Source organism: Rhizophagus irregularis, chromosome 20 (assembly GCF_026210795.1).
Source record: "Rhizophagus irregularis chromosome 20, complete sequence".
In the NCBI taxonomy this organism is placed as follows: Eukaryota; Fungi; Glomeromycota; class Glomeromycetes; order Glomerales; family Glomeraceae; genus Rhizophagus; species Rhizophagus irregularis.
In genome coordinates, this window is record NC_089448.1 from 1,591,926 (window position 1) to 1,697,141 (window position 105,216).

Consider the following 105,216-nt stretch of genomic DNA (forward strand, 5'->3'; position numbering starts at 1 on the left):
CTTAGTGTTTAAATAAATCCAAAAAGAAGAACAATTTCTGTTGAATGTATGATATCAAATATCACTTAAAAACTACAAATCCTTTTTTGAAACACAAACTATTAGCTAGTTAATTATCATCTGTTTTAATATATAAATAATTAAATAAATAAAGTTAATTAATTTGCAAGATTAATTTTTATATATCATAGCACATACCTAATAACCCCAATCTTCAATTATACAATCATTCAAATCTTCACTTTCACTTTCAAGAATTTCATTCAACATTTTACTAGTAAAATTATGTAAGCAACTTGTATAATATGCTTTAGGATGAGATTTAGCAGCAAGATTGTTATGCCCAACTGGTGCATTTATAAATTCCATAATATTGCTTTTTAATTCTTCACTGACTTTATAAGGATGGAAAATCCAATTTTCAATAATTTTTAGTGCTTCTTTAGAAGATGGTCTTTTTAATGGATCTTCATTCCAACATTTTTTCATTAAATCTACATAACAATGTGGAGTATTTTCAATAATTTCAGGACGTTCACCTTTACAAATACTTAAACTAAGTTGAATATCATGTGCTCTATTATTAAATGGTGGTACTCCAGATGTAAGTTCCCACATAATCATAGAAAAACTATATATATCACTAGCTGGAGTATAAGATTTTCCTCTTAAAACTTCAGGAGCCATAAATGGTATAACACCATAAATATCATTTTTCAAAAACGATTTTACAAGTTGACATGATCCTAAATCACTAACATAAATTTTGTCCTTATTCTTATTATTATGATTTAAAATATTGCCATCATGAAAATCACAATGAATAATATTATGTTCATGCATATCATTAAGTCCAGAAATAATTTCGTACAACATATATAATTTTTGGTTCCAATTATTTTCAACTATTCTTGGTAAATTTTCTCTTAAATTACCTTTATTTGCATAATCCATTACTACCATATATTTCAAAGTATTTGGATCCTCTGTAAATCCATAAAAATATATAATATCATTCGAATATAAAATACTTGTATGATATTTCCACTATAAAAAATAATAATAATTATTAATAGAAATAAATCTTAATTTTAAATTAAAAATAGAAAATAATATACTATCATACTTCTTTTAAAAATTCATTTAAATTTTCATTTAAATTCTTATGGCATTTAAGAATTACTTCTTTGTCTTTATTATTCTTTAACCAAGTAGCTTTATATATAGTACCAAATCCTCCTTCATTAAAATATTCAACAGTTTTAAATTTGTTATAAGGAATCCATTTTAATCTATTTTTAAGAATAAAATCATCCATAATTGCATTTCCACTTTTTCCAAATCTATAAATTTAAATAGTTAAAAATATATTATAACTTGTATTACAATTAACTAAAATAAATTACTTACTCTAAAATTTAAATCAGAATTCAATGTAATATAGATCTTAGTTTTTGGATAAATATATAATAACCTATAATTTACAACTTACCAACTAAAGTGATAGATATTTTTTTAAATGAAAAAATTTAGTTAACAAATAAATATTATACAAACTTTATAACAATAGAAATATAAATATCTTACAAGCTATATCATAAATAATTTTTTAAATAAAGAATTCAAGTTATATATAAATAAGTACTAATAATAGAATTAAATAAATAACTTGTAACTTACAATCTATTAAATAAAGAAATTAGTTAGTTAAATTATATGTAAATAAGTAATAATAGAATTACATAAATAACTTACTCCCTATATTATTTAATAATTTTTTAAATAAAGAAATTAGTTAGTTTAAATTATAATTATATAAATAAGATAAATAAGTAATAATAGAATTAAATAAATAACTTACTTCCTATATTATTTAATAATTTTTTAATAAAGAAATTAGTTAGTTTATAATAGAATTAAACAAATAACTTATAACTTACGATCTATTAAATAAAGAAATTAGTTAGTATAAATTATATGTAAATATTAATAAGCAATAATAGAATTAAATAAATAACTTATGGCTTACCAGCTAAATAAATTACAAAATAATTTTTAAGATAAAGAAATTAGTTAGTTTAATTATATGTAAATATTATATAAATAAATAATAATAGAATTAAATAAATTAATTTATGAATTACCAACTAAAATAAATTACAAAATAATTTACAAATAAAAAAATTAGTTAGTCTAAATTATATATAGTAATAATAGAATTAATAAATAACTTATGGCTTACAATCTATTTAAATAAAGAATTTAGTTAGTTTAAATTGTAATATTATAAATAAGTAATAATAGAATTAGATAAATAACATATTATCTAATAATTTTTTAAATAAAGAAATTAGTTATTAAACAAATAACTTATAACTTACAAACTATTAAATAAAGAAATTAGTTAGTTTAAATTTTATATGTAAATATTATATAAATAAGCAATAATAGAATTAAATAAATAACTTATTATGGCTTACCAGCTAAAACAAATTACAAAATAGTTTTTTAAATAAAGAAATTAATTAGTTTAATTATATGCAAATATTATATTAATAAGCAATAGTAATAGATAAATAACTTATGAATTACCAACTAAAACAAATTACAAAATAATTTTTAAATAAAGAAATTAGTTAGTTTAAACTATATATAATATTATATAAATAAGTAATAATAGAATAAATAAATAACTTACTCTCTATATTATTAAATAATTTTTTAAATAAAGAATTAGTTAGTTTAAATTGTAATATTATAAATAAGTAATTTTTTAAATAATATGTATAAAATAATATTATAAAAATAAGTAATAATAGGATTAAACAAATAACTTATAACTTACGATCTATTAAATAAAGAAATTAGTTAGTTTAAATTGCATGTAAATATTATAACAATAAGTAAATAATCGAATTAAATAAATAACTTACATTCTATTAGTTAATAATTATAAATAAGAAATTAGTTAGTTAGTTATACGTAAGTATTATATAAATAAATAATAACAATAAAATTACAAAATAATTTTTAAATAAAGAAATTAATTAGTTATATGTAAATTATAAATAAATAACAGTAGAATTAAATAAATAACTTATGACCTACCAACTAAAATAAATTATTTAATAATTTTTTAAATAAAGAAATTAGTTAGTTTAAATTATATGTAAATATTATAACAATAAGTAATAATAGAATTAAATAAATAACTTACGCCCTATATTATTTAATAATTTTTTAAATAAAGAAATTAGTTAGTTATATGTAAGTATTATATAAATAAATATATTAATATTAAATAAATAACTTATGACTTACCAACTGCAAAATAATTTTTTAAATAAAGAAATTAATTAGTTATATGTAAATTATAAATAAATAATAATAGAATATCTTACCTGCTATATTATTTAATAATTTTTAAATAAAGAAATTGGTTAGTTTAAATCATAAATAAATACTATTACATAAATATGTAATAATAGAATTAAATAAATAACTTACGCCCTATATTATTTAATAATTTTTAAATAAAGAAATTGGTTAGTTTAAATTATATGTAAATATTATATAAATAAGTAATAATAGAATTAAATGAATAACTTACATGCTATATTATTTAATAATTTTTTACATAAAGAAATAAGTTAGTTATATGTAAGTATTATATAAATAAATAATAATATTATTAAATAAATAACTTATGACTTACCAACTAAATAAATTACAAAATAATTTTTTAAATAAAGAATTGATTAGTTATATGTAAATTATAAATAAATAATAATAGAATTAAATAAATAACTTACACGCTATATTATTTAATAATTTTTTAAATAAAGAAATTAGTTCATTTAAATTATATGTGAATATTACATAAAATAAGTAATAAAAGATCAAATAAATGACTTACTCCCTATATTATTTAATAATTTTTTAAATAAAGAAATAAGTTAGTTATATGTAAGTATTATATAAATAAATAATAATAATATTAAATAAATAACTTATGACTTACCAACTAAATAGATTACAAAATAATTTTTTTAAATGAAGAAATTGATTAGTCATATGTAAATTATAAATAGATAATAATAGAATTAAATAAATATTTTATGGCTTACCAGCTAAAATAAATTACAAAATAGTTTTAAAATAAAGAAATTAGTTAGTTTAAATTATATATGCAAATATTATAACAATGAGTAATAATAGAATTAAGATAAATAACTTACTCCCTATATTATATAATAATATTTTAAATAAAGAAATTAGTTAGTTTAAACTATATGTAAATATTATAACAATAAGTAATAATAAAATTAGATAAACAACTTACTCCCTATATTATTTAATAATGTTTTAAATAAAGAAATTAGTTAGTTTAAATTATATGTAAATATTATAACAATAAGTAATAATAGAATTAAATAAATAACTTATAACTTACAATCTATTAAAATAAAGAATTTAATTTGTTTAAATTATATATAAATTATATAATAAATAACTTGTAACTTACAATCTAGTATTAAATAAAGAAATTAGTCAGTTTAAATTATATGTAAATAAGTAATAATAGAATTACATAAATAACTTACTCCCTATATTATTTAATAATTTTTTAAATAAAGAAATTAGTTAGTTTAAATTATATGTAAATATTATATAAATGTAATAATAGAATTACATAAATAACTTACTCCCTATATTATTTAGTAATTTTTTAAACAAAGAAATTAGTTAGTTTAAATTATATGTAAATATAATATAAACAAGCAATATTAGAATTAAATAAATAACTTACAAACTATTAAATAAAGAAATTAGTTAGTTTAAATTATATGTAAATATTTATAACAATAAGTAATAATAGAATTAAATAATAGCTTACAAACTATTAAATGTGAAAATTAGTTAGTTTAAATTATATGATAAATAGTAAGAATTAAATAAATAACTTACTCTCTATATTATTTAATAATTTTTTAAATAAAGAAATTAGTTAGTTTAAATTATAATTATATAAATAAGTAATAATAGAATTAAATAAATAACTTACTCCCTATATTATTAATAATTTTTTAAATAAAGAAATTAGTTAGTTTAAATTATATGTAAATATTATATAAATGTAATAATAGAATTAAATAAATAACTTACACCCTATATAATTAAATAATTTTTTAATTAAAGAAATTAGTTTAAAATATATAAATATTATATAAATAAGTAAATAAATAACTTAATAGCTTACGATCTATTAAATAAAGAAATTAGTTAGTTCAAATTATATATAAATATTATATAAATAAGTAATAATAGAATAAATAAATAACTTATAACTTACGATCTATTAAATAAAGTAATTAGTTAATTTAATTATAGGTAAATATTATATCAATAAGTAATAATAGAGCTAAATAAATAACTTATAACTTACGATCTATTAAATAAAGTAATTAGTTAATTTAAATTATATGCAAATATTATATAAATAAGCAATAATAGAATTAAATAAATAACTTATGGCTTACCAACTAAAATAAATTACAAAGTAGTTTTTTTAAATAAGAAAATTACTTTGTTTAAATTATATGCAAATATCATATAAATAAGTAATAATAGAATTAAATAAATAAATTATAAGCTATAACTTACGAGCTATTAAATAAAGAAATTAGTTAGTTTAAATTACTATATGTAAATATTATATAAATAAATAACTTACTCTCTATATTATTTAATAAAGAAATTAGTTAGTTTAAATTATTTATAAAAAATATAAATAAGTAATAATAGAATTAAATAAATAACTAATAACTTACGATCTATTAAATAAAGAAATTAGTTAGTTTAAATTATAAGTAAATATTATATAATAAGTAATAATAGAATTAAATAAATAACTATTAACTTACGACCTATAAAATAAAGATATTAGTTAATTTAAATTATATGCAAATAATATATAAATAAGTAATAATAGAACTAAATAAATAACTAATAACTTACGATCTATAAAATAAAGAAATTAGTTAGTTTAAATATATGTAAATATTATATAAATAAGTAATAATAGAATTAGATAAATAACTTACTATCTATATAATCAAATGATTTTTTAATTAAAGAAATTAGTTTAAATTATATGTAAATATAATATAATAAGTAATAATAGAATTAAATAATAACTTACAAACTATTAAATGTAGAAATTAGTTAGTTTAAATTATATGTAAATATTATATAAATATGTAATTATAGAATTAAATAAATAACTTACTCTCTATATTATTAATAATTTTTAAATAAAGAAATTAGTTAATTTAAATTATATTTAAGTAATAATAGAATTAAATAAATAACTTACTCCCTATTATTTATTAATTTTTTAAATAAAGAAATTAGTTAGTTTAAATTATATGTAAATTTTATATAAATGTATTAAATAAATAACTAATAACTTACGAACTGATAAATAAAAAATTAGTTAGTTTAAATATTATATAAATGAGTAATAATAGAATTAGATAAATAACTTAACTTAAATAAAAAAATTAGTTAAGTTATATGTAGATATTATACAAATAAGTAAGAATAGATTTAAATAAATAACTATGACCTACCAACTAAAATAAAATTTTTTAATAAAGAAATTAGTTAGTTTAAATTATATATAAATGATATATAAATATGTAATTATAGAATTGAATAAATAATCTACCCCCTATATTATTTAATAATTTTTTAAATAAAGAAATTAGTTCATTTAAAATATATAAATATCGTATAAATAACTTGACAGAAACTTCAAGATCGTAGCGATAGCTTAATGCACAGTAACTGCATTATAAATTCCAGTCTGGAATGTGTGGCAGATTATGCTGAATATATTAGCTTTAGAGTAAGGAGTGATGGTTAGTGGTTTAAGTGTCACATGATCATGTGCAAGCCTGAGGTTCAAAAACACTATTTATCTGAGAGACGTGTTTTTTTTAGTGGTCCAAAACTTATTTGTCACCTGTTATTTGTTACTGATTTTGGTGTAACCTGTCACACATTTTTGGATGTGCGTTATAAATACATAGTGACCACATTATGTAATCGTAAATAAATTATATATATGCAGTTAATGTGCATTAAGCCATCGCTATGATCTTAAAAAGAAGTAATAATAGAATTAAATAAACTACTTACTCCCTATATTATTTAATAATTTTTTAAATAAAGAATTCAAGTTATATATAAATAAGTAATAATAGAATTAAATAAATAACTTATAACTTACAATCTATTATATAAAGAAATTAGTTAAGTTATATGTAAATATTTTATAAATAAGTAATAATATAGTTAAATAAATAACTTACTCTCTATATTATTTAATAATTTTTAGATAAAGTAATTAGTTAGTTTAAATTATATAAAATATTGTATAAATAAGTAATAATAGAATTAAATAAATAACTAATAACTTACGATCTATTAAATAAAGTAATTAGTTAGTTTAAATATATGTAAATATTATATAAATAAGTAATAATAGAATTAGATAAATAACTTACTATCTATATTATTTAATAATTTTTTTAATAAAGAAATATATTAGTTTAAATTATATGAAATATTATATAATAAGTAATAATAGAATTAAATAATAACTTACAAACTATTAAATATAGAAATTAGTTAGTTTAAATTATATGTAAATATTAGATAATAAGTAATAATAGAATTAAATAATAACTTACAAACTATTAAATATAAAAATTAGTTAAGTTATATGTAAATATTATATAAATAAGTAATAATATAATTAAATAAATAGCTTACTCGCTATATTATTTAATAATTTTTTAAATAAAGTAATTAGTTAGTTTTAATTATATGTAAATATTGTATAAATAATAAGTAATAATAGAATTATATAAATAACTAATAACTTACAATCTATTAAATAAAGAAATTAGTTAGTTTAAATCATATGTAAATATTATATAAATAAGTAATAATAGAATTAGATAAATAACTTACTATCTATATTATTTAATTATTTTTTTAATAAAGAAATTAGTTAGTTTAAATTATATGTAAATATTATATAATAAGTAATAATAGAATTAAATAATAACTTACAAACTATTAAATAAAGAAATTAGTTAGTTTAAATTATATGCAAATATTATATAATAAGTAATAATAGAATTAAATAATAACTTACAAACTATTAAATATAGAAATTAGTTAGTTTAAATTATGTGTAAATATTATATAATAAGTAATAATCATCAAATAAATAACTTATGACCTACCAACTAAAATAAATTATAAAATAATTTTTTAAATAAAGAAATTAATTTAAATTATATGTAATTATTATATAAATATGTAACCATAGAATTGAATAAATAACTTACTTGCTACATTATTTAATAATTTTTTAAATTAAGAAATTATTTATTTCAAATTATATGTAAATATTACATAAATAAGTAATAATAGAACTAAATAAATAACTTACACCCTATATTATTTAATAATTTCAAATAAAGCAATTAGTTAGTTTAAATTATATATAAATATCATATAAATTAGTAATAATAGAATTAAATAAATAACTTATAACTTACGATCTATTAAATAAAGAAATTAGTTAGTTCAAATTATGTGTAAATATTATGTAATAAGTAATAATAAACTCAAATAAATAACTTATGACCTACCAACTAAATTAAATTACAAAATAATTTTTTAAATAAAGAAGTTAGTTAGTTTAAATTATATGTAAATATTATATAAATATGTAATTATAGAATTGAATAAATAACTTACTCCCTATATTATTAAATAAAGAAATTAGTTGGCTCAAATTATGTGTAAATATTACATAAATAAGTAATAATAGAATTAAATAAATAACTTACACCCTATATTATTTTATAATTTTTTAAAGAAAATAGTTAGTTTAAATTATATATAGACATTATGTAAATAAGTAATAATAGAATTAAATAAACTACTTACTACTCCCTATATTATTTAATAAAGAAATTAGTTAGTTTAAATTACATGTAAATATTACAATAATTAAGTAGTAATAGAATTAAATAAACTACGTACTCCCTATATTATTTAATAAAGAAATTAGTTACTAGTTTAAATTACATGTAAATATTACATAAATAAGTAATAATAGAATTAAATAAACTACTTACTCCCTATATTATTTAATAATTTTTTAAATAAAGAAATTAGTTAGTTCAGTTATACTGTATATAAATAAGTAATAATAGAATTAAATAAATAACTTACTTCCTATATTATTTAATAATTTTTTAAATGAAGAAATTGGTTAGTTTAAATAAGTAATAATAAAGTTAAATAAATAACTTATGACTTACCAACTAAAACAAATTACAAAATAATTTTTTAAATAAAGAAATTAATTAGTTTATAAATGTTATATAAATAAGTAATAATAATAGAATAAATAAATAACTTATGACTTACCAACTAAAACAAATTACAAAATAATTTTTTAAATAAAGAAATTAGTTAGTTTAAATTATATAAATAATAGAACTATGAATACCAATACCATATTATAACTTACACCCTATAGTATTATTAATTATTATTAATTAGTTAGGTATAAATATGATATAAATGTATTTACTGTAAGTTAACATATATTACTTACAATCTAGTTATTTAAATTAAGAATATAATTAGTTAAATTATATTAAAATATTAAACAAATAAATACAATATATATATTGTAACTTACCATCTGTAATATAATTAATTATTAAATAGTTATTTAAATAAAGAATTTAGTTATTTGAATGTTACGTAAAATAAATGAAGCAAATTATTAAAAATTTATATAACTGATAACTTACTAACTATAGTATTATTAATCATTAAATAAATTATTTAGTTATATGGAATACAATAAAAAATAATGAGTAATTGAGTAATTCATCATCATTCAATTATATAAACTTACGAGCTAAAAAAATATTTAATATAATTTTTATATAATATAGTTAGTCTAAATTATATTTGCATATTACATAAGGTATAATTATAGTTGGTATTTGAGTTGTTTATAAATAAAAATTTAATATTTTAGCTTGTTTGATATACCTTTAGATTCCTTGGTATTACTTCCTTCAAACTCCTCAATACTACTTCTTTCAAATTCTTCAGTGCCATTCCCCTCAAATTCTCTAGTGCCACTTTCTTCAAATCCTTCAATATTACTGGGAACTAGTTTTGTTATATTGCAAATTTGGTTTAATTATATTTGATTATTTACAATTAAATTTTTTTAATAAATAAAAATCTTTATATTTCATCTTTGTTTTGTATATTATATTTACCTTTAGGTTCCTTGATATTATACAAATCTAGTTTTATTATATTGCAAGTTTGTTTTAAAAATTTTGAATAATTTAATTTATATTATTATATATTTATGCTATATGCTTACCTTCACCAATACATTGACCCATTACTATATTATTAAAATTTTCTCTCTAATTGGAAAAGATTAAATATCTTTTTTATATTTATTAAACGTCTTTATTAGTATAAATAAGGTAATAATATTTATGCAAAATGTATTATATGCAAAATGTTGATCACAACCACCGCATATATATGACAAATCAAATTTATACATCCGGAATTTCGGAATGCAAATCTTATTGTTGCGTAAAATCGGATGAAAATTTCTAAATACATGATATATAGACTTAGTTACTTTACAATTTATTTAAAGTGCAAAGATAATTGTAAATATATCTGTATAATACATATAATACATTTTTTATTTTAAAATATATATAATTTAAAATCACGTGATCACATCCAATTTTTCGCATGGGACTATTATCTTGAGAAAAAAAGAAAAAATAAATATTTTTTTTTCTTAAAATACATAAAATATAATCATTTATTTCAAGTTAGCTTGATAAAATTAATACTTAAGTAATGTAATTTTACACTTGTTGAACACTTAATTTTTTTAAGCCTATTTTATTTAGCCAAAATACTCTATGAAATTGAAAATAAATATGGCACATAAGCAATATTAATACTTTTATTTCTCTTTGTTCCTGGTTGTTTTTTTTCATTTTTCTTTTATCATTTTTTATTTATTTGTTAAATTATTTTCTATCAACTTATTAGTACATTTTTCTTTATATTTTCATTGTCAGGTTTCTCTTTTGTATTGTTATTTTAGTTCATATTGAATAATAAAGTATAAATTTTATTCAATAATTTTTAAATAAATAATGCTTAAAATCATTATAGATGCATAACTTTACGGTTTAATATTATATTTATCAAATAAATTTTATAATTTAAATAAAATGGTTTTTGTAAAAAAAATGTGTTTAACGGAAATTTTAAAAAATGCGTAACAAAAAATTTAAGAAAAACATGTTGTTTTTAATTTTTGACGCATTACGTCATATAGAATAATTATCACATGAGGTATGGTGGTTAAAATATCATCCGCAGTTCGGTGATATTTCAACCCCCACCCAACAACTATTATTTAGTATTCACAGTGATAATTGTAAAATATAATTGTATCAAAGTTTATGGTCGCACAGAATAATCTAATTTTGGAAAATTTGCCGGAGCTGATTCCGGTATTTTATTATGAAAATCACTAATAGATCATCGGCTTTGATTTTGATGCTGTTTTATTTATATTTTTTTTCTCTATTTCGCAATTATTTTATTGATGATACTTTTGAAAATATTTCACTCATAAAGATTATTTAAGCCGCTTTTTTGTTATTTGAATAAAATGTCCAATCCCATTAAGGATACTATTTTCTTGATATTTGAAGAATTACAATTTAAAAGATGATCTTTTCATGTCTAATGGTTAATAGGTGTTGGTAAAAAATAGTGGTCCCAGTTTTATGGAGAAATCCTTGATCCTATAACGGTATTAATTATAGAAAAAAAAGCTATTTATTCTTCTTGCTACATAGCTATTTGTTTGACGATATTAATAAATTCATAACAGAGAAAGGAATCCATTCGAATTCAATTGTAGTTAAAACGCTCTTGTTTAATTATTTATCCTTCTGCAGAAGTGTCAATGTAAATACTATAAATAGTATAATTTCTATTGGATCATCTCTAACTTATAATCAATTTTACTCTCTCTTACTGAGAAAATGTTCGGAATTGAAGTATTTTGATATGAGGATCAATTAAACATCAAATATTTTATTTCCAGAAGCTAAGGTTCGCCTTGAATCACTTTGAGGTAACACGTCTATTGATTCTTCATGATATTTTTATGGATTACCACGTTTTTGTCAAAACTTGTCATTTTTAATAGACTCAAAACCTAATCATGGGATTGTTAAGTTAATTGAGGATCAGAAACATTTAAAGTATTTTGAATGGAGTAATTCTTTTGATGATTCTTTTAAGGATGATGATCCTTATGAACAAATTCTTCTTGCACTAGAAAAAAATGTAGAAAGCCTCAATTATTTAAATATTTTCTTCCAAGATGTAGAGGACTATAAACACACATTATTGCACGAGATACTGTACTTCCAAAATTTTATAAATTAAAAGTATTATTTGTTGGTGCTTCTTTTTGTTTTACTCTACAGCAATTAGAATAATTGAAAATAAGTTTATTATGAACTTGAATTCCTTTATATAGATGCAAAAAACTGAATTTTATTCTAATATAATTGAAAATAGTGGAGGACGTCTTAAAATAATTTTTATTCAAACCTTATGACATTATTTACTTTGGATTTAATGATGATGGCTTTAATAAGGATTTTCTCAATTTTATTCGTAAAGTTTATAAAAAGTATCCTTCAATTGAATATTTGTCAATTTTAATTTTACCAACAAAGGATAATTTCATTGAACTTAAAAATTTATTAAAAAGATGTTAGAATTTAAAGTCATTATTAATAGTTATATTAAATAGTAATTACAATGATACTTACGAAGACTATTTAGAATATGGGTATTAAAAATATTAATTAGATCGGCACCAACTAATTTTGATTTGGTAGTGAATTCAAATTTTCTTTAGATATATTGGAGGAAATCTCAGAAAATTGGAGAGGTAGACGTGCACTTTCCATATTTACTATTGATTCTATTTACATAGGAGAGGATTATACAAAAGTAATCAATGAATATAAAAGTAATAGGGTAATCAAAGATTTCGAATATTCGCGTTTTGATTATGGAATTAATTATTGCCATAGATGATCTGATTAGTAAATTATCTTAAACCTTTTTGGGCTTTTATATTTGCAAATACTGTATATTATCAAGAAATTTCTACTCTATGTACTTTTATATAAGTTTTACTGTATAAAAAATAGGAAAATTATTTTTGTATATAATTTTAGGTCAAACAATTTCATTGTCGTCATACTTTGAAAATGACAATTTTGGTATTATCACATGTATTAGTCAACACATAAATGGATAAATAAATTTAATCGAATGAATTTTCATTCATTCCATTAAATGAATGAAGTTTCTTTCTTTTTTTAAAGAGAAATAAAGTATGCTTACAATATGACAATTATTTTCCTTTTTTTTGGATTTGAATTTTTATTAATGCAGATTAGAAGCTAATAAATTCTGGAAAATTCAAATAACGAACGAAATTGCTAAGTTCATCCAACTTCGAGTATATTACGTCATCCCATATATGGCAAAAAATTGGAGATCATCTTTTTTTACTTTCGTTACAAGAAAAAATTTTTTAATGTTTTTCAAACTCCTGCTTAAAAATATCTGTTAGAGAGCCAAAGTTTCTGGTTTTTCAAATAAACTTTAAAAAAGTATAGTATAAATATAGTTTACAACGAAAAACTACCATATGAAGTTAACAGTAGTTGCGAATTCTCTAAGGTAAGTTGCGAATTCTCTAATTAGATTAACTTTAAATTAACTTAAAACTTGCGAAACTCTGAGACTTAATAATATAGTAATTAGTTAAATAATTTATATCAAAAAATTAGCAAGCATCATATTCAAATAAAAATTTTTACTAATACCATTTTATTTTTTTATTATCTTAAGCGTATATGTTCTTTTAAACTAAATACAAAATATTTCATGTGTTGTGAAGTAATAATTAGATTATTATAATTTTATAATGAAATGGAAAGGCAAATAAATTAATTTAATAACCTTGAATTATATATTTGGCGTGGTATTTTCATTAAGTTTTGTCCATAAAAATATATAGAAATATTAATAAATGGTTAAAATGTAGATAGGATGCATTATATTTATTATTTGAACGTATATTTAATAAAATTCATATGGTAGGTTGGGAAATATTTTATTTTTCCAAGAGTTTTCTCGTAAATTTCGTGGTCACGTGATCATATAAAATGATCGTCATATGGTCATATACAAATGATGACGTAATATACTGGACCCTTAAGTTCTTTTTATTTTTTTAAAAAATTTAAAAAAAAAGACATTTGACATTTTCTTTTTTTCTTTTTGTAGAATAACCGGCCAGGCTTCTGGGACGAGTTTCGTCGATAATCATAATTAAACTTTCGAAATTTCTTCCCTTATGTTATTTTTTTTTTGTAGTTTCTTTGGGAACAGCATTTTGAAGGACCTAAGTAAGTTTTTGAAAATGTCTCAATAACTTTCTTTAAAACGGTTTATTACATTTTTTTATAGAACTACCTTAAGGAATAGTACTATTATTGAGTACCATTGTAGACTATATAGCATCCCTTAAATACACATTTAGATTGAAGATAAGTATGTTTTATATGCATGGTTCAACTTTATTTCAGAACCCGTGAGTTTTCGAATTTAAAAAACAAGGAACATTTTTGCTAACGTCTATTTTATCTTGATAGTTATAATAACAAGAGTGTAAGTCCAAATGACTTTAAATATATTGTTTCTCCCATTGGAAAATTGATGATCATGATGTTAAAGCAATTGAATCAGGTCGACAAAATATTTGTTGAAATTTGTATAATTTTTTTTTAAGTTATCTAAAAAAGAAGTCTCAAAAATTCCCCTCCCTTTTATGTCATATGACTTCATATAAAATCATGGGATTCAATAATTGATGAACGCGTCTTGCACTCTTAAAATTAAAAATGAATATTTATTGTTATTATGTAAATTAAGTAGTTGAAAATTTTTACTTATTGTTTTATACATATATTAATTTAATAAATAATAATATTATTGTTACATAATTTTTTTAAATAATAATTTTTAATTATTCAAATCATATGACTTTTCGTAGAGGTAGATTATATTTTTAATTTAATTTCCAATAAAAAAAGAGATCTTAGATAAAATCATTCACACAATTTAATCTAAGAATTTTTTCTTTTTTTTTACGATCGTCTAACCTAATAAAAAAATTTTAATAAGTTATTTTATATGAACGATTATCAGAAAACTATCAATGTAAAAATTACTACATAATTTAAATATGGCAAGAAAATTTATAATCTTTTAAATAACATTCATATTTTTTTTTAAACAAAACAATTCTATAGGATACTTTCTAAACAAAATAAGAGAATTTAGTACTTTTTATCGATTTTTATGCATTTATTTATTTACTTATTTTTTTGGTCTAGTTATAAATCGGAATAATAAAATAATCTACTAATAAAAAAATTAATTTAGTTAGTGAAATCTATGCGAAGGTAAATAGAAAAATTCTTTGATCTGATAATTCAAATCTTAAACAATTTTTATTAACAAAAAAAAAAAATAAATAAAATACATGGAATAATAAAAAATTTTCAATTGTTTTTAATTTTTTTTTCAACTGCTAAAAGTAACCTCTTTTTTTGATCAACTTTTTAAAGTTAACTTGTAATTGCTATTTACTAACTTTTTTTAAAACTGGGAAAAACACTCTATCAGACAAATTTTGCAAATGAGAAAAAATTATATTTGAATGCCTCTTGTTCGGCAGTCGTTAGGCCAGGTATTGAGACGTACAGTGCTGAACAAAAAGTAACGATACGTATATATATGTATAAAATTTTGTTTTTGACAATTCTCTTTAGAATGCCGATCTTCCATCGATTTAGACTTCCCTTTTTAGTATTCATATTATTTATTTTCGTTGTTGTGAAACACTATTGTATCAAAGCTTACGGTCGCACAGAATAATCTAATTTGGAAAATTTTCCGGAGCTCGATTCCGGTATTTTATTACATAAATGAAATTCCCATTTTACTTATATCTCTACTTCGAAATTATTTTATTAATAATAGTCATAATATTTCTAAAAAATATTTCACTTTCAAAAGATTATTTTAAGCCTCTCTTTTGTTTTTTTTTAATAAAATGCCCAATCTCAATAAAGACATTCTTTTTTTGATATTTGAAGAATTACAAGATGATTCAAAATCCCTCTTTTCATGTCTAATGGTTAGTAGACTTTGGTGTGAAACAGCTGTTCCAGTTTTATGGAGGGACCCTTGGTCTTATAGTGGTATCATTTATGGAAATAAAAGCTACTATTTATTTATCATTATTACTAGCTATTTTTTTGATAATATTAAAAATTTCATAACAGAGGAAAGAATCCAATCTCCTTCAGTTATAGTTAAACCTATCCTGTTTGATTATTTATCCTTCTGCAGAAGTATTAACATAAGTATTATATATAATATAATTTCTATTGGATCATCCTTAGCTTATAATCAATTTATTATACAACAAGAATTTTATTATTTCTTTATGAACAAATGTCAAGAGTTGAAATATTTAGATATGACATCAATTGAACATCAAATATTTTACTTTCCAGAAGATAAGACTTGTCTTGAGTCAATTTGTGAATTAAAATGTGATACATCTATTGATTCTTCATACTTTTATGGATTATCCCAATTCTGTCAACGTATACAGAAACTCGTCATTATTAATATAGACTCAAACCCTAATCATGGGATTGTTAAATTAATTGAAGTCCAGAAGAACTTGAAGCATTTTGAATGGAAAGATGATTTTGACTATGATTTTCATACAGAATATCTTTATAAAGAAAGTTTCCTTGCTCTAGAAAAGAAAGCAGAAAGTCTCAATTATTTAAGGATATATTTCTATTATGTAGATGATCATGATTATACATTATTGTTAGAGATACTTCTAAAATTCTATAAACTAAAGGTATTAATAATTGGTGAACATCTTTTTCTTAATAAAGAACAATTAGAAAAATTGAAAAAGCAGGTTTATCCCGAACTTGAAATCCTTAATATAGAGTATAATAGATTAAATACAGTTTCTAGTATAATTGAAAATAGTGGAGGGCGTCTCAAAAAAATTTTGTTCAAACCTTATAACATTATCGACTTTGAATTTGGTGACGATAACTTTAATGAAAATTCTCTCAATTTTATTCGTAAAGTTTATGAAAATTGTCCTTCAATTGAATATTTGTCAATTTTAATTTCACCAACAAAGGAGATTTTCTCTGAATTTGAAAAATTATTAAAAAGATGTCAAAATTTAAAGTCATTATTAGTTATATTAGATAATTATGATGATAATTACGAAGACGATTTAAAAGATGGAGGAGAATTATTAAAAATATTAGTTAGATCGGCACCAACTAATTTTAAAGAAATTAGATTTGGTAATGAATTCAAATTTTCTTTAGAAATGTTGGAAGAATTCTTAGAAAATTGGAGAGGAAGAAGTGAACTTTCTTTATTTACTATTGATCCTATTTACATAAGCGGGGATTATACAAAACTGATTAATAAATATAAAATTGATAAAGTAATCAAAGATTTTAAATATTTGAGTAATGAATACTATAGATTTAATTATTGTATAGATGATCTTGATTAATTAATAAATTATTCTAAATATTTTTTTGGGCTTTTACATTTTTAGAATTAATTGTAAGCAAAGTAAGAAATTTCTACTCCATGTGTTTTTAATATACCATGTATGAGTTCTACTTTCGTTTTAACTAATTTTTTTGCATTAAAGTTTATTTGACCGCCTAATAAATATAAACTATACTCAATTTAGGCTTTTGATAAACTAACTTATCATTGTTCTAGACTATAATTTTCACTCCAACCAAATGGATGATACCCAAATATTTGATTTGAGTTTTTGATATTTATTATGAAACGTTTCAGCATTTGTCATGTAATGTCATGTTTTTAGATATCTTTGCGATGTTTTGTACTTAAATAATTCGCATGTGATTAACTATTTTTTCCATGTTGACTAGTTGTTTTTTTTTGAAGTATCTTAGAAAAAAAAGTTACACATCTAAAAGAGCTCGTCTTTGATTTACATTAGTGATACTAACGGCCTGAAATGAAACAATTATAGAGAATTTTCTCCAAAAAAGACATTTAATGAAAAACTTGGAGGAGAAAGGGTATTTTCTCAACACTTGTTATTTTTAGTAGAATTAATTTAAATTTAGCAGAAAACGTTTAATAATTTTTTAATCAATGCACGCGCTTCTATCTTCAGTTAACCTCATCTATTTCTCCATTATCAAGATAACTTTTGATGTATCAGATCGAATTGAACTTTTTTTCTTTTAGGATTAAACTGTTACTATTAATTAATAATATGTAACTTGTAAAAAAAACGTTAAATCTGTCTTGACAACTTGCAATAATCATTGAGTTTCTTATTTTTAAATTGATCAGAATATCATTGAATATCAGATGAAGTTGGTGCTAAAGTTATAAAAAATTTAATGATGTTTTATGTGCAAATAATGTTAAGTGAAAGAGGTTGACATAATTTACTTAATGATTGGTCTTTCACGTTTTAGTAGAACTTGCATTAAATCCTGTTTTCATAGCTTTGATAAATACAGTTGATTAATTTCTTGACAAAGAAAGGAAATGGGTAAAGAATAATGTATATGATAGGTATGAATACTTAATAATTATTATTAACAACATAAACTTTTTTTATGAAATAGCTAATAATTTTTATCCATATGAAAACTTTGATTTTACAAAAAATTCAATATAAATAATTTAATTATATGCTATATACTTATATTACACCAAAAATACTTATTTAATTTTACGTTATTAATCCAAACACTACTACTCTAACCATTCGATGAATGGCAATATTATTATGAAAAAGATATGAATAAATCAGCACTTTAAATTCATACTTATTTATTACTGTATTAGGTGATTGTATTAAAACTGAATTTAATTGTAGTATGTAAACTTTTAAATTTAAGTAAATGAATATTGTAAGTTATTCTTTAAATTTATAATTTCTCTTATATTTTAAGTATTATGAATAAATGAAAGGATTAGAATCCCATATAAATTTAATTCAAATAGCTTGATGAATAGTTTTAAAGCATGTAACTGAAATTTGGATTTTGGAAAAGAGGTCAAACGATCTGTACCTGTTTAATAAATTATGTAATGTTTATAATATATATACACATATGAACATGATTTTCAGTTGAAATATAACTTAGATTCGATAAGATAAAAAGATTTTAATCAGCAAGTGTTAATATTAACTTTGTTGATCAGTTACTAGAAGCTTCAATAATTGTACTCGTAATTAAGATTAAGGAAGATCAAAAAGTAAAGGTGTGTGATGCGAAAATAATATTATTGAGTTCTGATTTCAGACAATTGATATTATTACATCAAATTTGTAAAGAACTCTAGGTAGTGTGAAGATTTCTTTATTATCTACTAAAATAAAATATACAAATATGATCACCTTAATTGAGAATCAAATAATTTCTCATGTATAATTCCCTGTGTTTACTATTTGATTAAGTATATAAATATATAGAATATTAAATTTTAATAATAATATAAATTTATATTTTAAATCAATGTAAAAAAAATGTCTACATATATTTACTATATAATCAGTGTTAAACAAAGATTACATACCAAATACTATTATTAAAAAAAAAGGGATTTAGTTTTATTAATCACTTTCATTCTTGATTGATATACTACAAAAAAAACAAATTTTAATAAATTTATGACAGAAAAAAACAAAATTTAAATGAATATAATCATACCTTGTAAAGTCCAGTATAGAGCTCCGAATGGGTCAGGTCAGGTCAGGTTAATTGATAAACCTGACCTGAAATTTTTTTTCAGGTCAGGTCAGGTCAGGTTATATCAGGTTGTCTGTTTGACCTGACCTGACCTGAAACCTGAAAATTTCAGGACTATTTTTATTAAAGTATTGAAAAAAAACGGTACAAAACTTTTTTTTTTAATATAATATTATGAAAAAAAACGTTTTTGCAACGTTTTTTATTAAAATATTGAAAAAAAATATTGCAAAACGTTTTTTTTAATATAACATTATGAAAAAAATGTTTTCGCAATGTTATTATTGAAATATAAAAAAAAAAACGTTACGAAACATTTTTTTAATATAATATTATGAAAAAACGTTTTCGCAACGTTTTTCTCGAAATATCGCAACTCACTTTTATTATATAAAATCAATATAAAAAAGTGAATCGCAATACCGCAACTCACTTTTTTTATATAGAATCTATATAAAAAAGTGAATCGCAATACTGCAACTCACTTTTATTATATAAAATCAATATAAAAAAGTGAATCGCAATACTGCAACTCACTTTTATTATATAGTAGAATCAATAGTTTCAGGTCAACAGGTCAATCAGGTCAGGTCAATCTTCATACCTGACCTGAATTTCAGGTCAGGTCAGGTCAGGTTTCCTAAATTTGGCTGACCTGTTCGGAGCTCTAGTCCAGTAATCGAGATGTATAATAAGCATTAACTGGTTATTTCAGTAGATAAAAGATTCACTCTTACATATAATACTAGCCTTAACCAATAATAATGTTTAATTTTGTATTATGGTTATTTTTAAGTGAATCATAGTGTAGTCAATAAAGTTTGAATTTTAATGGCCTATTTTATAATACTGTTCAGAATTACGAAATTCATGGTGGCACAAAATAGTTGAAGTAACGTGAACTATGGTTTTAATCATCAGACTATTGATGGGAGAGAGAATTTCTACACAACCTCAAGAACACCACCAAAAAATTTTCAGTAGTAACGTGACTTTGTACACAGTGAAATTTGATAACCCAGATCTATCAGTTCCACTAAAAATATCCAGTTTATCTAGGGATGGGAATGGCTCGTTCAGTTCCATTTTAGTTTACCATCGGTTTCACGTCAGTTCGCATTAAGAAAAATATGAGCTACATGTGTCAAATTAAAGACACAAGTTGAACATATGTTGATTATGAATTAAAAAATTTTTGATTGGTTAACATTCAATAGTTGGTTCATGATCATCATAATTTTGATGTTGAACCAGTTTTTAGAACCAGTTCGGAACTGGTTCAGTTCAATTTTTAAAAGCTATTAAAAATTGTTTTTGACATAAAATTTTCTTTTTTTTTTATTTATTGTAAAAATATTAGTGTTTCTCTATTCCCAATAAGATTTTTGGCTCGTATAAGTTCAAAACCCACGAGATTTTGATCAGTTCCAAAAACCACAAAAACTGCTCAAAATTATGTAATTGAACTGACCCCATCCCTAGGTTTATCGGGATATCTGTTATAGCGAAAAAATTTTGATATATTGGAAATCTATTATACTGAATTTTTTTAAAGAATTCATGCTAATAAAATTAATATACACTATATTTTAATTTTTCATCTTAGTTTTAAGTTGAAAATGAATACAAAATATTTTTAATTGAATATATAAGTAATATATAACTTCGGCCGGAATTAAGATTTTTATAATTCTGGCCAAAATTAAGATTTACCGCATCACGTTACTTAAATTTTATTGGGTAATGATCACATGATCTGGTTTATCGAATTATTTTTACTATAGCTGGTTAGAAAATTGATCCGTTATATCAAATATCAAGCTTTTACTAGTAAACTTTGGTATATCGAAATTATTTTAATATACGTGATTTGGTTCCAGCAAAAAAGTCCAGTTTAGGGCCAAATTCGGTTTATCGAAGATCCAGTTAATCGAATTTCACTAATTCACTGTGTACTACTAATCTAAAAATAATAGAAGTAATATTTCTCATAGTTCTTACTTCTCAGTTCTCACCCCAACTATTTTGTATTTGCGTGTTTTTTCCAGTAATTCACCTTGAAATATATATTATTCTTTTTATTATAGTTTATTCTATTCTATTTTCTTAAACTTATTGTATTTTATTTTGTTGTGATTAAATACAAAATTTATAAAATTTATTTACAACCTTGGAGTATAAAGGTGAACTATTAAGTTTTGAATAAGAATAAGACTTTTAATACATTATAAAAATTATCTTTTTATTACTATTATTAAATTATATAAATAACACGAAGATTTATTGTTAAATTTCTAAAATAATAAATAATTTATTCACTTATCTTAAAAAAAAACCAACAATAAATTTTATAAAGTGAAAAGGACGATAACTGATAAGAAATAATTAAATTAAACGTTTCTACATTTCTTTACATTTTTTTTTTATAAAATCTGCAAGTATTTTTAAGATAAATGTTCACTCACTTTATTTTTTTTCTTGAAAAAAGTTGCGAAAATTTTTCTAAGATAATGTTGTACAAAATAAATCTGACCAATAAAACTCGTCAAGTCACGTTACCGAAATTTTTTGGTGGGTAGTTAAATTTCTACCATTGGCACGTGACTTGCAGGCGCAGTAAAAATTTCTGCGCATTAAATTATGCAGTTTTATATATTTTTTATGCATAACTTTGATACAGAATTTCGTATGAAAAAAAAACTGGATTAATTATAAATTCATTACAATAAAAGGTTTTATTCTATCGAAAATTTAATATAATGAACGAATCTAATGGAGGATATGGTATATCAAGTTCTGACGATATTTGTAAAGAGTGCTACGGAGATGAGTAGTGTAGATATGTAGTGTGGTCCCCTATGTGACAGTTTACACGGGTGATAAATAACACGACTGGCCAAACACGTGATTTGGAGTGGCCGAAATGCTATTCATCACTTGTGTATGGTTCACACCCTTATTTTACACACTGTTACACACTGCTAAATATCACCATACACTACACAGGTGGTCGACCCTACACCACTGGTATTCGTCTTACCTATTTGTAAATGGTCTCGGTCGTACTAGGTTCATTAAAAAGCCTTATGAAATTTTTGCTTTTATAAATGCCAATATAGTTTAAATTGGGTTCATTTATTTATCTATTTTCGCTGTTGTGAAACATTATTATTGTATCAAAGTTTATGGTCGCACAGAATAATCCAATTGGGAAATTTGCCGGAGTTGATTCCGATGTACATAAATAAATCACTTTTCGTTTTTTTTTTGTTTTCGGATAAAAAATGTTCAAACTCAGCAAAGACATTCTTTTCTTAATATTTGAAGAATTACAAGATGATTCAAAATCCCTTTTTTCATGTTTAATGGTTAATAGATTTTGGTGTGAAACAGCTGTCCAAGTTTTATGGAGGGACCCTTGGTCTTATAGTGGTATCAATTACAGAAATAAAAGCTATTTGTTTGTTATTATTACCAGCTATTTTTTTAATAATATTAAAAAATTTATAACAGAAGAAAGTATCCAATCGTCTACAGTTTTAGTTAAATTCACCCTGTTTGATTATTTATCCTTCTGCAGAAGTATCAGCGTAAATACTATAAATTGTATAATTTTTATTGGATCAACTTTAGCTTATAACCAATTTATTATACAACAAGAATTTTATTATTTCTTTATGAAAAAATGTCCAGAGTTGAAATATTTGAATATGAAATCAATTAAACATCAAATATTTTACTTTCCAGAAGCTAAGAATTGTCTTGAATCACTTTGTGAATTAGAATGTGATACATCTATTGATTCTACATACTTTTATGGATTATCACGTTTCTGTCAACGTATACAGAAACTCGTCATTATTAATATAAACACAAAACTTAATAATGGGATTGTTAAATTAATTGAAGTTCAGAAGAGTTTAAAGCGTTTTGGGTGGAGAGATGATTTTTATGATGAATTTTTTACAAATGATGATGATCCATACGAACAAATTCTTCTTGCTCTGGAAAAGAAAGCAGAAAGCCTCAATTATCTAAGATTATCGTTCCACTATGTGGAAAATTATGAACACACATTATTGTTAGAGATACTTCCAAAATTTTATAAACTAAAGATATTAATAATTGAGGACTATCTTCTTCTTAATGAAGAACAATTAGAGAAATTTAAAATGCAGGTTTATCCCGAACTTGAAATCCTTAGTATAGAATATAATAGATTAAATACAGTTACTAGTATAATTGAAAATAGTGGAGGGCGTCTCAAAAAAATTTTGTTCAAACCTTATAACATTACCGACTTTGAACTTGGTGACGATAACTTTAATGAAAATTATCTCAATTTTATTCGTAAAGTTAACGAAAATTGTCCTTTAATTGAATACTTGTCAATTTTAATTTCACCAACAAAGGAGATTTTCTCTGAATTTGAAAAATTATTAAAAAGATGTCAAAATTTAAAGTCATTATTAGTTATATTAGATAATTATGATGATAATTACGAAGACGATTTAAAAGATGGAGGAGAATTATTAAAAATATTAGTTAGATCGGCACCAACTAATTTTAAAGAAATTAGATTTGGTAGTGAATTCAAATTTTCTTTAGAAATGTTGGAAGAATTCTTAGAAAATTGGAGAGGAAGAAGTGAACTTTCTCTATTTACTATTGATCCTATTTACATAAGCGGGGATTATACAAAACTGATTAATAAATATAAAATTGATAAAGTAATCAAAGATTTTAAATATTTGAGTAATAAATACTATAGATTTGATTATTGTATAGATGATCTTGATTAATTAATAAATTTATTCTAAATATTTTTTTGGGCTTTTACATTTTTAGAATTAATCGAAGAAATTTCTACTCTATGTATTTTTAATATACCATGTATCAGTTCTACTTTCGTTTTAACTAATTTTTTGCATTAAAGTTTATTTTACCGCTTAATAATACTCAATTTAGGCTTAAATAATGATAGAATATTAGGTTTATTTTTCATGTATAATTCCTTGTGTTTACTATTTGATTAAGTATAGAAATATATAGAATATTAAATTTTAATAATATTTCCATATCAATGTAAAAAAAAATATCTACATATATTTACTATATAATCAGTGTTAAACAAAGATTACATACCAAATACTATTATTAAAAAAGGGATTTATTTTTATTAATCACTTTCATTCTTACAAAAAAAAAACAAATTTTAATAAATTTATGACAGAAAAAAAACGAAATTTAAATGAATATAATTATACCTTGTAAAGTCCAGTAATCGAGATGTATAATAAGCGTTAACTGGTTATTTCAGTAGATAAAAGATTTGCTCTTCTATACTCTTCTTATCCATAAAATTGCTTCATCTCCATCAAATAACAATATGAATAATTAAATACTAGTAAAATCAATTCTTCCACTTCAACAGCAGTTGGTCTTTTTTCTAGATTTAAATCTCAATACTTTTTCATTAAGTCCATTTACTTGCATGTTTGTTAATAATTAAATAATAATTTTTAACTTTATATAATAAATCAATTATCAACAGTTTTAAGATCTCACTAAAATATAATATGGGTTAAGAAATAATTTTTAATATGTTTCAAAAATTAAACTTCAACAAAATATAATATTATTCAATATGAGTTATCATATTGTATTATTGAAATAGCAACTGAAATTCTAAACGGTGAATAGAAGAATGTGCCCAGCATAGCGGACATCCCTATTTTATCACAATTTTGTTGATCATTTGTTGATCATTTGTGTGATCTTATCACATAATAAAAGTGCCGTCCGTTATTTATCAACAGATAACAGGGAAAAATTTTACTTAATACATGTCAAAATAAATAATTTACCCTTGTATTTTCAAGATCTAAACAAAAAGATTTTGTTCTTTTATTAAAAGTCCATTAATAACAAATAATTAGCTAAATTCTCTATAAGAAAAAAACCTGTATTATAGGCCAAAACCCTGTATTATTTTTTTTGTAAATTATATATGATAAAAGGAATGTTTATGCAAAGTTTTAAGTTTCGGCCTTGCATATTCAGCTCTGGCCATCAATTTTTGTCCGGTGATCAGCTGAAATTTCAAATTATCACATATTAATAATATAGTATGCAAAAATTAAAGAATTATATTAAAATTATGTAATTAAGTTATGTAACAATTAAGGTGCCACACTTTTGATTTATTTTGTTAGGAATTTACTTTGCTAGATACTTTTTTAAAATTTTTAATTGTTTTTAATAATAAGAAAAATGTGATCGGCAAATGATCGGCAAAGTGATATAAAGCATGTCCGCTATGCTAATGTGCCCTAAGAATATTATATTAGTTATTGTACTCAAATAATTTGTTTTTGGGCGTAATCTGAGAAAATGTCATATTTTATTATTTTCTTTATTCCCTTTATATCATTAGCCAGGGCAGTGACATATATTAGCTAATATTAGTTTCATAAGGGGCCTTACCCCACCCCAGGTAAGATCTTTTTTAGCCAATAATATTCAACTATACATACTATAAAACTAGTTTTAACCAATAAAAATGTTTAATTTTGTGATACGTAAGACTTTACTTAACCCCACGGTCCCCACCCCTAAAATATTGGCTAATATATGTCATTACCCTTATTAAAAGAATGGTTATTTTTAAATGAATCATAATGTAATCAATAAAAATTTGGATTTTAACGTTGTAACTCTGGCATAGTTTATAATTCTGGTCAGAATTATGAAATTCATGGTGGCACAAAATAGTTGAACAAACGTGAACTATGGTTTTAATCATCTGGACGATTTGGGTTAAGATACGGATCCGGAATAAAATATGGATAAATCTCAATAATCTCAGACTATTGATCATCAGGAAGGCGGGCCAAAATTAAAGGTATATTGGTTTATTGTGTGGTTTAATATAATATTAGCACGTGACTTGCAGGCGCAGTAAAAATTCTGTGCACATGCATAATTTTGATTTCACGTATACACTCATTTTATAATTTGGTATGAAAAGCTGGATTAATTATAAACTCATTACAAAAAAAAATTTTATTCTATCGAAAATTTAATATATGAACGAACCTAATGGAGGATTCGGTGTATCAAGTTCTGACTTTATTTGTAAATGGTCTCTGTCGTACTAGAAATTTTTGCCAATATAGTTTAAATTGGGCGTCATTTATCTATCTATTTTCGCTGTTGTGAAACATTATTATTGTATCAAAGTTTATGGTCGCACAGAATAATCCAATTGGGAAAATTTGCCGGAGTTGATTCCGATGTACATAAATAAATCACTTTTCTTTTTTTTTTGTTTTTTGGATAAAAAATGTTCAAACTCAGCAAAGACATTCTTTTCTTAATATTTGAAGAATTACAGGATGACTCAAAATCCCTTTTTTCGTGTTTAATGGTTAATAGATTTTGGTGTGAAACAGCTGTCCCAGTTTTATGGAGGGACCCTTGGTCTTATAGTGGTATCAATTACAGAAATAAAAGCTATTTGTTTATTATTATTACCAGCTATTTTTTTGATAATATTAAAAAATTTATAACAGAAGAAAGTATCCAATCGTCTTCAGTTTTAGTTAAATCCACTCTGTTTGATTATTTATCCTTCTGCAGAAGTATCAAAGTAAATACTATAAATAGTATAATTTTTATTGGATCAACTTTAGCTTATAACCAATTTATTATACAACAAGAATTTTATTATTTCTTTATGAAAAAATGTCCAGAGTTGAAATATTTGAATATGAAATCAATTAAACATCAAATATTTTACTTTCCAGAAGCTAAGAATTGTCTTGAATCACTTTGTAAATTAGAATGTGATTCATCTATAGATTCTGCATACTTTTATGGATTATCACATTTCTGTCAACGTATACAGAAACTCGTCATTATTAATATGGACACAAAACTTAATAATGGGATTGTTAAATTAATTGAAGTTCAGAAGAACTTAAAGCATTTTGAGTGGAGAGATGATTTTTATGATGAATTTTTTACAAATGATGATGATCCATACGAACAAATTCTTCTTGCTCTGGAAAAGAAAGCAGAAAGCCTCAATTATCTAAGATTATTGTTCCAATATGTGGAAAATTATGAACACATATTATTGTTAGAGATACTTCCAAAATTTTATAAACTAAAGATATTAATAATTGATGATTATCTTCTTCTTAATGAAGAACAATTAGAGAAATTTAAAATGCAGGTTTATCCCGAACTTGAAATCCTTAATATAGAATATAATAAGTTAAATACAGTTTCTAATATAATTGAAAATAGTGGAGGGCATCTTAAAAAAATTTTACTTAAACCTTATAACATTATCGATTTTGAACTTGATAATGAAAATTCTCTCAATTTTATTCGTAAAGTTTATGAAAATTGTCCTTCATTAGAATATTTGTCAATTTTAATTTCGTCTACAAAGGAGAATTTCACTGAACTCGAAACATTACTAAAAAGATGTAAAAATTTAAAGTCATTATTAATAGTTATATTCGATAATTATGAGGATACTTACGAAGACAGCTTAAAATACGGGAAAGAACTATTAAAAATATTAATTAGATCGGCACCAACTAATTTTAAAGAAATTAGATTTGGTAGTGAATTCAAATTTTCTTTGGAAATGTTGGAAGAATTCTTGGAAAATTGGAGAGGTAGACGTGCACTTTCTCTATTTACTATTGATCCTATTTACATGAGAGAGGATTATACGGAATTAATCAATAAATATAAAAGTAATGGGGTAGTCAAAGATTTTGAATATGGTTCAATTAATTATCGTATTTAATGAGTTGTAAGATAAAATGTGTAACAAGAATTCAAAATATTATTTGTAAAAATTTGCAGTAAATGTTTTTTCTAAGATTATAATACTAGTTATTCTATCAACGTTTCGTGGATATCAGATCTGATTAATAATAAATTATTTTCTAATATTTTGACTTTTACATTTGCTGACATTTGTGACATTTGATAATTTAAATACCGTATATAAAATCTGAATTAATTATAAATAACGGAAAATCTCTTTTTCATGTTATTCCAGTAGTCAAACATCATAGTTGTCATAATGCGAATGAGGGAGCATTATGGATATTTTTTTAAAAGAATGTTTTTAAAAAAAATAAAATACCAAAGTTGTACCGCAAGAATTTACGTAATATTAAAAGAATCCTTGTTTGCTTCTTTTTATGTCTTGCTTTATAAATAAAATAAATAAAAAATGAGTGTTCCGAAAGGATCGGGTCAAACCCGGGTTATTGACCCTTAGCCCGGCGACCCGATGCTTTTTATTATATTTTTAACTAAAAATTTAAATTTTTTTATATTACTGTAAATACAACTTGACGGGCCGAACCCGGGTTATCTGAGTCAGACTATAATTGGGTCAAGTCGAATCCGGGTCATTACTTTTACGCTCGGGTCGAGTTCGAATACACCTCAAAACCCGACCCGATTCGACCCCTTCGTAACAATAATATGATGTAATGGAAGATTAAATTCTGGGAGCTTAATTGATCCAAAAACTAGAAAAAAAAGGTTTAGAAAATTAAATATTAAGTTATCGGTCAAAACTGAACGTTGGTCTGATAGATTGTGAATTCAAATTTCATCTGATCTGACAGACCTATGCGCGATATCGCAAGTGCACAAAAACCAAAACATATATATCTGTGAATCAAAAGGTAAGAATAAACTGAAACCCTTGTTTTGTTTTATCTATAATATAAAATTTATACTATATGTTCAGGATTAGAAGAAATCTAATGTGGAACCAGCGTTTTACTAAATCTATGCGGGAATGAAAAAGGGTCTATGAATGGGACTTTGGAATATTATCAATATTATCATTACTGCAATTGAAATATAGTTCATCGATGACTTGATTATAAATAGTATTTGTTCAAAAATTTTATTTTTTTACGTGTGAAATTAAAGGAATAGCGCTTTTATCGTGATTCATCTTTTTTCTTGTATGTATTTTCAAATCAAGCTCAAGAGTCATTATTATCCACAACTGAAAAATGTCCAAAAGAATGGGAATTATTTATATTTAATTGTTTATTTATTCATTTATTTACGTTATTAGAATTCAATGGATATGTTATCGAAAATTTTCCACGACATGGATATTTGGTAGTGTTAAAATTTTTTAGTGATTTTAATGATTTTAAAGAGCGTCCATCGATCAAAGATTTTGTGCTTCGATAAACTTTTTGTCAATCTTCGTCGTTAAGTAGTATAAGAAGTACTATATTACCATTGCCATATATCATATCAACTTAATTTCGATAATTAGACTGCTACAAATTATAGAATAAGATTAGTGTCACTTTTTATTCGCTTTCGCACAAGTGTAACGATATAGTGTTAACTATGGTAATAAATCTAATACTATCTTAACTCCTCCTTTCACCTTAATTTCATTTAACTAGTAGTCTGATCATGTGATTTAATGTGAAAATTTTTTTTCTTTATAGTCGTCCTTTCCAATAATAAAAGTTTTTAAAACTCTTTCAAAACAAAATTTTTTACACAAGAAATTAAATAAAAAAAAAATTTTTTATTGAGATAGATTTTTTATTGAGCCAGATTATAGATACTAGTACATTTACTTATATAAATGTACTGACCAAATATTTATATTTTCTTATTTCTAAAATTTTTGAAATAAGAAATTAATATTTTTTGAAATAAAAGAATCGCTATCTCTAATGTATTAGATGGTATATCCAGATAGTTATATTTGGTTTCTGCTTTAAATTTTTGATGTACCTGTTTTTACCATTTTTTATTAGGCTAAAAAAAACAAATTAGGTTAGTAAGCGTTACAGCGGCACCTAGTCACATGATTCATCAAGTGATCCAACAACACAGCAATAGGTTATTGCTTCATACAACTAACTTCTCTCCTAGATATTATTAAAATAAACGTGAGGCAGTATCCATTACAGACCTGCCAGTTCAATAGGGTTGCCATAACTCCCCTTATCATTGCATCCACTTGTTCTTTTTAACGACCAGGTCCATTGGTTGTTTTCACTTGAGTAGGTTAGTCTAATCTAACATATCTCACCTTTTTAGACTTTAATCTCCATTTTGTTTTTTTAAAAAAATTTTTTTTTTTGCTTGTTCGACATTTGTTGTCCTGACCTTGGATTAAATGATACACCCTAGATATTTGTAAAAAAAATATTTATTTACATAAAATTATTTGTTTGCATGAAAAAGAGTTTGTTACCTTTCTCTAAAGGAGGGAGAAAGAGGGAAGAATAAGAGGATGTGTAAAAAAAAAGAAAGAAATTTTTTTTTTTGTTGCACAAGCTTTTCATAATAAAAAGTATAATATTTGTAATCAACTCTTGCGGACTTGCAAAAATAAAAAAATATAAAAAATAGTTAAAAAGTATAAATATACAAATTTTAGCTGACAAAAAATATCAGTCCGTCAAAATCATTAACCAATTAATATTGAATATAATATCATTACGGAATTTTAATAAGTTAAATTAGTCATACTTCATTTTTACATCTTTTACAATAATGATCATATGATCAATACGTAATTAGTTGATTATTGAACAGTCCAATAATATGTAACACTTATTACGCTTATCAGACATCACGGTCATCACGTTTACACGAGGTATTCCATTATAAAAATTTTTTATTTTTTATTTGATTTTGATTTACGAATTTTTTTTATAAAAAATCAAAAATAATTAATCAATTTTTTTTTCTATTAAAAAGGATGGATAAGTAAATAAATGTATAGATAAAAGAATTCATTTATTTCACATTTTTTTTTTACAAGTAAAATGCCGACCCTCCTTTGTTTTATCAAAAAAAAAAATGTTAGCTATATCTGGACAGAGAATGGCTGCGCTTGAAGGTGGATCTAACGCTATTTTACGTCATCGGGCTGCACAATTCGTTGCCATATCAATGATTATATTACATTTATACGGGGAACTTACAGTACATTCAATTTAAGGTAATTATTTATTGTCGTAAACTAAAGTGACATTATATGTGTTAATTATTTCGAAAAAGTTGTAATTGGAATCCAATGTCAAATTCGTACAGGGTGATGATCCAGAGCTATATATCTTGAATCTTGGGTATCCGAAATTAATATTGTTAATATTCCAGATTTTGAAGCGTGAAAATACCAGTTACCGTTGATAATACCTCTAGTACTGGTAAGTAAACTGAAAGAGAATTTTTTTAGTTTGATTTATATTATATTATAAAATCTAATTAATTGATTTTATATATAGGTAGATAAGGACCCCGAGCAATATATATATAGGTAACAAGAAAGGTCAAAATTTTTATAATAGCTCTACGCAAGGTTTTTATTAAGATAAATAAGCAAACTCAACATGTGACTTCACAAATTGCCCAAAAATAAGCAATCTAACCATATGACTTTATAATATTATATTTTACAAAAATTATTTGATCAAATTTTCTCGCATTTATGATTTACAATTTCACTTTTTTCAATAGTAATATCATCTTAGCTAAAATATCCGTCTTAAAATTTTTTTCATCTCCTATTAACTTTTGCATATTAGTATAATACCATCGCTTATATAGTTGAATGTTATATAATGCATTATTAAATAATACCAAATTTACTCAAAAAATAAGCAATTGTAATATATGACTTTTCAAAAATTCTGTGAAAATAAGCAAATGAAAAATATGACATTGGCAAAAAATATCATTAATTTTACGCAAATCTAACCTCTAACTGTGGCTAAAATAGCATGTGACTAAGCAAACGATATTGTTACCTATACATATATTGCTCGGGGTCCTGGTAGATATCTTGTTAAGCCAATTGAACATGGTGCAGATATTGTTCACAGTAGGTTTATGATCACCTCTTGATTAAGCGTCCCGTTCGTTAATCTTATGTTCATTCGTTAGGGATTGGATGTCATGGAACAACAATAGAGGTATAGTGATTGTGATGGAGGTAAATTCTCGTGGAATAATGGAAGATTCTCAATTTTCACTAATCCAAGTTCTGATTATCATGGGTTAATTTATTGGGATACATCTGGATATGTGCAACGTAGGTGTCAAACCCATTTGGATCATTTTTATTAATATAAGGCTTTGAACAAGCTGAAAATGCTTTAGAATTAGAAAAATGGTTAGAATCAAGAGATGATATCTTATAGGTTTCGTATTCAGGACTTGAATCACATCCTTATCATGAAAATGCTAAAAAATTTATGCGGAATGGATTTGGATGTATTTTGGCTTATGATGTTGCCGCATTTATTGATTCAGCTTTACAACTTGCAAGGTAAGGAGGTTAAACCAATTTAATTATTATTCACATGAAAATTGATTATTATTATTATTTCTTTAGTCATTTGGCAAATGTGGGAGACGCAAAAACTCTCGTGATACATCCTGCTTCAACGATACATCAACAATTAACGGACGAAGAACAATTATCTGCAAGAGTAAATAAAGAGATGTTACGCGTCTCTATTGGCTATGAACACATCGATGATATTAAAGAAGATTTTACAATTGCGTTTGAAAAAATTAAAGAAATCAATTAATATTCTTACTTTTTGTTCACGTAATTTTATTTTCACGTTCAGATAATAACAATAATATTTATCTTATATCTAGATTAAAAGAACACTCATTATTATTATTATAATTATTTTTTTTTTTTAATGGGGAATTCGAGTCAAAAATATTGATTCATTAACATTTATAATAGATAAAAAAAAATAAAGTTTATTTTTGAATCATTATACACTGATACACATTTATGCAAAATGATTTTCAAGTGTAACCTACACGCTAGACATGTTTTACAATGCAATACTTTTAAAGCCTTTAACCAATAACGTTATAGAACATTAGTATATGCAAATATTTTGCATAATATCTTGGAAACAACCCGAGATCTTATAGTTTTAATAGAACTAAATTACTTTGTTCTAGAAAGATAATCGTTATTGCGTAATTTACATAATTTTGAAATATTAATAATATGCAAAATTATAATTGTTTTTAGAATTGTTTTACAATTAACTACACGTAGGAACAAATAGAAGAAAAAATGGTTGAAACACAATATCTTGTTATTATTCAATAAACTCTTTTTTGTCGATCTACTTTTTTTTTTAAATTTACTATATTCGATGTTCATTATAATGAGTTTTATATGCTTGATAAAAGCATGATTAGTCATTAGAATGATTATACTATAAATGTAATTATACATCTCAAATTGTCGTACACAGTTATTTTTTAACTTTATTAAGAAGGAAATAATTTTTTCATATTTTCCGCTTTTGTACAAATTATTGTTTCACTTTTTTTCCGTTTCCTTTCTAAACAGACCTTTCCGTAGTACTATGGTAAATTCTTAAGATTCCATGAGAAAATCTAGAAATACTTTCCGTATCACCAACAAAAGGCTCAAACCCCTGATAATTCAGATATAAATAAAATGCGTATATTCAAATTTTCCAAATTCATTGTCTTATCGATACTTGTTTATAACATATATTAATTAACTTAATAAAATGGAAATTATAAATACAAATGATAAAAATTCTTTTGATCCAACACCAAGATTAAAATCTAGTCCTATACCAATTAAATTTATTTCTTTTAATTGGCGTGATATTAATTGTATTTATTGTGGAGAAAAATATATTGATACGCTTTTTGTTTCACAAAAATATTGTAAAAAATGTTTATCACGTTATATTAATGATATGACTAATAATAATATATACTTGGACGTATATATTACCACAATGGACTTAGAATGTAGTGAACATGAAATAAGTAGGACAAATGTACCACAAAGTATTGGAAATTGTGTGAGAATTTTATGTTTTAAACAAATAAATGAACCTATTAGATATTTTAGTCATCGTGGAAAAAAAAAGATCTCACTCTATACAATAAGGTGATTTAAAGTGAAAAATATTGTAAATTATGTGGAAAGTCATTATATCAAGGAACAGGAACAGATTACTATAGACTTAAATTATGCTCAGATTGTTATCTAATTTCTTCTGGATCGATAGAATCAACCTTCGTTAAAAAGAAAATTTCAATTTTTTACTTACCATGGTGGTATAATGATCCTTTGTGCGATATTTGTTATTTAGAGTTAACATTTACATCAGACTGTCAAAAGTATTGTGAAAATTGTTATATATTTTATGTTGGATGCAGATATTGTTTAACAACTAACATTATTTTTGGACCTACGGATCAATCTCAATGTAAAAAATGCAAAAGAATATCGCCCATAAATAGTAATTTTGATGATTTTCTTTTTAATAATAATCTTATAATATGCGATAATTTAGATTATTTGAAGTTAGCCGAATTTGAAAATATTGTAAAAAACATTAATAAGTATTATGTGCAAAGTGAAATAATTAGGTCTATATTTAAAGAAAAAAAACAAGTAAAACAAAATAGTAATAAGTGGATACCATATTCTCAATTTAAAGATGTAAAAGAAATGACAAAGGGGGGATATGGTACTATATATAAAGCAACTTGGTTTAAATATGGCACGCATTGGTTAAATAAAAACGAAACTGTCATTTTAAAAAGATTTGAAAATTCTAAAAATAATGGCAAATATTTCTTAAATGAGGTAAAATATTTTAAAATATTTCTTACATAATATATTTTAAATGAACTAAATTTTTATCCTTAAATTTAAATAGTTAAAATCATGTAATCATTGTTTTGAAGACAAAACGGGTTATATTATCGAAACTTATGGCTTTGCAAAAGATCCTGAATTAGAGGATTATATATTAGTTATGAAATATGCACTAGGAGGGGATTTACATAAGCATTTGCAGAATAATTTTGCAAGTATTACATGGGATGAAGGAAAATTACGTATTTTATATCAAATCTCAAAGGGGTATTTATATTTTATATATTTATTAATCTTCTTTAAATTTAAGTTATTAATTTTTTTTATTTTTTAGACTTGAAACTATTCATAATAAAGAATTTATACATCGAGACTTCCATAGTGGAAACATATTATTTGATTTTAAGTTAATTTTAAGTAATTGGAAAATTGGAGATCTAGGATTATCACAAGCTGTAAATAGTAAATCATCAAATAACGAAGTATATGGAGTAATACCTTACATTGCAACTGAAATATTTAAAGGATCAGAATTTTCTAAAGAAGCTGATATTTATAGTTTGGGTATGATAATGTGGGAACTTACAACAGGTTGTAAACCTTTTGATAACGTTAAACATGATCATCATCTTATTTATAAAATTCTTGATGGAGAACGACCTAAAATTACGGAAGATACACCAGAATGTTATGCTGAATTAATAAAAAGTTGTTGGGACCCTGATCCTAAAAAAAGACCTTCTATAAAAGACATTTGTTTGACTTTTAATAGGTGGACATATGAAAGAGTAAATGAGGAAGAATTTAGCCAAGCTGAAGCAAAAAGAGCGAAATTAATAGAATCAAAGAAGATTGGGCCAGAATTTGCTGAAAAACGTCATTTAGGAGCTATTTATACAAGTAGACCATTAAGTGCTTTAATTTCTGACTGTTCGTCCACATATTCATTTTCAACAATTTCATTTGGTAAGCGAGGTATTTCAAAAAAAAACTTAAATATGTCATCTATAAACTGAAACATGTTATAATCCTTAGATTCCAATTATATCTCAGAATTAGAAAATAATAAAGGCACTGAAAGGTATTTAAAATAAAAAAAAAATTATTTTAAATGATGTAATTAATTATTCGAATTTATTAATTTCCGTTTAGTTTATCACTACAAAATCTAAATTCTAATTACATCTCAGAAGAATTAGAGCTTGATATAGACATTGAAAGGTATCTCAAATAAAAAATATTTTTAAATGATACAACTAATTATTTGAATTTATTAATTTTTTAATTAATTTACCATCGCTCTACAATTCAAAATTTAAATCCTAGATATATCTCAGAAGAATTAAAGCTTGATATAAACACTGAAAGGTATTTAAAATAATGATAATAAATGTTTTTAAATGACACAACTAATTAGTAGTATTTAATTTACCGTACAATTTTTTATTTAGATCACAAAATTTAAGTTCTACAATTCAAAATTTTTCAACCTCTTTAAAAAAAAGAAGCAATGTAGAATTTTTAAATGTAGCACCTCATAATAATAGTGGTAAATATTCATTTGGCTCTATGTTATTTTATTTCTTTCGTTTTAATCAATTACATTAATATTTAATTTTTTTCATTAAAATCAAATATAAAATATTATATATAGGAAAACGTATTAAAACTAATTTTAATTATCCATAGAACTAATAGCAGAAGCAAAATATTTCGTTATTCTGCAGATACAGAGTATGATATAGAGATATTTAATAATTTTTTATTAGACTTTCTCACTATTTAAAGAAATAATATGATATTTATTTTAAGACTTGAATTTGTAATTTTTTATTTCATATACTACTAGAGATTACGAATGAATTGTTTATTTTTTTTTTTACATTTATATTTAAAGTAACTGTTTATTAAATATGTTGGAAGTCACCAATATTGTAGCATAATCTTGTACTTTTTTTAATTTTCCTGAAAATCAATTTTATATTCTTTTCTGACTTTCGCACAATTTTATAAAAAAAATGGATTTTTCAAAAAATATTAATGGATAATCAAATTTACTTGAAGCTTAAGGTGGTGAACATAGTATGATTGTACGAATGAACCCTTGGAATGAATCTTTGTATTATTAGTAGATTCTAGTATTTTATTCTCAATTAATGGATTTTGAGATTATTGCAAAGCACTTGAAGAGCATATTTCTTTCAAGAGTATTTAAGTATCACAATTACATTTAAATGCCTCGACGACAAGCCCCTCTTGTACATCGCAACATTGTTATGGCGGGTGTGATGATGAAATTACAGTTAAAGGAAAGGAAATACAAAATTTTGTATTAGTTGTAAAAGAGTTGTGCAATCTGCTCAATCATAATAGAACATCCTATATCAATTATTTATAATGCAAAAAAAAAAGAACAAATGAAATATCTTAGTAAATCACTTCTAATGAATTATACAAAATTATGAAAAATGCAAACTCAACTAATGAATTAATTAAAGAATTGAAGAATTTGCTAGTGAATCAAATTTTGACTACAAATAAATCTATTGTGGACTTAAAACATTTTTCTATAGAAAAATATTTTCAGTTGAAAATTTATGTTATACCACCGGGAACACTATATAATCTTTTATATTGTAATTTTTACGTATAATTAATTGCAATGATGTCTACTTACACAGTTTCTATAAAATTAGTATAACAAATCTAAATAGTTTCTTGAAATATATTATGGTAATTATAATTATTATAAGTCTCCAACCTATTATACATTAGTTAATAAATTAAAAAATTTTTTATTTCTTACCAAATTATATTATTAATTTTAAGATAATAATCAGTTTAATTTTACGCAGTCGTGGCGTTCAAGGAATGACTTTTTCAAAAGGTGGTTTATTATAATGAAGAAGTAAATAAATTGATTTATTTTGATTTTACTCCTACTTCTTCAGATATCCAATCTTAATATTATCAGTGCATCAGGTATTTTGTTGGGTTTTTGGTAATATAAACGAGTAAAGCACTAAATTCATTAAATAAGTGATGCAATCATGCAAATTTTAACGACGAGTAGGTCTTATATATACCACAGTATGTCTATTCCATACAGAGTAACAACATGACAAAAAGGACTGAAGAAACACTTTCTTTGCTTACCCAATTATTGAGACTTCTGGTTAAGGCCGGGCAAAAAAAAATTTAGATTCTCGTGACCCGGCCGGTCAGTTTTTCGAAAAATGGAAATTTTTTTAAAAATTTTTATCACGTGATTTTAAGTTTTTTGGCCAATGTGTATAAAAAAATTTCACATATAAAAAATTTTTACATATATAAAAAAAAATGCCGGTCATTTTTAAAATTTTTATGTCACGAGAATCTAAAAATTTTTTTTGCCCGGCCTAATTAGTAGTCATGTATAATCCTAGTCTAGTTTTACTAAACTTTTTTTTAAAAGAATTGGTGGGATCAGTTGTACCTTTTTTTTTTGTAGGTCTCTCTTCTCATAATTTTTAGGATCCACGGTTGAAGAAAGTGGTGTGTATTAACGGTGCTGTTAGGTGTTTGTAGGTAGTTGTAGTGCGTTTTTCCTTTCTTTTCTCTGCGTCCTAGGGTTTTTTTAGCTTTAGCTTTTTCCCTCCCCCCTTTTTTTTAGTCATTTTCCAGGTCCCCATAGGTATTTTTTTTTTTCGTGTTCTTATTTAAATTTTTTATTTTCCGTTCTCTGGCGGCACATTCTGGGTATGATTGTGGATCTGTCCCGTTTTGTATCCTTCAAAGATCAGATGTTATTGCCTGTTGTAGCGGTTTTTTTGTTTGTAATCATGTTTGTTTTTACTGCATATTTTATGGTTTTAGCATCCTGTACTTCAATTTGATTCATCTGCCAATAAAAATAAAAATAAAAATAAATTAGAATTTTTTTTTCCTGCTTGACATAAAATAAGTTTGATTTTTTTTTTATATAATTTTTTTTAGATATGTATATCCATTAGAGCCTATAAGGGAATATAAAATACTAATAAAAAAAAAATAAATAGCATCCAAAAATATTTTAATTAAATTTTTTTGTCTTACATTAGCTGATACTTAAGTATAGTAAATATCTGCGCATAAAACAATTGATTATTTCAGTATAATACAGTATCATCACCATTATGAGCATTGTAGTCGCATTTTCAACATCATTATTATGAAAATGAAAAAAAAATAATACTTAAAAAATTTTAATATAAAAAAAGCCATATTTATGATATAGTCACAAATGTATCAGACAACGCAATTACAGTATTGTAGATGTATTGCAATTTCGTATTAACGTACAATGCATTGTTACGTTACTAAAATAACAGCGTGATACTATAGTGAAAGCGATGTCATAAAATCACAGGTTTCAGCAATATTTATTTTTTTCGCAGCTCAATAAAAGGACTCTTTATGTACTGATATATTACATGAATGAAACCTTTCACTAGAAGCAATACAACATATTAGTTTTATAGATGATCACTTACAATAATATATATTTTATCGAGTTTTTAATTATCATTAACCTTGGTGTTTATCTTAATAATATAGGATTCCCTATAATAAATTTATTCCGTGTTTTTTATTCTGTTATTTCCGTAAATGTATTATATTCACGCCTCGAAATGTATAGATTTTTAGTTATTTTTCCGTAATATAGAAATTACGGATAAATCTTTTACAGAAATGATATCTTCTAACAAAAATGTTAATTTTTCGTTACTTATAAAGATTGATCAACTGGTCCTAATAAATATTGTGTATTTGCATCAAAAAGATTTTTTTCAACTTCAAACTTGCCAAAATTATTAGAATTTAGAACATTTTAAATAATGAATTTAAAGATGTGATTTTATTTTTGTAATTTTTAGAATACACAAACGATAAAATACAGATAGGTATGGCACGTAATTTAAAACAACATGTTCTAAAACAGTTTTCGTTTTATTATATATAAATTGCTAAATTTAAGATTTAAAGCATTAAGCTTATAATATCGAAGTGTTTTAAAACATTTTTTAACACATGTTTTAAACCGTCGAAATCGTTTTAAAACATGTCCCTAAATACAGAATACAAGACAAAATATGTAATAGTGATTCGAATATTAAGTAATTTGATAATATTATAACACAAGTAAACTAACGAAATATATATATATATAGTACAATGTATTATTACAAATAAATAGAATTTAAAAGACAAATTATAGACAAATGATTATTTAACAATACATAAATGTTTAATTTCCAATCAGATCTGACGATAAAATTCGTAAATGTAAAGAATTTTATTTTATTACATAATTGTACAGCCACCAGATTCACCCGGTTTTTCAGTGGCTTCAGCAGTTGCGATAGATGGAATGGATAGTTTAATGGTAACTTCAGTCTGATTCATTTTGTTAGGAAATTTAAAGAATTTAATTGATTTTAAGAGTTTGAATTATGCGAAAAAAACTATCAAAGTATTTTTTTCTTTTTCTTTTTTTTTTTGATTGAATTTTAATTTTTTGTCTTCTTAAGAAAATTTTTTGCTAATTTATACTTTTTCATACTTTTGGATTGAAAAATATTTAATATTGTGTGCATTTGCGCATTGTCTCCGTGTTTGAAAAAACAATTGTAATTGATCTACAATACGTCAATTTTTAGTTACACTTTTTAGGAGCTGAAACATCACAACATACAAAAGAATTTTCATACAGACAATATTTTCACCATATTTGTGTGTTAACAATATTTTTTTAAAATTCAGTGTGAGTATTGTCCTAAAATACTATATCATTATATTTTTTTTTTTTTTTATATTGTTGTATTTTATCTTTATCTATTATTTGAAATCATTGTAATCATATGGTGTCACGTTAAGACTCCTTAATTGTGTAATTGTGTAGCTTTTCTCCCACTCGTCAGTTATGTTATACAAACAAAAAAGGAATAGTATTCCTAAGGAAAATTTTTGGTTACATTAATTTCCAAAAAGGAAATATCGTCTCACGTCGCTTTTCAGCAACAGGGATGTTCCGCCTTTTTTTTATTTTGTAGGTACTACCTATCTGGACAATAAATCGTAAATGGATAAAAAAATAGAATCATTTTTTTTTTATGATCAAATATTTTGATGTAATTATTAAATATTTGTAAAAAAAAAAAATTTATTTATTTTTATAGATATATTTAATCCTATAACATTTGTCCAAATTTTTTTAACTTTGAATGAGAAATTTTGATTACATAATGATTGACATTTACCGAAATCTTTCATTATTTTTTTTTATTTAATCGATAATGGTAAAAGAATAGATAAAATTTTTTTTTAATTAAAAAAAAAAAGGAAAAAAAAATAAATTATTTTATTAATTTGAGATATTTATTTATGATATTATTTTATCATAGTACTTTTTTTTTATTTATCATGGTAAATAAATTATTATTAATAAATAATTACGCTTATCATCATTACCATTTTGTTACGTACATGATTACGTACACAATCATCATTTTTTTTGAAAAGAATCACTTTTTTTTTTCAAAAAAAAAAAATATATATTAACCTGCCATCCGTAGAGAAGCTAACTGCGGATCCAATGCTTGAAGCTTGAAGCTTGAAGCATATACTTAAGTTTTGGCTTAAGCATAAGTTTCAAGCTTCAAGCTTCAAGCTTAATATAAAAAATGCTGGAAAAGTTTAAGCTATATTTGGGCATCAAACTAACCATATATTGAATTTCACAACAAATTTATTAAAATAATACTACGATTAAAGCTAAACACATTACACAAGCTTTTCGGCATTCTTATCTTCAAGCTAAAGAAATGAAACCAATATTTAAATAAAATTAAATTTTCAATTCTACTTTCCGCAAAATCTTTTACATCAATATCGCATTAAACCACAATGTAATTTTGTACTAGAATCTTTATATAGTACACATTCCTTCTTTAACATTATAAGTTTGTTGTACATTTTGCATTAATACATATTATGCACACGTCCCTGTACGTTGCTTTTTGCTGCCTCGGTTTTTACTGCCAAAAAATTCCCAATTGTTCATAACCCTGACTTGTAGGACCGATTTTCCCAGAGAAACCTGAAAAAAAATGTCACGAAAAATCACGTGATATTTTTTATCACCGGCGCTGGGGTAGTCGACCACCTCATACCGGTCTTCATAACAGATAATAAATGATTTTTATATTGCTGTAAATTTAAAGCTAAAAAAAATTTTTTTATTTGCAAAAAAAAAAAGAAAAAATACCGAACGGTCTTATTGTATGCGATACAGGACCGAAAGACCGATGTCCTACACCAAGACGGACCGGTTCGTCTTTTTAAGGATTAAGACCGTAAGCCCACGGTGTTTTAGGACCCGATGACCATCCTTACGGAAGACGCTATTGCCGCGACTGACGATTAAAAATCGGTCCTATCATGTGATCATTTGACGATCAATGTTTTAAATGTTATATGGACAATAATATATTGTGCTGATATTCCGTGTCCGAAATGTCATAACGTGAATGACACAAATTACCATTTAGGATTTTGCCCGTCTATTCGAACGGACCTTATTAACATTATCTCTGAACACAAACCTATACTCAAACAGCTGATCTTGGATCACACCCCGGAGAAAACTATGACATATTTCTTAGATGATGACTTAGCAACGCTTCCTCTCTTCGCACCTAACATTGATGAAAAACACGAAATTTATTTGCTCATACACCAATTTATTCCCAGTTCGCTTACTACTCCATCAATACTACCTACACAAAACAGCGCGTCGTTTTATCGTTCTTACACAACATTATGCCCACCTATATGGTGATTATGGTCCGCCCATATAAGGTTACAACATACGCACTTGTGACATAAATTATAAGGATGTAAGCTTTTGATGATCAACCTGGTTAAATTATAGATCCGGGATAAATATGGATAAATCTGAGGTTTAATCCCAGACTTTTGATCAGAAAGGCGGGCCATAATAAAAGGTATATTGGTTTATTGTTTGGTTTACCTATAAAAAAAAATCTAGAAAAAACTCCGATAAATAATCATTTTTCTAGTTTTTATTCCGAAGAAACTCAAACACGTGATCATTTTTCAGAAAATTTTTATAGGGTCATTAATATACTGTATATGTTAAGGCTGCTCCATGTCAATCTTCATAATTTCGGCCAGAGTTATAAGTAATAATATATAATAATTCTGGCCAAATTTTATAATTCCGGCCTAAACTACATGCTTTTAGCACGTAACTTGTCAGCGCAATAAAACTTATGCGCACTAAAGTTTCATGATGTCGTGTATACTGCAACTAATGAAGAAGAAATTATATGATAAGCTAGATTATTTATAAATTCATTACAATAAGAAATTTTATTCTACCGAAAACTTAATATAATGAACGAACCTAATGGAGGATTCGGTGTATCAAGTTCTGAATATATTTGTAAATTGTCTCGGTCATACTAGGTTCATTGCAAGATTGTAAAAGCCTTATGAAATTTTTGCTTTTATAAATGCCAATATAGTATAATTGGGCAACATTTGTTTATCTATTTCCGCTGTTGTGAAACATTATTATTGTGTCAAAGTTTATGGTCGCACAGAATAGTAATCCAATTGGGAAAATTTGCCGGAGTTGATTCCGATGTACATAAATAAATTACACTTTACGTTTTTTTTTGTTTTTTAAATAAAAAATGTTCAAACTCAGTAAAGACATTCTTTTCTTAATATTTAAAGAATTACAAGATGATTCAAAATCCCTTTTTTCAAGTTTAATGGTTAATAGACTTTGGTGTGAAACAGCTGTTCCAGTTTTATGGAGGGACCCTTGGTCTTATAGTGGTATCAATTACAGAAACAAAAGCTATTTGTTTATCATTATTACCAGCTATTTTTCTGATCATATTAAAAAATTCATAACAGAGGAAATAATCCAACTGTCTTCAATTTTAGTTAAATCCACCCTGTTTGATTATTTATCCTTCTGCAGAAGTATCAGCGTAAATATTATAAATAGTATAATTTCTGTTGGATCAACTTTAGCTTATAACCAATTTATTATACAACAAGAATTTTATTATTTTTTTATGAAAAAATGTCCAGAGTTGAAACATTTGGATATAAAATCAATTAAGCATCAAATATTCTACTTTCCAGAAGCTAAGACTTGTCTTGAATCACTTTGTGAATTAGAATGTGATACATCTATTGATTCTACATACTTTTATGGATTATCACATTTCTGTCAACGTATACAAAAACTCGTCATTATTAATATGGACACAAAACTTAATAATGGGATTGTTAAATTAATTGAAGTTCAGAAGAGCTTAAAGCATTTTGAGTGGAAAGATGATTTTTATGGTGAATTTTTTACAAATGATGATGATCCATACGAACAAATTCTTCTTGCTCTAGAAAAGAAAGCAGAAAGTCTCAATTATTTAAAAATATTTTACCAATATGTGGAAAATCATGATCACACATTATTGTTAGAGATACTTCCAAAATTTTATAAACTAAAGATATTAATAATTGAGGACTATCTTATTCATAATAAAGAACAATTAGAAAAATTGAAAAAGCAGCCTTATCCTGAACTTGAAATCCTTAATATAGAATATAATGAGTTAAATATAGTTTCTAATATAATTGAAAATAGTGGAGGGCGTCTCAAAAAAATTTTATTCAACCCTTACGATATTATCGACTTTGAACTTTATGACGATAACTTTAATGAAAATTCTCTCAATTTTATTCGTAAAGTTTATGAAAATTGTCCTTCAATAGAATATTTGTCAATTTTAATTTCACCGGAAAATGAAAATTTCACTGAACTTGAAAAATTATTAAAAAGATGTCAAAATTTAAAGTCATTATTTATAGTTATATTAAATAATTATTTTGATGATACTTACGAAGACTATTTGAAATATGGGAAAGAATTATTAAAAATATTAATTAGATCGGCACCAACTAATTTTAAAGAAATTAGATTTGATAGTGATTTCAAATTTTCTTTAGAAATGTTGGAAGAATTCTTAGAAAATTGGAGAGGTAGACGTGCACTTTCTCTATTTACTAATGATCCTATTTACATCGGAGAGGATTATACAGAATTAATCAATAAATATAAAAGTAATGGGGTAGTCAAAGATTTTGAATATTCGCGTTATGTAGGTTCAATTATTTATCGTATTTAAGATTAAATGTTAAATTTCAATGTAACAAGAATTCAAAATATTATTTGTAAAAATTTGCAGTAAATGTTTCTTCTATTATAGTATATGATTATATAACAGATATGATTAATAATAAATTATTTTCTAATATTTTGATCTTTTACATTTGCTGACATTTGTGACATTTGATAATTTAAATACTGTATATAAGATCTGAATTAATTATAAATAACGGGAAATCTCTTTTTCATATTATTCCAGTCAAACATCATAGTTGTCATAATGCGAATGAGGGAGCATTATGGATATATTAATTTATATTGAATGTTTTTTAAAAAAAAAAATAAAATACCAAAGTTGTACCGTAAGAATTTACGTAATATTAAAAGAATCATTTGCTTCTTTTTATATCTTGCTTCATAAATAAAATTTAGTGTTTTGTAAGGGTCGGGTCAACCACTGGTTATTGGCCTGACTCGTGTTTAGGGGTCGGGTTGCTTGGGGTTGCACGATTTGATGACCCGTAACCCGCATGAACTCGACCCGACCCGTCGAGTCAGGTTATATCTTTACTTTGACCCGGCGACCTGAATCTTTTTATTATATTTTAGCTAAGTATTAAATACAACTTGACGGGTCGAACCCGGGTTATCCGAGTCAGACTATAATTGGGTCAAGTCGAATCCGGGTCTTTACTTTTACGCTCGGGTCGGGTTCGAATACATCTCAAAACCCGACCCGACCGACTCCTTCGGAAATAAATTATAATATATAATGGAAGATTAAATTCTGGGAACTCGATCACGCTTAATTGATCCAAAAACTAGAAAAAAAATGGTTTAGAAGATTAAATATTAAGTTATCTTCTCTACGATATGAAGAAATGTCTTTTATGTAGTCAACTACTTTTAACGAAATTATGTATTAGTAGTAGACTAGCAATCACCCGTTGCTTCGCACCGGGACCAATGAGTTTGTTTAAATAGAAAAATTTAGTATTATAATGTAATACTAAGTAAATTAAAGATGGTTACAGTTGTTTTTTTGTTTATGTTTAGGAATTTAATTAGATCTCTCGGTTCTTCTTTGTAACTATTAAGGTATGTTTTTTATTTTTTTGTTTGTTTATTTATTACATGTAATTTCCGTTCCCTACCAACTTTTATTTCTTCTTTTAATTTTATGGGTTTGGTTTTTACTTGGTCCCCCTGTTTATCTCATTTTCGTCCTTTCTCCATTTTTTTGTTTTCTTTTTGTCTCTTCATTTCTGTTGCTCTTTTTATTCTTCCCTTCCTTCATTTTGCCGTTGTTTTTTATTTCCCCTTCGTTCATTTCATCTTTTTCATTCCTTTACACTATCTTTTGTTATTAGCATTTTTTTCCATTTCCACTTTTCTTTACACTACCCTTTGTTCCTTTCAATTTTTTATTCCCCTTTGCTCTATTTCGTCCCCCTCCATTCTTTTCATTTTTTTTTTCATTTCCACTTGATCTTTTTCGTTTCTTTTGTTTCTTTCACTCCCCCTTTCCCTCTTACTCTTCCTATTTTTTCATTCACCTCATTTTTTTGATTAATTTTTTAGAAGTATTTCGAATAAAACTTTAATATTATGAAAATACTACAAATATTTTTATTAATTAATTATAAATTTTATAATTATTTCTTATTTTATATTACGTCAATCTTAAACTTATAATCAACTTAGGAAAAATATTTGAATAATTAAATGTATTAGAATCTATTCATTTCATTTATTATTATTCTTTTGGTACTCATTTTACTCGATAAATTATTAATTTAACTAAACCATATCTTTATTCAAAAATCTGGTGGTTATTTAGAGAATTTCGGAATTCGGATATGGATTTGGTTATAATAATCTATTATTAAATCAACAATTGATATTTTTACATATTTTATAATTAATTGATTGATTTTTATAAATTTGAAAATCAAACTATTTATCCAGCGTTCAATTTAATTATTTAATTGAAAAAATCTTACTCATCTTTCTATCAATGTCGGTCAATTTTCCTATATCTGATATGTTATATTGATTTTTTTTAAAAAAATAATATAATATAATATTTTTTATTTAATAATAATAAAAATATTGAAAGAAAAAGAAAAAAAAATTCAAAAAAAATTTGGGGAAGAAAAAGGATAAAGAAAGAAATCAGTTTAAAAAAAGTGAAATTACCGAAAAAAATGGAATCCGAAAAAAAAAATAAGTATGAAAAAAATTCTGAAAAAAAAAGGATAATAATCCAATCCAAAAAGAGTGAAAAAAAAATTTTTTTTTAAAAAAATAACAATACGGTCTAAAAAAAAGGATCGAGAAAAAAATAATATAAATTTGTTGTTTGGGAAAAAAAATTTAGGGTATTGCTAAAACATGATGATCACCGATGGTGAAATTATGATGTAATGCCGGCCAGAATTTCATTAGGGTTTTAATTCTGGTCGAAAATACATCATAATGCTGGTACGGTGACCATCATCGCCGGTGAGCTTTAGCAATTTACAAAAAATTAAACCTAAATGGGAAAAGAATGAGAAAAAACAAACTAAACTGAAAGAAAAGGGAGAAAATTTTTTTTTCGGTTTGAAAAATTTTTAAAAAAAATTAATAATCAAAAAAAAAAAATTTCCGATTAAATTGGATTAGTATGATTGAAATGCACACAGATTGAATAGTTTTTGACCATAAATAGATCAGGCGGAGATTTTAATTATATGGCATGGGATTTCAAGTTACACAATTCAAATTATTTATACAGAGACTAATCCAAACGTCACAAATTTTTTTAGTTATTTAGATTTTACATAATAGTTTTACTTTATTATAGTAGTGAAATTATTTTACTGCACCTAGTTATAATATAACATTTATCAAAATTCCATGCTAATAAATTTTTATTGCTGGTATTTGAAATCAAAAACTGAACGTTGGTCTGATAGTAGTGTTGTGATCCGGATGAATCTATCATCCGTTCAATCCAGTCCGAAAATAAATGGATGATCCGGATGAAAATCTGGATGAAAAAAGTTATATGTACGATCCAGATGATTCAGATCTAATCCGCTAAAACATAGAGATAACAGATAACGGATTGGTCTGGATGAATGATCCGGATGATCCAGATGATTTTTGAATCGGATAAATCTGCGGATTAACAGATTAACGGATTGATGGATCGCAACACTATCTGATAGATTGAGAGTTCAAATTTTAGCTGATCTGACAGACTTATGCGCAGTATCGCAAGTGCAACATATATCTGTGAAATGAGTGTGAATTAAAAGGTAAGAATAAACTGAAACCTTTGTTTTTTTTTTTTTTTTTTTTTTTTTTTTTTAAAATAGTAACGCGTTTTATTAATTATTTAAAATTGCGAACAATTACATAATTAAATATAAAAAAAAACACTTAGAGCATTACAATAAAATAAATTGTAAAACCCTATAACTAAGTAATTTTCGAACATAAAACTATTTAAAATTCTATCTATACTAGGTTATCTAATAAAATTATGTAAATATTTGCTAAACTAATAAAAAGGTAATTTAGTAGTCGTGTCCCATGATCTATCTATATTTAATCCATCTGTGATTTTTCCTATCATTTTTCCTAACGTTACTATTCCAATTCTATTTTTTAATATATTTTTTTCTTTTTTTTCTGATTTATCATTTGTTTTTCCATTTTTGTTATTTTTTATATCTACATTTCCTTCTATACTACTATCTAGTGTTTGTTTACTTAATCTCAATTCCCATTTTCTTATACCGTCTTTTTCTTCTAATCTTTTAACTTCTTCGCATCGTGGAATCCATAATCTGTTTTTTATTTCGTCGTATATAAAATTCCACAAGTCTTTTATTACTCTTTGATCTTCCTTAATTTTTGACAAGTAATTGAAATTATTGTTAAAAATTCCTCTCAATAATTCCCATTTTCTGCTTTTGCCTATTAATATCAATGAAGGACTTTCGATTAAAGTTAGAAAATTACATAAATGATTCCTAAGTATCTTTATATCATCATATTTATTGTTAGCTTCTAAAAGAACTTCATATTTATATGGTGATTCTTGAATTATTTTATCGATTGAGTAAACGTTGTTTTCACAAATCCAAACATGTTCCCAATCTTCTTCATATTTCCTGCATCTGATACATTTTGATGATTCTATTTTGTTGGTATTTCTTTTGAAAAGTGTCGTATATGTTGGCAATTCTTTCAAAAGATTTTTAATTCTATACGACCGTTCTTTCGTGTCTTTATCACAACATTGCCTATTTGAAAAGTTGGTCCTATTACTTATAAATTCCAAAGTCGTGATCCAATCAAATTCTTTTTTATAATTATAAACAAATAAATCATCAAGCTTTTCGCTATTTAGTATTTCATTCTTCCAAATAGCATTTGTAATTTTCTTTCGCCAAGTTCTATATCCTCCTGATATTATTCGATTGTTCCATATCACATTAAATTCATTTATTATTAATGCTTCGTCGATTAATTCAAAATCGTCAATTCTCATGTCATCAAAAGTTTTTAAATCTAGAAATTCTCTCGATAATTTACATATTTCTTTCAAGCATTTGTTTGTAACTTCGTTTGCATCTAACATGTCTATTTCATTATTTTCTAAAAAATCTTCTATAAAAAGCAATTCTAGATAATATTCACTGTCGATTTTACGTCTATTGCTACACTTGTTGTTAAAATCATAAATTAAATTCTTAACTCTATCGTTTATTCCTAGAATTAATTCGCTATTTTCTGCTATAATTAATAACCCTAGGATAATACTCCTTAAAATAATTTTATATTCGTTGTCGTAAAAGCTTTCATGTTTTGCTATTATTTGTAATTCGTCGTTATTATTGTTTACGTTATCGTTTCTTATTTTCCATATTATATTATAATAATATTTTCTTTTACCTTTGTCGTCAATTTTTGTTTTGTTTTTTTTAACTTCTATTATTAAGAAAAATCTGTCTTTCCCAAAATCTAATTCTTTTCGTTCAAATATACTATTCTTGATTATATTAATAAATTCTTCATTCGCTTTTATCGTATTGTCGATCATTTCGATTTTTTTGTTATACAATGTATCTTTCTTTTCTTCGTTTATAGTATTTCTTAACCAAATATTCTTTGTTAATATATTATTTAATGTTTCGTATGGTCTTATAAAATCTTCTTCTTTTCTTTTTTCTATTTTTCTGCTAATCTCTTTTTCAATATATATCAAGCATTCTCCGTTGCCTTTCTTTTTACTTACATTTCTATCACATCCTTCGCATCCTATCAAATTTGGTGAGTTATTTAGATCAGGTTCTTTTCCTGTCATAACTAGATGTCTTCCTAATCTTTTATATTTTTTACTAAATGATTTTTTCTTGTCTTCTACGAATATAGGAGATTCGTCTGTTTCGCTCCAAGTAATTATTTGATTTTTATTCGTTTTCTCATTTTCATCGAAGTAATTGATATTGATTTTTTTCTTTTGTGTAATACTTATATACTCATTTTTGATTTTTCTTGTTGTACCTTTTTTATCTTCTAATAATTTTGTTTCTACATTCTTGAACCATTGCGGTATTCTTCCTTGTGTATTCAAATTTTTTTCTTTGATCAAATGTTTCCATTTTAGAAGTGTGACACCATCCGCTTCTAAAATATCTTCAATAAACATTACATTTTTTATTTTTCTAGAAGACGCGCTTATATTTATATATTTTTCATCCAAAATGTCTATTAAATCTATGGTTCCTTCTTTAATTCTGTGATTCTCTTGATTTCTAATAAGGTCGTGATTACAGATTTTAATATTTTCATTGTTTAAAATTTTTAATGCATCTAATATCCAATTGTTTTTCCTATTACTTGTGATTGATAATTCACCTGGACATTTTGAAGTCCAAATTTTATTTTGTTCTTGAATAATTTTTATCTTGAATATCAATTTCAGCTTATCATTGCCGTTAGCTTGGTATAATAGATTTTTGCATAGCATTTCTATTTGAAGGTCATAAATATGTTTCATACCTAATAATTCTTTATCGTACAATATAAAATTACTTGTTGATTTCACCAATCCAGTTCTTTTTTTGATGATCATATTAATTCTTGTCATCAATTTGTTGCATTCAGCTTTTTTTAGGACTATAGCTGCCATTTGATATTCGATCCTTGGTATGATCACGATATTCCATACCGCGATTATCTGTTTTTCGTTTAATTTTTTCCAATTGAATATATTGCAAGCACTATCTATGATTGATATTATTTTCTTTTTATATATATCTCTTTTGTTATCGTGTCTAAAGAAAATTCCTAAATATCTATTTCCATTTTCATTGTTTACTTTTTCAATTTTGTTTCCTTCTATAATTAAATCTTCAGTTTTGTTGTTTATTTTTATAATTTCATATTTCGAAACATTAGCTTTGATATCGTTGATCTTAAAAAATTCGTGACATATATTTATCATTCTTTCCAATTGGCGTTTGTTACTGCTTATTAACGTTGTGTCGTCCATAAATGCTGTCACGTTAATTGAAATGTCTAATATTTCTTTTTCATCGTTCTCTCTATTAATTATTCTTTCTTCATGAAAATTATATCCCGCTTCTTCTTTGATTTCATTTAATCTACTTAAAAGAGTGTCGTAGAAAATTCTCCACAGGATCGGCGACCAGACCTCTCCCTGGTCTATTCCGTCCTCGACATGATAGCTGTCTGTTAACTCATTATTAACAAGAATTTTGTTAGATCTATTTAGTGAAATATCCATTACTAAATTAATAAAACTATTTGGCAATTTGATTCTTTCTAAGCTCATTTTTAACATTGTCGTGTTGACTGAATCATATGCCTTCGATATGTCCATTAATAATATCCAAGCTTCCTTATTGTAATTGTTAGCGTCCTCAATTATAGCCTGAATAATTTTTATCGGTTCTAACGTACTTTCGTTCTTCAACGCCGCAAAGTTCGTATTCATCAATACTTGTTCTCTTGTTAAAATGTCAGTTAATCTATTCACCAGAACTTTAAACCAGATTTTCCTAGCAGTTTCTAGTAATACTATTGGTCTAGTTAAACTCAGTTCTTGATTCCAGTCGGACCTTGTGGTTTTGTTTATTGGGTAAATTATACCTTTTTTCCAGTCGTCTATCGCATTCTCTTCAAGCATACTTTCGTTAATTATTTCTAATAGAAGTTTCCTCGTCAAAGTCTTACTTTTTTTCCAAAAATCGTAAGATATACCACTTTGTCCTGGCGCTTTGTTTGATTTCAGATTGATTAAAACTGATTCTAGTTCTTCCATTCTTATAGGTATCATTAAATTTTCATATATATCTTCGTTCACGTCTTCTTTAGGACTATATATATCTCTCCACTCATGATTGAATTCTAGAAACCTTTGTTTTGTTTTATCTATAATATGAAATTTATACTATACTGTATGTTCAAGATTCGAAAAAATTCTAATGCGGAACCAGCGTTTTACTAAATCTATGCGGAAATGAAATAGGGCCTATGAATGGGACTTTGGATTATTATCCAATTGAAATATAGTTCATCGATGACTTGATTATAAATTGTATTTGTTCAAAAATTTTATTTTTTACGTGTGAAATTAAAGGAATAGTGCTTTTATCATGATTCATTTTTTTTTTCTTGCATGTATTTTCAAATCAAGCTCAAGAGTCATTATTATCCACAACTGAGATTCGAATTCATCTCGTATTTATAGTATAGCAACAAAGACTTTCATAATATTAAAAAAAAATAAGATTTATCAACTGCATTTTAAGTATAAAGAAACTTTGCATCAATCACATTAAACTGAACATGATACTATTAAAGAAAATGTTCAAAAGATGGGAATTATTTTATTTATTTATTTTATTTATTCATTTATTTACGTTATTCATCATAAATGGGTTATAATTCATTTTCATTTAGTAGGGATGGTAATGGTCGGTCACGATCAGTCATCGGTTGGTCATAACTGACATTCAAGTCGCACAATTGTCAAACAACGGTCAAGAACCTTTGACCGACCGACTGACCGTTTGACTGACCGTTTGACCGATCTAACCACTGACCACTTTTGCAATATTTTTTGTTAAAAAAAAGTTTGTGAAAACTTTTTTATTAAATTTAAAATTTTTATTTCTATTTAAAAACGTTGCAAAACATTTTTTTATTAGATTATGTTTTCGCAACATTTTTTTGTTGAATCAATTAAAAACGTTTGCGAAACCTTTTTTTTTTATGAAATACTTAATAAAAAACGTTTTCACAACGTTTTCTATTAAAATAATTAAAAAAACGTTTGCGAAACATTTTTTTATTAAATTTCATATTAAAAAACGTTTCGCAAATGTTTTCAGGATCGGTTAAACGGTCGGTCAGACCGGTCAGTCAAACGGTCGGTCAGAGGCCTTTGACCGACTGATATCGGTCACGGTCATGACCGGTCATAACCGGTTAATGACCGTGACCGTTGCCATCCCTAATTGCTAGGGAACAAGTAGAAATCAATGGATATGTTATAGTGTTAAAATTTTTTAGTGATTTTAAGGAGCGCCCATCGACCAAGATTTTGTAATGCAATTGGAAACTTCGATAAACTTATGTTTTTACTTTTGTCAATCTTCGTTGTTAAGAAGTATAAGAAGTACTTACCATTGCCATATATCATATCAACTTAATTTTGATGATTAGACTGCTACAAATTATAGAAGAATAAGATTAGTGTCACTTTTATTCGTTTTCACACAAATGTAACGATATAGTGTTAACTATGGTAATAAATCTAATACTATCTTTAGTCCTTTCACCATAATTTCATTTAACTAGTAATCTGATTTGGTGTGACCTTTCAAAACAAAATTTTTTACACAAGAAATTAAATAAAAAAAATTTTTTATTGAGATAGATACTGGTACATTTACTTATATACAGTAAATGTACTGACCAAATGTTTATTTCTAAAATTTTTGAAATAAGAAATTAACAATGTAATAGAGGTTTAAATAATAGTGATTATTATGGATTTTTCACATATTGATAAAGAATAACGACATTCCTAAATATTAATATTTGATTATTGTAGGTTTAATATTTTCATTCCAAGTGTTAAAACTAAATTTAAATTTTTGAGTTTAAATGAAACGATTCAGTTATTAAATTTTATCAATGGTAAACTCAATTTTGATTGTTAATTTTTTATAACTTGAATCCCTAAAACTTATCATAACCAAAATAATAATCCGATTTTTGACCTTATTTACTTATATGCTCATTTCTCGTTCAATGGTAAATTAAACCACTACGAATTCATATCTTCTTTCCAAATTGCAGGAATATCATAAAAAAAAATTGTCACACGCGAACATAAAACTTTTTTTTGATTTTCCCTTAATTGATCTATATCAGAAGTGAAACAGCGACGGTAAACGAATTATTCATAATTCGTTTTTCATTTCCAGTTTGTTTAATCTTCGAAAATTTAATTTTGTACTTAATTCAAAACTTAATGAATCAAGAATCATAATAAATGACAATGCCCGTCCGAGGACAATAGCCTGGCACCAGTTTCGTATGTATTATAGTACATCCATGTTCCATACTGACACACCAAATCAAGAATCTGGACAAAACCACCCATTGAAAAAATAATTTATTCCTTTCAAATTTAAATAATGATTGCTATATTGTTAAATAAATATAATTTCGTTAAATATAAAGTGGGAATATTAGATTTAATAAATGAATATACTATATTGTTCAATATTAATCAATTACTTAGAATTGATCGATAAAATTTTTGAATAAAAATTTTGTGATTTCATCATATGATAAATTTAAAATTACCATAATAATTAATGGAGTAGTCTTTGATTTCCAATTAAATTAATTCTATTAATTATTGCTCTGAATGATCATTCTCCTCTACTTGTGTTTCTACAATAATCCTATAAAAAATTTTCTGAGGAAAATTCCGATAAATAGTTTTCATTCCAAAAAAAACTCTGATATGTGATCAATTTTGAAAAAGTAAAGGAAATAATTCAATTGGAGATGGAATAATCAGACGACTTTCTTCGATCGCTGATTCCGTTATCAAATTTCTGCTATCCTGAGAGAAACTAGATGGTTCGATTAGCCCTTTGCTCCTATACACCTATACCGCTACGAGCCTCCATCAGAGTTTCACCTCATTCAGGCATAGTTTGCCATCTTTCGGTCCTAGCAGAGCAGTCCGAATAGTAAATGCAACAAATGCCTTATAATTTGATAAAAGCCTTAATTGAAGTTATTAATAATAAAGGAGACTTTGTGGTAGACTCTTTCTTGTGCGAGAAGTTTTTCGTGTTAGAGAATTATCAAGAGCTAAAAGAAGGGAGTTTGTTGAGGTGTGATATAATTTATTAAAATTAAATACTCTTGTTATTCAAATAATGGTTTGTTTTCATTACAAATATTAACATTATTAATATCATAAGTTTTTTAGATTTTATAGTTGTAAAATTTCCACGATTATATTTTTATTTAGTTACGTAAAGAAAGAGACGTGCGTAAAGATTGCTGCTCTATACCAAAATCGATTAATTAATATACTGTTAAATACTTAAAGGTGAATGATAAGTCTAAAGTTATTTTGAAATATAATAAATACAATAATCGGTCGTTTTATGGAAGAAATTCCACAAAATAGGAAATCGAAATGAAAAATATACAAAAAATATGCTGTGGCTCATTTGTAATACTTATGTAAGTATTTTCGCCTCAGAATCTAGATGACACTAAGAATTAAAATTCTGATTTTAGATTTTTCTATCTCTAGAATTTCATATGATATTTTGATTTATTTATTGTTTTACTTGATAATCTAAACTTTAAAAAGCTAAACTTAGTTTCCATGAACAATAATAAGGCTTAATATATCATTGATCATCATGGTGATGATAAAATAGAGGCAGCCCAAAATCAAGAACATCAATTAAGCCAATTTAACTAAGCCCTATTACAAATAAACAAACCAGTAATAATAATATTTTTTTTATTTTATTATTTTATTTTTTTTTTTGATTAACTTTTATACAATAATAACGAATCCATATGTTACTGAATTATGAAAAAAGATTTCCTATCACGTATGATTAGTAAGATTTATAGATAATTACGCGCAAAAAATTATAATTAGTGCGACGGGACTAATGCATTACAACATCCCTTCATTTTGTAAAGTGTTGATAAACTTGACTCATAATTCTCGTTTATCGCGATTTGTAACATTAAAGAATTGATCCCTTAACTCTTAGATCTAAAAATTTTTGGACGAAGTTACTAAACTGTTATTTTAATAATAAAACCAGCATTCTAATCATAAATAAGAGAATATACTGTTGTAAAAAAAGTTACAAATTATATAAATTATATTTATGAACCGGTAAACTACTGGGAACCAAAAAACTCAGGTTACACACATTATTAATAAAGCTGGAGATGAGATTAAATATCAACATACGCGTAATGGATATGGCGCTTACATCATACTAATCACAATGACTCACAGTAAAATTATCTATAAATACGCTTTTTTTCCTCATATTAGACTTTTTAGTTTTATTTCTCCTTTTAATATTTATTTTTCAAAAGTTTTTTTTCTCCTTCTAATATTTATTTTTAGTTTTCGAAAGTTTTTCTCCTTTTAATATTTATTATTATCTTTAAAATATTATTTATTTCTTTAACACTTATCTTTTTCTTTAATATCCAAACATCAACATTTTACTAGCACCTTTAAACAACCGTCCTCCACCAACGCTTGTTACAACATAACTCTCGTAATTAAATATTTCGCGTCGCTTTGTCACCTATCGCGTGTTTTTTTTATTTACAACTACTGTCCAATATATTTAATCCTCCATCATTTTCTTTTAATAGTTATTATAACTTTCTTGAACTTATTATATTTAATGCATACAATAAAGATTTCATTCTTATCCTTTTTACAAAAGCCTTGGAGGATTTCTACTTAAATGTCAATAAAGATAATTTTATCGGGCTTTTTTTGTTATTTTGGTAAGTGGAAATGACTAAGCTGGGATGTATAAGGGATTTGTGCACCTAGAGTGCTTTGGTTATCCTCCTCTTCTAGAAGTCTGGTTACCTTAAATGAGAAAAATAATAGAAAATAATTTCTCAAGCTATGTCGCAGACTTCTGTATGTGGGGCCCTTCCCTTTGGTGGTGGGTCTCATGTCTTATTATCAATGTGACAGTACCTCTGCACGAGTTTGATCACTCACGATATATCGTTAATGTCAGTTGATAGTGGGCGTGGGGGCTTGAATCTGTCTTTTCTACGAAGCTTACTTAGAGTACTCGAGTCTTCTAATATATTTTTATCATTTATTTTTTAGGTAATAAATAACTTATTCTAACAAGAAAGTTTGGAAATCTTCTTAAAATCTGGACGCCAGATGATTAATTTTATTTTTGTATTTTTTTTTTTGAATAAAAACGTGAAATCAGGTTGCTGCGGTGATTATAGTAGCCAAGAAATTTATAATTATTTGCTGGTGTATTTAAAATAATCAAATATTTTTGTCATTATTGTGGAATTTAGGGATATGTTTTTTTAAAAAAAGAATATTATGTGTAAGTAGATGTATTTTTTTTTTTAAAAAAAAAAGAATATTGCGTATAAGAAAAGAAAGACAATAGATAGCATTTATAATAAAACTGTACTACCAAAATTATGATTTTTGCACAAATGAAATATAGTTACGTGTTCTTCGTTAAGCAGGCAATATTGCGTCAAAGTGGATGTTCAAATTGTATTATATCGAACAAAATCTGTCATATTCTTCCTATCAATCGTTTTAAATAATATTACCACAGTCTAAATCTTCCCATTTACATTTCTCACGGGTAATATTTTCATCATCATCCTTTTCATAAATCCAGATCATGTGATTCCTTGGATCAACCCTAGCGTCGCCTCCAAAAAATGGTAGCCGGTTCTACTTTGCCGGGTTACATATATTATTGAGAGGTGATAAATAATACCGTATAAAAAATTTTCTCAGTCCTCAGAATAATGAAACATTTACAACCTCAGCAACAAATATGGGATAAAAGGTTGACCAAGAAAAGTCAAAAGCTGAGTTTTATTAAGTGAACTATAAATATTTTCAGGTATAGAAGCAATATGTAATGCTCAAATCTTTCCTCTGGCCACTATTAAGTAATATGGAGTTTTTATTTAAAAATAAATAATTAAATGTTTAGTTGTTTTTTTTTTTGGCGTGACAAAGAATTTATAATTTATTGCCTACTTTTGCTTGCCTACTTTGAATTAAAATATTATCAATTAAATAATTTCATTTCTTTCAAATAAAAAAAAAAAGAATATAATTTATCTCTCACTTATTGAAGTTTTCTCAAAACTTAATAAAAAAAAATTTTTCTCTAGAAAAAAAATTATTTCTTTCTCTTAAAAAGTTTTCTCAAACTAAAAAAAAAATTATTCTTTCTCTAAAAGTTTACTTAAAAAAAATATTTCTTACTCTTAAAAGTTTTCTCAAACTAAAAAAAAATTATTCCTTTCTCTAAAAGTTTACTCAAAAAAAAAATTTCTTTCTCTAAAAGTTTTCTCCAAAAAAAATTATATCTTTCTCTAAAATTATTTCTTTCTCTAAAAAAAAAATCATTACTTTCTCAAAGTAGGTTTTCTCTAAAAAAAAAAAAATTATTTCTTTCTCTAATAGTTTTCTCTGAAAAAAAAATCCCAAGGTATCATTAAATTATATACTTCTAGGAAAGACTTCTTTTAGTGATACTTAATGAGAAAAAAAACGCGTTAGGAAACATTTTAGAAGGAAACATTGATTGTATCATATAGAACTTTGGAAAGTTAACATTGCTTACGAATAGATGAAGAAAAGCTTAAAAATGTTGCTACCGCAAATAATATTGAAAAAAAGCTTGAAGGCGAGAAGTTGATATGATTTTTTTGGTTTAACCGCTTGTAGATGAGAACATTCACATCATCGTACAAAGCTGCCAGCAAGTGTCTCTCAATGGCTTACCTCTCGAGCAAGAAATTTGCAGTAATTAATTGTCAATTTTTTATTTGATTAGTGAAAGGAAAGCAGAAGGTTCTGACAGTATAACAAAAAAAGAGATATGTCAAGAATAAATTTCATATTCTGCCTGATGGAACAGATCAAAACTGATTTCGCAACCAAATATGCAAAAAGTCTTGGCAATAAAATATTACATTCACTTTCGCACTTTCAATCTGCACGAAGGAAAATCATTCCTTTTTGACAAGTTAGCTAGTTTGAAAAGTGAAGATATTGAACTTGTTAGTAATTATTTAAAAGAAAACATCCTCAGGATCATGAAGAGATCAAGGAATTTATAAATCTTATTTGTAATTCAACCGGTGTTTGTATTACTTATAATGGACTTTCGTTATATGATGATAAAACAAACGAAAAGGATTAGCAATGCGTATTTTATGGAGATATTTCTTCGATGAGAAAGAGTTGTCCTGGATTGAATTTTACGATAATTTTAATAAACATTTTGATTCATTGGAAATGTTTCTCCAAGTTCTATTGGAATGATTCTTAGAACATTATTATAAAGGACAATTTTTCCTCAAGCGTGATAGTAGTTTGCTTAAAGATTTCGTCAAATCTTGACCATAGATATTATGAAAGAATGTTTTTAAGGCTATTAAAAGTATCATATTTTCAATACGATACGAAAATTTAATTTTATAATTTTTTTATACAACTTACCAAATATTCCGTGTCCGAAATGTCACGACATGAATGACACAAATTACCATTTAAGATTTTGTCCGTCTATTCGAACGGATCTTATTAACATTTATATCTATCTCTGAACACAAGCCTATACTCAAACAGCTGATCTTGGATCACCCTGGAGAACACTATGACATATTTCTTAGATGCTGACTTAGCAACGCTTCCTCTCATCGCATCTAACATTGATTAAAAACACGAATTTATTTGCTAATACACCAATTTATTCCCAGTTCGTTTACTAATCTACTCCATCAATACAAACACGCACTGTGCAGCGCGTCGTTTTATCGTTCTTACACAACATTATGCCACCTATATGGTCCGCCCATATAAGGTTACAACATACGCACTTGTGACATAAATCATAAGGATGTAAGCTTTTGTTGATCAACCTAAATTATAGATCCGGGATAAATATGGATAAATTCAGAGTGAAATATGGATAAATCTGAGGTTTAATCCCATACTTCCGATGAGAAAGGAGGGTCATAATAAGAGGTATATTGGTTTATTTTTTGGTTTATCCTATAAAAAAAATTCTGAAAAAAACTAATAAATTATTCCAAAGAAACTCAGACACGTGATCATTTTCTGAAAATTTTTTATAGAATTATCATAATTTCGGCCAGAGTTATAAGTTGTAATGTCTCGTAATTTGATTTATAATTCTGGCCAAATTTTATAATTCCTAAATGTATTATATAAGGATCAGCACGTGATAAGTCGGCGCAATAAAATTTAAAGTTTCATGATGTCGTAATTGTCGTATATACTGTAACTAATGAGGAAGAAATTATATGATAAACTGAATTAATTATAAATTCATTATAATAAGAAATTTGTTCTACCGAAACTAATGAACGAGGATTCGGCATATCAAGTTCTGACTATATTTGTAAATGTTCTCGGTCATACTAGGTTTATTGCAAAATTGTAAAAAGCCTTATGAAATTTTTTGCTTTCATAAATTCCAATATAGTATAATTGGGCAACATTTGTTTATCTATTTCCGCTGTTGTGAAACATTATTATTGTGTCAAAGTTTATGGTCGCACAGAATAATCCAATTGGGAAAATTTGCCGGAGTTGATTCCGATGTACATAAATAAATTACAGTTTTCGTTTTTTTTTTGTTTTTTGAATAAAAAATGTTCAAACTCAGTAAAGACATTCTTTTCTTAATATTTAAAGAATTACAAGATGATTCAAAATCCCTTTTTTCATGTTTAATGGTTAATAGACTTTGGTGTGAAACAGCTGTTCCAGTTTTATGGAGGGACCCTTGGTCTTATAACGGTATCATTTATGGAAATAAAAGCTATTTATTTATCATTATTACTAGCTATTTTTCTTATAATATTAAAAAATTTATAACAGAGGAGAGAATCCAACTGTCTTCAATTTTAGTTAAACCCACCCTGTTTGATTATTTATCCTTCTGCAGAAGTATCAGCGTAAATATTATAAATAGTATAATTTCTGTTGGATCAACTTTAGCTTATAACCAATTTATTATACAACAAGAATTTTATTATTTCTTTATGAAAAAATGTCCAGAGTTGAAACATTTGGATATGAAATCAATTAAGCATCAAATATTTTACTTTCCAGAAGCTAAGACTTGTCTCGAATCACTTTGTGAATTAGAATGTGATACATTTATTGATTCTACATTCTTTTATGGATTATCACATTTCTGTCAACGTATACAGAAACTCGTCATTATTAATATGGACACAAAACTTAATAATGGGATTGTTAAATTAATTGAAGTTCAGAAGAACTTAAAACATTTTGAATGGGAAGTTGGTTTTGATCATGATTATCTTACAGAAGATCCTTATGAAGAAATTTTTCTTGCTCTAGAAAAGAAAGCAGAAAGTCTCAATTATTTAAAAATATTTTACCAATATGTGGAAAATTATGAACACACATTATTGTTAGAGATACTTCCAAAATTTTATAAACTAAAGACATTAATAATTGATAACTATCTTATTTATAATAAAGAACAATTAGAAAAATTGAAAAAGCAGCCTTATCCTGAACTTGAAATCCTTAATATAGAATATAATAAGTTAAATATAGTTTCTAATATAATTGAAAATAGTGGAGGGTGTCTCAAAAAAATTTTATTCAACCCTTACGACATTATCGACTTTGAACTTGATGACGATAACTTTAATGAAAATTCTCTCAATTTTATTCGTAAAGTTTATAAAAATTGTCCTTCAATAGAATACTTGTCAATTTTAATTTCACCAACAAAGGAAAATTTCACTGAGCTTGAAAAATTATTAAAAAGATGTCAAAATTTAAAGTCATTATTTATAGTTATATTAAATAATTATGTTGATAATACTTACGAAGACTATTTGAAATATGGGGAAGAATTATTAAAAATATTAATTAGATCGGCACCGACTAATTTTAAAGAAATTAGATTTGATAGTGAATTCAAATTTTCTTTAGAAATGTTGGAAGAATTCTTAGAAAATTGGAGAGGTAGACGTGCACTTTCTCTATTTACTACTGATCCTATTTACATCGGAGAGGATTATACAGAATTAATCAATAAATATAAAAGTAATGGGGTAATCAAAGATTTTGAATATTCGCGTTATGTAGGTTCAATTATTTATCGTATTTAATGAGTTGTAAGACAAAATGTTAAATTTCAATATAACAAGAATTCAAAGTATTATTGTAAAAGTCTTCAGTAAATGTTTTTTCTATTATATATAATTATTTTCTATTTTATTATTTTATTAATTTTAATAAAGTGTAAAGTAAGATAAATTTCTCTAAGAAATTTAGACTCCATAAAATCACGTGGGTGAAAAATCGTTGGGTAAAATGTATGTATCATATAGACATATACGCTCCTTATAAGCCTAATCAGCCCAAGCCACGTTATTATATAAAATGCTGCAATACTCTTTTTCTATTTTCCACCCTCCTTATTCTCTTTTTAAATATCATGTTAAAAAGAATTAAGGATTCTTAACCACCAGCTTGAACATATTTTATGTAAAAGAGAATATTTTGCATATTAAACTTTATTTTTTTTATAATAGACGCATGTTTTTGTACGGAAATTTATTTTAACTGGCTTTTGTCAGATAAACAAAGCTGTTCAGAGACAGAATGATCTAATACATTTTTTGCCTAGTGAAATCACTATCGACAACTTCAAAGATACTAAAGAGAAAATCTATCAATTATATTATATAATGAAGACAGTATATGTAACGGCGTTAAATAAACATCAATCAACCAAAATCAACAAATATCATATCAATAAAGAAACAATAATTGGACACAAGACCAAACTAAGATGATCAACTCTATCTTAGAAAGAAAACTAAGACGTATCATTTTGAATCACCTAACCTTTAATAGATGATAAAGGCGAAATCACATTTACTAATAATCCATCCATTATTGAAAAAGAAGCATCAAACACTTCCAAACACAGACAGGTCCAATTAAACTATCCCATACCGAAACTTTAGATGACCTTCTGGTATATTGGAAAGATTTTTACAACCTGTCATCAACAAATTATTCAACAAGAATGGTGGGATGACCTTACCATTCCAAACACATTAGATGATTTACATCTAATTTTCAAAAAACTTAATCCTCACAAAGCTCCTGGACCATCAAAAATCAAATATGAAGACCTAATCCATTTACATGACGATGCTTTAAAAATCCTAGTCCGTATCTTCAATGCATGCATCACATTACAACTTCTTCCAAAAAAGTGGAGGAATGTACTACTATTTCCCATCCCCAAACCTCACGATTGGAATAGTAAATTACATAACACAAGACCTATCACCTTATTGGAAACACCCAGAAAATTATTAGTTAACATTATCTCTACCAAACTTAACAACATTCTTTCACAATATTCTATATTACAAGATAATAACAAGGCAGGGATTCTAGAACAGTCCACACTAGAACCACTTATGTCTTATGGTAATTCAACATGTTTATTGAACACGCATGTCTCAATAAAGAATCATTATAGATCGTATTCCAGGATCTATCAAAGGCATATGACTGAGTCAATCTTCAAATTCTTAAATTAGCATTAGAACACATACGTCTTCCAAAAATTATCATTTCTTTCTTTATAAATTTTTTTACAGATAGACTTAATAAAATCATCATGACCAATGGGACGTACTCATCCTATAAAGTTCAACAAGGAATTGATTAGGGCGAAGTAGTCTTCCCTCTTTTATGGAGCATTTATTATAATCCGATATTCCAACGTATCAACCAATTACAAAGTCTGCATTATACTACATGGTCATCAACCCTAAAAAGAAATGCTCAACACAAAGATAATGATGTGCATGATTCATGAATACAAAACTTCACTCGTTGGATATCTGGACGATACTACTTGGTTTGGATCATCATCGGAACAAATCAATGAAAAATTATCTATCGCTAATTTATTTTATAGTTTTACGAATATCAAAATCAATGTAGACGAATACAAGGTACTAACTAATATATCCAAGCGTAACAAAACAGTCACTTTAAATATTAATGGATTGCCACATGAAGCTCTTAATCAAGGAGAACGTATCTTAGGGCTCTATATAAATGCATCTAATCGTTCTCAACCTACTTTGAAAAAAGGAAAACAAATAGTAGCTCGTCACTTGAATATTATAAAAAATAAAAAACTTACGCACTAACATATACAATATATTATAAATAAGATAGTCATTCCGAAACTTGAATATATTTTTCAACACACTATACTAAATTGGAAACAATGTCAACAACTGATGGTGCCTCTTAAAAAACTATTCAAAAATCGTCTCATTTTACTAGTGAATACACCAGATAATGTGATTTATAATCACATATTTCAAAACATTAATAACTTTTACGATATTCAGGTAAAAGCACAATTAAATTCTTTAGGAGCTTTATTCAATACTCTGATTCTTCGACAACTCGCAATTCAAAAAATTCATAACGTGGGTAAAGAAATATGGTATCCCACTATACCTTACAATATTAAGAAATACACCAAGAAAATTCGTAAACCAACTTACTTGACAAAATCATTGGAATTTTAATAGTAATTATGGTTTTATGCTTAGTTTCACTTTTGACATTAATATTTTAGGCGGTAATAAGCCCATCCATGATTACATCACTGACCTTTCAACAAATGACATCAATTCACTTCGTAATAAAAATATTATTTATATAGATCAAATTACTTCCCCAGACGGTTGTTATTTATTGTCTTGGAAAGATATTAAACGCAACAATAATACCTAGTATTACGGTGGACCTATTCCGTCTTGATATAACAAATTAAAACAATTACGTTCTTGGTGACAATTTATGCCTTATACACCCTTTAAAAGACATGGTCAGCAATATTAGTCGTACCCACAAATCACCTACCATCCATCTTTTGATCACCAAACCAAAATCACAATGGTCGATACATTGGATTAACTAACAAAAACAAGTCATCTTTGGAAAAACTTTATCTTAAGATACTTCACAACTTTTCTTCAGTAAAATATTTAGAACATTACATTCCTAATCAAATTCATCATGAATTTTATAATTTTTAAAGAATAATCAACTTTGCGAATTTTTTTTTTTACAATACTTATAGCTAACTATAGGAAATTTTGAATATATTGATAAGGATTCATGCTATTACATATTAAAATTTCAAATATTATTAATATACACGAATAACACGATTATAAATAAATTGGCAGCTTATCCGTCACATTAGTAGTATGATTATCATTAAAAATTCGTTTATTCTTTTTTAGGATTTTTTTAATTAAAACAGATGTATAAAAGCTAGAAACATGAAATTTTAAATATATACACTTTAGAAATTATTTTATCATATATTAAAATTTTAAAAATTCAAGTATTATTATTATGTATAATTTTAAGTAAATAATACATATATGGTGTCCGCTACTTTTGTCTAGGTAGTGTATATATTAAAATGACTAACTAATTAATTTAATTTACAAATATTCTTTTGTAATGAAATACTACATTAATGTTATGAGTTAACCATGTCAAATACTGCGTCAATAAGGGCAGTGACATATATTAGCTAATATTATTTTAATAGTAACATTTACTCCCCACCCCCAGTTATGTGTAATCTAAGATTTTCCACCCCTAAAATATTAGCTAATATATGTCATTGCCCTAATCATATTGCCATGCATGATATTTTCATAACTATATCAAAATCTATGATAATAATATAATAAAAGGATTGTAACATACTATCAAAAAAACATACATTTATAGTAAAGTATTGACGGTACAATTTGTATCTCATAATAAAAAATTTTTTATTTATTTGAAATTTGTTAAGGCATAAGGTGATGGTCACCTTACCAGCATTATGATGTACGTTTGGCCCGAATTAATATTATATTAAATAATGGCCGGCATTACATCATAAATTCACCACTGGTGATATTTAGTAATATCCAAACATCTATATAATACATATCGGCTTATAGTAGTACCAGATTTCGGACAATATATATACAGCCGATGGTGAAGGTTTTATTTCAAAAGAAAGATAAGGATATTACAAAGCACCGATAGAGGCAGTAATATCGTATTTTATTTAAGTGTTAATAAACCCCGCCTGTTTGTTTCCGATTATTACAATTCGTTTATTTCTTTAGTTACATATCATTTTGTTATTTATACACAGTTTAATTCTGATCATAAACAGATTAATATATACACGTTTTAATTACTTTATCATTTATTTATCGATTGCTTATTATTTGCACATACTGTACATTAATCGATTTGTTTTAACACCTGACATTTAACGTCATATTATCTTGCGATTATTAACCGATCCTTATTTATTGTTCTGTTACTACCTAACCAAACGCCAAAATTGGTGGTAACACTATCGAACTTTCATTTTTTCCTATCCCTTTATCTTTAATTGACCAAACATCATTGAATATCACAATATTTATTATGAACGAAGGTAATCCTAAAGTCTCTTCAGAATTGGTGGCTGACTCAGGTCCAATATGAATTATTAATATTTGAAGTATTGCTATTAGTTTGTTAGAGTTAGTTGGGTTAGATTTAGAGATAATTTCTTTAGGCATAATAAATTTAACCAAATAATTTTTAAACGTAGTATTAGGATTGGTTTAGAGTTAGGATTAGAGTTAAGGTTAAGGTGTTATTGATAATGTTTCAAGAATGTAAATATCACCTTTAGAAAAGTAACGTTTGCTAGAATCTAAAAAAAAAAGAAAAAAGATATAAATATTATTCAATATTATTCCCACCATTATTGTACCTTTCAATTTTCAATAGATCAAAATTTTACCTATTAATATTTTTCATATATCTATAGGGAATGCCATTCGCTAGGGTCTAAAAAAAAATATGAAAAAAAAGATATTAATATCATTTTTCATCATTCTATCTACAAAATATTTCAATAACCCTATAAAATATTTTATCCGTTATTTCTGTAAAAACTCCGTAAAAATGAGCCTTTCCCGGATCCATTCACGGAAAATGTAAATAATTTGATAAATTCCGTGAATAGACTTTTTTTACAGGGTAATATTATTGTTTCAAATATTCTCATAAAAACTCTCTAGAAAAGTACTGCAAAAAAAAAAGAAATTAATATTCTACCAGTCAATATTCCGAAGAATCAAAATTATACCTAAAAAGGGTAAAGTCCTATAAATATTGTCTCAATGTATAAACATTTCCCACAGAAAAGTACCACTCACTAGGATCTAAAAAATTCCATACCATATTCCAAAGATATTAATACGGGTTAAAATGCACAAGCACCCATTATAGAAAGAGATCAATATATTGCTCATGAGGATTAAGATATGTTAATTATTACATTCTAAACTCTAAAGAATCAAAGCTGTATACAAAAAAGTGAAGTAATGTAATTATTATTATTATAAATAATTAAAGAAAATATATAATTGTGAAAAAGGTTTAGCTGGAAATAAAAGAAAATAATGTTAATATTATAATCTCATTTCTACAATTATACAAGAAAAAAATTTCTATCCACAAGTTTTATTTTTATTTTTATTAATGGGTTCCAGTTAGAAACCTAACATGGACGCGATTATAAGTAGAAAATTACATATAAGTCAAAATTGACAAAAATACTAACTAAACTACACGCGAAAATAATCTACTCAAACCGGTGGGCAATTAACAGGAAGAAGGTATAATGTGAGATACTAAAATTAGACCCCACGACACAAAAACCCAGATAACGCCACTGCCTCCCATACTCTCGCCTAGGTAAACCTAAGTTTTGGTAAGTTGAAGCCCGTACCCCGCAGATTATCAAACTGAACCGCCAGCCCCTGGTTGGAAAAATCCCCCCACACTGGTCGATAAAAATAAATTCTCCAAGTGACTATATTACCAGAGTTAACAAACTACCTAAGAGTAAACTAAAGGGGAACTTTTTAGTGTCATGCAATCCCCGAAAGGACATCCACCTCATTTCGAACGATCCCTCCAATCTAAACTAAACTGCAGTAAAAACTCATGATAGTCCAAACATGTGCCACCTTGACCTCACCTGACCAAAAACTGATCACCAAGATCTGCACCCCCCTTAAATTACACCCAACTCTCTCAAAAGAAAAGATCTACAAACCACCTGATGTCGATCAATTTTGGGATACCCCCCTACCCCCCAGAAAAACTCCAAAAAGCAGAAGGCAAAAAAGAAAGATGAGAAAAATTCACCAAAAAAATAAGAAAAATTCATAACCCTAGGAAAACCAACCCAAAGGAGTAAAAACCTAGGTAAAGAGGGAAATTTCATCAAACTATCACCAGGAACAACCCCTTATTATTAAGAAAGCGAACTTTCACCACTGAGCGAAATGGAAATTTCTTCCTTCCAGCTTGGAATCTTCAACCTTATAACCAAAGTCGTTCAAAACATATGAACAAGTGCCGCTGGACCCAATAGAGACAAGTAGCAAAAACCAAGTTGGTATTTTAACCAGGTATTTAGGGCAACTTCTTTAAATACGAGTATTTTAAAATGAGTGAAATATTATTTCCATTAAGAAAAGTGAGAGAAAGGAGAGAGTCTATAAATTTTATTTCTATCCACAAGTTAAAACAATAAAAAGATATTATTGGGCGTTTTTTATAAAACTAGTAACGATTTTGTTGATCATTTGTTGATCATTTATTTTTAAATTTATTATAAATTTTGTCACGAGATTTTCTATGGAAATCATTTCTCAATTTGTTATTAAAACACCTGCTGAATTGCCTCGAAATTGAAAATCATTTCTCTTTTTATAAAAAAATTTCCTTTTTGGTAAAAAACTCTCAAATTAATCTTATATAACTTTATGCCAATGACAATGTCAATGTCAATGTCAATGACAATGACAATGACAATGAAAAAAACTTCTAATGCCAACTTTTCGCAAAAACTCTTCCTGTGCCACTGAAAATACCTGTTAAATTGAGACATCATTCAATATTTGCATGTTTTCATTTGTTTGCTGATCAATTTCGCTATTATAATATTATTACAGTTGCAGCATTTTCGCTATAATTTAAAAAATTTTTAAATAATTTTAACAAAAAACGTTTTATCGTTAATTAATAAATTATAGTTTTTCAATTTAATTTTTAAAATGTTAATTTTAAAATAATACATGTATTATGACAATTTCTCTCTATAAAAAAAATAAAAAAAATAAAATAAATAATAAGTAGAGGTTAGAACCATCCAAAAAACCTTACTGGGTAGTAAATTTTATATGTATTTATTTATCCATTCCAAGGAGTAGAGCTCCGAACAGGTCAGCCAAATTCAGGTAACCTGACCTGACCTGACCTGAAATTCAGGTCAGGTATGAGATTTTTGAAAAAAATTCAGGTCAGGTATGAAGATTGACCTGACCTGATTGACCTGTTGACCTGAAACTATTGATTCTACTATATAATAAAAGTGAGTTGCAGTATTGCGATTCACTTTTTTATATAGATTCTATATAAAAAAAGTGAGTTGCGGTATTGCGATTCACTTTTTTATATAGATTCTATATAAAAAAAGTGAGTTGTGGTATTGCGATTCACTTTTTTATATTGATTCTATATAATAAAAGTGAGTTGCGGTATTGCGATTCACTTTTTTATATTGATTCTATATAATAAAAGTGAGTTGCGATATTGCGATTCACTTTTTTATATTAATTTTATATAATAAAAGTGAGTTGCAATATTGCGATTCACTTTTTTATATTGATTTTATATAATAAAAGTGAGTTGCGATATTGCGATTCACTTTTTTATATTAATTCTATATAAAAAAAGTGAATTGCAGTATTGGGATTCACTTTTTTATATGATTTTAATATAAAAATGTTGAATCGCAATATTTCGAGAAAAAACGTTGCGAAAACGGTTTTTTCATAATATTATATTAAAAAAATGTTTCATAACGTTTTTTTTTTGATATTTCAATAATAATGTTGCGAAAACATTTTTTTCATAATGTTATATTAAAAAAAACGTTTTGCAATATTTTTTTTCAATATTTTAATAAAAAACGTTGCAAAACCGTTTTTTTTTTCATAATATTATATTAAAAAAAAAAGTTTTGTACCATTTTTTTCAATACTTTAATAAAAATAATCCTGAAATTTTTCAGGTTTCAGGTCAGGTCAGGTCAAACAGACAACCTGATATAACCTGACCTGACCTAAAAAAAATTTCAGGTCAGGTTTATCAATTAACCTGACCTGACCTGACCCATTCGGAACTCTACCTAAGAGATTTTGCAGTGAAAATTAACTATTGATTATACTATAATAAACAGATTTGAAAATTTGAGTAATTCAGAAAGATTTGCATTTTCCAAATTAGAAAAACTTTTAATTTATTCATAATTTTAATATTATTTTACAATTGTAATAGCAGGAGATATAATTTGGCCTTTCAATCATATATGTAATACGTATTACCAATTTAAATATAGGATTTCCGATTTTAATATTGCAACATGTGATCACGTATTATGGTTATTAACAAAGAATTTTTTTATTTTTTCAGCTGATTATTTTTTTGTCTTTTCATTTACAAAAACCTAATAAAATAGAAGTAAAATTTTATTTTTTTTCCTTAAATATAAACACAAACACATTTAAATTAAATAACTCAGAATTTAAATATAAACAAATATTATAGTTTGTTTACACATATTTCAAATTATGGTTTGAGCATTTTGGCCAAAGTAAATCTTGCTCTTTAATTGAAAGTAGTTCAGCAAGTTTGAAGCTGTTAAAATATTAATCTATATGAAAGTACAGTTAATATTTTTGGAGTTATTTACATTTTTACATAATAGTACTAAGTTACAAATTTTTTTTATCTTCAGAGCGTATTTTGGGCAGTTTAGTCAAAGTAAATCGACTTCTTATATTAATTAAATGTTTTTTGGCAGGTCAAAATCTGCTTGGATATTAATTTTCATGAAGGTACAGTTAATACTTGAAGGGTTATTCATGTTTTTCACAATAGAATTTTATTTTTTCCATTTTATCATTTTAGAGCGTATTTTCGGCACTTTAGTCAAAGTAAATCGACTTCCTATATTAACTGAATGTTGTTCATCGGGTCATAATCTGTCTGGATATTAATTTTCATGAAGGTACAGTTAATACTTGAAGAGTTATTCACGTTTTTCACAACGGTACTCATTCACGAATTTTATTTTTTCAGTTTTGTCACTTCAGAGCGTATTTTAGGCACTTTAGTCAAAGTAAATCAACTTCTTATATTAATTAAAAGTTGTTTAGCGAGTTATAATCTGTTTGAATATTAGTTTTCATGAAGGTACAGTTAATACTTGAAGGGTTATTCACGTTTTTCACATTCACGAATTTTATTTTTTTTGTTTTATCACTTCAGAGCGTATTTTGAGCATTTTAGTCAAAGTAAATTGACTTCTTATATTAATTGAAAGTTTTTCAGTGGGTCATAATCTGCTTGGATATTAATTTTCATAAAGGTACAGTTAATACTTGAAGGGTTATTCCCATTTTTCACAACGGTACTCATTCATAAATTTTATTTTTTCTGTTTTATCACTTCAGAACGTATTTTGAACATTTTGGTCAAAGGAAATTGACTTCTTTTATTAATTGAAAGTTGTTCAGCAGTCAAAATCCAATTTTCATGAAAATGCAGTGGAGTAATTTATATTTTTTATGATCATACTATACTGAATTGCAAATAAATTTACATTCTTTAATGTATTTTTAAAATTTAAATTTTTATTTAATATTACTTAATAAAGCATTATTATTTAAAATTAAATTTAATATTACAATATAAATTTTTCTTTATTTTTCACCATACAAAAAAATTGTATATGGATTATGGAATCTACATTTTTATATTGGTAATACACTAATGATCTATGAAATCGGCTGTAAAAGTCACAAATTGGACAGATGTAGCCAAAATTGGCTATCTGATTTTTTGCCAATTTTTACTTATTCTGATTCTTTTTTTAACGCGTTTATTTATTAAGTTCATAAATGATTACATAATTAACATACTTATTCTGATAATAGGCAGTATATATAAAGTAAATTGCATGTATACAAAAGGTTAACAATAAATGCGAATAAATGAAACTTAATAAATAAATGCAATGTATGAAACATTATAAATTAATGAAATACATTAGTATTAAAAAACAGATGCTTGAATATTGGAATGTATTGTGTCTTTTAATTATATGAAATGTGGAAAAACTTTCAAATGGCCTGGAATTTCATGATATGTATTCTATTTATAATAAATATTTGAATTTAATTAGGTACTTTAAAATGTGAAATATTAAAAAATATGGAGATTTTATTTTTTTATAAGCATACAGTATGAATATACAGTATAAAAAAAAGATATATCATTTTATTGTTTCAAAATATAAATGGATTAATGGAGTTTTTTTCTTTATATAAATCATGTTAAAATCACATCACAAAATATCTTTTACAAAATAAATATAATTTCGTCCATATTATGTTTCTATATTTTCATATCAATTTTTATTATTTTTTTTTTGCCACTATTTTATTAATAGAAAATTTAAAAACAAATTTTTATAGTGATAAAAAAATTATTAAAAACACTAAATGAATAAAAGAATTAAAATGATGGAAAAAAATTGGCTTTGACTGAAAAAGAAATAATATTTATTTAAAAAAAATTTGTAATTACAAAAACTGAAAATAACTGGATAGCTGCATCATTCATTCCAAGAGGATGGGAATAGAAAAATTATTATTAATACAAACTAAGTTTTTTTGTAAAAAAAGTGATTAAAATTTCATTAACCAGAAAATTATATTAGCAATAAAGAATTGTGTATAATATGACCCGACCGCCAATCAAATAACATGGACAGATCATGTTACATACAGATGGTGGCCTAAATGATCCGGCCACTTTTCAAAATTAAAAAATTTTTATATGTTTTATAAAATGAAAATAAAAATTTAACATGTTCATTACACCTTCCTTTATTGAATTTTACAAAATTTTAATAATTAATTCTATTTCCATTCGCGAAAATAACAGCATTGACCCTCTGAGGCATACTATCAATTAATTTTCGATAATATTCAGGAGGGAGATCATCCCATGTAACTTTGACGTATACTTAACATTATCATCATATCTAATATTTTATTAAAATCAATACAAACTATTATATTTATATTTATCTTTATATTATTACCACTTAACATGTTACAGGATTAATTCATTTTGATCATTAAATATAATATTTCTTTAATAAAACTAATAAACTCAAAATAAACCATAAAATTTATTATTTGATAAATATACAAAATACAAATCAACTTTTTAATATAAACCCTATTATATTACTTAAAATATATATAAATAATTACTGAATAATGCAATAATTATATTATAACTCACTAACAATACCAAATTACCCTAGTTTAATATATTTATTTAAAACCACTTACACAAAGATCATCATTTTTATATGGGAAGTCTGGTCGTACAGATCAAAACAAGATCATGTTTATCGTTAATAATATATCAAAAACTCAGGTACATAAATTTTTAATTAAGTTTATTTTGACAACTATTATAATAATTTATCTAATTTATTAACTGAAGATCCTTTAGTATTGATTGAAGAAATGAGGTTAAAACATGAAGCAGAAATTAACCTTCAATCAAAACAACTTAATTTAGAACCTGAATTAGATAATTAACTTTAGTTAAACCATTTCAATTGCTATTATATTTACAAGATTTATTTGTTTAATATTTAAAAAGAATATTATAAAACATCAAGGAGAACAATTAAAAAAAAAAAATCTTTCTGTTTTAAATTTATTTATTAAATATCTAATCATATTATTATTTTGAATCAAGATTAACTGTATTAAACAAGGGAATATTAAATATTACTAGAAAATTTGTAAGTAATAATCTTGCTTTAATAACTTTTGATATTTATTTATTTATATCAACTGTTTCAAATTACAATGAGATAAATTCTAATTATTTTAAAACTAATGTGGGAGAAGAATTTTATTGTATCATCAAAATTTGAAGAATTTATTGCTTCATTTAGGATTTTATCAATAATAAAATATAATATAGGAAATAATATGATTTATTATATTGTTTCTTAAAAGATTATAAAAATTAATTATTAATGAATAACAGACAGAGCATATAGAAATTTTTGATAAAATGGAATAATTATTTGTTAAATGGTAATAAATAAAATAGATAAATATAAAGTAAATGCAAAATAATATTAGAAAAGCATTGGTAAATACAGAAAATTCTGCTTATAAAATATATAATATAGCTAAACTACTGGATTACTTGTGTATGGAAAAGCAAATCAGGGGAGATTTCGCGTGCGTACAGAATTTCGGGAGAATTACGACGCAAATTCATCCACACAATATATTGTATTACGCTCGAACACCGTTTAAAGACAATTCCGATTTTATGAGAAATAATCAGTCACTCCGCAAAATGACATTTTTACTAATAATTGAAAGTTGCGTAATAAAAAATACATGCTAAAACTTTCAGGAAAAACATGATTACGCAAACAACCCAACCTAAGCTCTGAGTCAATGCATACCTAATTTGCGTAATGTTTCGCCAACATTTGATCGGCACCCACATGTGACATCGTAATCCTTGAAACACTTGAAACATCGCTGACTCACAGTTCGTAGCTGACTCACAGCTTGTAGTAATTATTCAACAACCATTTATGAAAAAATATATATATATACATGACATATAATCAAAATGCCTCGCTGTCTCGATTCGAAGAAAATTCCAGGTTTAACGTCGTATCCAAAATGTTTTATTTGTGTGATTACTTTTTGAATTTTGTTTCTAACCCTCGATTTTCGCGTTTGCAGATACAAAATCAAAATGCTAGTAAATTGTTCCGTCCTAGGTACTGTAACTATTTTCTCAATCCCTTTAAGCGACAAAATTACTATTAAAAATGATGAGTACATCACAAAATCGTTAACTTTTGATATCCTCAAGAAGTACATCTGGGAACGGGAGAATAATATTCTTAAATACCTTACTAATGACGCTTCCAAACTGGATCTTTGGCGTGTTGATGTCGAAGAAGTTGTTGATGTTTTAACTGAAGACGATATTATACAGAAACTTGGAGGAAAAAAAATGAGTCCTCATTTTCTGTTTAGAAACCATTTTAATGATCAACTTTCGGAGGGGAAAATCCACATCATTATACAACCGCTACCACCCACCACTGGTAAGTGTCTCCCAATGGTTTACCTCTCGAACAAAGGAATGTTTGAGTTTGTTCCTGAACCTTTTTTTCCATAATATCGCCTACTATTAATAGAAATCCCTACTAAGAGACGTCGCATAGATAACTGGGTAGAGTATACTGCTAAAGATGGACTTGTGGACTTGCCACCTATTTTATCCACAATGCTTGCATGTGAAAAGTTCAGACCTGCACCTCGCAACGAATTTGAGAAATTATTGAAAGATTTACAAATTGGCCAAAATATTATGCTACCTTCACTTGGTCAAGAGCCCAAAAATTATGGAGAAGACTATCAGGGCAGGTCATTCCTAATAACGGAGCAAATGATAGAAATATGGAATATGCTCGCAAGTGACAGCGATAGATCAATCAAAAGGGTCTTATCTGGTCCCGTGGGTGTTGGCAAGTCATATCTTGCATTATTCCTTGCTGCAAAAGCATTTGCCGAAGGATGGCTTTTACTTTATGTTTCAGATGCAAACGAATTAGTAAAACCGGATGATGCTAAGATAGCAAAAGAAATCTGTATGCGCTTTTTAGCTCTAAATAGAGATATTTTAACTAAGAATCATTTTTATCAAATGATGTCTCTATTAAGCCGTTCTGAGGAAAATGAAGAAAAGGTGTATCAGACAGTGGCTTCAAACATAATGGATGATTTACTCAAGCAACTAAAAGAAAAAACACTTATAGTTATTGATGAACATAAAATACTTTTTGAGCCTGATCCTCCAATACCTCATAAACAAATACGACTTAATCCCCTAATGCATCTAAACGCGTGGAATCAAGAAAGGAAAGGTTGCCGTGTGGTAGTGACAGGCACAGCTCATGCAAAATTTGAGCAAGTTTACCTTAAAGATGGTATGACGAATTGGATAATCTTTGTATCTCCGTTATCCTCCGTTATTTTTAATAAGCTGTTAAGCATGAACAACGTTCTATCAAGTACAAAAATAATCAGAGATAAAGTAACGGAAATTACCAATCGTGTTCCAAGAGAGCTCATGAAGCTTTCAAATGGGCTTAACGATAATTGTGGTAATTCCAAGAATATTGACACTAGTAAGATTATCAACTTCTTAATTCAATTCGAGCAAGATAGAAACCTTGATTTCTTTAATGTTGCACAGAATTATTACACACACCATCTTAATCTGACCCAACGATATTCTACACGACATGCCCTTGCATCAATGTTCTTACCACGAAAAGAAGGTGATATTGATCGTGATCGTAAAGGATTTGATCATTGGTTTGTTGATCTTGGGCTCGTATATAGAATCAAATTTCGAGGCCGTGTTCAACATCATCCTTTGTGCCCTGCGGCTAAAAATGCTCTTCTTCAATTATATAAGTCAATACCACTTCCTCAACATAAATCTATGTGCGTCAAGGATGGTAATATGACTGGTATAGAATTCGAGGATGTTTTGTTCTAGCAACTATTACGTTATCCGGATGTAACTTTCACTACAACTGACCTTGTGGGTAAATTAAGAATACCATTAAACATTAAATTTAATTATTTCAAAATACTCCAAGATCCCCCTGAACGGATCACAAATGATGATATCCTATTTAGATGTTACGAGGGATATCCACGGTTTGACTTTATTCTCGGACGAACATTTATTCAAGTATCAATCTCCAATTTTACTGCAAATAACACTAAATCAGCAGATATCGAAAAGGTGACAAATCGGCTGATCTGTCACACATTTCGGCCAAATTTTGGAAATTATTAAAAATTGGCCATATATCTTTTACAGTCAAAATCAATCAGAAAAATCAAATTGAAAATTATTTGGATAATGCGTATGGTGGTAATCATCAAGCTTATATTGACTCATCAACTAAGAAATTCATAGTCACTCGTAATGGTCAAAAAGTGCATGACTTTCATATTGTTTACATTTGCGGTAAGTTGGGCAATCCTAATCATACAGGCAAAGTTAAGGACTTTCCCGATATATTACATATCAATTTAGATGAGCTTAATCAGAAATTATTTGGTGATTTGTTGTTGGATTAAAATATTCATTATTTCGTATGATTCACACCATCGGGAAATTTTTTCAGGGGGGATAATTATCACTATCGAAATTTATCATATTTTATCGCACATTCGCACTAAATAAATCAATGATCAACGCATTGTGAGGTTAATTTGCGATATGGAGCCCATTATTGCTTAAAGATATAATGCCAACTGAAACAGAAATTAATAATGTTTTAAAAAATTTACCGGCTGAATGGGATAGTCAGAGTGGATTATTTAATTATCAAAAATAATCAACTATTGTATTGTAAATTACAATAAACAATTTTTTAGTATTTATTATACGTAAATTTTGTATCATATTAGTTGTAAATCAGCTAATAAAAAGTTTAAAATAAAAAGGGAAACTTAAAAGCTTTTTGTGTTACCTTTTCTTTTTATAACTTTTTTATTTTTTATTTTTTTATGCGATTTTTTTATAAATATTTTTTTATACTGACTGCTAAATCTTGTTGCCCGATAAACTTTAGTTTACAACTAGTGGAAGAATTGTCTAATTAAAGTTTTCGAAACTTATTTTTTTTTCTTTAAAACGTTTTTTTAATATTTTTTTATTTATTTGTAGGAATCCGTTCCGACCAGATCCATAGGTACTAAGGTTTCGATAATAATTTTGAAAACTACTACTTTAAAAAATGTTATATTACCATTTTTTTTCTTCTATTGACTTCGCTTCAACTTGGATACTAAATAAGTTTTCATAAAAAAACGTTTTATTATATATATATCTATTTTTTTATTAATGTTTTCGAGATGAAACTTTAATTTTTTTTATTTGAAACGTTTTCTAACGTTTCTTATTATTTTCCTATTGTAGCCCTATAAAAAAATTCTGGAAAAAACTCTGATAAATGATCATTTTTCTAGTTTTTATTTATTCAAACATGTGATCATTTTTCTGAAAAATTTTTTATAGGGATAGGTTTTCCGAAATATCGTTAGAATTTGGAAACGGTAAGTTTCTCTGCGAAACTTTACCGTTTTACATATATTTCTAATAGAAACATTTTTTAACGTTTCTTTTTTTGTTTCTTTCTTGAAGGTTCTCTAGGATTTCCGTTGGGCACTGGAGATTGGAATGGTAAGTTTCTTTACAAAACTTACCATTTTTTTTTTCATTTTTTCAATGGAAACGTTAAATAACGTTTCTTTTTATTTTTCGTAGGTTCTTCAGGGTATTGATTAGAAGCATTAGGATTTAAAAACGGCAAGTTTCTCTGCGAGACTTTACCGTTTTTTTTTTAATAGAAACATTAAATAACAATTTTTTTTGTAGGTTCCGGAGGGTATCGATTAGAAACGTCAGAATTTAGAAATGGTGAGTTTATTTACGAAACTTAACCAGTTTTTTCATTTTTTAATAGAAACATTATTTAACGTTTCTTTCATTTCTTTTTTGTAGGCTTTGGTTGCTTGGGATTGAAATATCAAAGACGGTAAGTTTCGTGACTTTCATAGCGAAACCTACGTTTTTTTTTTATTTATAACGTTATTTAACGTTTTTTCTATTTCTTTTTTGTAGGTGTTACGAAATTTTTTAGTTTAATTTTCTTTTTAGGGTTATCTTATAGTATAGTTTATTTTTATATATATAGTTTATTTTGGTTTATTTTGGGTTATGAATTTATTAACGGGAATCGGATGATTAGTTAGGGAAAGTTCCGGTTGAGGCTTATTGGGCCAAAATTGACTGATCGACAAAATTGGCCGGAGGACAAAATTGTCCAGATGGCAAAATTGTTCTTTGGACATAATTGTCCCAAGTTTTGAGATGTTATATAAAGGATAGATTTGAGAGAGTGTGTGGATTTTGTATTAACATATATAAATTCTATAATACTGCAACATTTGTTTAATATTATAGTATTTGTATCAAGTTATTGTAATACTAAATCATTCTAATTTAATAGTATTGTAAATACACTTCACACATTATTGTATATTACTGTATGTTCAGTGTTATACAATGTCTTCTTAAAATCAAATTGTTAGTCTAATATTAAATACAAATCTACATAATTACTTCAGTCTTTTCTTAACATGCAAAAAATTTTTTTTAACATGTAAAAATTTTTTAATATGTAAAAGAATTTTTCTATATAAAAAATTTTTTTCTGAGGGTGCTGACTACCTTTCAGAACCCCTTCTTAGGCTTTTTTTTTCCACCTTTTTAAATTTTATTTTATTTAATTTTATTATTTATTTTATTTTGAATTTTCAATTCTTCAAAGTTCAAATTCCTAATTACAAACAAAATTTAGTATTATATAAGTAACAAAATTTCTAAACATAAATCAGAATTTTCTTTTCAATACATACACTATAATATATCCCGGCGCAGCGCGACGGGTTACGGCTAGTATATTCTAAAAGATTGTATAATGATCATTACAGTATTTTTATTGTGAAATAATCATTATATAAATAACACTATTTGGAAATCAATAAATGTATTCGTAGTGATGAACCAGATAAAAAAATGAGTGACCGATATTGTGAAAAAAATACAAGTTTTTTATAATAAAATAAAATATTCCTGTTAGGACATGAAAAATAAATTTAAATATAAAAACAATGTTTACTTAAAAATATAATTGTATTAAAAAAAATTTCGATAATATATTAAACTTTTCGTTACCAAGAACCGCAAATTTAAATTATATATTTTTCAGTTATTTTCATATTTCACAATATGTATCTAAATTATTTGCCATTAGAATCACAAATTACCAAAAAAAAGTGACATTTTTGGTATATGATTTGCCTAACTTTTAAGAATGGAGTCTAATTCTTCTTCTGGAAGTAGATCATAAATGTAATTCGTAAAATTCTTGTCAATATTAATATATTTGCATATTTAGGAAAGTTGGTAATAGAATTCAGACGAAATATTTGTTAATTTTAAGAATTTTTTAAGCAATCATTTGTTCAAGGATAAAGGATAAAAGGGATAAACAAAGGAATAGATTGCTGATGTAAGATTTGAAATTGGAGTTGAAATAATAATTCCATTCTTTATTTTGACTCATTTGGAAGACAGGCAATTAAGCCATAATAAATTAAATGATTATATTTCCTACTATCATTTCATAAAATTTTCAATGCAAAGTTGATTCAAAGTAAATCTGTCCCCTTCAAAATATTCGAATATAATAAAGAAAGGTTGAAGAATTTTAGCTATTAAAAATAAGAAAATTAACAACTGTTGTTACAAATATGAAAAATGTTGTTAATCAAACCGATATAATAAGTTGCGCGACTTACATCTGGACCAATTAAATTAGTGAACAGCCTAAATATTATTAGTTATTTTACATCATTTACATGTGAAAATTGAAATTCAAAAAATTATATTAAAGTAAAAATCTAATAATTTTAAAGTTTTCCATATGATAAAAATTTTTATTTAAAATTCTTATAAAGCTTTTTTAGTTTTAATTATGCTTTTTAGCTTTGAATATTTTTATCTTTTTTCAAGTAAAAGTTAAAATTTTTTTCAGCCGAGTCTTCTTTTAGGTAGTCAACTTTATTAACGACTTTGCAATGATATCCACAATATTTTTTTCTCTATCGTAAGAGAAATGAGAATTATTCAATGACTGGCATTATACAATAAATGTTCTTTTGGCCAGATACAGAACCCGTTCACATTATCAACGCATTATCGTTTTACCAATACTGTAATGATTTATCATACTGAGTAGGAACTGTTATAGTTTTATTACCCAAGATTTTTTATGTCTAATTAATCATTTTCTTTTTTATTAAAACAAAATAAATTAGGTCCTTATTATGCTCAAGAACAGCAGGAATTTCCAAATTGGAATCATGAGTGTACAGATGAAATTTAATAATTTTCATACATTAACAAGTTTTCTTACTGCTGCCTTTTTGAAGATAAGAATTTTTAGTTTAACTTTCTGATAGTTTAGTAATGCCAATATTTACACCTCATCTTATTTTAGATTAGCTTAATCTCAATTATGAATACAATTATGAAATTACAATGGATACATTAGATAACTTAGGTAGTAGAAAAAAACGTAAAAATATTTTTACTTTCATTATTTAAAGCATGTATTTATTTATATTTGAAACAAAAATAAAATAATTATAATTTCTTGCATTCATATATAATATTAACTACCTTGTTATTATCTTAATTTTCAGAAATTAAAATTTAATATTTACGGTTGTTGGTCCTTCGAATAATTTGTCTCCACAAGCACTCGGTCATTTTTATACCATTAGCACTGACAGGTGTGGATATTAAAGGACCCTAAATTTGTTAATGACCAGCATTGTAAAAAATCTGGTCGAATCAAGTTGCTTCATTCACATCCCGTTGGAAGTGCAAAAAGGGTGGACATAAATCACCACTAATTATAACTAAGGGGGATATAGTTAATATTTAGATTTCAATATATTGGGGTTGTCCTCAGAGTTTTGCTCCTGTTCCTCGTGTAGATTATTTTTCAGAAGGAGTAATTAATTAATTTACGATCGAAAAAATATCTATGAAAAAGTATTTTCTTTTTTATAAACCACGACTAGTTGCTTATAATTACAATAAAATGAATTGATAAATTTTAATATATAATAAATTGGAATGTTTTCCGAGTATCTCCATTAATAATTCATCAAGTCTGTAAATCCAAGGAAGAATTATCTTTTGGATTTTTTTTTTTAAACTGCATTAGCCTTGTGAATAAAAATACAAACAAATAAGTCCATGCATATATAAATTTTTTTCTTTTGGTTTCTTGATGGTAATACTGTCTCACATACAACTCGGAAATATCTACTCTGAAACAAATAATAAAATAATAACTGCATAATAAATAATTAATAAGAAATTAACAGCAACTTTCATTTCGAAGAAATAAAGCTCAAATTATACGATATATTCTAAGTATAATATTTTTATATATTAAGTTCGAATTCTAAAATAATTTTTGAACTCATTTAATATTAAAATCCATATGTTATTTAAAGGTGAAATGCAAGTCATTTTTGCTAATATAGTTTGACTATTAATATATAAAGTTTTGTTATTTTTAAATATCAAAAAGTATCATTTGCAATCTATCTAACACCTTTGATTTATACATATTGAAATGAAAATTTAGTGAAAATATGAAATTGAAATCAAAACTAAGATTTTGTAAATATTTTGTTTAACATACTAGGAAACGGGGAGTGTTGTTTAAGGGTTTATTGTTGTACTTCGTCACGTGCCGGACGGACAGTCGGACATTTTTGTATTATCTTTGCATAGAAGTATATAGTCCTTCGTTACACTTCGGACTAATAAATCATTATCAGAATAATTTGTTTTAATATATTATAAATTTTTTTAAACTTTTTGTATTCACAATTCTTTATAAATTATTTTCAGATATTAAGTTAATACGATTTCAATCCATAAAATTAACAAATTCTTTCCCAAATTTCCAAATTCTCTTTTGGTTAGGTAATAATCAACATTTGTGAAAGTTTAACTTAAATTCACGTAGATATTTAATTTCGTATTTTCTTATTTTAATCTTACCTATTATGGAGTAATTTACCAAAATTGAATAAATTTAATTGCCGATCAAGATTATTGTGTTTCCTCCGTGTATTTTAACTAATCTTTTTTTGATAATTTTGTTGCCGATCTTAAAATCATTGCAACATAAAATAACGTTTCACCACTTTTTTTTCATTTTTTTTTATTTTTCTTTATTATTTTTTAGTAATTTTTACATACGAATTAATAACATATTTTTTTTTGTTTAAAAATTATTTATTAAAATGGATGAAATTAAATTAAGTGATGATGTATTTGAACAAATAAAAGATTTTGATCATTATTATTTCCTGACTGAAGAACAAAAATCGTTAATTGATAAACTAATAATAGACGAAGAATTAAAAGAATGTTATAAAGAAAATGGTTTATGTAGAAATTGTAAGCAGCTTAATACAGGTCGTTGTTATTGTCAGCCATGTAAATCACAATATTTCAAACAAAATTTCAAAAATTGGACAAGTGGAAATCATGACGTTGATGAATTTATTCAAAAAGCACAATTAAAAGCTAGTGATAGTTATAAAGTCATTGAGTGGATTGAATATGATAAATTTGAAGATGTTGAATATTTAGCAAAAGGGGGATTTGGAACTACTTTTAAAGCAGTTTGGAAAGATGGTCCTTTTAGAGATTATAATATTCAAGGGGAAAGAAAAGGTGAAACAAAAGTCGCTTTAAAATGTTTACATAATTCACAAGATATTACAGCAGAATTTTTAAAAGAAGTAAGATATTTTCTTATAAATCTTAATTAGTCTTTATAAATGTTAAACTAACTAATGATTTTCTTTTAAGGTTGAATCAAATATTTTAGCACTTGATGATGATGATTGGATAGTTCGTTGTTTTGGTATTACCAAAGATCCAAAAACAAATAACTTTTTGATGGTAATGGAATTAAAAAATGGTAGTTTAAGACAACATTTAAACAACAACTTCATTTCACTGAATTGGGAGAGTAAGTTGTTTAATTTACAATGTATTGCATGTGGTCTTAAAGATATTCATAATAAAGGATTAATTCATCATGATTTTCATTGTGGGAATATATTAAGCGATTTTAAAGAAGATGCTTATGTTACTGATTTGGGATTATGTCAACCTGCTAATGTCAAATCCTCTCAAAATAGTAATAAAAAAATATATGGTGTATTACCTTATGTAGCTCCTGAAGTTTTAAGAGGAAATGAATATACTCAAAAAAGTGATATTTATGGATTTGGAATCATTGCATATGAAATTTGTACAGGTCTCCCTCCTTATTATAATATAGCTCATGATGAATTCTTAGCAATGAAAATTTGTAAGGGATTGAGGCCAACGTCTAATTATAAAATTCCTCAATTGATTTTTGACATTATTAATCAATGTTGGGATGCAGACCCTTTAAAAAGACCTAATGCAGAAGAAGTACGTGAGTCAACATTGAAGTTATATAAAAATAGTTATGACAATGAAGTGAATTCTGTAATTTATGGGCAAGTTAAAGAAGCAGATGAAAAGAATAAAGAGTCATCTTTAACAATTCAATCACCATTATCATCTACAAGTACGCTCTCATATATGACACATCCTCATGCAGTTTACACAAGCAGACTTTTAGATTTTAAAAATCTTCCAGAACCAAAAAATTCTGATAATAATGATTTACTTGGAGTAGAATATTCAGGTAAACATATATAGTTTTCTATAATAATTTAAATTAATTTTATAATTCTGACAACTAATATTTATAGATTCCTTAAAAATGGATTTTACTAAACTTGATATTAATCCTAAAGGTAATTTCTTTGCATGTAATTTTTTGGTCTATTAGGTTTTAATTAAACTATTTTTTTTTTTATTATAGATGAAAGAAATTAAAACACATTTAACTTTAAATGAAAATATTTTGTATATGAAAAAACATATCAAATATAATTTTATTTTGAACTTAAGGATAGTCTTTAATATTATTCTGGGATATTTGATGAAAATATAGTAAGACTGATAATTTATCAATTATTCATATCCGAAAGATTGTAGATTAGCGTTGTAATAAAATTAAAAAAATATTTTTTAATTAATAAATTTGATCACATTAATGTTTCAATTGTATTAATAAGTATCATATTTGATAAGCAAGTGAATTAAGCTTAATGTAAAAAATTACTTTTCAGTGATGTCTTTATACAGTGAAAAACACATACCCACTAGAAGTTTATGTATAAATCGTGGCTTGATAAATTATTTGTTTGTACGTTATATGATAAAAATGATTCTTTTACATCAAATAAATTATGGATTATTGCGAAATAAAAATTATTTTTTATATGATAGAAAGTATAAAAAGAGATTTAAAATATTTGAAGTTAAATAATCACTTAAAATTTTAACTTTTTTATTTTAGAGGTTGTAACTGATTAACGTTAATCGATTAATTACTTAACGATTAAGATTAAAATTATCTAAATCATAATTCTCAAATTATATAATGCAGCCCAGAAATAATACATATTCTCCAAACTCAAGTTTAACAAACGCGAACTTTTTTATTGATGCTTTAATAATAAGATTATTTCTACATGCAACTAATTTATGAGTAATAATTTGCAGCCAAAAAACAGCTTCTAATCGATTAGGTTTTAGAGTTTAAAACATGCACTTTGCATCTTGAGTTAACTCATCAAGTTAAACTTGAACTCAGAGATTCTTTTACATACTAAGAAGTAATGATTTAATTTTATGGATTAATATAATAACTTTAACGTTTAACTACATTTTTATATTACAATTTTTATATTTTTATTATTTCGTATAATAAAGCCAAGAAATACTTGGCAAATAAAAATGGTAGTGGGAACCTTTAGCAGATTAGACTTTTAATATTATTTTTTTAATGTCATGTGAAATTTAAAATATTTGATAGAGTTAAATAAAGGAGTAAGCAAAACAATGAAATCACGTGGGAAGAAAATTTATAAAGTAATGATAACAGCTCTTTCAACATTCACTATTCAAAGTAATTTAGAAAATACAAAGAGTACAGTATGATGAAAATAAACATGAAAAGATATCATAGGATTTTTGTTGAAAATGGATTTATTCTATATCTGATATAAATAAATTAAGCGTATTATACTCTTTAATAAAAATCTGTGATGTGAAATAACTAAAATAAATTTTTGTATTCTGTGAATTTCTTATTCATCCTATTCTATTTTTATTATTTAGAAAAAAAAAAGAAATTTTAAATTTTACGATATTGTGGTATGTAACATGAAAACGCGTGATAGATCTATTCCATATTTGGTTGGTTAGCTGTCGGGTCATGTGTACGTTTGTTTTTTCGTTCTTGATTTTTTTTTTGTATTATTATTATTATATTTATATTATTTTTTGGTTCTTTTTTTTCAAACCGAAAATAAAATTTTAATTATAAATCAATTTTTTTTTTATTTTTTCGGACGACCTTGGCCGTTAGAACTGCCGTTAGGCTCCATCACCCTCGTCAATGGGGAGTTTGTCCGTCAGATCAGTTCATACCAAAGAATAATTTCTTTTTTGATCCTTTTTTTAATATTCAGTTACTGAAAATAAAATGTTTTCATTCTTTTTATTTTCAGTTTTTTTTTTCAATATCGAGAATAATTTTTTTAATCATTTTAAAGTCAAAATTTTAATATTTATTCGATATATTTTTCTTTTAAATTTTTTTGTAAGTTCACCTGACTTCTCTTATTTAAAGTTTTCCCTTTTTTTATTTTTTAAAAGAAAAAGTCTTTATTCATTATTTTTAAAACTTTATAATTTGGGGTTTCTTTTTTTTTTGTAGCACATTGGGTTTCTTTTTTGTAGGACCAAACTCTCGAGGACTTAAATGAATCCAGATTACTGGAAGAACTATATGGGAAGTTATACTTTCGATTGTATTAAAGAAATGTAGTAACATTCTTTTTTTTTTTGTTTTTAAACTGCTGGACATTCTGAAGACTTGAACGAACCTGGATTTAGATACTATGTATAGATTATAGAGAGGTGTTGGGTGTAGCAATAATATACTGTCACATTTAAATTCCATTGTTTACATCATTCAAAGGCTAATTTTCCAATAAAAAAAAAATATTTTTTTAAAAGGGATTTCTTTTATGATAAAAAAATTTAATTTAAACCCTAATAATAGAAATTGTATAATAATAATAATAAAATGTGAATTACTGATACAAAAGTATTTTTTTTTTCTAATTCCTAACAAAAATAAAACCGAAAAAAATTGGTTTTTTTTTGAATTTTTTAACGAAAAAAATGAAATAAAAAATATTTTCTTGCAGAAATAAAAAATATTTTCTTGTAGAAATAAAAAATGATATTTTCTAATTTTCTAAAAAAAAAAATGAAAAAAAAATGCTTTGCTCTAATTTTCTTAAACGACCCGATTCTGACGAAGTAACAATATATAAGCCTCCTATAAAGAAGATGCTGGAGAAAATTGATAAATTGCGAATTTTCGATCATCCTTGAAGGTAAAGCAAAATAATTTAATACATTCAATAAAAGGCTTAATCTAATTGGTTATTCAATTTTATGTTAGAATCGTGACAAGAAAAGCTCAAGATTAAGTATGACAAAAGAGGAGTTATTGAGACAACTCTTTCAATAGTAATGAATTAAGTAAATATCAAGCTGTGTTGCGAAAAATTAATGGCTTTCTAATCAAATTTTCTTGTGACAATATGGGCAAAATGCAATTAGCGATCTTCTATACTTAGTTTATGGTTTTTTATTTATGTAATCTGTATCATGAGATTTTATGATAAAATAAAATGATTTTTTTATATTTGCGAAACCTTTTTTTTATTTGCCAAGAAAACTTGATCAAAATAGTTACACATTGATGTCTGTATCTACAAATGAAGTGGTTGATATCATAAAGGAATATCAAACAAACAAAATAGAATATGTTTTTAATATTATAATTCAGCTAGAAAGAAAATACGAATAGAAGACCGATAAATTTTCGAAGTAACGGATAATGAGACGGAATGGAAGAGAATAGTTTGTATAGCAATAGGTAATGCGACGAGAAGGAATAAAATTCGAAGACATTATAGAATGGAAGAATAATGGAGCTAGGAAGACTGATTACTGAATATTTCGCGATTGGAAATGAAATTGTTCATAAAGTAAAGTGATTATGGAATTTACAATGCTCAACAATAATTTCACAAATCGAATGAAAGAAGAAAATAGAGAGGTTATTGAAAAGAATGTAAATGAAAAACGATTAAAAATATCCCACCAGGAGAAAAGCATCAAAAACGTTAGAGGGCTGTAAAAGACCGTGAGTGAAGAAAAGTTAAATATAAAATATACGAATATAACTTATGTCTAAGTCACGTGATTTAACGTTAAAATTTCAACGAAAGTATAAGTTTATTTTGTATATTTTTGGTTTACAATTAAGAGATTGGATGAAATAAAAAGAATTCGAAAGATTTTAGGAATAACGTTCATGATGCGACGTATTGTCGCGTAGTGGATTGGATATAGATTCATGGATGATATAATTTCTAGGATGGTTATTTAAGTTTAAGTGGATACTTTCAAGAGTTGAGTTTCTGGTAGCAACGTAAATTTGTTGAATTGGCGTAATAAATACGTTTAACGATTTTCAAGTTAGATAAGTAGAAACTTAGACTAAATTTATGTTAATTTTATATGTATTTTCTTTTCGTTTGTCTTTAGTTAGACTTATATAGAATTATAGGATAATTTAACGTTATATAGGTTGTTTTTATAGTTGTTTGTTAATATTTTATTTTAGATTACGAGGGAATTTATGGTTTGATTCTTTTTTTGACGCATTGGATTTATAATATAGATTAGTCCTTATCTTCAGATACATGAATCGATAAATTAATTGTGGATATAGAATAAAATTAATTAATAATAATACGAATAGAATCATTTCTTTTTTGCTAATATTTTTTTTGCTAATATTATATAATTCATATTTAAAACTAATATTATTATTCTATAGAATAATTTTTTTTATTGTTGATTATATATTAATATTAACGTTATTACAGTCAGCTCACCTTATAACGAAGTTAGCGTACCAGCCGATTAAGCCTTCGTTAAAAAAATTCGTTAATATTATAACGAATTATTCCGAAAATCTGGTATAAAGTTTTCCGCATCAGATTGTGTGATAATTGTACCGAAGTATTAAAAAAATTTAAATATTTACGAGATAGAATCTCAACCAGTCGACCGCAAAGATCTCCTGCGCTCACGTCAATGCATACACAACGTGACGGACATATTCCTCTTTGGATGGTTTACATTACTTACATCCGGGCGGATGTGCCGTCTTATATATTAATATATATATTAATAGTGATATGTTTTATAGATTTCAAATTTTGTTATTTTTCTTTTTTTCTTTTTTTTCTGTTTATTTTAGTTTAGATTCTTTTATTTCTTCTTTTAATTCGGGTTTATACGGAACAGGTCATGTCTAAAGTTCCTGGTTTTTTTTTAGACGGGACGACCCCATCTGGATATAAATAGAGATAGGCTAGTTTAGTTTATCATATTCTAATTATTCTATGGTGACAACAGCATTCTTTTGTACTGCTGTTCCGTCGTTATATTAAAAATAAAAATAAATAAAAATAAATAAATTTAAATATTTAATAAAAAAATATATTAAATTTTATTGCAACTAATAATCTAAATCAATTCTTACATTCCTTTATAGATATGTATATTTTTTTTTATTAAAATTCATTATTATAAAATATACATGACGAATATGACATTTTCCATTACTAAAAATAAAGTAATTAAGAAAATCGAAATAATACCGCATTTATTACAATTTATTATTATGATATTATATTATAACAATTATAAAACTATTAATTGTACTATTATTTCAACTACTATTAATAAACTTATCAAGATTCATTTGTCTTACAAAAATGAACCGCCGTTTCAAAGCTTCTTTATGCAGCTTTTTAACAAACTTCAATTTTCTTTTTTTGTATCAAAACTATCTTCCTGTTGTTCCAGATACAAAATTATTTTATTATAAAGTTCAATTACTTCACTATGAGTAATTGATGATAAAGGATTAGAATCTAATTCTTCAATTTCATTCTCTTGATTATCGTCAAGAAGTACTGCTTTTAATATTTCTTCAACAGGTATCATTTCTGCTGTTAATTCAGAATTATCATATTGAACAAATTCATCAGCAGCTAAAGGATTTTCAAGATCAAGTTTATCAATTAAATCTTGAACTTCTTCAAGTTCTTTCGTACATGTTAAAAAGAATTTGTGTTTCGGCACCAAGATCCGAATCGTTTTCGTCATGTTCATCTTTAGGCAAAATATCCGCTTTCAGCCAACAATTTTCAATTGTAGATTGCGTAACATTATAATGTTAGTATCACCAGGTAACACGTTAAATCAAATTCGTTAAATGAAATTCGTTATGGGGTGGGCTGACTGTAATTATTATTTTTTTTATTTATTTAGTTATCATTATTATTCTATTATATTACATAATCGTCAAATATTATATTATTATTCTATAATACATTATTACAAATTTATAATTGTTCGTTAAAATTTTTGCTAATCGCTACAATCTATAATGATAAATTAAATATTAAGAAATAATATAATATCTTTTAAGTACTACAGTTACTAATTTCAGTTTTTATAAAAAACTATTATACGTACCGGTATAAGAATGATCTAAAAAAAAGCATAATAAACATACCGGATCAGCAAATTCATCATATACACTGTTGACGAAAAGTACGATGTTCATTGATTGGTAAATTTTTAATTGCCGCTCCAATTTTGCAAGTCCAAGGAAACAATCGGCAAGAGTACAGGATTGGAATTCTAATGCTGCAATTGATTGTTTAATAGACACACACGTCATCAAAAAATGCGTGGTGATCGTAACACTGATAATACTGCTGTTGAAAGAATTCCGGGTTTTTCAGATTATAACTAGATAAAAATATAAAAAATGAATATAGATGAAAAATTCTAATCAAATAAATTTCATAATCTTACATTTCCTAAGAGTGTTTTATGACGCATAATTGAATCTACACAATCATACAATCATACATTGTATGCCATCTCGTATCTACCCATTTTTTTAGTCCTCCGCCACTAATATCACAAGCTTTGGCCTCTTCTTTTAATGCAGAACCTTTTTTTTTTATTTAATTGAGAATGATGCTATTAATAAAAATATAATATTAACAAAATAAACGAAAATAAATTTAAATTACCTCCTTGATGGCTTTCTTCAAAATGTTACTATAGCATTACATTTTGTTAAGATCCGATTTGCAAATGAAGTAGAGCAAATATCTTTTGAAATCAGATTAATAGCATGCGCTATACAACGCACATTAAGAATATTCTTATACCGAGTTCGCCATCCATCACAAGCTTAATAAATTAAGAATAAAAAATAAATTTAGTTTTATTAAATATTAATTCAATAATATTATAGAATCTTACATAATGTTAGATTAGTTGTATTTTTTAATATCTTGTGTTTACAACTGCAGATTCTTGTGATAAGAGTTTACCGGGAAGTACTCCTTTGATGGAGGAGTGTATCCTGGGCGTAGAGTCTTCAAAAACTTGATGAAAAGCGGATTTTCAATTATATGCCATGCAATACTACTTACTGCAAATGCCTTTACACAAGCCCGATCAATTTCATGAATTTTTAGCTCAGTAAACGTGATACTTTCATGAAAATCAGATATTTTTGTCTGGATACCAGTATTATTATTAAGTTTTCGTTTTTTAGCTGTTATTTGTTCAAGATTAATGGTTATATTCCCTTCGGCTTTTGCAGCAAGACAATTCAAAAAAAATTGTCTTGTATTAGCTGGTATTTCTGAACATTCATTGGAAAAGTGTGCTTCCAAATCTTGTGGGAGCCTTCTTTCCAAAAGTAATTACAGTATGCGCAAGTTGCTTCGTAATGGCCTTCAGATATTTTTGCACCTTGAATAGCATGACCTCCCCATATCAAGGACTTAGGTCGACTTTTCGGTGTAATTATAGGAATTGCATTTGGAACAAAATTAAAAAAAAAGTAAAGGTTGATTTATATAAATGAAAGGAAGAAAGGTTTATTTACAATTAAAACGCGTTGTGTATAAATACTAAAGTTCTTTCGTGAGAAAATCATGAGCAAATGCATAAATTTAGCCACCAATTAAAAATCTTGCACGTGACAATTTTTAGTTTCGTCACGTTTCGTTTTCGGTCTATTTTTAGAACAAATTATTTTTGAAGCTTTGGAAGTTCAGGCAGTTTTCGAAATGGCCGAAACCGAAACTAAAAATTGGCGAAACGTTTCGCCAGTCGCAAAACAGTTTTGCCCGAAATATTAGACTACGAAAGGCAAAGTACCCAAATGGTATATAACATCTAATGATGGTGCCAGAAAATTAAATATAAAATTTAAAATGATTAATAAAATAGTGAGATTATATTTAGCAAAAATAAGAAGAAATCGAAAAGTACATATAAAAATATAGGTATACATTTATCCAATGCAAACGATGTAGTTTAAACATAAAAAGAGATAAAATGACCTATATAAATTTAGTAGGAAAATAAAACACATGAATGAAATAATTAATGAAATGAAATATTTTAAACCATTTGAAACATTAGAAAACATAAATATTAAAATTTAGCGATGAAAGAAGCAAATGACAAGATATTTAACAACGAAGATATTATTAACAAGAAAATTGATATGATAGATGAATTTATAATAGGTGATGTTTATAGCATCAATTACATAAAGGAACAATTGGATAATTTTATTAATTTGGTCCATTAATAATATAGGTCAATTGTAAAGAAGAAAAAACAATATCTATAGAAAAGGATTAGGTGCTAAAAGTACTTACCATGGGAAATTATTATTAAAGAAATCGATAACTGATACTGATTTAACGTGTATAATTATATACTACTAAATGTATTTGTGTATTTCGATTTATTTTTTGTATTATTACAATAAAATAATAAAGAAATGCGCGTTACTAACAAAATGTATATCATATAGCAATGTTTATATATAATCAGGAATTATGACAAATCCTATAAACTCTTATTAAGAAGCTAATACTGTATATATATTTAAATCGAAATTCGAAATTTAACGATAAGAATGTAAAATTTTTACAAGAAAATATTTTTTGTTGCATAAATTCATAGCCTTAATGAAGGATTATAATCAAGTAATACAAAAGTTAGTCATATTTTTATTATATGCGCGATTAATGTTTATCATTAATATTTATAATTTTATCTGTCAATACTCAATACATATAACGAAAAAATTTTGCCTTTTAGTCGTTATCTGGCTGATTTTATCTAATTCAGGATGTTAATTCCCGAACTTTAATAAAATAATCAATTCTATTTAAGTATGTGTAACTGGATCTCCCAAAATGATCACTTAATCAGATATAAAAGAAATTTTTTTTTTCAATTTTTTTTTTTCAAATTTCGATTTTCTTTTTAGAAATTATGACCAGAGAACTTACTACTGAAGAACTAGACAAGCTCATTGAATTGTCAGTTAAAGGTATTAATAATATTTCCTTTAATCAAGTTACATTAAATATTAATTTGATTTGTGAAATTAGCCAAAGAAAAGGCTTATTGCCCTTATTCAAATTTTCGCGTTGGTGCTACGCTCCTCGATGTAGATGGGAATTGGCATACAGGTATTCCATTTCATATTTAAAAGGCTCAATTTATATTTTGAAATTAATTTAAATAATTCACTAAACGTAGGTGCTAACATTGAGAATGCTTCATATGGTACGTAATTTTATATTTTTAGAAAATAAAATTAGATGTTTAACATTTGTTTTTTATTTAGGTGGAGCGATCTGCGCAGAACGGACAGTATTTATTAAAGCGATTGTAAGTTTGATGGAAATTATAAATTATATTTTACCAAAACTTATGGTCTATCATTTTTTAATGATTTTTAACAGAGCGAAGGTCAAAGGAAATTTGTTGCCCTTGGTGTATCCACGTAAGACCTTTTTTTAGAACCCATCATATTTTTTTTTTATTCATCTAATCATTCTATGTATTATTAGTGATACTCGCCATTATGCAAGACCTTGCGGTATATGCCGACAATTTATGATCGAATTCGAAGATATTCTTCCTATTTACCTCATTCAACCTGATCGTTCTTATCAAAAAGTTATACTTAAAGATTTGTTACCAGATTCTTTTGGTCCCGAAATTATGAAAATGAGTAGAGTAACTGAAAATACAACTCCATAAAGAAATTATTATTTATAATAAAGTTGTTGTTATAATTTCACTTTTCTTTTTACTTGAAAATTCCTTTTTTTATTAAACATCTTATAATTCAAAATACTTTGGTATTACAATATAATTATAATATATACCCATAAGACCTGGTCTCCTGGATCGAATACCATGTCTGTTCATGACCATTCTTTATTATTTTAGAAATTATACCTGACGTAAATACCGTAGAGTCAGGGAACTGATTATTGTATCACAATGAGAAAACGTGATTATGATATTATAATGGTCTCACACCAATCAACTTGTGCCATCACTTCTATTAATCTATATATAGTAAAATATGGTAAATTCTAAAGAAGGTAATGCAAAGGGCTTTAAACGTGACAATCATTGAAGATAACACGTTTTATCTCCTTATCAATCAAATCAATCAAACACAGATACATGTTTAAAGTACGCGTTCGCGTTAAGGATGTTAATTCATATATATAGGTTATATAGCTGTGATATCATAACCAACGAACGAACGCGTAAAAACTTTTTTATCTGTTTATCTCTTATATCTTCCTTTCATTTTTTTTTTAAAAAAAAATACCTCTTTTAAGAAAGACGATGTCAGAATTTATGAATATAGATGACCAACCAGAACTTACGGAACAATACTTAAACGATGTTTTTCCTGATATTTTTAAAAAGTTCCCTAACTTAGATTATGGTATGTTCTATCCTTTTAACAAACTGTACTTAATATTGTGCTTTTTTAGAAAAATCGTAATAATAATTTGAACGAGTCAGCATGCATATTTGATTCCTATCCAAGCATGGCTTTTTGTTAAATTTACTAGGAGCGAAACGAATATTTGGTTATTCGAGAAATAATTCATTAAAAAATTTAATGTTGCGTTTTCTTTACTATTATACAGAAAGCATAAGAAACGCGATTGAAGAAGCAGACTATGACCAAGAAATAGCAATTGAGGCCTTAAGTAGTAACGGTGATTGCTCAAATAGTTCGTCTTTTTCCAACATTCAGGATGACGATGATATGAATGTCGATGAAGTTACAAAACAGAAACAAATAAATGATGAAATAAACAAAATCATTGATGTATCCGTTAAAGTTGTGATAGAAGTAATTAATTTAATTTCATATCCTTTATTTTTCTTTTTTTAGAAATGTTAATAAATGTTTTTTTTTATGATTAATATAAAATTTTTCTTTTATTTATTCATTCATTTATTTATTTTGAAATTAGCCGTCGAAATATTCTACCAGTGGTATAGATAATGGTTACACTTCATCATCATCCTCTTCTGATGATGTTTTTAAACCAATGAGACTACGTACTTCCACTATAGTTAAGCGTAAAGTTGAACAAGATCATATTGCGAATTCTACAGCGAAAGATCCAAAAGAAAAAGCTGAAAAGAAACCTGACACTGGTATACATGTATTATTGATATCATTAACAAAAATACGCAATTCATACTAATTTAATTTTCGCCTTATATGAAAGTCAAAGGGAAGACGTATTTTTATGAATATAGAGAAGGCGAAGTTGAAGAAAGTGAATCCTTCGAGTTAATCGGAGAAGATCCTGTAGTTAACCAAGGAGCTGGAGAAGAATTTAACGCAGACAAAGCTTCTCTTCCATGCCGTAAACTCGAAGAATTTACTATTTACGATGCGAATCGTAAAAACAAATTGGTCAGCATCGAAGAATTAGATGAAGAAGGCCGTGAACTTCATGTTTCTGGTATCGTTAAACCAATTTTTGTTGGTCAAGATGATGAGGACCTTTATGATGAATATGATGATGATGACGGTCCCGTACGAGTTCCCGACCAATATTTTAGGACTAGTACTATTTTTTATTTTCAAATTGAATATTCGCAAGACGGACAAAGGTATTTTATCATTAATCTGGTTAATTTTTTAAATCAATAAAATAATTCCTAACTTAGTTTTTTTTTTTTAAAAAAAAAAGCGAAATTTGGATTCGCACACAGTACGCGTTTTATAAATTACTTAACGCTTCCGAAGCCTATGTTCCGTACTTTATGCCAGTATTCAAGAAAATTCGTACGGCAAATGTAATTATTGAAGCTATTGCGAGTAATCCCGAAATTACATATGACCAATTTCTCGAATTATTAAAACAACCTCCCGTTGCATCATCATCATCGTCACTTAGTAATGTTGAAATAACAGAAAAAGATATTTTGAATAATATTGATTATATTTATCAAGAATTAGAAACTTGGGTTGATGAAAAAGAAGCTTTTGGTGTTCTTTTATGCCCCCTACTTACGAGTCTACAAAGGCTTGTTGGTAAGAAGAGAAAGAAACCTAAATATACTCACGGTGATACCGACACTGTAAAAACTAAACGCAATGTGAATCCTAATTTGGCTGTACTACAACATCAAAATCCAACTTGTGTTACTCCCTTTATTAACAACTTAACTAAAGGAATGTTCGCTAATAAGTTCGTTACTATTAGACATGATAATGAAATCGATCACGCGGACAAAAAAATTGAAGCTCCCGTAATTAAAAAACCTATAACACATAAAGTAATTTGGAGTGGAGATCAGATTGCCAAAAGTGATGAGATAACATATTATAATTGTGCTGTAGTCGATGGAGAGGAAATAACAGTTGGAGATATTGTATATGTTAGAAATGATGATTCTGACGAACCTTGGTTCGCCAAGGTTATGTATATGTTTGAGGATTCATCAAGGAAAAAGATGTTTCATTCTAGATTCTTTAATCACGGAAAAGCAATTTTTTTAGAAGAATTTGCTGGCGATAGAGAAATTTTCCTATTAGATAATTGTACCGATAATGAACTGGAAACTGTCATGGGAAAAGCTAAAGTAAAACGTCTTGACATTGATGAAGATGAGTCGTTTGACTTTGAGGATGAACATTTTTATTTCTATCGGTTAGTACAAATTTGTAAAAGCATGTTAAATTATATATACCTTTAATTTAATACCTTTTAATTGTAGATTTTGGTATGATGAGAAGTATGCTACATTCGAAGAAGCTCTGTTGCATGAAGATCAAAATGCTGTATACAATTACTGTGAAGAACATGAAACTTGTCATTCGTGTGAAAATTTTTATGCGGCTGAACAAAAGAAAGAAGCTAAATGGATATACCAAGATTCTCAGGATACTCCAATAGGTTTTACTTATAATGGAGTCGATTACCATCATAACGATTTTGTATATATTATACCAGATGAAGGAAGTGAGAATGTCCCCTATGAGATTGGTCAGATTGTTGAAATTTTGAACGATGATGAGAAAACACTCGTTGATTATTTTGAAAAGAAAAATAAAAAGAAAAATAAAGAGAAAAAACGAATTTCGAAACCCGTTGTTTGTGTTCGGTTATTAGGAAGATATGATGACCTTCTAAAATCAAAATTGTCAAATAAGATTTCAGAGACAGCAACATATCGTGATATTATTCATGATCCTCGTGAGGTTAAAGACTGTAGGAGACTTTTCCTTAAAGATGATGTAAAAATCATAAGAAACGTCAATAAATTAGAAGGCGTATGCTGGGTAGAACACAAAGATAGGATAAATAATCTTAGTGTATATAAAGATGAAATGGACACTTTTTATATAGACTGTAAAACTACGAAAAAACATCCTAATTTATCTGATCTTGAGAATATGAATGCCGATGATATACAGTTATGCGTTTTATGTAAAGAAAAAAGACAAAATTATCAAAAAGATATGTCTGAATTTGTTGAATATTTGAATATTCAACAAAAAAAACTGAAAGCAATGGACATATTTTCGGGTTGTGGTGGCCTTACGGTGGGTATGGATAGAACTGGTATAGTTGAAACTAAATGGGCAATCGAATTTGCCTCTAGTGCTGCTTTAACTTTTGAGTAAGTACTGCTATTTTCAAATTTTTTACCATTTACATGACTTTTTTCGTATAATTTATATTAACAATATATTACTCTAAATAGAATAAATAATCCTCATGCCGTTGCTTATAATCAATGTGCCAATTTATTGCTTGAACGAGCGATCGCCGAGCATAGTCGTAAAGAACAATTAAAACCTTTACAAGACTTTTTAGGTCGCAATGTTCCAAGTATGCCCGCCCCGGGTGATGTAGATTTTATATATTGCGGGCCACCTTGGTAAAAATTTAATCAATAACGGTTTTTTTTTTATTATTATTATATTTATTAACATATTTTGTTTATTTATCAATAAATAGTCAAGGATTTAGTGGCGTTAATCGTTATCAAAAAGCGGATGATATAAAAAATTCGTTAGTCGCAACTGCACTTAGTTACGTTGATTTTTATAGACCAGAGTTCTTTTTATTGGAAAATGTAAGAGGAATGTTAAGCTTCCGTTTAGGAGGAAAACAAGACGGGAACAAGATTTTAGGAGGCATTAAAATGGGTGTGATAAAATTCATAATAAGGTCCTTGACAGCGATGGGGTAAGTTGAAAATATTTATAATACCTATAATTATTACAATTGTTTAATGATTTCTTTTATATAAAAACAGGTACCAAACAAAGTTTAGTGTCCAGCAGGCTGGACATCATGGAGTTCCTCAAAGTCGTAGACGACTATTTATATGGGGGGTAAAACGCGGGTCATACCTTCCGAATTTTCCTCAGCCATCTACTTGTTTTTCGAAACAGGGTTCAATAAATGTACTACTGCCAGATGGCACGTCATTTACATATAACCATCGTACAAATGGGTATGCACCATATCCAGCTGTATCTGTTAGAGAAGCGATCAATGATCTACCAGAATTTGAATTCGTCAATCCTCATCAAGTTTATCCCGCCGAAAAAGAGGACAAGGAACTCCAACGCCCGTTTAGACAAATCGAAGTGCCTGAAAGAGGTTGGGTTGGCGATATAGAAACTGAATATGGATCCGAACCACTTTCTGAATACCAACGCCAATCTCGTAAAGATTGTGCACGTGTGTACAATCACATTTGTAGAGTATTTAATAAATTAACGATTGAACGTATTGTTCGTATAGCCATGTTTCCCGGTGCCGATCACTCAAGTAAGTACAATTAATTGAACGATTATTGGTTTTTTGATTGAATTTTAATTGATTATTTTAATATAATGTATTTAACAGGTCTACCCGAGAAATTAAAACCGTGGTGTCTAAGTGATCCCAATTCAGCGGCTAGTCGACATAATGGATGGAAAGGTCTTTTCGGACGTCTTGATTTTGAGGGTCATTTTGTCACGGCTCTAACAGATATAAATCCAATGGGGAAAACAGGGGTAGGTTAAGTTAAATGCAATTTAATTTTCTTATTTAATGAAGATAATAGAATTTCTAATCATTTATTCTGATAATATCAGACTGTTGTCCATCCTAACCAAAGAAGACTGTTGACAGTCAGAGAATGTGCACGCGCACAAGGTTTTCCGGACAAATTCAGGTTCTACAGTGATCGTGATGATACGAAAGATATGCACAGGCAAATTGGAAATGCTGTACCTCCACCGCTTGCCTATGCTCTTGGACGGTTATTAGTAGAGGCTGTATTCAAAAAACACATGGAAAACAAAAAGTTAAAAGGAAAGGGAAAACTTGTTGTCTAAATCACGAATATTGATTATGATATTGTATTTTATATTTTTATTTTTATATTTTTTTTCGAAAAAAAAAATAATTATAGTATAGAACTTTATAATTTGTAACATAATTTTCGTAATAAAAACTTTTTCTGTTCTGTCATATAATTGAGTATTAAATAGAGTTTACAGTATTTATTACAACACGTTTGCATTGCATATATAGGTATAAACGCTCAACTCAATTTCATACAAACATGACTTAATTAGCTGACGTACATTAGTAAAGGTTACGGTACATTTCGCCGAAGCCATTTCGCCGAAGGGATGTTTCACCGAAGGGACGTTTCGCTGAAAGTGCATTTTATCGAATCCATTTCACATTTCTCCAAATTGTCATTTCGCCGAAAATGGTAGTGATTAACGTTTTTGTCCGGAGGACTACGCACTATGAAAAAAAAATTGATCATGTGAATTTCTCTGTCAGTCACGTGATCGTCACCAAATCTCAAATTTTAGTTTTTCGCTCCGGACTTACAACGGTTCCCGTTTCCTAGTATAATAAATATTCATCACATAATGAAAATTATTTTTAGAGATTTTTTTTTTTCCAGGATCATCACTTTAACATTCAAGTAACAGATATTAATTGTTAAGCAATAAATAAATAACTTTATTTTCCTGAAAACATTTATTCACGAAAAAGTAAGTAAAAAAAAGATTAATGTATTATAATATTATGAACAACGAAATAAATTTGATAAAAATCAGCTAATTCTAGAAAAATTTCTTTATATATTTAATATAAAAACAGTAATCGGGTCAACCAAAAAAGTGAGTAATACGAAAAGGAGTGGTGTCGTCAACCAAAAAAGTATAAATTATAAATTTATTAAGCTCTTCTGCAACTGATTTGATAATCGATAACGTAAATTTTCGCGTACTATATTATTACAATATCGATTTCGCTCCACACTATACTTTTTTGGTTAACTCGACACCACTCCTTTTTCGTCTTACCGTATTTGGAGGAAGGTTAATAGTTTTTATATATTCTATGTTTAGTAAAGTGATGTACAAAATAATTTACAAATATTTCTTTTCTCCTTTTTGCCCTTTTTTCTTATTGATCGGATAAAAAAAAAGTTTAAAAAATTCCGCATAAACTTTTTAGCATAAACTTTTATGCAACATGAAGATGATCATTGTTTTACTAAGTAGTTTTTCTATAAAAAAATTTTTAAAGACAGAAAGCCAATTTCTAGCACAATTTTTCTTTTATACGGAATTGTTGCTTATATAAAAAACCTATTACTCGAATATAATAATAGGAATAATAAAACATGGTTGCTTCAAGCTTCATTAAAATATTTTCTATTGCTGTGCTAGCTGCTCTCTCAGTCCTCAGTCTCAGCTCAAAGAGAATGCCCCTCAATTCAAGCCGAAGATAATACCATCGAAAAAAGAGGTTTATCGTTATTTTTGATAAAAAAAGTCAAGAATGCTGCCGAAGATCATTATGAAATAATGAAAAAATGCTATAAAACACGTGTTTAAAGCATCATTAAAGGCGATGAAAGTAATAGTACTGTGTTGATCAAGATGCTATTAGGGATTTTTCTGCTGATGGATCTATACAAGGATATACCTCATATTTTACACCTGAATTTGCAAAAAGATCAAAAATGTTAAACTTGATGAAGAGGAAAGAAAAGTTAAAGTGGAGTTTTAATAAACGTTATTTTATAAATAGACAATAAACCAGTACCAAACATCATTGATCGTAAAATTTGTTTACCCTGATTCAGCTGGAAAGAGTGTAAATATTTTCATATTCGACAGTGGTATTTTACTTACACATGAACAATTTATGGTCATGGACGTTCTTTTTGTGGAGATTGAAGAAGAAATGTTATACATTGTCACTTTTGTTGCTAGTATAAGTAGCGAGAAATGGCACTATTATTGATGTTAGAGTTTTAGATGCTAACGGTGATGGTTCAACTGCCAATATGATTAAAGGTAAAATAAGATAACATGTCTCTTAGAGTAGTACGAGCTTTAAATCATGTTGTTAAGGAAGTTACTGATGCTGTTATTCACATAGCTGTTTCTGCTGGTAATGATTCTAAAAATGCTTGTGGACAATCACCTGCACCTGCACCTTCAGATTGCAGCAGGTTCTAAGTGATGCAGTTACAGATTTCTCAAACTTTAGAAAATGTGTTGACATTTTCGCTCCAGTTTACAAGTGCTAATATTATTGACAATAGTGATTAATTTCCTATACAAAAAACGTGTCTTTTCTTAATTAAAAATTTAATATCCAGATTTAATGTCGGAATGTAATGCAACTCAATGAATTAATTTTATGCAGTATTATGATGAATATTTTTGAACATTTCCTTTTTAATAATATTTTGATGCTAGTGTAATAATTTATTAATTTACTGTTTTCGACGAGGAAAAAAAAAATTGATCACAGTTGGTCGATTGCATTTAATCGCCCATGACAAATTATTATCGTTAAACTGTTATCATGGCTTACATTATAATGTAGATTTGACCGACGGGTACATTTGACCGATAAATGTCATCTAATATATAACTAATTTAGCTAACTTTAAAAGTTTGATTTTTTTTTTGATAATTAAAAACAAAAATTTTCTATATTGAAACAATAATTTGTTAAAATTGTTTGATTATTAATTAATGATAAATATCTGAAAATTCCTCATCGATATAACTAAAGAAATTCGTTTGTAAAGGAGAGTTTTAGATTACCCTGTATAAATAATTTTGAATTGCGCGATGTGTGATTCTCTGTGCCTGATCTATTCCATTTTTATTTTTGTTTTTTTATTTGACAGAGTAAATGTAGTTTCAGTATAAACTAAAGTAGTTCAAATCTAAAACTGTAAACCAAACCGACCTGGTAAAAAAAATAGCAAACTTCACTCTGGTGGATAACAGATACTAATATTTTTTTTTATTATTTTATACATATTTTTTTTTTATTAACTTATATATATATAAGCATAATATCGTCATTAATTACTTCGTCTTTAAACTTAGATCTAGATCGGTGATCGGATCGGTCAGATTGATGCTGCGGTCCTACGGTAAATCCTACGGTAAATTTTTTTCGTTCTTTCATAATCAAAACAAAATATTTTTAAATGTTTTGTAAGAATTTTTTAAAAAATATAACGTTAATATTATATATAAGATCCAATTTATCTAAATATGTCCTGTTATCCTGTTGCAACGCAAAAGGCTACAGCTAATTGTGATCAAATGATCAAGTGAAATTATCAAAGAATTTTTTTTTTTCTACAACTGAGAATTTTTATAGTTTCATTACCTCCACGAGTTACTGTATAGTATGTCTTATATAGAAATATTATTAAAACATAATATATTAGTTAATGTTGTATATAAAACTTCATAAATAGAATGTCTGAGAAATTGTCAAGAATGTTACAATATTTAATATGAAAAGAGAAAGAAACATTATTGCAAAAAATTACCTTCTGAACAATTAGCAATTGGATGTCTAATGTATTAAATCAATCGAGGTAATACAATTCATGTGCCAAGTAATCACATGATGTGCAAAAAAATACATCTATTATTAGAGGGGAAACAATGTATGTTCTATTATTATTCAATTATTATTAAATTTTTTTTTACATTTTTTTTAGGAAAAGAAAAAAAACTATTATT

General features: G+C 25.8%; 17 protein-coding genes across 17 annotated transcripts; 13 read left to right on the forward strand and 4 right to left on the reverse strand.

Annotated features, from left to right (window-relative positions):
* Positions 1 to 109: 109 nt before the first annotated feature.
* Positions 110 to 1,318, reverse strand: OCT59_012965 (uncharacterized protein; the record flags this gene model as incomplete). Its single annotated transcript, XM_066140504.1, has 5 exons — positions 110 to 120; positions 199 to 212; positions 269 to 494; positions 936 to 1,047; positions 1,127 to 1,318. The coding sequence occupies 5 exons, from the start codon at positions 1,316 to 1,318 to the stop codon at positions 110 to 112; spliced, it is 555 nt and encodes a 184-aa protein (XP_066001383.1).
* Positions 1,319 to 16,381: 15,063 nt separating this feature from the next.
* Positions 16,382 to 17,929, forward strand: OCT59_012966 (uncharacterized protein; the record flags this gene model as incomplete). Its single annotated transcript, XM_066140505.1, has 1 exon — positions 16,382 to 17,929. One exon carries the CDS (start codon positions 16,382 to 16,384, stop codon positions 17,894 to 17,896), a length of 1,515 nt encoding a protein of 504 aa, XP_066001384.1. The 3' UTR covers positions 17,897 to 17,929.
* A 5,490-nt stretch (positions 17,930 to 23,419) lies between these two features.
* On the forward strand, positions 23,420 to 24,937 carry OCT59_012967 (uncharacterized protein; the record flags this gene model as incomplete). The annotated part of the gene is made up of 1 exon (XM_066140506.1): positions 23,420 to 24,937. The coding sequence occupies one exon, from the start codon at positions 23,420 to 23,422 to the stop codon at positions 24,935 to 24,937; it is 1,518 nt and encodes a 505-aa protein (XP_066001385.1).
* A 2,543-nt stretch (positions 24,938 to 27,480) lies between these two features.
* Positions 27,481 to 28,962, forward strand: OCT59_012968 (uncharacterized protein; the record flags this gene model as incomplete). The annotated part of the gene is made up of 1 exon (XM_066140507.1): positions 27,481 to 28,962. One exon carries the CDS (start codon positions 27,481 to 27,483, stop codon positions 28,960 to 28,962), a length of 1,482 nt encoding a protein of 493 aa, XP_066001386.1.
* Positions 28,963 to 33,030: 4,068 nt separating this feature from the next.
* Positions 33,031 to 33,763, forward strand: OCT59_012969 (uncharacterized protein; the record flags this gene model as incomplete). The annotated part of the gene is made up of 4 exons (XM_025329287.2): positions 33,031 to 33,051; positions 33,141 to 33,261; positions 33,384 to 33,498; positions 33,565 to 33,763. The coding sequence occupies 4 exons, from the start codon at positions 33,031 to 33,033 to the stop codon at positions 33,761 to 33,763; spliced, it is 456 nt and encodes a 151-aa protein (XP_025173482.2).
* A 981-nt stretch (positions 33,764 to 34,744) lies between these two features.
* Positions 34,745 to 37,542, forward strand: OCT59_012970 (uncharacterized protein; the record flags this gene model as incomplete). The annotated part of the gene is made up of 9 exons (XM_066140508.1): positions 34,745 to 35,047; positions 35,176 to 35,841; positions 35,915 to 36,120; positions 36,626 to 36,828; positions 36,889 to 36,934; positions 37,006 to 37,074; positions 37,180 to 37,221; positions 37,305 to 37,402; positions 37,508 to 37,542. 9 exons carry the CDS (start codon positions 34,745 to 34,747, stop codon positions 37,540 to 37,542), a joined length of 1,668 nt encoding a protein of 555 aa, XP_066001387.1.
* Positions 37,543 to 44,591: 7,049 nt separating this feature from the next.
* Positions 44,592 to 46,100, forward strand: OCT59_012971 (uncharacterized protein; the record flags this gene model as incomplete). Its single annotated transcript, XM_066140509.1, has 1 exon — positions 44,592 to 46,100. The coding sequence occupies one exon, from the start codon at positions 44,592 to 44,594 to the stop codon at positions 46,098 to 46,100; it is 1,509 nt and encodes a 502-aa protein (XP_066001388.1).
* Positions 46,101 to 49,631: 3,531 nt separating this feature from the next.
* OCT59_012972 (uncharacterized protein) lies at positions 49,632 to 51,179 on the reverse strand (the record flags this gene model as incomplete). The annotated part of the gene is made up of 1 exon (XM_066140510.1): positions 49,632 to 51,179. One exon carries the CDS (start codon positions 51,177 to 51,179, stop codon positions 49,632 to 49,634), a length of 1,548 nt encoding a protein of 515 aa, XP_066001389.1.
* Positions 51,180 to 62,107: 10,928 nt separating this feature from the next.
* On the forward strand, positions 62,108 to 63,610 carry OCT59_012973 (uncharacterized protein; the record flags this gene model as incomplete). Its single annotated transcript, XM_066140511.1, has 1 exon — positions 62,108 to 63,610. The coding sequence occupies one exon, from the start codon at positions 62,108 to 62,110 to the stop codon at positions 63,608 to 63,610; it is 1,503 nt and encodes a 500-aa protein (XP_066001390.1).
* Positions 63,611 to 64,474: 864 nt separating this feature from the next.
* OCT59_012974 (uncharacterized protein) lies at positions 64,475 to 65,062 on the forward strand (the record flags this gene model as incomplete). The annotated part of the gene is made up of 1 exon (XM_066140512.1): positions 64,475 to 65,062. One exon carries the CDS (start codon positions 64,475 to 64,477, stop codon positions 65,060 to 65,062), a length of 588 nt encoding a protein of 195 aa, XP_066001391.1.
* Positions 65,063 to 65,305: 243 nt separating this feature from the next.
* OCT59_012975 (uncharacterized protein) lies at positions 65,306 to 66,281 on the forward strand (the record flags this gene model as incomplete). The annotated part of the gene is made up of 3 exons (XM_066140513.1): positions 65,306 to 65,635; positions 65,891 to 65,975; positions 66,124 to 66,281. 3 exons carry the CDS (start codon positions 65,306 to 65,308, stop codon positions 66,279 to 66,281), a joined length of 573 nt encoding a protein of 190 aa, XP_066001392.1.
* A 1,613-nt stretch (positions 66,282 to 67,894) lies between these two features.
* Positions 67,895 to 68,134, reverse strand: OCT59_012976 (uncharacterized protein; the record flags this gene model as incomplete). Its single annotated transcript, XM_066140514.1, has 1 exon — positions 67,895 to 68,134. One exon carries the CDS (start codon positions 68,132 to 68,134, stop codon positions 67,895 to 67,897), a length of 240 nt encoding a protein of 79 aa, XP_066001393.1.
* An 8,380-nt stretch (positions 68,135 to 76,514) lies between these two features.
* On the forward strand, positions 76,515 to 78,928 carry OCT59_012977 (uncharacterized protein; the record flags this gene model as incomplete). Its single annotated transcript, XM_066140515.1, has 4 exons — positions 76,515 to 76,872; positions 76,966 to 78,306; positions 78,439 to 78,587; positions 78,680 to 78,928. 4 exons carry the CDS (start codon positions 76,515 to 76,517, stop codon positions 78,926 to 78,928), a joined length of 2,097 nt encoding a protein of 698 aa, XP_066001394.1.
* A 5,823-nt stretch (positions 78,929 to 84,751) lies between these two features.
* On the forward strand, positions 84,752 to 86,393 carry OCT59_012978 (uncharacterized protein; the record flags this gene model as incomplete). Its single annotated transcript, XM_066140516.1, has 6 exons — positions 84,752 to 84,908; positions 85,104 to 85,255; positions 85,326 to 85,380; positions 85,912 to 86,199; positions 86,267 to 86,311; positions 86,380 to 86,393. 6 exons carry the CDS (start codon positions 84,752 to 84,754, stop codon positions 86,391 to 86,393), a joined length of 711 nt encoding a protein of 236 aa, XP_066001395.1.
* Positions 86,394 to 91,541: 5,148 nt separating this feature from the next.
* Positions 91,542 to 91,895, reverse strand: OCT59_012979 (uncharacterized protein; the record flags this gene model as incomplete). The annotated part of the gene is made up of 1 exon (XM_066140517.1): positions 91,542 to 91,895. The coding sequence occupies one exon, from the start codon at positions 91,893 to 91,895 to the stop codon at positions 91,542 to 91,544; it is 354 nt and encodes a 117-aa protein (XP_066001396.1).
* Positions 91,896 to 95,082: 3,187 nt separating this feature from the next.
* On the forward strand, positions 95,083 to 95,943 carry OCT59_012980 (uncharacterized protein). Its single transcript, XM_025319579.2, has 6 exons — positions 95,083 to 95,166; positions 95,228 to 95,308; positions 95,379 to 95,405; positions 95,467 to 95,510; positions 95,585 to 95,625; positions 95,693 to 95,943. Exons 1-6 carry the CDS (start codon positions 95,109 to 95,111, stop codon positions 95,883 to 95,885), a joined length of 444 nt encoding a protein of 147 aa, XP_025173487.1. The 5' UTR covers positions 95,083 to 95,108; the 3' UTR covers positions 95,886 to 95,943.
* A 545-nt stretch (positions 95,944 to 96,488) lies between these two features.
* OCT59_012981 (uncharacterized protein) lies at positions 96,489 to 101,658 on the forward strand (the record flags this gene model as incomplete). Its single annotated transcript, XM_025319580.2, has 11 exons — positions 96,489 to 96,591; positions 96,800 to 97,008; positions 97,133 to 97,319; positions 97,394 to 97,784; positions 97,865 to 98,827; positions 98,895 to 99,800; positions 99,885 to 100,061; positions 100,142 to 100,372; positions 100,443 to 100,963; positions 101,042 to 101,193; positions 101,275 to 101,658. The coding sequence occupies 11 exons, from the start codon at positions 96,489 to 96,491 to the stop codon at positions 101,515 to 101,517; spliced, it is 4,083 nt and encodes a 1,360-aa protein (XP_025173488.2). The 3' UTR covers positions 101,518 to 101,658.
* Between the last annotated feature and the right edge of the window lie 3,558 nt (positions 101,659 to 105,216).

Excerpts from the sequence above, each read along its gene's own strand:
- OCT59_012980 (XM_025319579.2), top strand. The coding sequence starts at position 95,109 with ATGACCAGAGAACTTACTACTGAAGAACTAGACAAGCTCATTGAATTG. Across the intron at positions 95,167-95,227 it reads CATTGAATTGTCAGTTAAAG|CCAAAGAAAAGGCTTATTGC; the intron begins GTATTAATAATA and ends TTGTGAAATTAG. Across the intron at positions 95,309-95,378 it reads AGATGGGAATTGGCATACAG|GTGCTAACATTGAGAATGCT; the intron begins GTATTCCATTTC and ends CACTAAACGTAG.